This window comes from Arachis hypogaea, chromosome 1 (assembly GCF_003086295.3).
Source record: "Arachis hypogaea cultivar Tifrunner chromosome 1, arahy.Tifrunner.gnm2.J5K5, whole genome shotgun sequence".
Classification (NCBI taxonomy): domain Eukaryota; kingdom Viridiplantae; phylum Streptophyta; class Magnoliopsida; order Fabales; family Fabaceae; genus Arachis; species Arachis hypogaea.
In genome coordinates this window covers 105342363-105486219 of record NC_092036.1, presented here as the reverse complement: position 1 = coordinate 105486219, position 143857 = coordinate 105342363, and the positions used below count along the sequence as shown (strand labels likewise).

Genomic DNA, 143857 nt, shown 5'->3' with positions numbered 1-143857 from the left:
ATGTAGTGGTATGTATCCGAGTGGTCGAACCGGGGTATTTCCTAGCCCAAACAGGTTGTTTGGATATGCTTTAAGTTCTTTTTCTTCCAAGCCGAGCTTATCAAAGGCTGTTTTGAATAAAATGTCGGCAGAGCTCCCTTGGTCTATTAAGGTGCGGTGTAGGTTGGCGTTTGCCAATATGATGGTGATAACCATGGGATCATCGTGTCCTGTGATGATGCCGGATGCGTCTTCTTTAGTGAATGTAATTGCCGGAATGTTGAGTGTTTTCTCCTCTCCTTCGACATGATATACTTCTTTGAGATATCTTTTGCGAGAGGAGTTGGAGATCCCACCTGTTGTGAATCTGCCGTGTATCATGTGGACATGTCTTTCTGGTGTTCGAGGTGATCGTTCTGTTCGTTCGGTATCTTCATCCCTTCGTCTCTTTCTTTGATCATCATCTCGGGTGGCCAGGAATCGATCTAATTTTCCTTCTCTCACCAATTTTTCTATGATGTTTTTTAGGTCGAAGCATTCGTTTGTGGAGTGTCCTCGGACTCGATGGTATTCACAATATTCCTTTCGGATTCCTCCTCCCCTTTTGCCTTTGAGTGGCCGTGCTGGCGGGGATTTTTCCGTATGGCAGACTTCTTTGTATATCTCGACCAGGGATGCCCTGAGAGGGGTGTAGTTATGGTATTTTTTGATTTTATCCCCTTGTCAATCTTTTTTTTCTTTTGGATTCCTTGTCTTTGTCTCGGTAGGAGGCCCCCAATTTTGAGGTTTCTCCTAACCAAGCATTCTCCTCCATGTTGATATACTTTTCTGCCCGTTCCTGCACTTCGTCTAAGGAGGTCGGGTATTTTTTTGATATAGATAGGCTGAAAGGTCCCTCTCGTAGGCCATTGATGAGTCCCATGATGGCGGCCTCCGTTGGTAAACTTTGTATGTCAATGCATGTTTTGTTGAATCTCTCCATGTAGCTGCGGAGGCTCTCCCGATCTCCTTGTTTGATCCCTAGTAAACTGGGGGCGTGCTTGGCTTTATCTTTCTGAATGGAGAATCTGGCTAGGAATTTTTTAGCTAAGTCATCAAAGCTTGAGATGGGCTTCGGGGGTAGGTTGTCGAACCATCGGATTGCTGTCTTTGTGAGAGTTGTTGGAAAAGCCTTGCAGCGAACAGCATCTGGGGCGTCGGTGAGGTACATTCTACTTCTGAAGTTGCTGAGGTGATGGTTGGGATCCGTGGTGCCATCATACAGGGTCATATCCGGTAGTTTGAAGTCTTTTGGAATTTTGGTTTTCATGATTTCCCGGGTGAAAGGGTCTTGCTCTTTGTGTGAATTTTCCTCGAGATTAGCCCGCGGGGCTTTTGATTTGAGATCGGCTTCTAATTGCTGTAGTTTTTCTTCCAACTCCTGACGTCGCCGCACCTCTCTTTGGAGATCTTTTCCAATTTCCCGTTGTTGTTGGGTTTCTTTTTCCAGTTGTTTTAGACGATCCAGGAGCGCTTCTATTGCCCCTGAATTTGGTGAGTCTTTGTCTTTGTTGGTTTCCGGAGTGTTTTGCAGCGTGACATCCGCGTTTTTGTGCGGTGTCCGATCCTCCAGACCTGAATCGTGGTCGTTGTCATGGTCGTCCGCCATGGTGATGGGATGACTTCTAGGTCCCCGGCAACAGCGCCAATGTTTCGAGGGTTACCTGAAACTGTAGGTCGATCTCGGATGAGATCTTCTGTGCTGGTCGGAACTGTTGTGTCGGACTTGATGATGGTGGCTGGAGCCGCCGTGTCCGACTTGTTGGACTTGGTGATGGTGCTGATCCTTTGTCCCCGGAGGGTGGGGGTACCTGCAAGGGACTCCGATAGTTAAGTTAGCAAGGGTATTAAGCAGGTATTGAGTAGAATCAGAGTATGCGTTATACCTGGGTGCTCCAGTGTATTTATAATGGTGTGGAGTGACCTTTTGGATAAGATAAGTTAGTTATCTTATCTTATCTTTATCTTTTGAGTGAGGTCATCTTATCTTCAAGGGAACCGCCCTTCTCTTATAGGCTTGGGCTGCCTTAGGATCTGGGGCGTGTTCCTCTATTTGGGCCCTTTGTTTGGGCTTTCTCGTGACTTGGCCGAGCTCTTTGAGAAGAGGTCGAATTGATCTGACCTGAAGAGGTCAGTCGCTTTGTCTGTAGAACATCCCGGGTCGGGTAGCTCGACCCTGGGTATGAACACTACTCATTTTATTATTATTTGTCTTTGAAGAGAATGTCAAGGATATATAATGAAGATGTATGCCTTACGGATAGGGCAAGTTCGCACACTATTCTCAAAAGTGATATATATTTTACCCATTTGGTGTCAAAAGAAAAATGTGTTAATACTATTATTGGCTCAGGCAATGTGATAGAAGGCTCCGGAAGAGCTATAATTTTGTTTCCCGGAGGAACAAAATTCATAATAAATAATGCACTATTGTCTACCAAGTGTCGAAGAAACTTGTTGAGTTTTAAAGATATTCGCCGAAATAGATATCATATTGAGACTATGAATAAGGAAAATCATGAGTACTTATGTATCACAACTCATGATTCAAATAAGAAAGTTATATTAGAAAAATTACCCTCACTTTCATCTGGGTTGTATTATAACAAGATTAGTGCAATTGAATCACATGCCACTGTAAACCAGAAGTTTACTAACCTAAATGAATTCATAACTTGGCACGACCGATTGGGTTCATCCGAGAACAACCATGATGAGGAGAATTATTGAAAACTCCCATGAACATTCACTAAAGAACCATAAGATTTTTAAAACTAGTGAATTTGTTGTGCTACATGTTCTCAGGGAAAGTTAATTTTAAGGCCATCACCAGTAAAGATTGGATTTGAGTCCCCTGAATTTCTAGAAAGGATTCAAGGTGATATATGTGGACCTATTTATCCACCATGTGGATCTTTTAGATATTTTATGGTCCTAATAGACGCATCTTTGAGATGGTCACATGTGTGCTTATTATCTTCTCGCAACCTAGCGTTTGCGAGATTATTGGCTCAAATTATTCAATTAAAAGCACAATTTTCAGAAAATCCAATTAAAGCAATTCGTCTTGATAATGCTGGTGAATTTACTTCCCAAGCTTTTGATGCTTATTGTATGGCTAATGGAATAAGTGTTGAACATCTAGTAGCTCATGTTCACACACAAAATGGGTTAGCAGAATCGCTTATTAAACGCCTCCAATTAATTGCTAGACCCTTGCTTATGAGAACAAATCTCCCAACCTCAGTTTGGGGCATGCTATTTTACATGCCGCAGCACTTATTCGTTTGAGGCCAACGTGTTACCATCAGTTCTCTCCTATTTAATTAGCATTTGGCCAGCAGCCAAATGTTTCCCATTTAAGAATATTCGGGTGTGCGATATATGTTCCCATTGCACCACCTAATCGCACCAAAATGGGACTCCAAAAAAAATTGGGGATATATGTTGGATATGATTCTCCCTCTATAGTGAGGTATCTTGAGATACAAACTGAAGATGTATTTAAAGTCTGGTTTGCGGATTGTCATTTTGATGAATCAAAGTTCCTAACATTAGGGGGAGAGAATAAGCTTCCTGAAAAGGAACTTAATTGGAATGCATCATCGTTGATGCATTTAGATCCTCGATCAGGGCAATGTGAACTAGAAGTTCAAAAGATTATACATTTGCAAAGAATAGCAAATGAATTGCCTGATGCATTTTCTGATACAAAGAGGATAACCAAGTCGTATATACCAACAGAAAATGTTCCAATTCGAATTGATGTCCCAGTTGGACAAATTTCCACCGAAGCAAATACACGCCAGAAACGTGGCAGGCTTGTCAGTTCCGAAGACAAAAATCCTTGAAAGAGAAAAGAGGTAAATACGATTCCTGTTGAAAAAGACATAGTAAAGACACCTGCAGTTGTCCAAAATTCTGATATAGTTTTAACGCTAAAAGACGTTCAGGTACCTGAAAATTGTGAAAATGACAAGATCTCGATAAATTATGTCTTTACAAGAAAGAAATGGAACCGAAATAAGACAATTGTCAATGAAATATTTGCATATAATGTGGCACTAAATATCATGCATGAAAGTAAGGATCTTGAGCCAAGATCAGTCAAAGAATGTCGACAAAGGAATGATTGGTCAAAATGGAAAGAAGCCATGAAGGCTGAATTAGACTCACTTGGAAAACGTGAAGTCTTTGGACCTGTAGTCCGTACACCAGAAGATGTAAAACCTGTTGGATACCGATGGGTATTTGTGAGAAAACAAAATGAGAAAAATGAAGTTGTACGCTACAAAGCTCGACTTGTAGCACAAGATTTTTCTCAGAGGCCAGGTATAGATTATGAAGAAACGTATTCCCCTGTAGTGGATGCGATAACATTGCGTTATTTGGTCAGTTTATCTGCATATCATAAACTGCATATGCATTTAATGGATGTGGTAACAGCCTATTTATACGGCTCATTAGATCGGGATATCTATATAAAAGTCCCTGAAGGACTAAAGATATCTAAACCATCCAATGAATATTCACAAGGGTTATACTCAGTTAAATTGCAAAGATCTTTATACAGTCTAAAGCAATCTGGACGAATGTGGTATAATCGTCTTATTGAGTATCTGGCCAAAAATGGATTCAAGAATGGTGATATTTGTCCATGTGTCTTCATAAAGAAATCTGCATCTAGGTTCATTATAATTGCTGTGTACGTTGATGATTTAAATATCATTGGGACTCCTGAAGAGATTCCAACAATTATAAAAACTCTAAAAGAAGAGTTTGAGATGAAGGATCTTGGAAGGACTAAATTTTGTCTCGGCCTGCAGATCGAGCATATAAAAAATGGGATCTTTATTCATCAAACAACATACACAGAAAAGATCTTGAAAAGATTTTATATGGATAAGTCACATTCCTTGAGTACCCCAATGATCGTAAGATCTTTGGATGTGGAGAAGGATCAATTCCGTCCTAAAAAAGAAAATGAAGATATTCTTGGTCCAGAAGTACCATATCTTAGTGCTATTGAAGCGCTAATGTATCTTGCTAATAATACACGACTCGATATATCATTTGCTGTGAACTTACTAGCAAGGTATAGTTCCTCTCCAACCAGAAGACATTAGAGCGGAATCAAGCAAATCTTTTGATATCTTCATGGAATGGTTGATATGGGATTGTTTTATCCCTATGGATCCAAGTCACAACTAGTTGGCTATGCAGATGCTGGCTACTTGTCTGATCCACATAAAGGAAGATCTCAAACAGGATACCTATTCACATATAATGGTACAACTATATCATGGAGGTCCACGAAACATACGATAGCAGCAACCTCCTCTAATCATGCTGAAATACTCGCGATACATGAAGCTAGTCGTGAGTGTTTTTGGCTCAGGAGTTTGATCCAATATATTCTGTCATCATGTGGACTGATTGACCATAAGATAGCTCCAACTGTCTTGTTTGAAGATAATACAGCATGCATTGCACAACTTAAAAGTGGATACATCAAAGGTGATAGAACAAAGCATATTTCTCCCAAATTCTTCTTCACTCATGATCTTCAAAATCAAGGGACAATCGATATCCAACATATCCGCTCAAGTGATAATCTGACAGATTTATTTACAAAGTCACTCCCAAAATCCTCCTTTAAAAGATTGGTACATGAAATTGGGATACGCCGATTTTGAGACATTAAATGATGTCGGCAAGAGGGGGGTGGCTGTACTCTTTTTCCTTTGGTCAAGTTTTTTTCCCAATGAGTTTTTCTTGACAAGGTTTTTAATGAGGCAGTCCCCATCACTAAAGGATATTGTACTCTTTTTTCTTCACTAAGGTTTTTTTCCACTAGGTTTTTCTTTAGTAAGGTTTTAACGAGACAATAATCCTAAATGGTCATCCAAAGATGAGTGTTGTGATAAAGATGGATGACCACGTATGGCTTAGGTGGATATCATTCTCAAGACTGAATGAATCTCTTTACAAGATAAAAAACAATAAATGAAGGTTGAAAGTGGAATCACTTTACATGTATAAATAGCAAGCATCGTCAGATACATTTTACACACAATACAAATACAAAATCTTTTCTCTCTTTCTACGTACAAAATTCTTTTATCTTTTCTATTCATATAGTATAACATATAATATTAGTAGATATATTAATCATTCTTATTATATTGAGATAATTATCATTGTGAATATTATTATTAAAACTATGTAATTATATTACATTATTTTATAATTTTATCTTCCTTATTTATTTAGTTGTTTCACAACAGCATGATTAGTTAATTATAAAAATCAATTATTAATGTATGACTTCTCAGTCTTCTCTATTCCGCCGTGACGCCGAATACAAATGGAGTGTGCGGTGTAATTTTGCGTGTAAAATAAAAACACAATAGAATAACGCAACCCGTAGAGGCGTAGACGGGGAGACCGCAGTTATTGAGGATCAATTTGGGAACATAGAATAGAGTCGAAAAGAAAACTATAGTCCTGATTAACGAAGGCAGCAGGAGAAGAATTAAGAAAGAGACAGAGAGAGATGCCGCAGCCGAGCAAGGAGCCCTGCAAGAAAGAGGCCTGCGACATTCAAGCTTGCCTATCCAAGAATAACTTTCTCCCTCAAAGGTATGCTTCCAGTAACGTTGCTTGAACATGGAAATGGTTTAGGGTTCTTGTCAAACCTTTTTGAGAGACAAATGCATATGAAATAAATCTGAGAACCAAAACGAGCTACATATTTATAAACTTTAAAAGTTTTTCAACACAGGGCATGAGTGTCAAGTAGCAATCATCCAGTAATATTTTAGTTAGCACTGAGTTGTTGGAAGTTTGTCATATCTGCTTTCATAATGTGTAGGTGCATGAAACCTATTGAACTGCTGAACTCCTGTTGTGAGAAATGCGATTTTAAGTCAACTCACTGTGCTTCCCTTTCTGGACTCTTGAAGCAAAAGCCAAAATGAGAGTTGGGTTGGGTTATATTCTTAGAAATCAATGCTGGCAGCTACAACCCTTCAACCAAAAAATAGGAAACTCACGCACACGAAACTGCATGAGGTTACTCATTTAGGGAAAGAAGCTTATGAAATAAAAAGGCACCATGCCATTAGTATTGATTAGTGGTAAAAAGAAATTTTGATATTTTGGGGTGATATTCCATTATCATCTTTATACCTATGTATGTTTTATATTGCTAATCAATAAAAAATTGATACATTATTCAGATTGGTATTTATTTTAATTGTATTTCCTTGAATTGTTATCTGATACCTTGATTGAGGCACATGCTAGTTATGTTCTTATTGTCTTTAATGCTATTAGCTCCAACAAGGCAACAATATTGAAAGAATGCAGATGTTTAGGCATTTGGTCTTTGGTAAAAGGAGCTGAGATTTTATTCCCTGTAGCTAAAATTTCTAATAGATACACACAATAATTAAACAATACAATATCTCAATTGAGAAGGAAGACACAAAGACTCTCATGTTGTGCGGTTTTCATATACCAATTGCATCAAGCAACTGGGAATGTTGAGACACTGAAACTAATGAATTTGCTGCAATTGCACCACTGGCAGCAACGGCAGGGATCCCAATTCCAGGAAAGGTGGAGTCTCCACAACAGAAGAGCTGTGGGATGGGAGTTGAAGAGCCAGGAAAGCTTTCTTTGCCAGCTTCCAGTGCTGGCCCAAATGTTCCTCTGTGCCTTCTAAGATACCTTCTATGTGTCAGTGGACTTCCAACTAACTTCACTTCACATTTCTCCCTCCTGAAGCCTTCGCCAAGCACTCGCTCCACAGCTTTCCAGATTACCTCTGATCTCTCAGCTTTGAGCTTTCTGTATTCGGGACTCGTACGTTCAAGTCCTTCCCATAACTCGAATGGTTCAGTTCCTGGTATATAAGCATGTAACACATGTTTCCCAGGTGGTGCCATATCAGGACTAAGTACACTGGGTACTGATACCAGCACTACATTCTGTTCAGCATCAACACCTCTTTCCCAGTCATTTACAACTACGTGATGAATCCCCAGATCGTCGCGGATACCCTGCTCAACCAAACATATTGTTGTGAGTTGTGACTTGTCACACTAACAATGCTATCCATAGATTCAAGTGAAAAATAAATCAGAAACAGAAAGGCAGGCCAACCTCAGCATCAATTCCCAAATGGAGATGCATGAACGATTCACATTGAGGGGTGGTTTTAATCTTATCCGAGTAAGACTTCGGAATAACGTCTTTAGGCAGCAAACGCAAAGTGTCCCACATTGATGCATTGCTCACAACAGCCTTTTTAGCTCGTATGAACTGCACAATGAATAATATATATCAATATATCATATCCAACAACCCCAGTTTACCTTACTTAGGTTGATCTTTATGCCTTTTCTTTTAGTCATATACTTACTTGACCACTTCTCAGCTTGACTCCAATGGCTCTGCCGTTTTCAACAACAATTTTTTCCACATGACTCCGAAGAGAAATCCGTCCACCAAATTTCTCGAGTCCTCTTACAAGAGCATCAACAATAGCAGCACTTCCATGATTGGGGAATTCTAGACAGCTTCCTGGTTTGTACCATTCTGCAAGCATATACACCTGAAAATTTGGGGGAAAATAACCATTCAGGCATCAATACAAGAAACTGTTATTGGTAAATTAATGTTTCAAGTTTCAACCAGCAGTGTTACTATTGCTTAGAAGATGAAGATTTACGATAAATGACGGATCAATCTTCTATTAGTCATTAGTTAATACTCAATTTAACTCCTAAAATTTGAGTTCGAATTCAGATTAATTTCTAAAATTACGATTGACTCAATTTTGCCCTCAAAATTTATAATAGTAATTCATGCTTACCCTTGAGCTGATTTCTGTGAATGACATGTTGATTTTGCACGTTAACTTGTTAAGATTTGGACTCTTTGCCTGGATTTCATGTGATTGAGACCTACTAAACCGCTTAGAAGCTTGATGGCTCCCCAACATTCTCATGAAAATGACAATAACAAGTTCAATTTGAAAATTTTGCGGCTCTGGGAGCAACAATCAAGCTTCTAGAGCTCTAATAAGTCCTGATCATATGGAACCTGAACGAAGAATCTAAATCGCAACAAATTAATATATCAAATCAACACGTCGTTAATGGAGATTAGCCAAAGGGTTAATGTGAGTTACAATTGTAAATTTTGGGGAATTTTAAAGATTAAATTAAATTCGACTTCAAATTTCATGGGCCAAATTGAGTATTAACCCATTTAGTCATACTAAACGTTTGGTAAGGAAACTTCTAGGGGTGAACGTGGATCGGATCGGATATGGCCAAAATTTTGATCTGATCCGTACTAAAATTATCATATCGGATTGGATCCAATATCCGAAGTTTTTAAGCTTGGATCCGATCCGATCTGCACATTTTCGGATCGGATTGGATATCGATATATCCGCAAACACAAAAATATTTTTAAAAACTTATTTTTATTAAAAAATATCAATAAAATTCATTTTTTTATTATTTTAAATATGTTTACTCTTAAAATAATATTAAGCATATTTTTGTTAAATAATAAACTAAAATAATACTACATATATGATAATTATTAGTTGAAATAAAACATAAAAAGAATATTTACTTATTAATTTCTTTATTTTTGCGGATATGCAGATACCTATACAAAATCCGCGATCCGATCCTATTAGTGTGCAAATCTGATCCGATTCGATCCGATAGCCTTGCGGATCGGATCCATACCCACAATTTTCGAATCAGATTCGAATAAACACTGCGGATCGGATTTGATTCATGAACATCCTAGAAACTTCTTGTGGTAGCAAGAAGCTGATGTGCAAATGGAATGATATATAAATATAAAATTTCATGTGTAGTAGTTGGTAGTTACCATCTCTTGTGAGATTACACCATTAGTTTTCAACCCTGAAAATATGAATGACCATAGGTCAATCCAATTCCGTATGAAAGGGTCTTTTATGTCCAATCCATCAAGTATTTCCGAGAATGGTCTGGAAAGTTTTTTGGCCCCAAAAGGTCCCCCCATTTGAACAAATGATTTTATGAGAGAAGGAGCATATCTAACTGCTGCTGTCGAAAGAACGCCAAAATCTCCTCGAATAGATAGAGGAGGAAGCGCCATTGCTGCTGTTGAAAGTGGAAGTATGGCATCCTGTCAAGGAAATCACAAATTTTCTATGTTGTCAAGCATGTCTACCTACTCTTGGACATTATTTGCATGGAAAAGCGGAATGTTAGAACTCACCATAAGTTTCTTCCATTCTTGAACAGCATTTGGTCCTGCATACTTCTCAAGGTCCTGCAAATAACTGAGCTGATAAGCAGAAATCAAAACACAAAAAAACAGCAAGGAATGAGATGAGTATGCAAGTTCCTTCCACCTTCAAAAATTCCGTAGGCCCTACTCGAAACCTGAAGTCACCTTCAGGGATGTAAACATCCCATGAATCATAAGTGGCACATGGGATAGACTCGCCCAATGCATCTAGAACCTGAAGCCATAAAAGCAAACTGAGAACTGAGAAGTCCCAAGCAAGGTAGTAAAAGAATGTTATAAAACCACTTATTCTAAAAGTTTAGGCAATTAGATAGAGACACGTGAATAGTTATATCTTGAACAAAGGAGATGAAGCAAGGGAAATAGTACCTGGGCAAGAGGATTAGGCTGAGAACCCTTTGATTGCAAGCCAGAGAATACAGATGGACCGGAATCAAACTTGTAGCCTTTGATATCAAAAGAATGGGCAGCCCCGCCGGGGCGGTCATGGCTTTCGACAACAAGCACATCCTGCTCGTATCTTGCCAGAAGTCCTGCACAACACAGTCCGCCTATCCCACTGCCAACCACCACAACATCAGCTTCTGCCGTGGCCGTGGATGAAGGAGGAGAGGAAGATGCCACCTGCACCTTCCACTTGGCTGTGGATAATCTCCCACTTGGAGCAAGAGGAGGAGCAAGAGCAGGATATCGAAACGTTGCAGCTCCCATCATCATATTGATGGTATGCATTGGATATTACAATGAATGAATGAATGAATGAATGAATGAAGGAAGGAAGGAATGGCCGCTTTGATGATAGTTTTTGTAAAAGTTCGAACTCTCAATTAATTGGACCAAGATCGCTCATTCACATAAATGACACTGATATTTTTCTCTCAAACTCACCAACACTCTTAAGAAGACAGAGGATGTAGTTTCAGTACTAACTCAAAGCATTTTTCATTCATGCCACATATAGCTATGGTACATTTGCTTGCCTTTATATAGGCAAAAGTTAATAACTAAAAACCAGTTAAGAGAAAAATTTAAGGGTATGTAGAATTTATCTTTTTGGTCAATATTTTTAGCCATCAGCTAAATTCTTTTAGTTTAATAATCTATATATTTTTAAGTTATACTTTTAAATAATAAATTTTGCAGATCACATCAGATCAGATTTCTTAAATTAAACTATTAGAAAATGCAACTTCCTTTACGTGTCAAAGCATGTACTTAATTTTCTTAATCCCGATTCACATGGTATCAGAATCAAGAACGATCTCCAGTAGGGTATCTTTGACTGTCTTTAGCATTATTAATTGATTATCATTTATCATCTACCAACTTGGTCAAATCTACACTGCGACTTAATTGAACACACAGACCGGCAAGTCTATGATATGATGCTTTCTTGAAGAAAAAGCGTAGCTCATTTTTCTTCCATCCTTCCTCCATTTCATGTGATAATTCCATTCGTCCATCAGCAAGTCAATGCATGATGTGGCATGTGCCGGGCTGCCAACAATTACTATAAATTCAAATTCAATTCTTTTTGAGTAGTGACTGGTGTGCGGTTCCATTTCACCAGACTTTGAACGAAGACTTTTTCTTTAAATAGTGGTATAATTTTGTGTGCAACGCACGAGGCCAATTCAATGTAATTGTTATTGTTGGATTCAGAATATAAAAGAAAAATGTGCACCACCAGCTCGGAACATGAAGTAATTAATAAACAAAAAATACAAAATGCATGATGCCTTCAATTGGAAATGGAGGGCTGAAGTTGCTCTTTTTCAAATAAACCGCCAAGCACGCTGCATATTTTATGGCCAGACTTGCAGTATGCAGATTTGCATTATTAAACAATAGTAAGTACTCTGATGGCTTGACCCTTCCAGAAGCTCGGACAGATTCTTAACCGTGCCATGAACAGTGAATCTGGTCATTTACCCCTGCTTTTTCTGTTGTGATTTTTCTCCTTTTTGTTAATTTTTTCTGTTTTCAGACAAAAATAGTTAAGTTATATTAGTTTAATATTAAATATTATGTTAAATATTATTTTGTGTTATTTAAACAAAAAATATATATATATATATATAAGAATAATATCCCAAATCAATTTTCAAAGAATTTTTAGTTGGATAATGTAGTCCTTAACAAATCGATATTCACATTCAATTTTGGTAAAAAATTGGACAAATCATTTCGTATTATTATTTAATAAAGATGACAATCTGTAATATCAGGATTAATTCGTTTGATGCAATAAAAATTTCGAGACTAATTTAGTAATTAAAATTTGACAAGTATTAAGATGTGCGACTAAAACTTTTTTAAGAATTGGTTTAAAATATTATTCAAAATATAGTTAATTTTTATATCTCAATATCTCATTACTACTTTCTAATCAAACCTACTTTTAAAAGATAAAACTATTCTAATAGAATAAAAATATGAATTAAGATAGTATGTTTAGAATTTTAAGACAAAATAATCCAACAATAAAATTATCTTCTAAATATAATTGAATAATTTTTAATTTCTCAAAATATTATGAACTAAATGATCGTTTTATTTTATTATAGTTTAATATATATATATAAAATTAAAGACTAATTTATTAATTTTAAAGTTGGATTTTTATATACAATACAAAAGTATATTGCTCTATATTGAGAGTTGGTTACCTTGTCATTTTACAAAATTTCATGATTTTCATCCCAATATAACAAAAATTTAAACAAAATTATTACACTAACACATTCTAAGTATATATTTAACAAATAATGACAGTAAGATTTTACTCTTCATTATAATAAACTTTATATCCTTACAATAATAAAAGATTAATTATTTTTTAGCTATATCTTAAATTTACATACCGTAAACATTAGCCTATGAAATATTAGTCAAAAAATTCAAATATTGGTTGCTCCATATAATTTGGTATCTACAACTTAAATCTATATTAGCAAAAATTATTAACCTCCAGCAAAGTATCAAATTCCAATAATAGTCACAATGTGTAAATTCGTATTATTTCAATCAAATTTGCAATAGTAAATATTAAATATATATTATTGTATAAGATAAATAAAGTAAAATAATTTACTTTTTATGTTACTCTATCGAATTAGGCACCATAAGATTTATAGAAAGCAAATCCTTTTAACTTGTATTTTGATTGTTCAGTGTTTACATTTTTTAACACTAATTTGTAAAATACTAATCATAAATAGACTATTAATTTCACAAAAAACTTATAATATATGAGTATCACTAAATATTCAATACTATTATTTTGCTTTGACTTTTAAGATCCAAAAATCATCATGCTTTGCAGTAAAATTTTAAACAAATGTATAATTAAATTCATATTATATAATGAAACATAATTTTGTCACAATTTATTATTTGTTTCAGTAAACTGTACATTATTCTAGTGGAATTCCTAGTAAAATAAATGAAATAAAAACAAAAAATTATACGTACTTTTTAAAATTTTGCTTCTATCAGATATACTTAAAAAAAAAACAAAAGAAACTATTATTATTCTTGAAAAATAAAACATAAATACAACTATCAAATTATAAATTAACAAATATAAATAATTTATTGATATTAAAAAATTATATTCAAACGAAATAAAAATTTATGATTTTAAAATGAATGATTAATGAAATAATATATGCTAAAATATTAATAAAAGAATAATTATTTATTTACAGCATATAAATCATAATACTCGAACAAATATTTATATCATCATATCATACACTGTCAAAAAATAAAAAATAAAAAACCCAATGTTATATATTATTACCACTTATCTCAAGAAATGATGGTTCTATGTCAACTTATAGGTACTACTACGATAATTACAATTGCCATTCAACATTTTATTATTCAATTGATTTAAAGATTTTATATATTACACAACTCTACTGTAAAATCATTAGTTGAGTAAGTTTTAAATTTAGTTTATCTATAATCTTTAATTACTTCAAATAATTAAGCCTTTTTATTTAAATTCCTAATTACACAATAATACTAATCTTGATATCATTGATTGCAATACAAATGCTAGGTCAACATTTTTCAAATTCAACATGTTAGCATTACTAATACATTTTACTTTTTTTTTTAAATATTATAACAACCTTACAAATCATTTATTTTTAAATTCTTCCTCCATTATACATAAGCGGATAATGTCATTGACCGTGCATACTTCCCCTTAAATCCTTCAATTCATAAAACCTAGATCATAAAAATAAAAATAAGAAATTAGAACTTGTTTTAAAAACAAAATTAAATAATTCAAATTTGAAAAAACACTAGGAAATTATATGTATATATAGGGGTGGCAACACTAACCATATAATCTGTTTTTCGAATTATTGGATGTTACTTCTGACTACAATTAGAGATTTGATTATAGGACTTGAATTGGATTTTGTCAATTTCTAGTTTTTTTTTGAATTGGCCAAAAATGTGTAAATACGGAGTCTTCAGTGCGTTGGTTTTTTAGGTTCAATTGTGGTGATTATAAGTCGATGCAATTGTTAGTCACTTGATGTTGCTCCACTTGCTGAGAGGCATGTGCATAGAGATTGGATATTACTGTTTTGATAAATTGGACTGTTAAATTTGTCTAATAATTCTTTTTCTTTTCTACTAAAAAAAAGTGTATGCTATTTGTTTTCCATGTTCTTTGTTCTCCATTGAATATTTAAAAAGTTGATGGTATTTGGTTTCTATATTAGTGCTTTTTCGTTGAATTGGTGGAATCTGCATGCTCCCGCTGCGCAATGTTTTTAAATGCTGAATGTGTTCAATCTCATTTTGAATATATCCTCTGCGCAATGTTTTTAAATGCTGAATGTACTCAATCTCATTTTGAATATATCCTATTGAGTTGATTCTACATGTAGATGCTTAACTAGGTTGTGCAAGGTTTGAAATTTAACAACACATTCACAATGGATTAAATTAACTAGGATTAAATTAACTAAACACTGTGAGATGAGACACCTTTTTCCCCAAATTATTTGTGTATATATTTTTTATCATGTTAGGCGTTGGTTGGATGTCCAAGTAGGTATGTTGTAAAGGTGATTAAATTTATGTGAATTGCTCTATGTTGTTCGACAGATTCAATTTACTTACGTCATAATTTTTCCTTATGTGAATAACTTCCAAAAAGCGGATATTTACAGATTATAAAACCACCCCAATTGTGTTGCCGAAAAGAGAAGCGAGACGAGAAAAAAGGTAAAATGATATTTACCGTTATCGACGTGTCCTCCCACATGATCCTATTTACCGTTACCGAAAAGAGAAGCAATACATCATGGTTCATCAGGTTCATCGCCCTATATTCACCACAATTGAATCTAATTTTATTCTGAGAAAAAAAAAACTATCACATTGAGACTCTGTTTTCACTCATTTTTTGCCAATTTAAAAATAAACTAGTAATTGAGAAAATTCAATTCAAATTCTACAATCAAACTCTTTATTGTACTAGTATGTAACATCCAATAATTCAAAAAATACATTATATAAATGTGTCATGATATATTCTGATACAAAATCATGTAACATCCACTATATTCGTGCCAAGATCAAGCAACACCCATGAATTCAGAAATTCTTACGGAGGAGTGCTTTCAAAGATGCTTCATGGCGCCACCAGGAGGAGTCTGACGCAGAGTCCGTTGGGGCAGAACACGTGAGGGACCTTCGAGCTTCAGTGGGGCGACGACGACATGCAGCAGCGGCGGGCTTCGCCGAGCGTCTGACCCTGGCGATGTCTCGCAGTTGGAACGGAACGGAGCGGCCTGGATCGACTGCGCGGGCAGGGAAGGCGCACGACGAAGGTGGAAAGGAGGCGCTGCAGATTAGGATTTTGCTTCGACGACGCCGCGACCATGACATGCCGCTGAGCGTCTGACCCCGGCGGTGTCTCTCAGTTGGAACGGAGTGGAGGCACACGACGAAGGTGGGAGGGAGGCGCTGCACTTTGGGGATTTTGGATGATTCTTCAGTCACACGGTGAAAGGTGGGGTTTATTAGGGTTAATTTGATTCACTGTAGTTAAATTGGGATGTTGCATTTTGTTTGTACGGTGAAATGGGCTGTGGGATCCAGTCCAGTAAAAAGTTAAAAAGAGTTAGCTGGACCTTTTTGATTTCCTAGCCAATTTCCCAAGTAACTTGAGGGTTATTAGCATTGCTCTTAACCATAAGGTCCTTGGATCGAAACTGGCACACAGAAGAAGCAAACCTTTTTTATTTCCTAGCAAAATTGTATATAAAAAAATCTTTTAAAATGAAAAGTTAGTAAAGTGATAAAGTAAAAAAATTACTGAGTTGGAAATTGAAAACAATCATATATTCATATGCAAGGCTTGATTTACGTTTTGACCATTTTTAGATCTTGGACATACAACATTTCAAATACGTAACAAATTGTAATATGTGCACTGCGTAAAAGGATTTGATGCATCTTTGTATGTTATTTCCTTTGAAATTGCTTGCTTTCTTTTCATCAGCTATTGCATCAAATTTGGACCTTAATCAGACTTGAAAATTGTCAATATTTGAAGAAAATTGTCTAAGTCTCATTGTATTTTTCTCCATGTTTGCACATTACAATCAGCATAAACATAATACATAAAGGAATTTGGATGGATCAGTTTGTTTCTTGATTTGCCATTGTTTATGTGATATGGTGTTTTGATGAATTCAACTATTGAACCTTGATTTGCAAGTTTTGCATCTTATTCAATACCAAATTTTACACTTGATTTTCTAGCTGATAACAGTAAGATGTAGTTGGAGTTATATCAGTCTGCTAAGTGTAATTGGAAGTGCTTAGAGTTTGTTATAACTGTGCCAGCTAGGACAAGTTAGTTAGACTAATCCTTGTCTATAAATACAGTGTAATAAGTCTCTCTCTGCAGTTGGTTCAATAATCACAAATCAGAATCTTCTACACTCTTCTCAAACTCTCTTCTTCCTCCTTAAACTCAGGCCTGATACGTTTCACTAGCAATGATAAAAAAGAAAAAAAAGTTAAATTGCAATGACTAACACCACCTACTGCTATCATGAATTCAAACAAAAAATTAGAGTAATTACGGGAACATAAAAGCATGGATTTGGGAACATGGAATTGATGTGAGTTGAATTTTCTGAATCCTTATATGTACTCCAAGTTGGTTTTGGCAGATTATACTTGATTCATCTCTTTATCCCCTCAATTAGGTTTCCCTTTCAAATAAATGATTCAAATATTGGAATCATTTTTCATTGTATTTTTTGTTTTATCTATTTCTTCCAATATCTTTGAAGAAAAAATTTATTCAAGTGATTGGTTTTTCAACACAGGGCATGAGTATCAAGTAGCAATCATCCAGTAGTTTTGTATTGAAAGATGACAGAGCTGCATGTCTTCAAATTTTACTAGCCAAACAAAACTCCCGCACAAGAAGTCCGTCAAACTGCATCAAGTTACTCATTTACGGCACGAAGTCATTAATATTGATTAGTGGTAAAAAGAAATTTAGATATTTTAGGGCTATATTCCATAATCATCTTTATACTAAACAAAATATTATTATCCACCAACACATTCTAAGTATGTTTTGTATAATCAATACGAAATGATATATTATTTAGATTGGTATATTATTTTTTGTGTATATGAAAACCTTATACAAAATGATACACGTTAGTTACTTTCTTATTGTCTTCAATGCTATGAGCTCCAACAAGGCAATAATATTGAAAGAATGCTGATGTTAGGCATTTGGTATCAGTAAAAGGAGATGAGATTCTACTCCCTGCAGTTAAAATTTCTAATACAAGTAATGGCTATTACTACAAGTATACAACAATACAACATCTCAATGGAAGAAGGAAGAGACAAAGACTATCATGATGTGTGGTTTTCATATTCCTATTGCATCAAGCAACTGGGAATGTTGGGACACTGAAACTAGCGAATTTGCTACAATTGCGCCACTGGCAGCAACGGCTGGGACCCCAATGCCAGGAAAGGTGGAGTCTCCGCAACAGAAGAGATGTGGGATGGGTGTTGAATGGCCAGGAAAGGTTTCTTTGCCAGCTTGCAGTGCTGGTCCATATGTTCCTCTGTTCCTTCTAAGAAACCTTTCATGTGTCAGTGGACTTCCAACTAATTTCACTTCACATTTCTCCCTCTTGAAGCCTTCGCCAAGCACTCGCTCCACAGCTTTCCACATTACCTCTGATCTCTCAGCTTTGAGCTTTCTATATTCAGCACTTGTACGATCAAGTCCTTCCCACAACTCAAATGGTTCAGTTCCTGGCATATAAGCATGTAACACATGTTTCCCAGGGGGTGCCAGATTAGGACTAAGCACACTGGGTACTGATATCAGCACTACATTCTGGTCAGCATCAACACCTCTTCCCCAGTCATTTACAACTATGTGATGAATCCCCAGATCATCGCGGATACCCTGCTCAACCAAAATATTGTTGTGACTTGTGACACTGACAATGCTATCCACAGCTTCAAGCTTAAAATAAATAAGAAACAGAAAGGCTGGCAAACCTCGGCATCAAATCCCAAATGGAGATGCATGAACGATTCACATTGAGGGGTGGATTTAATCCTATCTGAGTAAGACTTTGGAATAACTTCTTTAGGAAGCAAATTCAAAGTGTCCCACATTGATGCATTGCTTACAACAGCCTTTTTAGCTCGTATAAACTGCACAATGCATAATAAATATTAAACCCATATACCTCAGTTTACCTTAGGTTGATCTTTTGCGCCTATTGTTTTAGTCATATACTTACTTGACCACTTCTCAGTTTGACTCCAACGGCTCTGCCACTTTCAACAACAATTTTTTCCACATGACTCCGAAGAGAAATCCGTCCACCAAATTTCTCGAGTCCTCGTATAAGAGCATCAACAATAGCAGCAGTTCCATCAAGGGGGTATTCTAGACAGCATCCCGGTTTGTACCATTCTGCAAACATATAAATCTGAAAAGTTTGGGGAAAATAGCCGTTTAGACATCAACACAAAAAACTGTTATTGGTAAAATTCTTGTGATAGCAGGAAACATTTAGTAGTTACCATCTCAGCAGAGAGTATACCATTAGTTTTGACCCCTGCAAGCAAGAATGCCAGTAGGTCAATCCAATTCCTTATGAAAGGATCTTTCAGTTCCAATCCATCAAGTACTTCCGAGAATGGTCTGAGAAGTTTTGTGGCCCCAAGAGCACCCTGAGGTCCCATTTGAACAAAGGATTTTATGAGAGAAGGAGCATATCTAGCTGCTACAGTCGAAAGAACACCCAAATCTCCTCGAATAGATAGAGGAGGAAGCGCCATTGCTGCTGTTGAAAGTGGAAGTACAGCATCCTGTCAAGAAAGTTATAAAAATTTTCTATTGTTAATCTTATCAACTCACGAACATTGTTTGCATAGAAAAGCAGAATGTTAGAACTTACCAGAAGTTTCTTCCATTCTTGAACAGCATTTGGACCTGCATACTTCTCAAGGTCCTGCAAATAACTGAGGTAATTAGTAGAAATCTAAACAAATTAAGCAGCTAGGAATGAGATGAATATGCAAGTTCCTTCCACCTTAAAAAATTCCGTAGGCCCTATCCTTGACAAGAATTCACCTTCGGGGATGTAGACCATCCATGAATCATAAGTGGCACATGGGAGAGACTCGCCCAATGCATCTAGAACCTGGGCAAGAGGATTAGCCTGAGGACCCCTTGATTGCAATCCAGAGAATAAAGATGGACCGGAGTCAAACTTGTAGCCTTTGATATCAAAAGAATGGGCAGCCCCGCCGGGCTGGTCATGGCTTTCGACGACAACCACATCCTGCTCGTATCTTGCCAGAAGTGCTGCACAGCACAGTCCGCCTATCCCGCTCCCAACCACCACAACATCTGTTGGGAATAAGACACAATTCCCCCTTGAGAAAACACCTTTGACAGAGAAATAAAATAGACACAATCACAACACAAGAATTTAACGTGGAAACTCCAATTACCGGAGAAAAAACCACGGCCGTTGTCAAATGACAACCAGAGAATATCACTATGTGAAAATTGTTACAACACATAGACTTCTTTCTCTCACCGGCACCCCAGTACACCCACACTCTTTCAAAGCAAATATCTAACTACACCTCACAACACTCTCTAATCAAAGAGTACAGAGGAAAAGAAAAATCAGATACAAGCTTAAAGTGTTTCTGACTGGTGCAAAAACAAATGAAGAACTTAGCCTCATATTTATAGCCTAGGCCACCCACTCCATTTGCTATCCTAAGCAATGTAGGACTAATTCAACCAAATCCTAACAATCTCCACCTTGATTGAAATAGTCACACATCTTCAGCTTCCATTGTCAACACCGACAATTCTTTGCTGCCATTGTCTATACCGACAATCATAGTTCAGAGAACTATCATACTCCACCATGAAAGTATACTCACTTGGAATTAGACCACTCCAAGAATTTCGCCTTGGTACAGATCGAAACCTTGCTGAAAATTCATGGTGCAACTTCCAAATTGGCTTTTCCTGGAAGTTCTTCAGCCATCGACCTAACTCCGCCACACACCTTGCATCTCAACGCCAACCAATGCCCGTGTGCAATTGTGGACCTGATTGCCACAACTCATCCTTATCCATGGCAGTGCGGTAATACCATGAGGATACTTCTTGTCTTCTAGAGAACATCATCTTCTCTCATAGAGAGAGCAACCAGAGATCTTCTCCTTCAACGCCTTGTGCAAACCTGATTGTATCAACACATCCTTGACTTGTACTTGCCACAAGCCAAAATTGATTCTTCCATCAAATTTCTCTATTTCAAGCTTCACAGCACTTGAATATCCTGACATTGTTGCAACCGTATACTGGAATATTATAACTCAACTGTAGACCGTGCACTAGGAAGGGTCCCCAGGAAAGAGAGGTGGGTCACAATGGACACACTTAAATACCAAGTCTTTCCTTAGCCAGAACCTTTTCCAAACTGCACTCTCACAGAGTCACACTGCCTTCCAGCAACAACAACAGCAACCAAAGATCAACCTCAAGCTACAGGACAAAATTCTTTTTTGATGTGGAAGATCAGACTAGGCTGCAACCACAGAGCATACTAAGAATAAATCCCACCGAACCGAAGCTCTGATACCACTTGTTGGGAATAAGACACAATTCCCCCTTGAGAAAACACCTTTGACAGAGAAATAAAATAGACACAATCACAACACAAGAATTTAACGTGGAAACTCCAATTACCGGAGAAAAAACCACGGCCGTTGTCAAATGACAACCAGAGAATATCACTATGTGAAAATTGTTACAACACATAGACTTCTTTCTCTCACCGGCACCCCAGTACACCCACACTCTTTCAAAGCAAATATCTAACTACACCTCACAACACTCTCTAATCAAAGAGTACAGAGGAAAAGAAAAATCAGATACAAGCTTAAAGTGTTTCTGACTGGTGCAAAAACAAATGAAGAACTTAGCCTCATATTTATAGCCTAGGCCACCCACTCCATTTGCTATCCTAAGCAATGTAGGACTAATTCAACCAAATCCTAACAACATCAGCCTCTGCTGTAACCGTGGCCGTGGTTGAAGGAGGAGAGGAAGATGCCACCTGCACCTTCCACTTGGATGAGGATACTCTCTCACTCAGAACAAGAGGAAGACCAGGAGGAGGATATCGTAACGATCCAACTCCCATCATCATATTCATGGTGGATTTGATGATATTCTTTGTAACTTCCTCATCCAAACTTCAACCTCGCTCTTCCTTCTCAAATCTCACTCCTCACTCACTCCCCTTGAGATTTCTAGTTGTTAAATTAGCCACGTCACCAGACTTTTTGTGTGTGTGACATTTTTGGACTCCTCCAAAATTATTAACTACTTCACAAATACCATGCTATCTATACCCCTCAATGCGGGAAGCACAAACGTCATATCAATATATCATGATTTCTTTTCTTTTTAGTAGTTTTAACTTTTAAAATAGAGTGAAGAGTTAAAAACTTAAAATGGAAAAATAAAAAAAGAAAAATGACTTTAGTTTTTTATTTTATTTCCAATTCTTTATATTTCTAGCTGATGGCTCACATTGGTATTTACTATTTATAACATAGGAAGTTATGATTATGACGTTAAATTTGTTAAATTCTTAAAATATCATATTTGATATATTAAAAATTAGTCTAAATGCCGTCTAATTTATTTTTAATATATATTTTATATAAGTGATTAATTTTTTACAAACGTAGCATAATTGTTTTATAAACTATAGTATTAATATATCTTAATATTTATGAGATATAACGTTCTATATTTTTAATTTATAAAATTTAAAATATTAACATAAATATGACAAGTGAAAAAGTATCTTCTGCTAATATCACTTGCATGAATGGTTGTTAATATAATTTACCTCTAATAAATTTGTTATTCTATTAAATTATTTTCAAGTTTAAAGTATTGACATCAAATTATTTTTATTCAGTAAAAATTAATATTGTCTAATTTTAAATTAATATATATTAAGAATAAAAAGAAAAAATCAATATTTATAATATAAAAATATTGTGTGTATATTAAAATTAACAATTATATTTGTAATATTATTTAATTTATTATATATTTTATATTAATAATTAATTTTAGTGGATACCACACATGACGTGTTTGCATAATTGCATATGATAAGAGGAATAATAAGTCTTGTTAATTAGCACGGAACACTAAAAAGAAAGAATGTTGTGATTTTTATTAGTACTCTAGCCTTGTAAATGACTTTAGTTAAGATGGCATGGCTTGCACTTAGGTATGCCGGCTAATTGGCTAGAGGTTAAAAGCGCGAAATAGAGGCATGTCCTAGCAAAAAGGAGGAAGGAAAATAAATAGGCAAAAAAGTTCAAATCGCAATCGCATGAGAGAGAGTGTATGAGAGTGTGCAGGTGCAGCGGCCAGCACAGGCACATCAGATGACGGTGATTTAATTTCGATTTGGTTGGGAGTCCTTTCATTCTTTGTTTCAATTTCATTTCATTGACGCAAAAACCATATAACTAAAAACCGAAATAAAAGGAAACGCACCGCAAATCTGGGCGGAAACCTAAGTGAGTCTGTGCAGATCAGATCATAGTGAGATCCGTTTGGGTGTTGGAATCGCATCCGAATCCAATGGAAGCAATCGAAGAATTGTATCAGCTCTCTGATTCCATGCGCCAGGCCTCCTCCGTCCTCGCCGACGACGATCCCGACGACCCCGCCACCTCTAAGCGCCCTTCCACCTTCCTCAACGTCGTTGCCCTCGGCAATGTCGTAAGTTTCTCCGATCCGCTTCTCGCCATTTCCAATTACGTATCTCTCTGTGCAATATGCAATGCTTCCATTTCATAATCTGTCTGAGAATTTGAGTGCCACGCTCTCACACTCTTTACGCTTCTCTGTATAACAATCCAGTATTCCTTTATTGTTTAATCATTTCGTTGATTGATGTCTATGTATCGGATCGGATCCATTTTGTTAAACTAATAACTAAGCAAATTGTGGTGGTGGATCAGGGTGCTGGCAAATCTGCTGTCTTGAATAGCTTGATTGGACATCCTGTTTTGGTAACTGCTTCATTCCTATTTGCTATTTCCGTTACTCTCTGTTTGCTGATTGGGATTTTGAGTACCAATAACTGAACCATTGGCGTTGCCAGCCTACTGGCGAAAATGGTGCAACCAGAGCTCCCATAAGCATCGAATTGAACAGGGACGGCTCTTTAAGCAGCAAGTCCATCATCCTGCAAATTGACAATAAATCTCAACAGGTTTCTGCGAGTAAGAACTTAAGCTCATTATCTATTCATTTTGAAATGTGGTTCATGTGTCTCTCTTAACTCTTAAACATCTACCCCCCCCCCCCCCCGGCCCCCCTTCTCCCTGTAAAAGAAATTCTACAAGCATTCTTTGTTCCTATCATCTTTCTGATTCATTGTCTTGTTTTCCTCTCATAGGTGCCCTTCGGCATTCTCTACAGGATAGACTAAGCAAAGGATCATCAGGTAGGAGCCGTGATGAAATATATCTGAAACTTCGAACCAGTACAGGTAGGCCAGGATCACTTGTAGTCCCACTTCCTTTATGCATGAATACATTCTACCTTTGAATACTTGCTTTCAATGTGTTAATATAAAAATTCTGTTTATGTTAGTTAGGGCACACTGGAGTTAGTCTTATGGTATTATGCTCAATACTATAATTTCCAATTTATTATGATCTCATGTTCTCTCAACACCCTCCTCCCGGCCCCAACCCTCTTTCCCTTTCTTTGGAAGCTCAAACACAGAAATGCTTACATTACATGCATTAGCAATGTGAGACTTACACCTTAGTTCTGTTCTGAAATTCTACAGCACCGCCACTGAAATTGATTGACTTACCTGGATTGGATCAGCGGATTATGGATGACAAAGCAGTGAGTAGTTTTAAACTATATTCTCCTTTAGTCCTAGTTTGAGATTCATCAAATATGTTCTGGCAATTACACCTGTATTCTCCATTGAGGGTGGTGTATGTTTAATGTTAGTTATATCTTGAGTCAGATGTTTTTTTCTTCTCGTATACTTTCTTTGAAGAACAGTGTAATGTCTTCATGTTTTTCATCTTCAGATCAGTGAATATGTGGAGCACAATGATGCTATATTGCTGGTAGTCATTCCTGCTTCTCAGGCACCAGAAATTTCTGCATCACGAGCCCTCAGAGTGGCAAAGGAGTATGATGCAGAATGTATGTTTAAGCTCTTCTTGCTTTGTATTATCCTGTCACCTCATCTCAAATTTATAGCTATTTGTTAGATACATAAAATCAATCTTGAGACTCCATTTAAGAACTTAAACTTTTTAAAGAGTTGGTCCTAGATGTAGCATCATTACCTTTTTGACAACGAGGTTAAGAGTTTGATCCTTGGTATACATATATCTTAAATGAATGAGTTCTAGCAGAAACCAGATTAAGCCTCTGCATTGTCAACTCTAAGCCCAAAGGGAATTTCTTGAGGTCATGTTAGTGATATTTTTCCATTCAAGAATCTCCATTAACAGTTTAAGTATTTAGGAAAGAGGGCACCTAACACCATTAAACCGCTTAATTTTAGAAACTTCATCGTTATGTTTACCTAATCATAAACTCATGGTAATGTTTCCTTTAACTAGTTTTTTCTTGGGGTTTTCAATTGTAGCCACTAGAACAGTTGGTGTTATCAGTAAAATTGATCAGGCTGCTGCAGAACCAAAAGCTCTTGCAGCAGTGCAGGCTCTCCTATTGAACCAGGGACCCCCCAAAACATCTGATATTCCATGGGTTGCTTTGATTGGCCAATCTGTATCTATAGCTTCTGCACAGTCTGGGAGTGCAGCATCTGAGAACTCTTTGGAAACCGCTTGGCGAGCAGAGACTGAAAGTTTGAAATCAATATTGACTGGAGCTCCTCAAAACAAGCTTGGGAGAGTTGCCTTGGTTGAGTCTCTTGCTGGACAGATTCGCAACCGCATGAAACTAAGGCTTCCAACTCTTCTCACTGGGTAATTAGTTTTTGCTAGCTTATGTTTCCTTGTTTGGTATAAATGTCATATTTCCCAGCAAGGAACAGGATTAAGGGAGACTGAGCATGCTGTGTAACATGAAAATGGATAATGACTGCAAAGGGAGTGAACATTCAATTTAAAAGTGATGAAAAATCACATTGTTAAACTTAGATTTATACTACTAATTATCTGTAAAATGCATTTATAACTAATAACAAATGGCTCACTTCGGAGTGTGTTGTTTAATTTTATTAAGTTGGCTTGGGGTTTTCAGTGGCTTCAAAAACTATGATGATCCTTTGCTAAAAATAAAAATGCTGCAGGCTGCAGGGCAAGTCTCAAATTGTTCAGGACGAGTTAGTGAAGCTTGGTGAGCAAATGGTTAGTACATCCGAAGGTACTCGGGCTTTAGCTTTGGAGTTGTGTCGTGAGTTTGAGGAGAAGTTTCTCCAACATCTTACTGGGGGCGAGGTTAGTAGTTTTCATTATCTATTTTTCACACCTTCAAGGATGCATAGTATTTTATTATGTAGTATTTTTTGGGAACCGGATATACCAAAGATTTTGGAGCTATTTATCATGTACCTTTTTAGAGGATTTGAGATTAGTAAAATTTGCAAGGTCCTTTGATATGGGCAATTTATGTAGTGAGTGGTGTTTTCAGTTCTAAATGAGTGCAAGATTCTACGATCAGGAATTGGATTCCACAATTTTTCAGTACCAGAATTCTATCTTTGTCTTCATCCAATTTTCTGCTGTTGATTTCCCTACAGGGTAATGGTTGGAAAGTTGTGGCCAGTTTTGAAGGGAATTTTCCTAACAGAATTAAGCAACTTCCTATTGACAGACACTTCGACATAAATAATGTCAAGAGGGTAAATCTTGAACTCAATTCCTCATATTCTCTTATGGTGCTTACTTCTTATTGATCCCATTTTGTTTATGTCAGATTGTTCTAGAAGCAGACGGCTATCAGCCTTATCTAATCTCTCCAGAGAAAGGTTTGAGGTCCTTAATAAAAGGTGTTCTTGAACTGGCAAAGGAGCCATCGCGCCTATGTGTAGATGAGGTATGCATCTAACGAATTGTTCCTTTTGTTTCAGGAGATATTAAGTCTTCAAAGGATAGTCCAATGAAAATAACTTGGGGACATACCTGTCTAGAGATTTAGCTTTAGGGGGTATTGTACTAGGGTCAACCTTCGAAGCTGGACTTCTATTTTCGTACAGATCTGTATGCCCTAATGAATATTTGTCATCGTTTTCCTGTGTCACATTAGTTGCTGTAGCCATTGTCAGAACATTTGGGTCAGAAAGCAAATTGTCTTGTGCATCAGAACAATATATGTGTAAAGATTATGAAGTCCCGGCAAATGGTCAATATGTTTTGGGAGCATAATGTATTTTTATAATAACTGGGCCATTTATTTGTTTTAACCTGTACTCATAGAGATATGTCAATTTCCTTGGCTGGTTTGCTAATTTGTTATCATCACATGGACACTGCAATTTTGGTAGACTTCTTATAAACTAATTTAAAATCCCATCTTGTGTTTCTACTGAGCTTTTTACTGAGATTATTTATAACTACCATATTAGGTACATCGTGTGCTTGTGGATCTAGTTTCTGCTGCTGCAAATGCCACTCCTGGGCTTGGAAGATATCCTCCATTTAAGAGAGAGGTAACACAAATGTTAAGGCATAGGATAGCTCTTGTCTAGCAGACCTCTTATCTCTGCCTTGTATTATTATTCTTCTCTCCAACTTAATAAAATTATTCTTTTTTTCAAAATAAATAAATAAATATAAGGCATAATATCATTTTAGTTGAACTCCCTACTAGATAAGTTTGGAAATTCGAACTACGATTCCTGCTAGTATTTTTTTTGTTTATATTATTGTATATAGAATCTTTCATTCTCTTATCTTCTTGTATCATTCTTTGTCTCTTTTTCTTTTATCCAAAATAAAGGAAATCTGCCATTATTCATTGTATTAAGAGCTAATTGGCTCATTGCAAATTTTTTTACCAGATTGTGGCAATAGCAAGTTCTGCCCTTGAGAAATTTAAAAATGAATCCAAAACGATGGTGGTTGCACTAGTTGATATGGAGCGTGCATTTGTTCCTCCCCAGCACTTCATTCGTTTAGTGCAGAGACGGTATGTTCAATATATGAAACTTTTTGTATCTCCATTTGTGGATTCATAATCTATGCTCTTTGATGGGATAATGCATGAATTAAACATTGAGGTAGAATATGCAACTCCTTACATTCACTACCATTGTCTTGGTATATATATATATGGCTTATGGAATTGCTGTGTGATTGAAATGGGATTCTGGGATTGAGAAGATATTTAGGATTCTAAAGATTTGAATCTGTTGACTTACCTGATTGTAGTCTTCCCAAGTATATGACATTTTTTATTTGCTATGTTCTAGCTGCCTACTGAAAAGGGTAGAAAATAACATTTTAAGTCTATTCCCGGTAATTGAGTTTGGCAGCCTCCCAACTGTCAATGCAAATTGGTGGAAAGTGATTCTGTGAATTGGGGAATCAATCCTCTTAGATGATTATTCCTCTATTAGTAATGAGATTTCCCCCTTCTCTCCCCCCCCCCCCCCCCCCCCAAACAACTCTTTCCTCCTCCTCCCAGTACATGATAAATACAATAGTGCATTTGATATCAAATGTCAGCTTTTATTCTATGCTGATAAAAATGTGCTGAAACCTGGTATTCATTGCATTCTCTGTTAATACTAAGCCAAACCATATTCGTTGGTTCTTCTAATTCAAGTCTTATGTTTCTAATGTTCATTATCGAGTGTCCATCTAAGTAATTATCATTGACTTGATGCCTAAGACTTATAGTTGCCCATAATTAGTGGCTTAGTTATTGAGAATTCTAAATATATGTGAATGGTTGTTTAGCCATTTTAATGAGTTTTTACTATTATGTCCAGGCATTAAGCTATTAGAGGGCATAGTTGCATCGATTGATAAATTTCAAAATCTACATTTCTGTGGGCCCAATCGAGGGTTATATGACTAGCTGAGTATACCTTATTGGATATCATGATAGCGTTATAATCAAATCTATGTTTAATTACTCTGGAGGTTCCTATATTTTAGCCCAATTTTCAATTAGATTTCTATAGTTTCAAAGTTTCTAATACAGTCCTTATAGTGTATAAAAATTTTGAATAATTAAAAAAATGTCACATCTCACGCTTGCATGCTGAAAGAGAGATATATTGATCTCCTCCCGCTCTTAATCATGGAAAAATTGAGTGGGGGGTGGGATTGTGTGCTTCTGATTCATTGTATGGTTATGAGAGTGGTTGGTTAAATAATATTAATGAAATCTCCATCTAACTTGACCTTCTTTTTATTTTTTTTGTAATATTAGTTGAAAGTAGGGAGTTGAATTTCTCTTACGCTACAGCGACTTGATTAAACTTTTAAACTATAGGAACTTAACTGAAAATTGAATAAAACTATTGGGAGTTACAAAGTTATTAAGCCTATAATCTACTATGCATATACACACACCAAAATTAACTGTCACACCATCTGATTGAAGCTGTATTTATTTAACTTTCATATTTTTTTAATGGCTCCAACTAATTTTATTAGAATGGAAAGACAACGCCGAGAAGAGGAGCTAAAGAACCGGTCGTCCAAAAAGGCAACTGATGCAGAACAGTCAATTCTGAGTAGGGTGCGGGATTATTTACATTGGAAAAATTTACAGACTTGAATTTGTTACTATCATATGATAGTTTAGAATTTTCTATTTTTCTAAATACATGCAAGATACATGTACTCTTTCCTTTTCCAGGCAACTAGTCCTCAACAAAGTGGAGGAAACTTAAAATCAATGAAAGAGAAGTCCAATCAGCCTGACAAAGATATACAAGAGCCATCGAGCTTAAAGACTGCTGGGCCCGATGGGGAGATAACGGCAGGTTTTTTTATTTTCATCCTAAAATTTGCATTTTGCACCTAACATTATTAAGGATTCTGTTGCATAATTATTAACCTGGTGGCTTCCTCCTTTTCTTTTATGATTTCCTCTTTTCCCATCCTAGATCTGGATCTTCAGTATTCATGTCAGTCAAAACAGTTACCTCCCTTAATTTTGTGGTGGTCATTTTTATCATATATAACTTGCAATAGTTGGATTTTTTCCCCCAAATATTGTTGGGCAAGTCTTGGATGAGGCTGGTTTTTAAATCACTAAATTAGTCATATGCAGATTGTACTTGAGATCATTTGAACAGACAGCATCACTGAAGAAGCAGAGAAAAATTTGAGAGGATTCTTTTCATTTTCAGTCTGTTTAATGAATACAAACGAGAAAAACAATATTATCGTGTTATATCTCCAGTTATAGATATACAATAAGCTTTTATTGCAAATATCATAAAAGTTATTCACTATTTTCTAATATCCATCTAATCTCTGGATCATGTGTTAATGAAAGTTTCTAAGCCTGCCTTATCTATTTCCATCTCCCTGTTTTAAAGTTAGGTGTTATGTCTTTCTAAGTTACGTGTTTAGTACTTTGAATTAACTTCTGTAATCACCCCTCAATGCAGGATATATGTTGAAAAAAAGCGGAAAGGGTAGTGGTTGGAGTAGAAGATGGTTTGTCTTAAACGAGAAGAGTGGCAAGGTTTGTAAATTATGTTATTCAAATCTCTAATTTTGAATCAGAACAAGCTAGCATCATCTAATAATGTGATTTAAAAGTTAAAAGCTGAAAGAGTTAGTTCAAGCACTTAACCGTCCAACATAATGACTTGTTGCTTCACAGAATTGGTTTCCTACTTTTATGTATGTAAGATATGTAATTGCTATTTGGCTTGAAATGGAGATACTAGATAATACACAGGGCCACTCTAGTTTGTTCAAAATTACATGTTTTAATTGAGAATAGGGTTACAAAATTCGAACTCCTTACCATTGGTCATGGGGTTTTAATACCATGTCAAGGGCTGACTCTTTTGAAAACTTAAACTATAGACGAAGGATATTTATTGTTTTTATGCCTCTAAGTGGGTCCTTGATTTGTTTTTAAGTTTCTTTTTCCCCCTCTTAAAATGAGCCTATATGGACAGGAACCTTGAATATGTTTTGCCTTCAAAAAGTTTGTATATTGTTTTTGGTTTATCCTTTTTTCCCTACCAGTGCTTCAACTATTGGATTGATATGATGACCTGAATAATTAAGCTCAAAGGTCATATGTCTCTTGCCTAGGACCTCCAATTGTTAATGCTATTATTCATTTTTTGCAAAAATATAGTATCATACAAATTGATTTAAATATGCTTTGTATTTCCAGCTTGGTTACACCAAGAAACAAGAGGAGAAACATTTCCGGGGAGTCATTACATTAGAGGTATGGACCTTCTTGAATTTATGTTACTAACTTCAATATTAACTGTTTTGGGAAAAATTGAGATAAATAACCGCATATAGAGATTGTGTGATGTGTGACTGACCAGTTTCAAAAAGTTCAAAGTAAATGTTGAACTGTGTGGTTATGTTGTCCTTCCTTATAGATATTGTTTCATGGTTGTCAAACTCCCTTTATGTCGTGTGAATGTTTTTTTACCTTCATGTCTATAGTGGCATATCGTCATGATTTGAGTGAGTGCTTCATTTAATTAGAGCTTGAATTTTATCCAAGAGGGAATATTCAATAGATCTTAAGTGTGGTGATTCATCTATTACTTTTGTCTTCTGAATGTAATGATCAGGAATGCAACATTGAGGAACTTTCTGAAGATGATGAAGCCCCTGCAAAGAGTTCTAAGGATAAGAAGTCCAACGGACCTGATTCTGGAAAAACATCAAACCTTACTTTCAAGATAACAAATAAGGTCCCCTATAAAACTGTCATGAAAGGTAATCACTCATTCTAGTTTATTAATTCTCTCCCAGTTCTCTTAAATCCATATGCTGGGATTGTCCTAATGTTTAAAATGCATTTTGCAGCTCAAAGCACAGTTTTGTTAAAGGCTGAGAGCATGGCAGATAAGGTTGAGTGGATCAACAAGCTAAGAAATGTTGCACAGTCTAAAGGTGGTCAAGTCATCGGTGAGCAGGGTTTTCCTATGCGACAGAGTCTTTCTGATGGTTCCCTTGTAAGGAATTTTTTCTCTCTTTTGCTAGAATCTTTTTCTCATGAACATATTTCATTGGATAGTCCAATTTTGCTTACATTTCTTCTCAAGTTTGGGATTTATGTGTTGGATACAAAAAGTTTCCTTTGACAGCTTCCTCCTTTGAAGTAGATATTTGTGTGCAAATAACTCATTGCTTTTGGAACTTAGGGTCTTTTTTTGGAGTGCTGTTAACTTTTCTGATAGTTACAAACAGAGACCAATTTATAGTTAATTGAGAACTTGCTCTTGTAGGATACTATGGCTAGAAAACCTGCAGACCCAGAAGAGGAACTTAGATGGATGTCTCAAGAAGTGCGTGGTTATGTTGAAGCTGTTCTTAACAGCCTTGCTGCTAATGTCCCAAAAGTGAGTTTACTTGGATTGTTCAGTTTTTTTTTCTTTTTTTTTTTTTTGTGAGATTAGTTAGTTTTGGTTGGGCAGGCAGTTGTGCTTTGTCAAGTAGAGAAAGCCAAAGAAGACATGCTTAACCAGTTGTACAGTTCCATCAGGTTAGTGCATTCTCCAAGCATGTTATGGTCTGATAATTGTCAAGTACATTGCTTCTTAGCTTGTTTTTTATTTATAATGTAATGGGCTGCCATTATTCATATACCTTGAAGATCAGGGCAGAGACACTGTGGGAATATACAAGGAGGATAAAATTTCATGGTGGTGGATAGCGAGTTCAGTATGTTTGGTTGGCAAAGAATGCTTATACCTTTTGAGGATATTTGTTAGAGCTACTTGTTGTGGGATAAGGTTGAAGCAGAATGTGTGTATCTTTAAGGATATTCTTTAGACCTTAGATTCGAGCTCTAGGACTATACTTTTGGTGTCCCTGAGGTGTTTTTCCTGTGATAATTACATCTGATATGTTAGACTGGGCACTTTGCTGCACTTTTTGTTTTGGTTTTCCATGCTTGTTCTTTTATCTGTGCTAGAATTGTGATATCTAACATCCTCTAGTTGTATTCATTATCATTTCTCTCTAATGAAATATCATTTAATTAAAAAATATATATAATACGAATCTTTTACATATTTTTTTACCTAACCACTATACTCATTCACAATTACTATTCACAAATTGAACATTTGATGGTGAAAAAACATGTTTTCCTCCCTCCATTTATTTTATTCAATTTGGTTGACAGTGCTCAAAGCTCAGCGAAAATTGAGGAGCTGCTCCAGGAGGACCAAAATGTCAAGCGCAAAAGGGAGCGTGTTCAGAAACAGTCTTCGCTTCTTTCAAAACTAACTAGGCAACTTGGCATCCATGACAACAGAGCGGCTGCAGCCTCTACTTGGTCTGATGGAGGGAGTGCAATAGGTAATGTCTGCAAACTTGCTTGAGGTGCATTTTTGAAGTTGTTCAACAAGTTATATTGTATTCACTTTTCATTTTCAGGAAAGATTAAGTTGTAGTATCAAGTATTTGGAAAAAATTCCAAGTTTTTTCTTTTTCGAAGAAAACATGGATGACTAGGTTTATAAAATGTCAGAATTCATAGCCATTCCTGTATCGTGATGATTACAAACTTCCAATGTTCACTATCAGATAGTATCTGAATATTCATCAGTTAAATCTATATTTTTGTATATCATTTCATTTACATTTATGTAGTTCTAACAAACATATTTATGCAGAAAGTAGCCCAAGAACCTCTGGAGCCTCCTCAGGTGATGATTGGAGGTCTGCATTTGATGCTGCTGCTAATGGTCCCAGCGACTTGTCATCTAGGTATGGTTCTGGTGGTCATAGTAGACGTTACAGTGACCCGTCCCAAAATGGCGATTTGAGCTCAGGGTCAAATTCTGGAAGTCGCCGGACACCTACTCGGTTGCCACCAGCCCCTCCGCCATCTGGTTCAAGATATTAGATAAACCATGGTTTTCATCAAGATTATGCATTCTTGTTGTCTGGACGCATTCAGTTTTTCTTGCTTTTATTTCGAGACTGTTCCACACCCCTCTCTAAGTAACATAGTGGAATGTTATAGGCTTGTAGATAAGTATTGATTTGCAGTCATCTTAGCATGCGTCCAATTTTATTCCCTTACTGGGTATGTGGGGGCAATGTTGGGTAAGATGATATTGTCTTCCCAACATTTTTTTTTCCTAAAAAAAAGAATACAGATGTAATTGTTTTGTATCTATGTGATTATCAGCAGTTATATCATTTGTCCATCAATCGTGATTGCTTTTATTCTGATTTTTCATTTAAGCACAAATCTCTTTTCTTGTTTAGAGTCAAGTAGTATATTACTGGAAGTAATAAATTTTTATTTGTCAAGAATGGGTCCTGTTCACTTGGTAGTGGAAATTTTTAGAATTTAATTTTGATGCACATTAACCGTGTAAATGATCATTTAAAAGAATAAATGTGATTGTCTAATTGTATAAAATATTTTATACTATTAATGTATTAAAATTAAATTCAAATTTTAATTCTATTTTTTCTTCAATTATTGTAAACATTCTGTTTGATTTAAAATTAACTCAATTCAAATACGTCTAAAAGGAAAAGGATTTATCATTTCAAACACACCCTATGTGAAATTGTTGTCCTTATCCTTGGTGTCAAAGCGTGAGTGGAAATCCATTGGAAAAAAATTGAATAGTGTCCAGTTTAATCTCTCTCTCCTATTTATTTTTTATTCTACTTATAAAATTAAAAATGAAAAACACCATTTATTCTCTCTACCTGTTAAAAAAATGGAGAGGATTTATTTTGGTGTCAAAGCCACTAGAACTCTAGAAGTGATATAAATATATAATAGTGAAGTGGCTTCAGTAAGTCAAATAAAAATAAAAAAAATACAAATTTTGGGGCACTTTCACTTTGGTCGTGGGTGTTAATGACTTAATTCAGTTGTAGCAATCAAATCAAGTATGAGGAGTTGTGGTTATAATATGAGGTTCTCATTGTTGGCGACGTGGCAAAGTAACGTTCGGGAGAAGAGAAGTTGCAATGGCAGTGTGCGGCAGCGTCATCGTGAGATGCTGCATTCCTCCTTCCCCATTTCTCCGCCGCAGATTCGACTTGTCGGAGAAGGAGAAGAAGCCATCCTCATCCTCATGCACCGTTGCCACTAGTAGAATCACTGCACTCTTTTGGGGATTTGGCAGAAAAACCAACTCCACGCAAATCCAACAACAACAACAACAACAACTATTCACTCTCACAGCGCCAGAGCCAGAAGGCACTAACAATAACAAAGTGATAAGTGTATCGGTTCTGTCTTCAATCTCAGAGGTTGCAGCCGCTGAATGGGACGCGTGCGCGGTGGATGCCACTGCCCCCGGCAAGTTCAATCCCTTTGTGACCCACGCCTTCCTCTCCACCTTGGAGACCTCCGGCTCCGCCGTCGCCCAAACCGGTTGGACCCCGCACCACGTGGTGGCCCGGGACGAGTCGTCCTCCTCCCGCCCTGTGGTGGCCGCCGTTCCCCTCTACCTGAAAAGCCACTCGTACGGCGAGTTCGTGTTCGATCACTCCTGGGCCAATGCATACTATTCGTACGGATCCAGGTATTACCCGAAGCTGCAATGCTGTGTCCCCTTCAGTCCCGTGACGGGGCCAAGAATCTTGCTCCGCGATACTCCCTTCAAGAGTGAAACCTTTGACATCCTCCTCTCTGCCATGAAGGATATCACTGCCAAGTCTCAGATTTCGTCCTTGCATGTTACTTTCCCCACTGAGAGTGAGTGCCTTCAACTCAGCCAAAAAGGGTTCTTGCCCAGGATTGGAATGCAGTACCACTGGAAAAACCGCAACTACAAAAAGTGAGTCATCCAAGCATTTCTTTTAGGGTTTAGGGTTTAGGATATCTGGGCCTGTGAAGATGCATGCAAATATGCAATATAAGTTCGTAGCATTGGTCAATATTCCATACAATTATTTTTTGTTGGCAGGTTTGATGACTTTTTGATGGACATGAAGCAAAGTAAAAGGAAAAATATACGCCAAGAGCGCAAAAAGGTTTGCATTGGTTGCAAAAGCATTTAATGACATGAGAAGAATTTTGTCATATGTTCCTGGATTTGTCATATTTTTTGTGTATCTGCAGATCTCAGCCCAGAACTTGATTATGAAAAGGCTCCGGGGTTATGAAATAAAGGTACTTTGCAAGACTTTGATATTTGAAGGATTGCATTTTCTTAACAAGTTAGTCGATTTGGTTACTATTGAAGATTTTAAGCATATATTAGTTAGAGAAAATGATTTATGGAAACATTATATTTAACCATATATCATCATGTGTTTTTCTGTCTCATATATTGATGAGCTTCTGTTGAACTGGTCTAGGCCAAATGATCTCTGCTGGCAATCTTACAATTGAAAGCAAAACATATTTGAAATCATACTTTTCTCTTTAATAAATAAGAGGTACAGAGAAACATGCTCTTAGCAAACTATTCAAAAGTAAAATTGAATTACATATGAATGACATGAGGAAATGATGTCTTGATCATGCAATTCTTAACTTAAAAAGTTAGACGGTTTCATCATATAGCTTTTAGTACCTTAGGAAGATATGTCCATAAGAGCATCCGCCCTAATGCTTGTACTCTTTTAATCATTTCATAGCACTGATAACAGTTTAGTTTTGGTGTGTTTTTATATATTCTGTTAAAACTTAGTGTCTGTTTCTTGTTATTTGCTAACTCATTATCTCATGTTTATGTAATGGAAGGCAACACATTGGGATTCTTTCTATAATTTCTATCGGAACACAACTGATAACAAGTATGTTTCCTTTGATTGAACCCATCAAATGTGATAAGAACTAATTTTTGCAAGATGGAATTGTTGAAGTATCCACACTTAATAATGCAGCATCCTTTGTCTATTGACAGATGGGGTACTCCATACCTGACACGTGATTTTTTTCATGAGCTGGGGTCAAAAATGGGAGATCAGGTACTACTTGTTGTTGCTGAAGAAGGGGATGAACTAGTTGCTGGTGCCCTAAATCTTATAGGAGGTGATACTTTGTTTGGACGCCTATGGGGATGTCACCCACGAGCTTACTATCCAAGTTTGCATTTTGAAGCATGTTATTACCAGGTTTACATTCTGTGATTTTTTCCCCAAAGTTGTTTTTTTTATCTGTTTCCCATATTTTTTGCTTGGTTCTGATTTTATGGTTGGAATATAATGCTAAAGTTTTACATCAGATACTTCTTCCATCGTATCTTTTATGGAATAGACCTTCCCTTTGGCTTCCTGTGGAGTCAGCTTGTGTATTTTGTATTTGTATTTTGTAACATTGCAGGCAATTGAAGCAGCTATTGAACTTGATCTTAAAACGGTGGAAGCTGGAGCTCAGGGTGAGCATAAGATTCAGCGAGGGTATCTTCCTGTGACAACTTATAGCTGCCATTACCTTCTTGATGAAGAATTTAGGAGAGCTATAGAAGACTTCTTAATACGTGAAACTTCTCAGGTATGATTTTGTTCATGAAGGTAGATTCTTTTAAGCTATTATGCATGTATGCTGCTTAGTGTCTCACCTTTCTTTGTTTCCTCTTGTTCTACTACTTCTTATAAATCATTTTATCAAATGGATCTTGTTCTACTACTTATAAATCCATTTCTTGCTAATGATATGAAATGTTTGATTGTACAATAAATTTAGTTGATAGATTTTCCATGCAGAGTAACTGCTAGGATGACATCATATTTGAGTAGTAGGATGTGTTTTTCTCACTTTTTCCTCTTTTAAACATTTGGAGTCAGAGGCCCAAATGTTGAGTGCTGGGATGCAATTTCCATTTTTGTTTGAGACATATGATAGTGGATTCACCAAAATAACCCTTAATTTAGCAACAAAACAGTAACATACAATATCCTTATTTAATCTTCACAGAAGGTTTCGAGCCTGGAGGAGTCTTATCTGCCTCCTTTTGTTCTTGTTTTTGATATATCTGAATGATGTTATTTTACATTCATGTTCTTATGGTTCTGAACTCGCGGGCTATAACTTTGACTCTTTTGCCTCTGCAGGTGAAGCTTGTTATGAAGCTGTTGCATGATTCTGGTCCTTTTAAGGAAGGTATCTAATAGAAAGTAAACACTACGGCATGGTGGTAATTTTCATTTGTAAATATGTAAATGGTCATTGTTTGTAAATATTATATCTTGCCAGGAATATCTTATATATGTACAGCTGAATTGATGATCATTAATTAACAAAATACACACATTAGAAAACCTTCGAAATTTTTCTGCGAATGTTTGTCCTAGAGTGCACCCAACCCCTTTATTGCCTTAAAACTGTCAAACTCATTCCTCCAAGATCAACTTCATACATCTTGGTTTAAAACAATGGACCTATATTACATCTTTAGAACAATGTATTTCAATCTGGTTAGTCTTGATAATCTACAGCTCAATTATTTAAAACGAGTAAACGCTTGCTTATTCTCAAGTTTGTCAAGATGATTCATTTTAATTATCAATATTATAAAATTACTATATTTTTTTCTTTGAAATTAGAGTCTATCAATCATTTTAAGTGTTATTATTATAGATTCATTGATGTGTTATATTAAATGACCTTTACATGTCATATGACCATATGGTATGAAATTTTTAGAAATGAGCTAAAGACACTATAGGCCACTTAGGTAGTGTTTGGGGGTCAAAAATAGAGACATAGAACTAAAATTTTTGGTAACAGAGATTGAAATTATCATAATATTTATTTTTAAAAATACCATCATCTAACTTTTTAAATTTTCATTTTACTCCTTTCACCATCTTTACTTTTGCTACCTCACCTCCATTTTATCCCTAATCTCTCATCTCATCAGTACACTTACTCCCATTAAATAGGATATTAAAACATAAATCAATCATGTACATTTTACATTAAATATAATATATACTTAATTAGTTTTCATCTCTCAATCTTTGTTTTTAAATTTTTCTCTCTGTCTCAGTTTTTTTTTTTTTTGTCAAACGCTGCTGACACATTACCATCATAGCGTGAGACTAGTGAATGAAATTTGCATGCTATTTATTTATCTATCCATTTATCTATGTTAAATACCAACTCCATCATTTAACTCTACAACTGAAGAAAAAATATATATTCTCGCAAAATACATTTTCTCTTTTGTGTATGTCTCTCTCTTTTATGTATTACACACGTTTATATCACGTTATTATATATAACAACTAAATTACTTAAAAAAAACAAGAATTTATCAAAGTGTTTATCTATCTATCTACCTACCGGTAATCAACTAGACCAACTCTAAAACTTAACAAAACAACTTTATAAAGAATAGTTATTCTCAATAAAATACATTTTCTCTCTCTAATATAGGTTAATGATAAAGTTGAACTTGTTGACATATAATAATATTTAGGGTAAAAAACCAGAATCCACCAATGGCAGGCTGGATTTACGAAAATAAGCCAAAACCAAACTCGTTTCAGTAATGAGCCAAACCATATATTAATATAAATCGAACCAGCCTGGTTCGAACTGCATCCATGAATAATTTGAACCTGTGCAGTTCGAATTACAAGGAAAGTGAACCAAATAAATCGAACCTGGTAGGTTCAAACTAGCAACGCACGTAATTCGAACCAAGCTGGTTTGAATTAGAGAGAGAGAAGCTGCATCAAGTAATTCGAACCAGGCTGGTTCGAATTACAAAATCCCTAATTCGATGAAGGCTGGTTCGAATTAGTGGGAGACATAGCAGTATATATATGGTTGTAAACGTGAGTTGCTCTCATTAGAGGGTGTAAGATGGCTAGTGAGGAGAGTTTTGTTGTTTTGGTTCACCACAGAGGATCCATTAAGAGGAAAACTCGTTCCGGTGTGAAGTTCACAGATAAGGATCCTCTCTGTATTGTCGTGAGTCCTACGACGAGCTATGATGACCTTGTTAGATCTGTGCTGATGAAACTTGGTCAGGAAGCTGCGAAGCGGGTTAAGAAGTTTTACTATCGCATTCCAGTCACGGTCCTCCAGGATACCGTGAAGTATGATTGTTTCATGATCAGTAGTGACGAGGACTTACAAGTCATGTTTCTTTGTCGGCGGCAGTTTCCCGAGGTAAGGACACCAGAATTGTTGGCAAAGCTGCTTGATGTGGTATCCAGCTCCGGGGGTTCGAACCGGAATACCACAACTTTAGCCACGGCAGCTGGTTCTAGTTCCAGGCCTGCCGTTGCTTCTACCTCTGTTCCTGAGTACGAGCCACCGGTCCAACCTCTCGCCTCCCCCTCTTTTGTTGTTGATCTCAATGGCAGCGGAGGGGACGAGGTAGGAGCATTTGATATTCTGCCAAACGCTCTACAGGGCGTTGCACCGCTTGGCGTTGGAGACGGATTGTTGGGTGATGCAGAGGAGGATGACGTCGAGCCGGATATGATTGACGATGACAGCGGGGATGATATTGGAGCGAGTGACCCTGCATTGGCGGTAGGTGGGTCTAGCTCTGGCACACAGCAATATCCACCACATTTTTCCGCCTTGGACTTGGATGCCATGAGGCAGGAGGGAGTTGTTGGGCACTCTGTTGGATTTGGAGCTAGAGATGCGGAAAGGACTGCTGGTCTGACAGAGTTCCAGGTTGGTCAGCAATTTCAGGATAAAGATGAGGCCCTGTTAAGTGTGAAGACTTACAGCATCCGGCGAGGGGTACAATACAAGGTAGTGGAGTCTGATTATCGCCGGTATGTGGGCAAGTGTTCAGAGTTTGGGAATGGGTGCACATGGTTGATTCGACTGAGTCTCCGGCAGCGCAAGGGCATTTGGGAGGTCAAACGGTACAATGGACCTCACACTTGTCTTGCCACCTCCATCTCGAGTGACCACAAGAGTTTGGATTATCATGTGATATCGGCGTTCATTATGCCAATGGTAAGGGCTGATGCATCCGTCAACATCAAGGTGCTCCTGAATGCCACGACAGCACACTTTGGGTTTAGGCCGACATACAGGAGGGTTTGGATGGCAAAGCAGAAGGCTGTTGGCCTCATCTATGGTGACTGGGATGAGTCATACAACGAGCTTCCTCGGTGGGTGTTGGGAGTCCAGCTGACGATGCCTGGAACTGTTGCAATCCTAAGGACAAGCCCCGTTCGAGTTGGAGGACAGGTGGACGAGTCTCAAGCATATTTTCACAGACTTTTCTAGACTTTTCCTCCGTGCATCGAGGCATTCCGTCATTGCAAGCCGCTAATCAGCATCGACGGCACCCATCTGTATGGCAAGTACGGGGGAACGTTGCTCATCGCAATTGTACAGGACGGGAACTCCAACATTCTACCTGTTGCATTCGCACTAGTAGAGGGTGAGAATGCTAAATCTTGTACATTCTTTCTCTCCCACCTTTGTCAGCACGTGACACCGCAGTCGGGTCTGCTGGTTATATTGAACAGGCATAACGGCATCAAGGCTGCGCTAGAGGCTCCTGACGGAGGTTGGTTACCTCCATCTGCATACCGCGCATGCTGCATTCGACACGTAGCTGCTAATTTTGCCCTTACCTTCAAGGGCAAAGATGCACGGAGGCTTCTTGTGAATGCGGCGTATGCCAAGACTGAGGTTGAGTTTGATTACTGGTTTGATATCCTGCGGTCTGAAGACCCGGCGATGTGTGAGTGGGCGAACCGGATTGATTATTCCTTGTGGACTCAGCATCGTGATGAGGGGCGGAGATTCGGTCACATGACGACAAATATCTCGGAGTGTGTGAACTCAATCCTCAAGGGTGTCAGAAACCTACCTGTATCATCGCTGGTTAAGGCAACATATGGAAGGCTTGCCAAACTATTTGTTCGCAAGGGGAGAGAGGCTGAGGCCCAGATGGGAACCGGACAACAATTCAGTCAACACTTGGTGAAGTGTATTGAGGCAAACTTGAAGACGGCGAGGTGCTTTACGGTGACTTTGTATGACAGGGATAATTCCGAGTTCACCGTAGCAAAAATCACTCCGACTGGTTCCTTCTCATTGGGTATGAAGTGTGATCGTGCACTCTCCAAACGGCATGTGAAACGTGTGCGTCTCCGGACGCCATCGCTCAACGAATGCACTGACAAGGGCCTCGTCTAACCGGAACCATCTATCGTTCAGCCTTGCAAGATGGTATAGTCCGGCCATCTGCAAGTACGGGACGTATCTGTCATCGAGTCGCATGCCCTGCTGCCGCCGCATGCTCCTGATGCATCGCTGGGGCTGCACGTGACATGCACCGCATTGTTATAACCAGATTCATAACCAACAACAAAGATAACCAAACAATAAAGCACCAACTAAACATCATACTAAATAAAACCGCACAAAATTCCATGAAGGAGAAGCACATGCAAAACAACTAACATGGACCACACAGCTAAACCACTAACATAAAACAAATAACACAAACCACTAACAGAAAACAACTAACACAAACCACTAACATAAAACAACTAACAGAAACCACTAACATAAAACAACTAACACAAACCACTAACACAAACCACTAATACAAAACCACTAACATAACACAGCTAACATAAAACAACTATACCATACCACTAACATAAACCAACTAACATAAACCGCTAACTAAACCACTAACATAAAACAACCAACACAAAACAAAACCACTAAGTCATATATACCGCTAGCATCAAAAATATTTCCGTACTAACCTCGTCGTTGATGACCCCGGCTATATGAGCAACTCCGTCCAGGCGATATAACCATGCCGGATCGTCCCCCATCAGCAGAGTATTCCGTTCAAGTCTTCGTCGGAGATAATCTGGGTCGTTTTCTCTAAGATTTGATGGGGTAGGGGAAAGGAAGAATGGTTCGAATGAGGCTGCTTCGAACTCCTTATATAGCCGAATCACTAGTAATTCGAACCAGGTAGGTTCGAATTATGAAGGAGCCACGCAAAGGGTAATTCGAACCAGGTTAGTTCGAATTACATACGTTGCAAACTTGGCTATAGTTCGAACGAAGCTTGTTCGAATTACGTTGGATTGAAGTTCGAACCAGGTAGGTTCGAATTACATGCAAAGTTTTCTCAGCCTAATTCGAACTAAGCTGGTTTGATTTATTAAGAAGTCTATTTCGAACCATGCTGGTTCGAATTATATAAAGATAGGGCTTGGCTCATTGCGGAAACGAATTTTACTTTGGCTTATTTAGGTAATTTGCAACTTACCTTGGCTTATTGGGATTTTTTGCCCTAATATTTAAGTATATTTAAAATGTGTGAAAAAATATTTTTTATTTTTTATTAAAATAAAATTGAATACAAATGTGTGTAAAATAAGTATCAGATGAATGTTGTGTTTGAGTGACAGACACAACAACTCAACAAACCGCTAAACTGCTTATAGAATAAACAACTATCTTTTCTTTTCTTTTCTTTTTTTTTGGTTTCGATGTTAGTTAGTGCCTCTACATGTTTCATTATCCGTTATTATTCTTATCAAATTATGTATTCATGCCCTAATATTCCCTAATCAGTTAAATGAGGCTGATTTTTTTGGTTATGAAAAAGGTGTTGCGTTGTGCAATGAAATAAACGTATGGACAAAATTCGCCATGCTATGGTGTCAATCCAAAACGTAGGTTATGTTTTATTCATTTTTTATTTTTTTTTGTTCAGAAAAATAAACAAACGCAGTCTGCGTTTTGCTTTTTTTAAGGTTTTCAAAAAAATTTTTAAGCCCAAACGCAGCCTGCGTTTAGTTATGGACAGTAAATTTGTTTTTTTAAAATAACAAAACGCATGGTGCATTTTGCTTTTTTGTGGCAGCTTCTTTTTGGAAGATACAAAATACAGGTTGTGTTTTATGAGCTGTCAGCTTTTTTTTTTTTTAAACTAAAAATATAGGTTGTGTTTTTTGAAAAAAAAATATTTAATCAAGTGTCCCGCCTATAAATATGAAGCAAGACATTCAACTTGTCTCACTCCACTTCTACTCATCCCATTCTTCTTTCTTGCATATTTGTCGTAGTTCTTAATTTTTTTGGCAATTAGGTGTGTAGAAGAAGTCGGATTAGGTGATATTGAAGTTTTGGAAAATATTGCGAATTTGCAAGTGTATTATGACGGTGAGTTTATACCAAACACACATGAAAGAGTGACTTTTGTTTGTGAATGTCCGTTGTCATTTGCTATTCCATGTACCATGAATTTTGTAGAGTTGCAAAATGGGCTTTGTAATAACATTCAAAGCCACATTTCGAAAAGGGTGAGCAACATTTTATACAGGAATTCTGTACAAGTATTTGGTGAGATGATACAGTTTCAAATGATGCTCATCACTGACGATGGCAGTATGCAGCAGATGTTATGTATTTATCAACAAACCCGATTTCACGTGCCGATGATAGAGTTGTATGTTGAGTTCGAACAATAGTCGGGAGTTGGGCATGGTTGGCGAAGAGGTCAATGTTGATGAGCTCGAGGATATAGATTAGGAAGAAGATAATAATGACAGTGAAAAGGAGTTCAAAGCCAACTATGAAGTCGATGACGAAAACGATGACGGAGACTTGGCACGCAATCCGACAGTGCAGAATGAAGCAGATGCAATTGTAAGCCAGCACCCGTTTGGTGTTCCGTCTTTTATGCGGACTTTAGATCTCGAAGCCATGCATGCCCCATAATTTCCTGAGTATGCGAACATGGGTATGTTATGATTATTAATTCAAGTTACCTACGGTGTTTATTTTATTTGCCTTGTCTGACTGATGGTGGTGTGCATGTCGTAGGTGAAGGCAACGCTGCGGCGGAAGATGGTGAGTTTAGTGTCAGAATGGAATTTAGTTCGAGAGAGTCGATGATATCTACAATAAAAAACTACACTATCTCTAGAGGAGTTGATTACACTGTGTATGAGTCTAAACCGCAGACAGTCTATGCGAAATGCAAGGGTTATGGTGCAGGTTGTGATTGGCTTATCCGAACTAGTTTGATTCGAAAGAAAGCTTGTTGGGAAATCAGAAGATACAATGGCAAACACACGTGCACCATGGGCACGATTTCACAAGATAATGTCAAGTTTAACTCAGACATAATCGCAGAAGCTATTAGGCCGTTGGTCGAAACATACCCGTTGATAAGGATGAAATCTATTATTAAATGGTATTTATTTATTATTATTCAAAAAATATTAACAGCAATATTTATATATTTATTATTATTAAAATAATTTATTTATTTATTAAATAATTTTCAAAAAATAATAAAAAGTTATTAAACAATATTATTTATTATTAGAAAATAATAACAATTTATTATTATTATCCTAAACAATATTCTATTATTAAACTGTATTATTTATTATTAGAAATGTTACGGTGGGTAACCGGAGATTAATGGATTGGATGGTGTTGATTGGCCCAATCGCTTGAAAGAGGAAGCCTTCGAGTTGGTCTGCACCTCGGGGGCCTCCGTCCGACTTGCTCGTATGAGGAGAAGGGGGTGGTACCTGCAAAGACACTCCGATGCCTAAGTTAGCAAGAGTGTAAGCAGGTCTAGAGAGTATTGGGCTTAGAGATACCTGAGGGGTGTCAGTGTATTTATAGTGGTGAGCCAATAACCACCGTTGGAGTAGTGCCATATCTTTAGGGTGTTAACCGTCCCATTATCTTGGGGAGGTTAAGATATGCTTTATGAAGCGGTTAGAGAGATTTTAGGGGCGGTTACTCATTTGAATGAGTGTTTATCTGCCAGCTAATCTCATGCCCGACTTCTTTAAGGCAAGTCGTGGTTGATACCGACTTCTTATGTGAAGATCGGTACTTAGCTAGGCTTAATCCTTTGGATTAGGCCTTTTATTTGGGTCTGGACCTTTGACATTGGGCCAGGGTATGAACAGTGCCCCTACTTGAGCCCAAAATCTCTTTAGAGCTTGGGTTCAAGTATATAACTCGGGTTCGTAGCCGACTTGTCTGGAGAAACATGGGTCTTATAAACCGACGTGATTTTCGCGACCTTTTGTTTCTGACAGTTACGTCAATTCAAGCGTCGTGTCCGTTGGGGAAGTATTGAGGGCTTTGGTAACGGTGCAATCTCATTAATGACTGCCCCGCTTTTACTATTATGCCCCTTAGCATGTTTATAAGTACTTTCCCTCTCTTTCCTATTTCCGTTTCTGCAATTTTTCAAACTTCTTCTTTCTTTGTTCGTGCTGTGTTTACACGTACTATACTTTCGCGCCCCTGGAGACTTCTGCTTCTTCCTATCTTCATTTTTGGAAAGAGGTTAGTTTCTTTCTTCTTCTTTGCATTTTTTGCGTGACTTTGCTTTGTAGAGGAATAGTTTTGTAGATTTTTGCTCGGCTCCTCCTCTCTAGAGACCTTTTTTATTTTTCTTTTTCTTTTTTCCTTTTGTAGGTTTCCTTCGTTTTCCTTAGAGAAAGAAAAATGGCCTCCGTAGATTGGGTTGACGTTACTGTTCTGGGGGAGGAGCCGTTGGTTGATGCGGAGTTTATTACTCACCTTCGCACCCACCATCGGCTCTGTACCTCGAATGAAGATGAGCCTAAATACGAGTTGCTTGTTCCCGGTTTAGAGGACCGGGTTTGCCATGGGAGAGCCAACGAAACGGCTCCCCATTTCTTTTTTATGTACGAGTGTATGATCACCCGTCTGGGCGTCTTTCTGCCCTTTTCAGATTTTGAGATGTCTGTTTTGCAGCATTGTCGTGTTGCCCCTACTCAACTTCACCCCAACTCCTGGGGTTTCTTGAAAATTTACCAATTTATTGCCATGCTCTGGATTTCCCGACTACTTTGAAAATCTTTTTCCATCTTTTTCATATGACCAAACCTTTTAGTGGGCTGAATAATAAACAACAGTGGGTTTCCTTCCGAGCCATACAAGGTCGGAGGATTTTTACCCTTTTTGATGAATCTTTTCATGACTTTAAAAACTTCTTTTTCAAAGTGCAAGCTGTAGAGGGTCATCATCCCTTTTTTCTGGATGATAATTCTCTTCCTCGCTTTCCTTTATACTGGCTGGAGGCCTCCCCTTGTGAGAAATATGGTTTGGATGACCTGGACGAGGTAGAGGCTGCCGTCGTGGGGTTCCTCCGAGAAGTGTGGGGGAGGGCCCCCTATTTGGATACTAAAAAATTTCTCCAAGGGTCTCCGACCTTTGTCCAATCACAGCTAGGTAGTTTTTTCTAGTATGCTGAATTTCTGACTTGTTAACTCAATATTCCGACTTGTTTGATTCTTTAGCTTATTGTTTTCTTTTTCAGAAATGGCAAAGACAAACGCTCAAGAATCTTTTCAGAGGGTCCAGGAGGCTAAAGCTAAGTCTCGCGCTCGGTCTGGTGGTGCCAGGGTTATTTCTCCTCCTCCTCCTCCTCGTAATGTTGGAACTCTTTCGAATCCTATGGTGATTTCTTCTTCAGCTCCCTCCAAGCCGTCCTCCGTCGTCCGACCTTCTCCTGATCCCAAGAAGCGCAAGCTCTTAGAGTCTGGCTCTTCTGGGGAGGTTAAGGCGGACGCTCTTGCTTTCGTCCGAAAGAATATCTATCCTTATGCCCGTATAGGCATGGATGATATGTCTGTTCGGGGCCACCTTACCACTATGGTGGAGGAGAGCCTTAAGGCGGCGGGGGTCTGCGGCAAGCTCTTAGATATTTTTGATTGGGCTCCTCTCAGCTCTTTAGGGGCGACCTCGAGGGTCGAGGAGCTGGAAGGGAGGCTCCGTGTATATCAAGAGCATGAGGGAGAGTTGAGGAAGGAAATTGCCAAGCTGAAGGAGGAGAGAGATATCCTCCGGGAGAAAGGGAAGGCTTTGCAGGCCCAATGCAACATGGAGACGGAATTGAGGAAGACGGCACAGGCCAGCTATCAAAGCCTATTCAAGGATCTTGTGTCCGTGAAAACTGACCTGCTTAATTCTCGGAAAGCATATGAGGAGTTAGAGGACTCCATTGCCGATGGCGCCGAGGAATCTTGGAAGGTTTTTCTGGAGCAGGTCAGAGTTATTGCTCCTGACTTGGATCTGTCTCCTTTACATCCTGACAAAGTTGTCATCGACGGTGCCATTGTAGATCCTCCTGTCCCCGAAATTGTTTCTGAGTCGGAATTGAAGACTCGGGGGCAGAGGATTATTGAGTCTCCTCCTCATTCCAAAGATGCTCCGAGTTCTTCCGTCGTCCCTCCGACGTCCTCTTCAGCTTCTCTTCCTGGTCATGGTGGCGCTCCTCCTGGCTCTGGTGGTGGTGATCCGTCTACTCCTCTGAAAAAATGACTTTATTTTTCATGGTTATAAGGGGGCTCGGCCTGTGAGTCCCCCCTTTTTTAGACTTATTTATATGTTGTTTGGTGGTCGTGTGAACAATTTCTCTTGGCCCTTTTAGGCCGTAAACAAAATATTTCGGCGAGTACCCTTTTTGAATAAGGGTTTAGATTAACAAAATAAATACCCTTTTTTGGACAAGGGTTTTAAGTTATCTTATGCGTGCATGCTTTTCAATATTTTAACGCCCTTATGATCTTTTCTCTGAAAACCTTTCCTATTGGCTTGTCTTTGTTTTTCCAAGCCTTTTCGTTTAAGGGCTTTTATGCAGCCTTTAAACTTTTTCTCGGGTTTTTCAATCTCTTTTTGCTATCCTTTATACTCAACTTTGCTTTAGCGAGTTTTTATGACTTAGGTTATTTTTGTGATGCATTTTTCGTCAAGCTCGGAATGTTTCCCAGCTTGTTTTACTCGGGTTCTCATTTCGACTTAGGAATCGGATTGTTCCCGAGCTTTTCACGATCAACTTATACAACCTCTTTACGCCGACTTGTACCTCGTCGTTTTATCCTGACGACCATTTAGGTCGGTTCATGGGATTTTCACGTTTTGTCGAGCTTAAGTCGGCGCGTTTCGTAGAAAAACTTAGAAAAATAAAGAAGGACATTAAGAGATATTGTAAATGAAAAAGATCTTTATTAATTGGGGAGGTACCTTCTTGCTACTAAGGGTTTTGATAGCCTATTTTCCCTTAGCCTCTACTATGATGCCTCGTTAAAAACCCTTCTCCAGAAAAAACCCTTTTGGGAAAAAATCATGAAGTTGGGAAAAGAGTACATCAGGGAGTAGAGTTCGCTTTTAACTGTAGTACCTTTTCATATTACAAGCATGCCACGACCTTGGTAGCTCAGCGCCGTTCAGGTCGGTTATTTTATAATAACCTTCCCCTAATACTTCCTTGATCTTGTATGGTCCCTTCCAATTTGCGGCGAGCTTTCCTTCTCCCGATTTGTTGATTCCAATGTCGTTTCTGATTAGGACCAAGTCATCCGAGGCAAATGTTCTTCGAATGACTTTCTTGTTGTACCTGGTAGTCATCCTTTGTTTCAATGCTGCTTCTCTTATCTGGGCATCTTCTCGGACTTCGGGGAGCAAGTTGAGCTCCTCTTTGTGTCCCCGTACATTTCCGACTTCGTCGTGGAGAATTACCCTTGGGCTTTGCTCATTGATTTCTATTGGAATCATGGCTTCTATACCATAGACTAGTCGGAAAGGTGTTTCTCCTGTGGCGGATTGGGGGGTTGTCCTATAAGCCCATAGCACTTTAGGGAGCTCTTCAGCCCAAGCTCCCTTTGCTTCCTGTAGTCTCTTCTTTAGTCCTGCCAGTATGACTTTGTTGGCTGCCTCGGCTTGCCCATTGGCTTGTGGGTGTTCTACCGAGGTGAACTGATGTTTAATTTTCATACTGGCTACTAAGCTTCGGAAGGTAGCGTCGGTGAATTGGGTTCCATTATCCGTAGTAATGGAATAAGGTATCCCATATCTTGTGATGATATTTTTGTAAAGGAACCTGCGACTTCTTTGAGCGGTGATAGTAGCTAATGGTTCTGCTTCTATCCACTTTGTGAAGTAGTCTATTCCCACGATCAAGTATTTGACTTGTCTTGGCGCTTGGGGAAAAGGACCTAACAAATCCATTCCCCATTTTGCAAAAGGCCATGGAGAAGTGATACTAATGAGCTCTTCTGGGGGAGCCACGTGGAAATTTGCATGCATCTGGCATGGTTGACACTTTTTCACAAATTCTGTGGCATCTTTTTGCAAGGTCGGCCAGTAGAATCCAGCTCGGATTACTTTTCTGGCTAGTGATCTTGCTCCGAGATGATTTCCGCAGATCCCGCTATGTACTTCCTCCAATACCTCGGTGGTTCTTGAGGTCGGTACGCATTTTAACAATGGTGTTGATATCCCTCTTCTGTAGAGGACATTTCTCACCAAGGTGTAATGCTGTGCTTCCCTTCAGATCTTTTTAGCTTCTTTCTCCTCCTTAGGGAGGATGTCGAATTTCAAGTATTCGACTAAGGGATTCATCCACCCGAGGTTTAAACGGACTACCTCAAGTACTTCTTGCTTATCTTCTGTTTTTGCTACCGAGGGCTCTTGGAGGGTTTCTTGAATCAGGCTTCTGTTGTTTCCTCCTGGTTTGGTACTTGCTAACTTGGATAGGGCATCCGCTCTGCTGTTTAGATCCCGATTTATGTGTTTGACCTCGGTTTCTGCAAAGCGCCCAAGGTGTTCCAAAGTTTTTTCCAAATACCTCTTCATATTAGGGTCCTTTGCCTGATATTCTCCACTTATTTGGGAGGTCACCACCTGTGAGTCGCTGTATATCATCACTTTTGTAGCACCGACTTCTTCTGCCAATTTTAGTCCGGCTATCAAGGCTTCGTATTCTGCCTGATTATTTGAAGCCGGAAATTCAAATTTTAAGGAAACCTCTATTTGGGTTCCTCTTTCATCTACTAATATTATGCCTGCACCGCTTCCTGTTTTGTTGGAGGATCCGTCTACATAGAGTTCCCATGTAGTCGGTTTGTCCTCTTGATCCCCTGCATATTCTGCAACGAAGTCGGCGAGACATTGGGCTTTAATTGCTGTCCGAGTTTCGTATCTCAAGTCGAACTCGGAAAGCTCTATTGCCCATTGAACCATTCTCCCTGCAACATCCGTCTTTTGGAGGATTTGCTTCATGGGTTGGTTCGTACGGACTCTGATTGTGTGCGCTTGAAAGTAAGGTCGTAGCCTTCGTGAGGCTATCACTAAGGAGTAGGCAAACTTTTCTAGTTTGTGGTACCTTAGTTCAGGGCCTTGCAGGACCTTACTGGTGAAGTAGACTGGGTGTTGTCCGACCTCGTTTTCCTTTATCAAGGCCGATGAGACAGCCTTGTTTGCTACGGATAGGTACAGAACGAGGTCTTGTCCTGGTACTGGTCGGGTTAGGATAAGAGGTTGGCTTAAAAACCTTTTGAACTCTTGGAACGCCTCCTCGCATTCCGGAGTCCATTCGAATGGGCATCCCTTTCTTAATAAGGAAAATAGTGGAAGGGATTTTAGTGCCGATCCTGCCAAAAATCTGGAGAGGGCTGCAAGTCGGCCATTGAGCTGCTGGACCTCTCTCAAACAAGTCGGGCTTTTCATTTCTAGGATGGCTCTACATTTATCGGGATTGGCCTCAATCCCTCTTTGTGTTAGCATAAATCCTAGAAATTTTCCTGCTTCCACCGCGAAGGCGCATTTTGCAGGATTTAGTCTCATCCCATGCGACCTTATGGTGTCAAAGACTTGTGAGAGGTCGGTTAAGAGGTCAACTTCTTCCTTGGTTTTTACTAGCATGTCGTCGACGTATACTTCCATTAGGCTCCCCAGGTGGGGGGAAAACACTTTATTCATCAATCTTTGATATGTGGCGCCTGCATTCTTTAATCCGAATGGCATGACCACGTAGCAACAGTTGGCTTTGCGTGTGATGAATGATGTCTTCTCCTGGTCTGGCTCATACATCGGGATTTGGTTATATCCCGAGTAGGCGTCCATGAACGACAAGTATTGGTACCCCGAACTGGAGTCCACTAGGGTATCAATACTTGGTAGGGGATAAGGGTCCTTAGGACATGCCTTATTTAGGTCGGTATAGTCGACGCACATTCTCCATTTACCATTCTGTTTTTTGACTAGCACTACATTGGCTAGCCATGTTGGGTACTTGACCTCTCTAATGAAGCCAGCCTCCCGGAGCGCCTGTACTTGCTCTTCTACTATTAGGGCTCGCTCTGTGCCGAGCTTGCGTCTTCTTTGTTGTACAGGTCGGGACCCTGGGTAAACCGAGAGTTTGTGGGACATGAGCTTGGGATCAATCCCGGGCATGTCGGAAGCCTTCCAAGCGAAGAGGTCGGAATTAGCTCTTAGGAGTTCAGCCAACCCTTGTTTTAGGGTCTCCCCTAAGTTGGCTCCTATGTAAGTGTTTTTTCCTTCCTCTCCACCGACTTGTATCTCCTCGGTTTTTCCTCCCGGTTGAGGTTGCAGCTCTTCTCTGGCCCTTGTGCCACCGAGCTCTATAGTGTGGACTTCTTTGCCTTTTCCTCTCAGATTCAGGCTTTCATTGTAGCATTTCCTCGCCAATTTTTGGTCTCCTCTCACCGTTGCTATTCCCGCTGAGGTCGGAAATTTCATGCAGAGGTGGGGAGTGGATACCACTGCTCCGAGCCGATTAAGGGTAGTCCTGCCAATTAAGGCATTATAGGCTGACCCTTCATCAATGACTATGAAGTCTATACTCAGAGTCTTTGATTTTTCCCCTTTTCCGAAAGTGGTGTGAAGGGGTAAAAATCCTAGTGGTTTTATTGGCGTGTTCCCTAATCCATATAGGGTGTCGGGGTAGGCTCTCAATTCTTTCTCATCTAACCCAAGCTTGTCGAAAGCAGGTTTGAAGAGAATGTCCGCCGAGCTTCCTTGGTCCACTAGAGTTCGGTGGAGATGGGCATTGGCTAGGATCATAGTTATCACCACGGGATCGTCGTGCCCGGGGATTATCCCTTGCCCATCTTCTTTTGTGAACGAAATAGTGGGGAGGTCGGGTGACTCTTCCCCGACTTGATAGACTCTTTTGAGATGTCTTTTGCGAGAGGATTTAGTGAGCCCCCCTCCCGAAAATCCTCCTGAGATCATATGGATATGTCTCTCTGGAGTCTGCGGCGGTGGGTCTCTTCTATCCATGTCTTCTCGCTTTCTCTTTCCGTGACTGTCCGACCTTTCCAGGAGATATCTATCAAGCCGACCTTCTCTAGCCAGCTTTTCTATCACGTTCTTAAGGTCGTAACAGTCGTTAGTGGAGTGACCATATATTTTATGGTACTCGCAATAGTCGCTGCGGCTCCCCCCTTTTTTATTTTTAATAGGTCTAGGGGGTGGCAGCCTTTCAGTGTGGCAAATCTCTCTGTATACATCCACTATAGAAGTTTTTAAAGGAGTATAAGAGTGATATTTTCTTGGCCTTTCGAGACTGAGTTCTTCCTTTTTCTTGGCTTCCCTCTCCCTCTCTTTAGTTGAGGGAGGGGGTCCAGATCGCCAACTCAGGTCTCTTAACTTGGCGTTTTCTTCCATATTGATGTACTTTTCAGCTCTTTCTTGTACATCACTTAGAGAAACGGGGTGTCTTTTAGATATGGACTGTGAGAAGGGACCTTCTCTGAGCCCATTGACTAACCCCATTATGACTGCCTCTGTGGGCAGGTCTTGGATCTCCAAACATGCTTTGTTGAACCTTTCCATGTAGGCTCGCAAAGACTCTCCGACCTCCTGTTTTATTCCCAGGAGGCTCGGTGCATGTTTCACCTTGTCTTTCTGGATTGAGAACCTCATCAAAAACTTCCTTGAGAGGTCTTCAAAGCTAGTAACCGACCTCGGGGGGAGGCTATCGAACCACTTCATCGCTGCTTTCGATAAAGTGGTCGGGAAGGCCTTGCATCGCGTAGCGTCGGAAGCATCAGCCAGGTACATCCGACTTTTGAAATTGCTCAGATGATGCTTTGGATCCGTAGTTCCATCGTAGAGGTCCATATCAGGGCTTTTGAAGTTCCTCGGAACTTTAGCCCTCATTATGTCCTCGCTAAAGGGATCCTCTCCCCCTAATGGTGGCTCTTCCTGTTCGTCGCGGGAATTGCGATTTTTGAGGGAAGATTCCAGCTTTAAGAGTTTTCTTTCTAACTCTTTTCGCCGTTCCATCTCCTCTTTTAGATACTTCTCTGTTTCCTTTTGTCGCTCCCGCTCTTGTTCTAACTGTTCCAGGCGGCTGTGGACTAACCCCATTAGTTCAGTTACGTGGGATGGTCCGCCTTTTTCTGATTCGCGTTCGTCTGAGGAGTTTGCCTTCGGGTTTTTTACCCCGGAGGTGCCCTCTCTCTGCTGATGGTTAACCTCCTGATGGAGGGTTAAGTCCACATTGTTATTACCTGTGTCCAGATTCTCTTGTTCGGAATCTGTTTCCACATGGCCTTCTTCATGGGATCTGTCCGCCATCAATGAATGATCTCTCGGGTCCCCGGCAACGGCGCCAATGTTACGGTGGGTAACCGGAGATTAATGGATTGGATGGTGTTGATTGGCCCAATCGCTTGAAAGAGGAAGCCTTCGAGTTGGTCTGCACCTCGGGGGCCTCCGTCCAACTTGCTCGTATGAGGAGAAGGGGGTGGTACCTGCAAAGACACTCCGATGCCTAAGTTAGCAAGAGTGTAAGCAGGTCTAGAGAGTATTGGGCTTAGAGATACCTGAGGGGTGTCAGTGTATTTATAGTGGTGAGCCAATAACCACCGTTGGAGTAGTGCCGTATCTTTAGGGTGTTAACCGTCCCATTATCTTGGGGAGGTTAAAATATGCTTTATGAAGCGGTTAGAGAGATTTTAGGGGCGGTTACTCATTTGAATGAGTGTTTATCTGCCAGCTAATCTCATGCCCGACTTCTTTAAGGCAAGTCGTGGTTGATACCGACTTCTTATGTGAAGATCGGTACTTAGCTAGGCTTAATCCTTTAGACTAGACCTTTTATTTGGGCCTGGACCTTTGACATTGGGCCAGGATATGAACAAGAAAATATTAATGAATTATTAAAAAATAATAAACATTTATTTATTAAATAGTACTATTTATTTTTTATTACAAAATAATAATCATTTATTATTATCATCTTAAACAGTGTTCTATTATATTAATCATGATAATAAATTTTTTTTTCGGGACTTAACAACAATAATAATAATAATAAAAGTAACAATAAATTTATTAGTTTTATAAATAAGGAACATAAAATAAACATATTTATTCATCATAAAATTAAAAAAATACTTATCCATTAAAAATAATTCAGATATTCAATAATATATTTTTCAGATAAAATAAAATTACGAATCATTTTTTCTTCTTCATTAACGAAGCCCAAACCTGACTGATTCTTCCGCAGTTCCACCACTCTCCTTTACAAAAACAAAAGTTAAAATTATTAAATAATAACCTATTATAAAATGGGCGAGACTGATTCTTACGCTCCATCACTCTCCTTTACAAAAACAAAAGTTAAAATTATTAAATAATAACCTATTATAAAATGGCGTCGCCCAGACTCGAACCGGAGACCTTCAGTGTGTTAGACTGACGTGATAACCAACTACACCACGACACCTGGATACAAATTTTTCGAGATTTTTGAAGTTTATAGAATAAACTTGTTTCTGCGATGGTTGTAACTTGTAATCCCTGGGGTTTGAAGTGGCGCCTGTGCTGGGGGGCTGGTTTCAATTTCAAATAAGAGAGAGAAAGAGAGAAGGGTGACAGGGTGTGGTGCATATTGTGGAGGATTGATTTGATTGTTCCAAGTGCAGCGAAGAGAAAAGAAGAATGATATTGAGGACTCCTCCCCCATCCAAGAGGCCACGCGCCGATGCCGACTCCGACTCCGACGCCAATCGTCAGCTCGTTATCTACGAGGATCCTCCTCCGCCGGCGCCTTTGCCTGAGTCGGCGGCGCAGGATCCCGATAACACCCACTTGCTCTGCACCTATCAGTGTCGCCAAATGGTGTGTTTCCCATTATCTCTTCCCAGTCCATTTTCATTTTCATTCTGCAACGTTCTTCTCAACCTCTTCATCTAAACATTATTCATATGAATTGTTTCAGGTTAAAGCCGAGTTCATAGAGGCCTTAAGCACAGCTGAAAACCAAGTTCGTGATTATCAATCTAAATTGGAGGCATTGGATACTAATTTCCGTAAAGTTGGTTCGTATCTGCCTTCTACCCGAACCATGTTTCCTTTCCTTATACCTTTTTTAGCTTCTAATTAATTAATTTGCTACAGAGTCTGAGAGGAAGAAATTTCTTGACCAGTTATCATACACCCAACAGGAACTTGCTGCTTCTAAAGGCCGCGAGCACGCACTCCAAGAACAGCTTCTGAAGGAGGTTACTGAATCTCAAGAACGATTGAGAAAACAAATACAGTTAAACAGTGATCTTGAGGTAGATTTTAATTCTCTGCATACTTCTCTGTTAGAAGACGAATAAATACTTTTGTTCCAATATGCATTTTATAGCAGGAAGCTGAGTTTGGTGGTCTGGTTGATGATAATGTCTATTGAACTGTTGAATTTGAACCTTGTTACTCCCCAATGTTACTAGTGTTTTTTCTTATCTAATCCTGTGGAGTCTAGGTTAAGCTCCAAAATGAGACGAACATTCGTGCGAAGGCCGAGTCACATGCTGCTTCAACAGAAGAAAAAGCAAAATCTTTAGAAGGAAAGCTCAGCCATCTTTCGGAGAGTACAGAGAGAGAAAAACAGCGACTTAACGATGAACTTACACAGCTGAAAAGGGACTCGAAGTTTTCTGTTTCTAAAATTACTGCAAATGTAAGTGGCAATATTTGGTGTGCAAACTAAGCTGCATGTTTATAGCTACGAGTTCTTGCTTAAGTTGTGCAGTTCTTTCATTGTAGCTGGAAAAAGTGGAATGTAGAGCTAATAATGCGGAGAAAGAAGCAGAGCTTCTGAAAGAGCAATTGGAACATCTGAAGGACCGACTCAATGAGGTTTAGATATCTAATTAGTTGCTCATTTGGCTTTATATGTTCCTTTGAGAATCTTCTGTGAACATTGCATAGCCTGCAATGTTAAAATTTTATTCTGGTATTAAAGATTTGAATTCTTCTGGTCAGCTTTCTGTTGGATTTATATCTTTACTTCATTTCATTACGATATACCTTTTTTTCCTGTTATGTTATGAACTTATTTTGGTTTTACATCTTGATTTGTGTTGGTAGTGTTTGCATGAGAAGATTGAAGTTGAGAAAAAACTAGCAACTTTGGCCTCCCGCGAAATTTCTTCCACGGAGAGTAGTGTTTTAGTTAAAGAGTTGCAACAAGAGCTTCAGAATTATGTAAGATTGCTTCCATTTGTTTTTCTTGAACTTCAATTCATTTTTTATGGTGATTGTAGAAGTCTTAGGTTTCATGTGTCAATGATGTGTGGACTGCTACCAGTAATTAATCAAGTGGTATTCTCATAAATTTAAAGGTGCCACTATTTGTTGAACTATTTGGATATAAAAAGGAAAGGTTTTTCCTATAGAATGTGTTTGTATCAAGCAGTAATGGCTTCTGTTCATGTTTAATAAAGGACAAATCGATCCCTGACTTTTAAATCTGCGGACATTTAAGTCCTTGACTTCTTCAAAATCTGGACACATCGATCCCTAAGACTAATTTGTTCCATTTTAAAAATTCTCTCACGTGTGCATCAGGATCAACTAGGTCAGTACAACGAGAGTCACATTTGATTTTTCCGTTGGGTCTGGTAGACCCAAGTGAACATGAGGGATCGATATATCCAGGTTTTGAAAAGGTCAGGGACTTAAATTTTCAAATCCTCGAGGACTTAATTGTCCGCGGATCAAAAGATCAAGAACCTATTTGTCTTTTTCTCATGCATAAATGAATTAAAAGAATAGTTACTGGTTTAGGTGTAACTCATGATTTTCTGAACAGACACAGGAGTCCATATTCAGTGCAATGTTTGTTAAGTTGTATGCTTCGTAAGGAGGCAGTATTTTTTATTTTTGATTCCTTTAACTATAGTTTTTTTCTCCTTAATGTTATTTAGGATATCCCCACATCATGCGATAAGGTTTTGTTGTTGTTTGTTGTTTGTCTGTTATTTAGGATAGCATCTTATCCTATGCCTTGCAGGCTTCTTCTTATGTGTGTTTTGTTTAATTCATGAACACTTGTTTAAAAATGGAGAATACTAGATTATTGCCTTTGTTGGCTTTCATTCTGTCATAATCTGAAAAATATATCCTGATTACTTTGATATTTTAGGAAACTGAAGTAAGGGAAGCGAGAAAGCTAAGATTGAGTTATGAGAACGTTGAACTTTTGAAGGAAAAATTGTTGGAGGAGAAGAGCCGCCGGGAAAGAGTAGAATCTGAGCTGTCCAAATTACAGGAAGTCCAGCTAAATATTGAAAAGTTAGAGGATCAGATATCCTCTTGGAGATTAATGATTAAAGATATTCCTGGTGTCTCATGCTTTGAGGACATACCTATTAAGTTTTCAGCTTTACAGAAGTACGTGAGTAGCTAAAAATGTGTTTCCTCAGCTCTATTCATAGAGTTGAGGCGGTAGAAACGTTGTCCAGAATAATTGTTCTGGAGTATTGTTTAATTTTTATATTTTATTTTTGGTTAAAGCTGAACTTGACCCTTAGTAATATTTCTTTCTTTGTGGGCAACTTGAGGTTGTGGAGATTATGAGATCTACTGGGCTCATTCCAAGCAATTTTATCTCTAATGTCCCATATGGCACTTCTTTTATTGGTGCACAAATTGCACTACTTTAGGAAAACATTTTGATGGAGAGATTAACCAATGCTGGTGCATCGAGAGTTTTCTATCTGTCCATTTTAACTGTGTCACTTCAAAAATGATGATGAATTGGATTTGTATAAGACCTGCAATCCCTTCATAATGAGATTTCTTTTTGCTTTTTTGGCACCCCACTTTTTTTTTTTTTTTGGTTTTTTTTTTTTTTTTGGGGGGGGGGGGAGTATTAGTGTGGATGGCTGTGCATCCTCGTGTAGTGTACTGTCATTTGATCTTGACATTGTTATTTTCTATCAATGCAGAGAGATCATTGATGGCAAACAGAAGGAGGGTGAACAAACTTCCCGTGTGAAGCAATTGCAAGTGGCTCTGGATGCTGCTGAAATTGGTAAACAAAGTGCTGAGTCTGAGGCTGCATTGGCCAAAGAGAAGGCAGAAGCATTAAAATCGGAGATTAAACAGATTGAGTTAATGGTTAGTGTTTAATGAGACAGCTTCAATTAATAGATGCTTTACTTGTTCATTAGTGTTCCGGTATCGTCTTTGGATTTCTTTATTTATATGTTTATTCTAGATAATGAGTTTAATGTAGAACATACAATATGGACAATTGAAACAGCAGTGGTAAAAACAGCTTAGAATGTTTTAACAGATAAATATTTGGCTACCAAGTTGTGGCTTTCAACAATATCTAGAAGTGATTTAGATGCTTGGAATAGGAGATAGTTTGAATGCTGGGTATACTATCTAGAATGGACTTTTCATCACTAATTCCAAGGAAATACTCCATAGCTGCTTGATACCTTCTATTTTTTTTCTCTGTTCTATTGATATTTTTCAGCTCAGTATGAATAACATCTATGCCTTTGTTATAAACTATATTCACAGATCTTACTTTTCATTACAAGTTTAATTCTCCCATCAATCTATAAATCACTCAAGCAACATATTCATATTTGTCCAACACTGATATTTGAAACTTCTGCAGCCTTGATCTTTTACCTTCCTACTTCATGTGGAGTGCGTAGGTTGATTACTTGCAAAGTTATCGTGTATTTTATAAGTGAAATTAATGCGAACACAACTTTCAGAGACTTGAACACAACATGCCTACGGAATGAAGCATTTAAGTGTCAATTTATGACTTTAAGGCTTTTTATCTTGAATGGATAAAATTGTGATAAGTATCAAAATATTCTATTCAGTTTCCATATTTTTCATGCTGATTGTACAGGGAAGAAAAGACTGTATATTTATTTTGTATCTTGTGTATTTTTGTCTTAAGACAACCATACTGTTGCAAAGTACTGTTTGGTGCAATCACCCCTTCTGCTCTAGCTCTACTGAAGTTTGTGAACTTTCACTATTAGCCCCACGCTTGATTGTTGTTTCCATGTTGTTTACTGTACACAACTATGCTTGACAGTCAGTGTTAAAATATCACTTCCATTTAATTGAAAGTTTTGATATTTCTTTTGAATCTTTCATGTTTCTCAATATTTCATGTAATTTCCTACCATAACTTTCTGCCGTATTATACTTTGGATCTGTTTTGAAACAGCCATTATTTGGGCAACAACTAGCTAAACTTCTAGGCAAATCTATTCATGATAATAGTGGATAATCACTGCATGACAGTTATATTACTTTGTCGGCCAATAATTTTAGTTCTGTTATATCAATTACATGTGTCTTGCCTTTTCAGTTTGCTGTTGTTACTGAGGAAAGAAACAAATTAAGAAATATGTCCAATTTGAAGAATGATGAAGCAGCAGATGGATCTAAGAGTATTAGCACTCTTCAGGCCCTTCAGGTTGCACTTTTCCCTTTCCTGTTATCATTTCAGTCATTGTGTCATTGTGTGATCTCTTTTTTTTGTTTACCTTTTTTGTTTAACTTTTTTGTTTGGTTGATACAAACAGGACCTTGAATCATCTCTTGCAAAGAAAGATGACTGTATTAAAGAATTAGAAAGTGCCTTACATGAGCAGAGAGCAGTTAATAATCGTCAACATGAGGAAATCAAGTTACTTAATGAAAAGTTGCATAATGAGTTAAAAAGAATTAAGTCATTGGAGAGGGAGAGTGACCGCCTCCGTTCAGAGATTTCTTTATTAGAGGCAAAGGTTGGTGCTGATTTAGCCGTTTATTTATGTTTAGTTTTTCAATTTTCAGGTGCAAAGAATTTAATATTGAAGTTCCTCCTATTTGTTTAATAGCCATCTTTAACTATGAACATTGGTACGGTTCTCCTTGTCATGTATAGATTCATTGATAAAAAAGATGTAATTACTGCTTTTATCAAGTAAACTAGGGCTTAATTGGAGTTTTCAAATTTCAATTAAAATATATTTTGAGCAACCAACATCTTTCACAAGATACAGTATTCACTAATCTCTCTCTCTCTTTTTTTTTTTTATTTAACTTCAAAACTGTTTCACCCACACTTAGCATTTTTGTTCTTGTTTGATGGTTATCTGACCTTCTAATCTTTGCTTTTCCTTCTATAGTTGGGTCATGGTGATTTTTCTGCTGCTAATACAAAAGTTCTGCGGATGGTGAATACCCTTACTGTTGATAATGAGGCCAAACAAACCATAGAAGCACTGCAAACCGAGCTACAAAAAACTAAAGAGAAATTGAAAGCTGTTGAGGAATTGAAGGGTCAATCAGGTACACAATGACAGATCTGTGTTTAGAAGAGTAGGTAATTAGAGTTGAGGATTTGACAAAGAACAGTTTCAAACTGATTTGATGGTCCTGCTTTTGCAAGTGATTATGCATTTTATACTGACTGAATTGAGCCTAAAAACTGATTTATTTTTGTCCCTCTGTTCAGTATCTGCGGATTTAGATTAGATTGTTTGCTTTATATCAAATCTTTGAAAACAGAATGTCTAGAGATCTCATCTGAAAGTTATTTAAATGAAACAGAAAACAGAGTGAGATGGAGGAGTTAAGCCCCACTTTGGTTCCTGAGATTGGCAAGTTGCACTGATTTAGTCCTTGACTTTCTAATTGTTACAATTTGGTCTCCCAGATTCAAAAAAGTGCACCAATGCAGTTTCTCGTATATTTTCCGTTGTCAGAGCTCAATGCTGTTAGTAACGTGGCTCAAGCCTTTCCACGCTGGACATATTAAAACAACGCCGTACGTGCTTTGGCGCTAAAAAATGCACTAAACGGAGTCGTTTGAGGGTTTGAACCATTAGTATTGTTCAAAAGGGAGGGGTGTAACATTTTAGTATTGTTCAAATCCTAAAACGACGTCGTTTAGTGCCTTCTTTAGCGCCAAAACGCATACGGTGTCGTTTTAATATGTTCAGCAGAGCAAGGCTTGAGCCATGTCACTAACGGCGTTGAGTTCCCAGCGACGGAAAATACACAAAAGACTACATTGGTGCACTCTTTTTAATCTGGGGGACCAAATTGTAGCAATTGGAAAGTCAGGGACTAAATCAGTGTAACTCGCCAATCTCACGGACCAAAGTAGGGCCTAATTCGGAGAGATAAACCTATGAACACAAGAGGAATCAATTTTCGTGTTTATGATAATAGCTTGACATCATTACTTTAGGCTGACATTAATTGTAACAAGAATCTTCCCTTTCCACACCCCCGAGGGGCAAAAAGAAATTAAGAAAAAAAAAAAGCAGCAGCATGTTCTAAAGTTATCCAAGGCTTCCATCCTGATCACTGTTAACTGTTCAGGTGACACTGGGAAGCTGGTAGATAGCTACATATCAGATAAGATAGTGCAATTAAAGGAGCAAATTGCCACACTTGAGAAACGAGAAGAAAGGTGTGTTGTTTGATGTTTATAGCCAGCTACCTTTTTGGTCATTATATGTTTTTTTTATCAATATGATTCTGGAATAACAGAATGCTTACAACATGAACAGATACAAGACTGTGTTTGCAGACAGAATTTCAGTCTTCCGGAGGGCATGCTGCGAGCTTTTTGGTTACAAGGTTGGTATATAGGGAATTTGGTTTTACTTAAATCCATCATGAAAAAATAGCATATAAAATAAAACTATTGCACTAAAAGATATTTTTTAAACACAATATGAATTAACTGAATATAATGCATATTCATTTTTTTTTTTAATCATTATATCTGCAAGTAACATTTTAGTATGCTTCTTTGTGAGGTGGTTTCTATAACAGATTGCTTGTAGTGAAGTTGGTATGCTGGAAAACTATCTCGCATAAAAAGTGATGTCATACATTGATAGAAAAATTATGAAATGGCAATTTCACTAAAATATTTATGTGGCAATATTAGAAGTCATCTCATATGTCACGAGTTTATTGTGTCATTACTTGATATTCTTTTTTATACATTATAAATAAATTGATAGATAGATAGATAGATGAATAAATAAATAGATTTTTATATATTAAAATTGATTATTCAAATAGGATATATAATATTAGAATTTAGAATATTGATATGATTTAATATTTTTCATATTATTTTTTTTAGAATTAGATAATTTAGTGTGTGAAATAAAATTAATGCTAGATTGATTATATAGATGTTATTTCCTGTGGTAGTATAAATATAGTTCTAAAATAGATTTTTTTTTATGTTGTTAAAATGAAAAATGGATGACATGACAATTTTATATGAAACTTAAAACCTTATGTGTCATTTATTCATTATTTTGGACTCTCTTTTAATATATATATATTATAAAAGTGATGTGATAAAAAAAACTATAAAATGACAATTTCACTAAAATATTTATATGGCAACATTAGAAGTTATCTAATATTGTCACGAGTTTATTGTGTCATTACTTGTATTCTTTTATTATACATTATAAATAAATTGATAGATGAATAAATAAATAGATTTTCGTAAAATAAAATTTATTCTTTAAATAGGATATAAAATTGTAGAATTTTAACCATTGATATGAATTGATATTTTTCATGTTATTTATTTTTAGAATTAGATAATTTAGTGTGTGAAATTATGAGATTAATGCTAGATTGATTATATAGATGCTATTCATTATGGTAGTATAAATGTAGTTTTAAGATAGATACTTTTTTTCTATGTTGTTGCAATAGATGACATTACAATTTCATATGAAACTTAAAACTTTAGGAAAACTTTATGTGTCATTCATTCACCATAACACTACTTTGTGTTCTGTTTTAATATATTATAATAGATAGATGGTTTGCACTTTTCTGTGCAATAGAACATGCCATCCAGTAGTTCTGCCCGTATTGTGTTGTTCTCTCTCAAAGGAATTGTCTCTTGAGCTTTTGCTCATTATTTTAGAACTGGATGAAGATGACAACTTATTCTAGAACGCTTCTGAATTTGTTGGTATTTAAATTGGCAGATTGTAATGGATGAACACCAGCGGCCAAATGGAATCCCAGTGACACGATTTACCTTGCAATCAATTTATGCACAAAGTGATGATGAGAAACTTGAATTTGACTATGAATCAGGGAATACTAATATTTTGGTAAGATTCTTCATTCTACTGGATTTAATAAAAGATTAAGAGGCTACATTCTGTATTCAGTTATACACAATCAGTTTGGATAGGCTTTTGTTAATCCAACAACAAAATTTAGGAAAGTATGTTCTGAGGTTGATTTCACAATGATGGCTTGTAAACATTCTGATATGCTGCTTTTCATTTCATCTCAATAACAATAGGTAAACCAATACACAGCTCAGCCTGAGATATCTCGTCAGGTAAGGAAATTAAAATTTTGTTGAAATATTTTTCAATAATAAATACATCTGTTGAATATTTAATTTTTTCCCCTACATATCGTTACAAAGGAATATTTAGTCGAATAACTTTGTTATTAATAATTATCTAATACATCGATTCTAATTTCTAATCATTAAGCAAGTAGTTTGTAACGAGAAAAACTGTTTTTGCAGAAAAACATTCATTTGTTTTATATAAATAATTGAGAATGATTTTCACAAGCAAAATAGACATTCTAGGAGTTGCTTTTCTATAAAAAAACAGCCTAAGTATACCTTTTTTGAGTTTATTGTACGTAATTTGTCATATGTTCTTGTTTCTTCTACTGAAAGGTGCGTTTGTTGACTTAAACACTCCCAGGTTGAGATATTCATTCGGAAGATGAATTCAATTCCTGCTTTCACTGCCAACCTAACGGTGGAGTCCTTCAATAGAAGAACCTTATCTTAAATTCAACCAACTTGTCTACAGTCTACATTATACAGTCTCGTCACAACACTCGTTCATGTCAATATGTTGTACATGGTGCCTCCCCAACTTCTGAATGTTGGTCAACTCAAGTTTTGAATTCTGAAATTGTTGCCACATGGATAGCTTGGATTTGAGAAAAAGGCCAATTCTCTCGTGCCGTTTAAAATTATGCCAAAATTGCTGAATTTGATCTTGATATATGATTTTAGGAAAAAACTGTCAATGTGTGCTCTAGTGCTCTACCAGTGTATGTGTGTGTTAGGAATTAAATTTTCACCCGACACTGTAGACAACACCTTGAAAAAACATACATCATATATTGCTGGGTTACCTATCTAGGGTTTATCTTGTTGAATCACTTTACTAGTGTGCCCTAGATGTTGGCATGAATTTGGGGTCGAAAGTAATGTAACATTGTGATGTTCTGATCTGACTGAGCGTAACTGGTGAGACTTGTAGAGGGTCTAGTAGCCATGGTACTGCAATGCACTGTTTTGGTAGTAGATTGCAAAGCTATAGAAACGGGCAAGAGGATTTAGGGTAGCTACTAGCTAGTGTTGCACCAAGTGCAAGTGGGTTCAGTCATATTACAGTTAATTATTCATGTTGCTTTGTCTTAGTTTCAAGCCAAATGGTTACCATTACAGTTTTCTCTCAACCATTCATCGCCATGTTAAATTGTATGTGTATGTCTATGTATTTGCATGTGCGTATTACTATTAGTTGATGTTACTTTAGCTTCTTTACACCGAGCATCTAAAGGCAAAAGGGTATACTATTTTTTAGGATAAAGACTCCTTTGTTTTTAATTTTTTTTTACACTTTCATTTATTTAACGTTTTTTTATTTAATTATTTCTTTCTTTATCCATTTTACTTTATTCGACATAAATTTGCTAGTAGTATCTTGACGCAATTTGTTTCAACATTGTTACTAATAATTTTTAGGTCGAATTCACTCTTTTTTAAAGGAGTTGTATCTGCTCTCCAAACTAAGATCTTATACAATATCAATTCAATATCTTGTCAGAAATACCAAAAATTGAGTAAAACAAAAATAAAAAGTATATTTCATCCATTTTTTTAATAAAAATAACATTATCAAAATAAGAACGACAACACCATCTTCCTAAATTGTATTGTGATATTAATTATGTGTGGGTTACACTATTTTTTTAATGGCAGCACAATTATCTTCCAATAAATTGGATGTTCATACATAGCCATGGAGCTTGCGGAGAGCCGGAGAGTCTCAATCTTAGGTTGTACTTATTAGTGCTTTTGTATAGCTCCATTCACCGCCACAAAGATTCATATAGTTTCTGACAATCAATTCTAAATTTAATTGCACGGCACTAAAGTAATAGGAAAACTTTATTTTATTAGTATTTATTTGTGTTTTTGGAAGTCTATTTTCCAACTTTTAACGCAACAACGATTGTATTAAAAAAATTGGAAATGTTTGGTAAAAAAAATTTAGCCAAAATTAGTGAGAACTTACAGTAATTAATAAATATTAAATAAGATAAATTTTGATTATTTTTTTTTGTTTCTCTAATATTATCGATATGTAAGAATAGAAAAAAACCAGGTAGCCTGCTAGAAGTTTGCAGTCTAGCCTATGTTTAGCCTAACCTATTATAAAATAGACACATGTTCAGATTTTTTTAAAAGTTTTAATATATTAATAGGCTAGACACAGACTTATTAATTAGTTTTGTTGGCCTGTCGGACTTGTCTGCGCTTGTTAAAACATAATTAAATATATAAAAAAATTATTATTAACAAAATTATGATATATTTTAAATTTATTATATTTTATTATAAATATTTTTATATATTTTAAATACTAAGATTAAAAATTATTATAAATATTAAATATGACATATTATATATAAATATTTTTATTAAAAATAATTTTTTAAATAATATTTTTATTTTTGTAAAAAAAATTATCAGATTTTTTAATTAGTTTCAGATCAGACCAGTCTTAATAACAAACTAGACTTAGTATTTTATAAAGAACCTATAACACAGATTAAATTCAGACAAATTAATTACATATGACAGATCAAGCCTATTAAGAGTAACCTGACATAACCTAACCTATTTCTACCCCTACCGATATGTTAATTTGGTGAATTAATTGTATAGACTACAGACAAAAATTCTCTCTTATAGTCTTATAACATTCATATTTAGTTCAATACTTGAGGCATCTTAGAAAGTCAATATATATATATATATATATATATATATATATATATATATATATATATATATATATATATATATATATATATATATATATATATATAAGCAGAAGTTTGCCTATGATATAACTTATATTTAAATTAAGCTTTTGAAATTTCAAAAGCTAAATTATGGCTGCTTAATGATTATTAATTATTAATTATTAGAAGAATAAGTAAGCTCTATTTACTTTACTTCATTCGATAATCATCATGAGGTTTTGAAATGTTTTAGTTATATTTTATTCTGGTTGTCTAGCGTCTCATACATATAATAGAAATATAATATATAATATATAATTGTTTGTTGTGTTTTAGTGTTTAATTATTCTTCATGTTTCTATAAATAATCAAATTATGAAGAAGGAATTGTGAAGCTCCCTTTATGAGAATTAGAAAGAGCTTTCATCATCATCACAGGAGATTAAACTAGATAAATTCATATTTCATTTTAAAGCTGCGCTGACATAGCTACTACCTACTAGTATCATGTAATTTTCTCAAAGCCCACATTCAAGTTTGACATAATCTGGATTATTATAAGAAGCATGCTTATTAAGGTACGCTTACTTAACAGTTAACACTTATGCATGCTGTGCAGGTAGAATTAGAAGAAAGTCAAAGCGTACAAATTTGAATAGGACGGAGAACAAAACAAATGTCAATGCTTGCATGGACTCCATTAATGAATTGAATGTAAGGAAGGAAGAATGAAAAGGGGTCTTCCATGACAAATTATTCAATGTATGTATATAGGAGATAACAGCAATATGATAAGGATAATCAATATGTCACTTATTGCAATTTCACCCAAAAAGTAAGGTGGTGATGTGAGTGGATATGTATATGTTATTATTAAGCCTACTTTTCTTTTAGGCAAATTAAAGGAGAAGGAAGGAGCCAAGGGGCTTTAGGGTTATGGGATGGATGCATGGACATGAACATGAATTGCATTTTCTATGTGGGGTGGCCCAACCACCAACTCATACATATATATACTCTATATGTATGGCCCCTTTTGACTTTAACCCCATCAATTGTATTTGCTTGCTAGCTTTGACAATATCAAATTTAAAAGGTTTGTCTATCCTATTGTTTTAGATGATTTTCCATGTATACATACTTTTTTCTTTTACATCACTATGCATAACTTTTTGGATATTTGACCATCGAGAGCCAACAATTAATTTTTTAAAAATAGTATGCACAATATATATATATATATATATATATATATATATATATTATTTAATTTATTTTTTAATATATATTTTATATGACTAATTAATTTTTAGTATGCATATAGTATAATTATTAGTTTTAATTCTCATTTTAGTTCACCTTTGATGAGTAGACAATTAGGTATAAAATCTATTGCATATATTCATAATATTTAGAGTAAAGTAATAAATAAATTTTTGAGAATTTATATTTTGGATAAATTAGTTTCTAAAGAAAAAAATTATCAATATATAAAGTCATCTAAGATAATAAATATGGATAAGAAATTTAAATTAAGACCTTCTACTTTAATCATAAAAACTAATTTGAAAATAGGGTATCTATATCTATTATTTTGGAGAATTCTGTTGATATTTTTTTAGAGACTACTTCATTTAAAGTGTAAATCCTCAAAAATTTAGAATATCCTTTCAATTTTTAAATTTTTTTCTCACTTAAAAGAGTAAAATATGATTTCTCACTATTAATTTTATAAGTACAAAAAAATATAAAAAAAATTAAAAATTATAATTAACTCCCTCAATTAAAAAAAATAAAAAAGATTCATTCTCCAAAAATTTATGTCATTTTTACTCTAATATATACCCACGTACCTGATAAATGAAACCCTAAAAATGTGTATATATATATACATAATACACTTTTAATTGCAACAATGCAAGGAAGTAGCAGTAAAAGTAACACATCAAATCAAATCAAACAAATTTCAAAGAATCTTGAGTTCTGTAGCCAGTTTATGAGTGTGCTGTTGCTTTAATTTTCTTTCCTTGCCCGCCTAACGCATCATATCAAATGTGAAATGGAATACATACAAGAATAGAAGAGTGAAAGCAGCACAGCCACAGCTGATGAGTGATGACAAATACCAAATAATAATGTCCTTAAAAGTAACAGTCATGAATCATGACTGATCTTTTCTAATTTCTTTCTTCCCTTCTCTCTATTATACACGCCTCTTTCAGTGGATTAGAATTGGATTTGGTGGCAGCAAAGTAAACGTTGGAAATAATCATAATATTTTATAGGATACATGATAAATTTACGGTTAGTAAAAATTTTTAAATATTTTTATTTAATAAATATAAAATAAATATATTAAAAAATTAAATTTTTTTATATTTTTAATAAAAAAATTTAATTTACAAATTTAATGTATATCCTTAGGAAAAGTATATGGAACCAACTAATAATCAGCCAAGAATGAACAACATAATTAATTATAATTAGTTTTATTAATTTATAATTTAATTTGTTTGTTAAATTATTGTTGACCACGTTAGTGTTAGGAGAGAATCACGGAACAGATGCTTTGATCATTCATTAGTTGATTCTATATAATTAATTATGTTTTATTAATACGTAACACATGAAACATAGAAATCATATCCAAAACCATCCAATTTACAAAAAAAAAAAACATCCGTGTGCCTATTAGTAGCAACATCTGGTTACCAGTTGGCTGATTCTTGGCTTATATAGAGTTGGTTCCCTAGCATTGTTGATATCCTTAAGAGTTAAGACACAAAATAATAATAATAATAATAATAATAATAATAATAATAATAATAATAATAATAATAATAATAATAATAATAATAATAATAATAAAGGATAAGTACTGTTTTGTTTCCTAACATTTAGGGTTAAAATCAAAATCGTCTTTAACCTAGTTTTCGATTCAAAATCGTCCTCAATGTTTTATTTAGTATTAAAATCGTTCTTTCTAATTTTTTCGGACATAAAAACCCTTTCATTTGTTACCGGTAGTTATGACAATAAAAAAGTATTATAAATAAATAAGATGAAAAAAAAAGGTAAAGGCATGTGAAATCCACTGCTGCAAACTCCACCATTGTGAATCTCTTGGAGAGAGAATTCCATGGCTTCCCAAAGTTCAACCTCTTCTCGAAGCCGATCTTTCTCTCATAGCAAACTACTACTTTTCTCCCATGTGAGAGGTCGGTGTTGCGAACTTTAGGGACAAAGGAGAACCCTGGTCGTAGGTTCTAGGGCTGTGTCAATTTTGAAGTTTGTTGTTTTCTTTTCAATTAAGTTGTTTATGTGATGGAATGAAGAGTGAACACGGTGGATATGTGTAGGTTCAACAAAGGTGCAACTTTTTTCGTTGGGCAGATCCAGAGATAGAAGTGAAACACTCAAAAATTACAAGAATAAAGAGAAAAGTTTTCTTGTTGAAATGAAGAATGAAAGTGGCAGAATGGAAGCTGAAGGTCGTTGTTGTGTTAGGGTTTATTGGATGGGTTGAGTTTGTATATTTGCTATTGCAGAATTTTTCTAAAGTAAGGCAACCATGTGTAATTCTATTGAATCTTGTCTGAACAGTGTGTTGGAGTATGCTTTTTTTTTAAGAAGTTATTGTGGGTAAATTGGGTTAGGATTTATTATTTAGGTGGGTACCATAATTCAATTCCATTGAATCTGTTTTAAGTATGTATGAATGACAATTATGTAACAATGGTTAGTTTCTGAAATGAGAGTAAAATTTCAGTTTGGCAATTAGATGGGTTCCATTATTGTGTTTTATATAATTTTTCTGTTATAAGACTATTTCTGATAAATGAACAATTCCATAACAAAATCATAAACAAGAAACTAAGTAACATCAATATATTAAACATCAGAATAACATAGATAATAAACATAGTTTTTTGCAACCAACTAAATCTCAAAAGGGTAAATAGTCCAAGCCAATAATTTAGAACAACATTGAGTAACTCATAAGAAAATATAACCAACATGCAAATAGTCCAGAATAAAATTAAGCTAACAGAACCAGCATGCCATTACTAAAATTTAATTCTAACTTAACTCAAAATATGTCATAATTGTCTAAATTTTTTAAGACAATCTCCATTTTTTTTAGGCAACTTTGTTATTAACCTTAGTTTCTTGGGAGAAACATGAGGTACTCTAGAATTTTTGATAGAGAATTGTCCAACATGTTGTCTTGAAGTCTATCTCATTGTATGTTTATGTTGGACTGATGGCTGTGTTGAAGATGTGAAAAGGGTTGGTTGAGACACTGAAAAGGATGTGGTGTTTAGATGTGTTGAGGATGAAGAAAGTGCTGAACTTATTGGGCTGGTATGCTTCTTGGAATGTAGTACTTCTTTGGCTGAACAGTTAGACTTAGTGGTTTTCTTGAGCCTGCCTCTAGGCTTTTTGGGTTGTGTTATAGAGTTAGACTGGATTGAAGATGGTGGCTGTGTTGCTGAAGCAGTTTTCCTCTTGACACCTATTTTAGCAGTGGGATGTGAAGATGCAGTCTTCCTTCATCCCTTGACAGCTGAAGGATGTGAGTTGGCGCTTGACTTCTTATTCTTTCTTTTCTAAGCTTTTTTAATTGTTGGGCCTAATAGACATATGCAAATTAAGTAGATGACTATTAGGCTTAGGACAAACATTAGACAAGCTTTAAGGAAAATAAAAAAATCATCATACCTCCTCTTCAATAGGTTTAAGGCATCTATTTTTATTGTGTCCAACTGAACCACATATTGAGCATTTTCGGATCTGCTTCCTCCTTGACAAGTGAGTGCAGCTGTTCTGTTCTTCCTCCCCAGCAACTGGTCTTCTCTTTTTCACTAGTCGGTGACTAGGCCTTCTATACGGTGGTGGCATAACATCACCATAAGTTGTCCTCTCCCAGAGATCAGGTCCATTCAATGGGTGTATGATGAATGACTCATAGCACTTCAAGTATGCTTCTTTCTTATAATAGTCGACTACAAAAGCTTCCAAGTCAAGCCCCATGAATTTGATGCAGCTAACAGCATGCACACAAGGTATGCCACTCATCTGTCACTTTCTACATGACCACTTATGAGTACCTATGTCCACAACAAACTTTTCTAAACCATTAACAACTTCATATTTCTAAGCTGCATGTAGACTAATATGGCTGCCACTCCCTAGTTGATCTAGACCTTTTATCTAACCTCATTCTAATCCTAGGTAAGATTGTGCCTGAATAGCTCTGAGCTAGTTTTTTGTTTTGTGTCCACCTAGTCATTAATTTAACCCTGATCTCCTCCAACATTGTAACTATAGGCTTCTCTCTAGCATCTACTATGGCAGAATTAAAGTTCTCAGACATCTTATTAACCAGTGTATCTACTTTAGAATGAAATGAGAACCTAGATCTAGACCAATATCTAGGTGGAATAGCAATTAAGTACCGAAAAACTTCCTGATTCACAACTTTCAGTTCTGCCATGTACTTCTCCCAATCTTTTTAGTGAGTCGCCTTAGCACACTTCCATATCATTTGCTTTAAATGTAAACTGGGAAACCTTTTTCTAAATTTGCTGTATAAGTGTCTCATAGAAAATCAGTTGTCCACACCTAGTATGACATCCTAAAATGCTGGCAACAAACCCTACACAGGTGATATTAATGAGAATATAGTTAGACATACTTTATGTTTTACATTGTATGATTTTGTAATGAACAATGTAAATGTGCAGATGCTATTAGTGAAGTAGACTTATTTTCTGTTGATCAGACATGAATGTGGATCTTCTCATCTTCTCAATCCCAATGTCAGATGCAAGATGATTCAAGAACCAAGTCCTTGAGTCTTTGGTCTTGGCCTCTACAATCGCATATGCAATAGACAGTATTTGGTCATTCAGATCCCAACCTATTACAGTAAGCATTGTCCACCCTGATGTGTTTTCAAAAAGCATCCATTTGGACCAATGAAGAACCTGCAATGCTGAAAGCTCTGCTTGCATGCTTCCAAGCACACAGATCCTTTGGAAGATACAATAATTTGTCATGGATGATGTTTGCACTTCATTTGTAAAATCAGGAGACCTTTTACACCTTGGGATTTGATTCAACCTTTTTCTTAAATGCCTTACCAAGTCATTTGTAAAATCCCCACTCTGTATGCTTGTGTATATGTGTGATTCAAATTCATGCTTCAAAGCTACCAACTATCCTCTTCCCCCATTTTGGTAGCATACTGCCAAAAGGACACTTATCAGAACAAACTGTCATTGCCCTCTTAAGATCACACTTTCTAAATATAATTGCTCTTGCGGTATGCACAACATATGCAGTCAGTGTCCTTAAATTCCTCCCAAGATGCATATAGTGTTCCAACTTTTCACTTGTATTGCTTCATGTCTTTTTGTGCCTTGTGAACTAGATACCTCACTCCCTCATGGTTTGAATCTGACCCCTTATTTTCATCATCCTCATCGGCCCCAAGTCCAACCTCGTGGTCCAATTCTAATTCTTTAATGTCTGCTTCTTCATCATTTTCAAAATTCTCAGTTGTCACACCTTTCTTCTTTACAGCCCTACGTCTATCAATTATAACATTCACATCCTCAAACCCACTGATATCAGGATCAAGCTCATTTTTACTGTTGGTGAAGTGCAAATAATCTACACTGTCATCTTCCTCTTCAGATGGTTTATACTCTGAATCGAGATTATCACTATCACTAAAATTACCAAACTCAGCTTCGTGATTATCATCCTCATCACTATCCGTAGTCTCTGCCGCAGTATCGTTAGCACCTGATTTAGGTTGGTTTTTTCCTGCCTCATTAGGTCTATCGACTATATTAGCCGCATTGTCACCTTCCTGACCATACTCAGCTTGTGCTCCACCATACACAACCAGCTCTTGTTTCTCACCTTTATCAACAATCCCTTAATCCTTCCCAACATCAATGTAGCCACCATCAAGAAACACATTGTCCTCCTCAATCTTGTGCACAACAAATAACTCTATAAATTCTCTTAATTCAACTATTTTATACATGACAATCGAATCTGTATCACCTTTAAACAACTTCAATTTTTTCTCCATGTCTTCATATATAGGATCCTTGAACCACAATGCTGAGATATTCTTATCAACGTAACCAAAATACTTTAACTCTGCATAAACTTGAAATACGGACCATCGATCCCAATCAATATCTTTTATAACTATTGTTTATCCTCCCACATACTGTAAAGGCCCTTTTTGCTAAGTAAACCATCTTTCGTGGTAGACTTTCAGTTTAAAATATTCCATCCTCTTCTCCAATACCCTATCAGTAAATAACTATCAGAACACATTACCATATTACAAGAATTTAAAACAAAAAACATACACAGATATCTCTATTTCACGGAGATATTGGTCTCCATTCAATCATCAACAAAAAACTAAAACCTAAATCTTCAAATCCAAAACTAACTACTAGGAGGAGAGATACCATAGTCAATGGAAGGGAAGAAATCATACTTATGCCAACCCTGCGGATAGTGCTTCACTGACTGTTCAAGTCCCTTCCTTCAAGCAAATCGAACTCGCCTGCTCTCTTCTATCCAAGAACAGCTTCCGTCGTTTCCGATTCAGGGTTAGGGCATGAAGTAATGATATTGGTTTCTGAAATATTGTGGTTAATGTTGAGGGTTTACATACAAATGAAGACATGAAGTGTTTCGCGTAAAATTGAAAAGCTGAAAAGGGTAGCTTCGTCATTTAGGAAAATTTTTTTATTAAAAATGACGATTTTAATATCAAATAAAATATTTTGAGAATAATTTTAAATAAAAAATTAGATTAAAGACGATTTTAATTTTGACCCTAAACGTTAGAGATTAAAACAGTATTTATCCTTAAGAGTAAAGTATCGTTTTTGTCCTCAACGTTTGGGGTAAGTCCCAAAGTTGTCCCTAACGTTTCAATTGTTCTATTTAAGTCCCTAACGTTTCAAAACTGACTCAATGTTGTCCTGCCGTTAAGGATCCATTAACAGAATTGACGGCGGGACAAAATTGAGACGATTTTGAAACGTTAGGGACTTAAATAGGACGAAAATATTTGGGACAAAAATGATACATAAAATAAATTTTAATTTAATTTTATCTTTCAATAATATCAATTTTTTACTATACATAGTATTCAATTATTTTTTAATCACATCTAAGTAAATTATACTTAAACATATTACTTTCATTTTAAATAAATTAATTTTTTTTTATAATTTTGCTCTTAAAGATTTTTAGTTATCATGAAATGTTTGTAGAATGACTAGTATATAAACTTGCAGAAAAGAAAAAATAATATATATACAATAAAATATAAATTATACATTTTGTCTCTAATGTATCAAAATTTTTTAAAATTATAAAAAAATAAATTTATTTAAAATGAAAGTAATGTGATTAAGTGTAATTTATTTAAATGTAACTAAAAAATAATTGAATGCTATGTACAGTAAAAATTAATATTATTAAAAGATAAAATTAAATTAAAATTTGTTTTTATGTATCGTTTTTGTCCCTAACGTTTTCGTTTTATTTAAGTTCCTAAAGTTTCAAAATCGTCTCAATTTTGTCCCGCCGTCAATTCTGCTAACGAATCCCTAATGGCAAGACAACATTGAGTCAATTTTGAAACGTTAGGGACTTAAATAGGACGATTGAAACGTTAGGGACAACTTTAGAATTTACTCTAAACGTCAGGAACAAAAACGATACTTTACTCTTATCCCTAATAATAATTAAATTAAGTAATGCACATCCAATGGCTTCTTTTTCGCCGACATTAGGCATTAATATATGGTGGATACTACAATGAAAATGGCATAATTATTTTCATATGAGTATATTTCTTTTTGACCTTTGGATGATGGATTGTATGGTTAGATTTTGATATTTATAAAAGTGTTGTTTTTGTTTAAAGTGTGGCTAAATAAATAAACCACACTTTTAACCAAAGCATCTTCATAAGAAGATATTTTTGCCATCTTCATAGTAGTATCCACCTTAATATATAATGGTAATGCCATAAGAAAAGGAGGACCTCCAATTATCCTTAAAGCTAATTAAGTGATGAACCCTCAATTTATATTATGCTATGTTGTGGGGTGGAAAAAACTTGCAAATCATCATCATTATTGAACAATCAAGAACCTATATATCAGCATTCACCACCATTTATTTAACCTTTTTTTCTTTTTTCTTTTTTCCTATTTTGTTTTTTGGGTTTGTCCTTTAGCTGAAATAATAAAAAATCATGATTGTCTCCCATCTGAAAGGTCTAGGCTTGCACAAAGATTTCTCTTCTAATAAGGATTGCTGATTTCATCGCATTTATGTTGGTTACAGTGTTATAAAAAAAAAAATTATAGGTACACAATGAAAATATTAAATAATGTGAATAATAAATATATTGGATGTTTATTTTATTAGATGTACGGATGATTATCCTAATATTAAAATTTAGGTAAATAGTTTGAGGTGTAATATATTTTTATTTTATTGGGCTAATTTTAGAATTTATTATTCACATTGTTCACAAAAATCATTATTTACCTAAAAAAGTACAAATAAAAAATATTTTATGGCATATATAAAAATCAAATTTGTACAATTATTTTCCTTCGATTAAAATCGTTTCGTCAGTTATGATCTTATCAAATCATGTTGCAAATAAATAAATATAATAGTTTAAATTTTTTCCTATTTCCACAGTAATTTAAACAATAAATTCTTTTAAGAAATCAAATTATATATGATAAATCCAACTGAAAATATTGTGAAAAATAATATATATCTAATATAAAATGAGAATTGAATTTTTGATAATTTGTTAAATGATAACGAATAAGTGTAATAACTCTACTCAATTACTACATACGAGTTACATATCCAAAGATAAACAATTTTATATTTTCAATACATTGAATAATGTATTAAAAACTGAAAAAAAATACTATTATCCTCTTAAAATCTATTTTTAAGGCACGAAATAGTTAAATTCTATTTTCATTACTAAAAAAAGATAAGGGTGAGAATTGAATATTCGTTCTTCGTTAATAATTCTTTCGAATACACCTTGAAACTGGCAATTTATATATATATGGAAGACATGGAAAGAAGATATAATCAGTTCATGAATAACTCTTCCGTCGTTGACTTCTTGGGGGACATAGTATTTTATATAGTATAAGCATGCCATGAATTCGAATCCAACTTATGCATCTGTGGAATCAAATTTGTACAAGAATTTGTTTTCTTCAATGATGAAATTCGCATTATGGGATGGATATATTAAATAACTATTTTAATCCGCACAATGGAAGAAAAAGGCTGCCTAATAATAGCTTTTGTTGACTTATATATATAATAACGAGAAATATTTAAAGACGAGCATAATTTATTATTTTTTATTGTTATTTTTAGTTATTAATTTAATTTTTTAATTTAATAATATATTTTTAATTTATATTTTTAAATATTAATAATTAATTAATAATAAAAAATAATAAATTATATTAACTTTCTAATATTCATCTATAATAATATATCGAATTTTTTATGAAGAGAAATAAACGTATTCTTCTAAATTCTAATTCAATTAAGTCACCAAAAAAAGATGAAAAGTCACCAAAAAAAATTCTAATTCAATTATAACTTTCTTAAGTCTTTCAAGAGTTTATAAAGGGACTGAGCTTTTCTTTTTCTGTTAGGAGAAAAGAAGAAAAAAAGAAAAAGAAATCTAATTAAGTTGATATATTATGAAGATGTTTGTTATGGACTTATGATGTCTAAAAATATTGTTTAATTGTTAAAACAGGTTACATAATTAATTTTAAATTTAAAAATATAAAATGAAATTTTTTTTAAATATTTTAAAATTATTATTTAAACAAAAATTAGATATCAAACAAAAAATACCATAAAATTGACCTATTATAAAATTATACATAGTCTAATTAATTCATACATATATTATCCAGAGGCTTTTTGTTTCATTATTGTGATATATAGGCTATTTTTTTATGATCAGGACCCATGATAATTATGTAAAAAAAATTCATGGTCTACAATCGTAGGCGAATTAAAAAAAGCACAATTTTGGTTAAAATCATTTATATTTTTATTAAGCGTCAAACATCCTCCATCAGTCTTAAACATTATCATCATAATGAAAAAGAAGAAAAAAAAAAACTCTTTTGTATCCATTTTATAATAGGATAAGCTCTCCTAGTGGTGCACTAATAATATTTTTTGTTAGAGTTTAGGTAGGGGGATTGAGGGAATGAAGAAGCCGAAGGGTTCAAAGTATAGGGTAGGGGTTCACATCTCCTTTTCAATATTTTACTAATAATTTTATTGTATATGGTTTTTTGACCGCGTTATTCATTAAATAAGAATTAATACTTTTAGATAGATGTATGTATATTCATAAGAGAGCATATATATTCAAATACAATCATATTAAATATACATTAAAATTATTTATAATTATTAATATAAAAATATATATTAAAATAAGTTAATTATATATATATATATATATATATATTTCTATAATAATTAATTTTAATATACGAATAATATTTTTTACATATCATTATTGTTTACAGAAGTAAAAGATCAGAATATAGATTTTGGGTTTATGGGATCCGCTTAGGATTCATGTGGTGTGTCTCCACTTTGTCTCCCGCTTTGGTCTCAATGCATCTTTTCTATGTACTTGAAAATCTAAGCACAACAAAGATCATGTACCCAATTTCTCAAGCTATCAAATCCATTTTCCCATTGACTATCTACTATGCCGACAAACCATTCAACTAATGCCATCTGTATAACCTATGCGATTCTAGACTCTAGACTGAAAATATTGGATATGTAAGACACTTTTTATTAGTAATAATTTCTTATTAGGACTAAAGAATTTCAATATGAAAAAATGTGTGTTTTTGTTGAAAATGGATTTTTTTTTTATGTATGTATAGGTGGATGGACATTGCAGAAATAGTAGTACAACACATAAGTAATGTGTTGATTTAATGTAGTTGCGTGATTGATATGTGGACGTAATCAGAAGCAACACGCACCCTGTATGTTAGACACATGTCAGACATGTAAAAAATGTGACACTTAATGTATCGCTAAACAGATTTTTAAGTGTCAAGAGGTTGTGTGTCTCTGATATGGTGAACTCAAGCTAGCTTTATGTAACTTTTAGATGAACTATTCACGACGGATTTATTGCTGAAAATTGCCATACTTTAATTAACCAAAAAGTTCTGATTATTATCAGTCCAACTGCTCACAACCTCTCCATCAATTATTAGGTCAAATATGTGTAACACATTCTCTATTGTCACTGTAACCTCATCGACTGGCAATACGAAAGAATGAGTCTCCGACCTCTACCTTTTCACAAGAGCAGATAGTAAGGCGGAATGTCCTGTGATCTATCCCACTCTCGATACATGGTAGAATTATGTTGTTCGTAAAGTCTGGTCAACCGCTGAATGCCAGGTCTCCGACAGATAAAACTTATGGAGCAAAATATTCCTGTTAACCTAAGACAGGACAACCGAAAACAAAAAACAACAAAATTATAATATAATATATCAAATATTAAATTAAAAATTAACTCCACTTTCATAAAAGAAAATAAAAACTACTTATGCAACTTAGAATACAATAATAATTTTATAACAGCAAATAAAAATATAATTAGAAAAAATTCAAAAAAATATTTATATTATTTATTAGTTTTACATATTACTTGATAAATTAAAATGATATTATTTTCAATTAATAGTAACATCATAATAAAATATCCAATACAAAAATTGAAAAGATTATCTTAGTAAATAATTTCAATCAAAAGAATTTTTAAGTTTGTTAATTCACTACAACTACTAATAATAATATTAATTCAAATAATTACACTAATAATAATACAATTTAAATACAAAATTCTAAATTAGTAAAAATACTAAACCTACATAGTTAGACTATCTCAAATAAGTAATAACGTAATCTTCTGCAAATGTATAATTACGTACTATTTTTTTAAGTAACACACTAATTACTCTCACTCTCACTCTCATTCTCACAAAAAATATCACCTTTTTCTCTCTCAATGACAATCAAAACCCTCTCACCAAATCCTACTTAAATAAAATGATGACTAAACAGTAGCAAACCTTCTCCCATACCCTTTTTAAAACCTTCAACCAAACCTTTGGTTGGCCTCTCTGAAGCATGATATTGGGTGCATGGAGACCACCCTGCCCAAGGGAGTGACACGTGGTTGGGATGCTGGTTGAAAATCTCTGCTACTACAACACGTAGGGCACGTGTTGCATGCATGCTCGAAACTTGAGGGTGAATCTCTACGAAAAAGATATTGGAAATAAACAAAGCATCCCTACACCTTCACACACAGGGTGCGTGATGATCCTTGACTCGACAAGTGGCGAATTTTTGCATATTTTTGCCTAAAATTTTTGCAAAAATTGCATCAATTTTTTTGAAAAGATAACACGTATTTAATGTGTTGAAACTGTATTTCTGAAACATTCACATTTTTATAAAATACCCCGAACATTAATATTAAACAAAATTATCCATCTCTTTTTCATATATAAAATAATTTCTGTCATATTAGGAACACTTATTTACGTCTTGATAAACCCCTATTTTATGATTCATCTTGTGCTTAAATTGAGTGTTTTTATCAACTCTTCACCCACTTATTCATATGAATTTGTATGGTTTTACAATTCCTTCCTTATGATATGACATATGAAAAAACATGTTTCCTATGCTTGAAAAATATTAAATTTAATTATCCTTTATTACCATTCGATACCGTGATTTGTGTGTTGAGTACTTTCAGGTTTTATAGGGCAGGAATGACTTAAATGATGGAAAACAAACATACAAAAATGGAAGGAAAGCACAAAATGGAGTTATTGAAGAAACTGGCAGCAACGCGTCCGCGTGGACGACGCGAACGCGTGCTTTGCGATAAGTGGCATCTGCGCGAACGCGTGCATGGCGCGAACGCGTGGCTCATGCGAAACACAGATGACGCAGATGCCTGACTGACGCGACCGCGTAGAAGAGCAACACTCCAGATGATGCGGCCGTGTGACCCACACGGACGCGTGACGTGCGCGATCTGCAGAAATTACAGAAGTCGGCCCCAGCGACTACTGGACCCTTTTGGTCCAGATCCAAGCCCAGAGAACACAGATTAAAGACTATAAATTGGGGAATCCATCCATTCATCAATATACATGATACAACATACATTCATACATAGTTTTAGGATTCCTGTTAAAGGAATAAGGATTTATCCTTCTCAATTTTCAGGTTTAATGTTCCTTTTATTTATTTTCCTAATTTGACTTATGAACTTTTCCATGTTGGATTTGATTTCTTTTATTAATATTTGAGGTATTTCAGACATATGACTTTTATTTAATTTCTTATATTCTTGGTTCTAGTTGATTAATTGGTAACTCTTGAGTTGTCAAACTCATCGTGATTGATAATTGTTATCTTTGCTGATTGATTTAGATTCCTATAACTCTAGTCTTTCCTTAGGAGTTGACTAGAACTTTAGGTGTTAAATTGATTTGTCCACTTGACTTACCTTCATAGTTAGAGGTTGACTTAGTGGGAGCAAAAATATAATTTTCATCACCATTGATAAGGATAACTAGGATAGGACTTCCAGTTTTCATACCTTGCCAAGAGTTTTATTAGCTATTGATTTATTAATTCCTGCAATTTATTTCTCTTGTTCAAACCTTTTTTAATAACCCAAAAATATTGTTTTCCATAACCAATAATAAATCACACTTCCCTGTAATTCCTTGAGAAGACGACCCGAAGTTTGAATACTTCGATTTATATATTTTATTGGGTTTGTTACTTGTAACAACCAAAACTTTTGTAAGAAAAAAATTCTTGTCGATCTAAAAGCTATACTTACAACAGAAATTTATTTGTGAAAATTTTAGATCGCGAGAGTTTCTTTCTTCACGTCTCCTTCAAGTAATCACGCTCATATATACATAGAGGATTCTCAATTTGATGTCCAATTTCAAATTTCTATTCTTTTATGTTTCTATAAGCAATTTATTAACTAACACTACTATTTGTATATGGTTTTTTCTTCAATTTTAGTTCACTTTTATAAGATGCTCCATCCGAGTTCTATAGGAAAACACAAATATCCTAAAGCCCACTAATGAGAATAAGGTTAACAAATTTGTCATAAAGAGTTGATGAATCTTTTTATGTTTCCTTTTAATAAAAGTAATTAATATATAAAACTGTATATATGAAATAGCAAATTTAGCTTTTTGGGTACAGAATCTATATCGGATAATGATGAGCTAAATTAGTCTTGCTTCCATTCTTACTATCCATTTTAGAATAATTTATCTACGAAAGAGACTAGTAATTTTTAATATTTTTATTATTATTTAATTAGTATAAATTTAAATTATTTTTAATAAATAAATTTTATTAATTTATATATATAAATTTTAAAAAATATAATATAAATTATATTAATTTATATATATTTTAATAAATATAAATTATTATTAACTAAATATTAATAAAAAATATAATATTTATTGATCATATAATTAATATTACTCTCAAGCAAAAACTACTCTGTATTTAAATTTTTATTTGCGAATGTAGCACCAAATATACGCACCAACCAATAGTGATATAGTCATCATTAACACGTGTTGTATACCTCGGTTTCCTAACCGTTATCGACAAGTACCATAACTCGTCATCATCCGTTATTGCTCGGAATTGATGAGCTATAACTCGGTAACGTTAACATTTTTCATAACCGACGTCTCAAAACGGCACAATAAGAAACCGATGATTTATTGCCGAACATAAAAACTCTCCTTAAAAAGGAGGAAAAGGCATCTCGTGAAGGTAAGTGATTATTGAATCCCGAATATTGATTTCCAAATACTGACTTAAGCATCGGAGTGCCTTTGCAGGTACACTCCCCCCTTTTTTCATCATCCACGCTCTCGCACAACCATAACCGCAAGAAGCTCGGATTCAGAAGGAAGGACATTTGGTATTCCAGTCTATAATTCGGCTGATCCCGAGGAGTGGAAGCCGACCCCTTTTTTCAGGCAAGATCAATTGGCGCCCACCGTGGGGCTCGAGAAATCATACTTTTCTTTTGGTCCCTTCGCTTCCACCTACACCTATGGCAGACGTACCGCCTCCTTCATTGTCCGAACTCATGCGGATGGTAGCCGAATTGCAACAAGCTAATCAACGAATGGCTGACGAGAACCAAATAATGGCTGCTCAAATTGCCGAACTAAATCATGCTCGGATTGAACATGACGACGCTCATCAGGCGGAAGACGAGGAGCATCAGTCCCAACCGACTCATGTTTCGGAAACCGCTCGGAATGAAGGGCAGCAGCCAGAAGACGAGAAAGAAGAGTCCGAGGACGCTGTAGGCCCCTTTACAGAAGAAGTAATGAACTTCGAACTGCCGAAGAGGTTCACTCTGCCGTTGACCCTCACGCCTTACGACGGACTCGGAGACCCGAGGAAGTTCATAAAGAAATTCCGATCAATAATGATCGTCAATGGTGCATCAGATACAGTTTTATGTCGATGTTTTCCGAATTATTTAGACGGTCTTGCACTTGATTGGTTGTGTGCTTTGCCTGCAGGTTCCATTTCACGCTTTCACCAGTTGGCAAAGTTATTTGAAGAACATTTTGCCGGATCTGCAATTTACCTGCACGACTCCGATTACCTGAACACTATCAAGCAAGGACCAAATGAAAGCTTAAAAGACTATATGACTCGCTTCACCAAGGTCGCAATCAGTATACCAGATCTCCACCCCGAGGTCCATCTGCACGCAATTAAAAGCGGCCTCCGACCCGGGAAGTTCCAGGAGACGATCGCGGTAGCAAAACCGAAGACTCTAGCAGAATTTAGAGAGAAAGCCAAGGGACAAATTGACATTGAGGAACTCAGACAAGCTCGGAAGTCCGACAAGTCACACTTCCGCAAAGAAGAGAAGAGCTCATCCATTAAGAAAAGTTTTAAGCTAACACCTCGATTTGATTCTTATACGCAGTTTAATACCAAGAGGGAAGACATAATCAAGGAAATCTTGAACTCCAAATTAATCAAGCCACCAAGAAAGGCAGGCACATACCAAGATACAAAAAACGTCGACAAATCAAAGTACTGCACTTTCCACCAGAAACATGGCCACAATACCGATGATTGTGTGGTCGCCAAAGATCTTTTGGAGAGACTAGCAAGACAAGGACACCTCGACAAATACATTGGTGGCCACATCCAAAAATGCGGTCCGAGTTCCACAACAAACGATGTCTCTGAATAACACCGAGGAAAAGAAAAGGCATCTTCAAGCCAATACGAAAGACCGCGAGGTATAATCAATTGTATTTCAGGGGGATACGCAAGTGGAGGATACTCAAACTCGGCAAGGAAAAGATCATTCAGAGCAATATGCTCGGTAGATAGACCGAAACAGGATGTAACCATCACTAAAGCACAACCAGAAGTCACTTTCACACATGCCGACTTTAACTCCAATATACAAAATTTGGACGACCCTGTGGTAGTCACCCTACAGTTAGGAGATCTATTGGTAAAGAAAGTTCTCCTAGATCCTGGAAGCAGTGCCGATGTTTTGTTTTACTCCACATTCCAAAAGATGAAGCTCAGCGACAACATGCTACAATCCACAGGAGGAGATTTGGTCGGCTTCTCAGGAGAACGGGTTCCAATACTCGGGTCAGTGTGGTTACAAACCACACTGGGTGAGCAACCTCTTTCCAAAACTAATGATATTCAATATTTAGTAGTTGATTGTTTCAGTCCATATAACATTATCCTCGGCCGACCTTTTTTGAATAAGTTCGGCGCTATTGTATCTACAGTTCATCTCTGTGTGAAGTTTCCATTGCAGGATAACCAGGTTGTCACAATCCACGGTGACCATAAAGAAGCACGACAATATTACAACATCAGCATGAAATTCCAAAATCGTTCAACACAACAAGTCAACAACGTCGGCCTAAACCAAAAGGAGCACACGCTAGCCGAACTGGATCCAAGAGCAGATTTCCTCGATCGCCCAAAACCCTCCGATGACTTACAAAAAGTGTATTTCAACAATGACGCTAATAAATTCACATATGTTGGTAACTCACTCAATGCATCTGAGTTGAAGGCTATAATAACTTTCCTGCAAGAACACGCCGACCTTTTTGCATGGACGCCATTAGACATGCCCGGAATAGATCCATATATCATCAGTCACAGGCTGGCAACAAACTCGTCGATCCGACCAGTGCAACAGAAGAAACGTAAACTCGGCGAAGAAAAAAAGAGAGCATCACTGGAAGAAACACAAAAGCTCATCAACGCCGAATTTATCAAAGAGATCCGATTCACCACTTGGTTAGCCAATGTGGTAATGGTAAGAAAACAAAATGGTAAGTGGCGCATGTGCGTCGACTTCACTGATTTAAACAAAGCATGTCCAAAGGATTCTTATCCTCTGCCATCCATAGATTCTTTAGTGGACAATGCGTCAGGCTACGCCACTTTAAGTTTTATGGATGCATATTCCGGATATAATCAGATAATGATGCACTCTTCTGATCAAAATAAAACAGCCTTTATCACTGATTTGGGTAACTATTGTTATAAAGTTATGCCATTTGGATTAAAGAACGCAGGTGCAACTTATCAACGACTCATGGATAGGATGTTCGCCAAACAAATCGGCAGGAATATCGAAGTCTATGTCGATGATATGGTAGCCAAAACAAAAGTCGGAGAGAACCACATCAGCGACCTCACAGAAATCTTCGGCCAGATCCGCCAGTACAACATGCGCCTCAACCCCGAGAAATGTGCATTCGCAGTTCAAGGGGGTAAGTTTTTGGGTTTTTTGTTAACCCACAGGGGAATAGAGGCAAATCCAGACAAATGCCGAGCAGTGCTGGACATGGCCAGCCCCAAAACAGTAAAATAAGTTCAGCGCCTTACAGGGCGACTCGCTGCACTTTCCAGATTTGTTCCTTGCCTTGCCTCAACTTCCATTCCCTTTTTCCAAACAATTAAAAAGAAAAATAAATTCGAATGGAACGACGATTGTGAGAGAGCATTTTCAAAATTAAAAACAACACTCTCACAACCGCCGATTCTACAAAAACCCCTACAGGGGGAAGATTTATTTTTATATCTATCAGTTACTGATTGGGCGATAAGCTCGGCCCTTGTTACAGAGAGAAACAACGTTCAGCATCCGGTATACTTTGTCAGTAAGACCCTCCAACATGCAGAGCTTAACTATCCAAGGATTGAGAAGCTCGCACTAGCACTAATATTCTCGGCGCGGCGCCTCCGACCTTACTTCCAGAGTCACGTTATCCACGTCAGAACCAATCAGCCATTAAGACAGGTGTTACACAAGCCAGAACTTGCAGGCCGACTCATAAAATGGGCAGTCGAACTATCCGAATTCGACATCAGATACCAATCCCGAGGACCGATCAAGTCACAATTCCTGGCGGATTTCATCGCCGAGCTTACAATCCCATCCGAAGATGATCATGCAAAACAGTGGATCCTATATGTCGACGGATCTTCAAATAACGGAGGCTGTGGTGCAGGAATTCGTCTGGAGGCCGACGATGGACTCATATTGGAACACTCAATACACTTCGGTTTCAAAGCAAACAACAACCAATCCGAGTATGAAGCACTACTCGCCGGAATCCGACTCTGTTTAGACCTTCAAATCTCGACAATCAAGGTATACTGTGATTCATTGTTAGTCGTGCAGCAGGTAAACGACCTTTTTCAAGTAAAAGATCCCCTACTCTCTAAATACTTGTCATTAGTGAAAAAGTTAACAAAAAAATTTTCCAAGTTTGAAATAGAACATATACCACGTGAACAAAACCAAAGAGCAGATATCTTATCTAAGCTCGGAAGTACACAGTCTGAGCTATCCACACTACAACAGTTCACAATAACATCACCCACTGTGACTCTGACAAATGTGTTGAGTGTCTCACAAATAACAGATTGGAGGAACGACTTTATACACTATTTACAAACAGGTAATATACCAGAAGGGGTCCAGAACGATAAAAGGTTCCGACGGCAAGCATCTTTCTTCACATTACTCAACGGAACACTATATCGACGAGGTTATACTCGGCCTCTACTCAAATGTCTCAACAAGTCAGAAGCCGACATAGCTTTGGCAGAAGCACATGAAGGAATCTGTGGCACCCATACGGGAGCTCAGAGTTTAACATCCAAGACCCTCAGAGCCGGATTCTTCTGGCCGACTATGAAACAGGATAGCCAACAAAAGATCAGGTCATGCAACAATTGCCAACGACATGCACCCCTGATACACATACCGGCCGAGGAATTACATCAGTCAGACATCAGCTGGCCATTTAACCGATGGGGTTTAGATATACTCGGGCCATTCCCTACGGCACCGGGCCAGGTAAAATTTCTTATTGTCGGCATTGATTATTTCTCCAAATGGGTGGAAGCCCAACCTTTAGCAAAAATAACATCAAAACAAATGATTTCATTCGTCTGGAAAAATATTATTTGTCGTTTCGGCATACCTCAACATATCACAACTAACAACGGTCGCCAATTCGCCGATCAGAAATTTCAAGCTTTTTTGCAGGATCTCAAAATAAAGCAGCATTTCGCATCTGTTGAGCATCCTCAAACAAATGGACTAGCTGAGGCTGCAAACAAAGTCATCCTTCATGCACTAAAGAAAAAGCTAGATGACGCAAAGGGACTTTGGGCCGAGCTAATACCTGAAGTCCTTTGGGGATACAACACCACCCCTCAAACATCAACAAAGGAAACCCCATTCAGACTGGTATATGGATCAGAGGCGATGATTCCCCTGGAGGTCTCCCAAGAATCCATTAGAACTCACATAAACAACCAAGACGAAGCTCGGAGAGCCGAGCTTGACATCATTGAAGAAGTAAGAGACATTACCGCCTTAAGACAACGCGCAACACAGCAAGCAATCGCCCGACAGTACAACAAGTCGGTTAAAAGCAGAGCATTTGTTAAAGGGGACTTAGTCCTCCGCAAAACTGAAGCTGCTCGGAAACCACCCTCACATGGGAAGCTCGCCGCCAACTGGGACGGTCCATACCGAATATCAGAAGTACTCGGCAACGGGGCATACATACTCGAATTAATTGATGGACAAGTATTACCCAATAGTTGGAATGTTTCATCCCTAAAGAAGTTCTACAGTTAAATCAGGGACAGGCTAGTACTCTTTTTCCTACTACCAAGTTTTTATCCCAAAGGGTTTTGCTTGGAGAGGTTTTAACGAGGCCAGCCTACCTGAAAGTTTATATTCAAACGATTAGAATCTTACTACCAGCATCATCTATTTACAATCAAATTATGCGATTTCTATCTCCAATCATTGTCAATTCTCAAAATAAACTCAATAAATAGCAATGCTCAGCTATATATGCAACCTGCCATTACTCGGCAGTACATTCAAACCAGAATAATGGACTAGTCAAAATCAGTCCGGTCAATAAAATGCTTTGCCACAAAAGAAAAGCACTAATTCCCAATAAAGATTCAGATAATCCAAAAGCAAAATATCAATGTTCTTTCAACAATTGTCACCAATAGACCAATGTCCAAAATATCCACCAACACAAAAAACAAAACCAAACAAAAAACAAACTAAACATTTTCTGCTTGATCTTCAGCATCACCATCGTCTTCAACCATCTTGCCATCACGCACAACTTTCCCCGGATCCATGCCAGACAGGTCAGCTTCCGGTGCCAAGAATTTTGCTTGTAACAGCGCCCTTTCAAATCCCTCAACAAAAGAATCCAAAATTTCATCAGACTTTTTCTTCTGCACATCCTTTAATTCAGCAGTTACCTCAATAAGACGAGATTGCACGCTCGCCAAATCACTTTCCTTCTTCTTCAGATCTTCCACGTCCCGAGCATAATTGTCTTTCGTTTCCTTCAATAACTTCTCAGCCTCAGTAAGCCGTACCTGAAGCTCAGCAGCAACACTTTTACTCTTCACTAACTCCTCATTCAGAACAGAAACCTCCGCTCTATCCTAAGAAACTTTCTTACATTTCAACTCTTGGCTGCGACCAAGACTGGCAAGACGAAGACCAACAACCTACAAAAACGAATACAAAAACTTGTAAAAGTTTCGAAAAACAACAACTAAGTCAGAAAAGTTAAACCATTACCTGCATATACTGACCAATCGCCATGTCTCCAACCTCTTTTGCAAGAGAAACATCGGCTGACGACTGACAATACTCGTCCACTACAACCATATAAGGATATTCTCTACCCCAGACAGAAAAGCCCTCACTTTGTTCAGAAATTTCGTGAAGCCTCTTTTGATTACCCATGAAAGCTTGTATCTCCTCCACAGGAACCCCAAACGACTTCTCCTCAGAGTCATCAGATAAGTCCACAACATCAGACTTCCTCTTTCTTTTAATAACCTTCCTCCGACCTTGCCGAGGCTGGGTAACCTCACCAGTCCCGGCAATTTTCTCAACATTAGAAGATGATACTTCCTTCTCCAAATTCTTATTCTTGAAACGCGTCCTCAAAGACGCAGCTGAAACCCCAGGATATTTACCACCTACAAAAAGTAAGTGTCATCAGATATTTGAAATAACATAACAACTACATCACAAACAGCCCTATCACTCACCTAAGTAATTTACAACAGCATCCTTATCTTCTTCCCACTTCAGAAGCTCATACATTGAAATTAGATCTCCCCGACCAATGTTCTCAATAAGAAACTCAATCAAACAAGCATTTCTCGGAGAAATAACCTCGGGTCCGAGTATATTCTGAGGTTCCGAACACCAATATAATGGGAACTTCTCGGCCAAATTTTCATCTACGAAAAATGGAAAATCTCTTTCTAACCCCCTAACCTTAAAGTACATTTCCTTGAAATCTTTGAAGGAAGACTTATACAACCTGAAAATGCCAAACCCAGGGGTGCTGTTGAAATTTATCCAACCCCCCTTCCACACCCCTTTGGCTTGAAACAGTGAGAAGAAAAGGTCAACAGAGGGTACCTGCTCTAGAAATTCCATTAGAATTTCAAAAGAACGCAAAAACGCCCACCCATTTGGATGAAGCTGCGACGGAGCACAGTTCAGCTGCTTAAGGATCTGACACTCAAAATCTGTGAAGGGCAACTTCACCCTCAGTTCCTCCAGAACACAGCTATGCATGTAGAAAAATTCAAAACCACTCCCACGATGATAAACCCTATCATTCGCACTACATGGCAGCAACTCAACCCCAACTCCAGCACCAGGTCTCACCAACCTAGTCACATCCACCTCCCTCACGGCAACTTCATCACAAAACAACGATACCCGAGACCTCACATCATCCCCAACCCAATCATAAGACCAATCCACCTTATCTTTCTTCTCCTTCTCAAACCCCATCAAGAAAAACACAGTAAAACAAACATGCAACAGCAAACAGAAACAAGAAGAAGGAAGAAAATCAGAAAAATGCAGACATAACCATACCTCTCTTGCTCATTCTTCACAGAGAAGGAGAAAATCAAAATGCCCAAGTTCCAATCAGTAAATGTCATTAATCCAAAAACGTTTCAAAATATCACCATTACATCAATCACACGAAAGGGCAAGTGAAACATTGGAAACTACAAAAACATTAATGAAGCACCCACTCAATCTCTCTCCTCAATAGAAAACAAACACGTTGTCCAATGTGGCAGAACCAAAAAGTCCTTTTAATGAAGTACGTTGAACTGGGGGCCCATTCAGGAATCCACTCAACCGAGTTATAACTCATCACAAAAGCTCAACCTGCTTCATTAAAAAACTTTCCTCAGCTTAAGCTTGGGGGCTGTGATATGGTCATCATTAACACGTGTTGTATACCTCGGTTTCCTAACCGTTATCGGCAAGTACCATAACTCGTCATCATCCGTTATTGCTCGGAATTGATGAGCTATAACTCGGTAACGTTAACATTTTTCATAACCGACGTCTCAAAACGGCACAATAAGAAACCGATGATTTATTGCCGAACATAAAAACTCTCCTTAAAAAGGAGGAAAAGGCATCTCGTGAAGGTAAGTGATTATTGAATCCCGAATATTGATTTCCGAATACTGACTTAAGCATCGGAGTGCCTTTGCAGGTACACTCCCCCCCTTTTTTCATCATCCACGCTCTCGCACAACCATAACCGCAAGAAGCTCGGATTCAGAAGGAAAGACATTTGGTATTCCAGTCTATAATTCGGCTGATCCCGAGGAGTGGAAGCCGACCCCTTTTTTCAGGCAAGATCAAATAGAAAATATATTTACATTATACACCCAACTCATCAAACAATTAACAACTCTTGTAAGAAAGTCCAAAATGCTAATTTATATAACTAAGAATCATTATTGGGTGAGGACATTTTTTACTTTTTTTATAAAAATTGTTAATTATTTAATGAGTTCTAATAGTATAATAAAAAAATTATGTTAAATAATTAATATTTTTTTCTTGTATTTATTTTATATTTGAATTAAAACTGAATTTCCAAGTAAACTAAATTGAAAAGAAAATCTGTCTATAATTATAGACAAAAAATTCGTCGAAAAATTTGTCTGTAATTATAGACAGAAAATTTGTCAGAAAATTCGTCTGTAATTACAAACAGAAAATCCGTCTAAAAATTCGTTTGTAATTACAGACGAAAAATCCGTCGAAAAATTCGTCTATAATTACAGACGAAAAATCCATCAGTAACTGGTAAAAATCCGTCTTTAATTTTTCGACGAAAAAAATCCGTCGGTAAATAATTTTTGACGGGACTTTTATAAAGGGACAAAATTCGTCGGTAATTTCGTCGGTAACCAAAAATTTGTCTGTAATAAAGACTAAATCTGTCTATAAATCTGTCTGTATTAATCCATTTTCTAATAGTGAAATTGAAAAGGAAAGATTAAATTAAAGAACAAGTAATAAATACTTTTTTAAATTATACAATGAAATTAATAAACAAAAAATTATTTTTGTTTTTATCTCGTACCGCAATAGAAGAATAAAACGAAAATAGAAATTGTAGGTTTTAAAAAAGAAGAAAAGTAACACCATGATATATCATGATTCGATCACGAAGTGTAATATGATCTATGTCCAATTTTCACTATAACAAGTAGAAATTTCCACTATAATCAAGATCGATTACAAACAGTTAAACATCAATTCCAAGAGACTCACACTATTGTAACTTATCTAACCTATCCCAAGCTTAGTAATACATAGATGTTAATCCAACCTAGTTAAGGAAAACTAAGTGCACTCTAATTCCACCACACTTTCAAAATCAAACATTCAAACAATGGTTAAATGAGTTTTGTGTGAACAACTCTTTTTACCTTTTGTATCTCTCAAAATAAACTTAAATCTAGACAATAGAGAAGAATGAACACACTCGTAACAAAGAAAATAAGGTTGTTTGTATGGTCTAAAAATATGCACAAAAATAATTGCCTTCTTCCTTGATGATTCATTAATATATAGAGTTTCATATCTCTTTTTTAATATAGGAATAATTTTCTTTTTGATCAAACTAGTTGTTGCACTTTTTAATACTTTAACCGTTGGCGTTGAGGAGAGAATCTTTCCTTCTTTGTTTATCAATATCAAGTGCAGCAACTTCTCAATTTATGTGACACAATTCTTGTTTATGATAAATTTCTTTTTCTTGAATTCATCTTTGAAGAATTGCCAACTATATGATGAAGGTCAATCTTTAAGATTAAATTTTTCAATTATGAATTCATAGAATCTTTTTTTTTTTTTGATAACCTTCTTGTTTTGATAAGAATATATCACAATAATTGCTTATTTTCTTTATGTTTGTTTGCTGAAAATCAGAACCTATTGATGAGTGTATTAAGCTGTGATCAAATCAGTTGAGAAAGCATGTGCACTGCCGTGAAGACAATTCAGTTAGAATTAGTTACAAGCCTCAACTGCAAATTTAAGTCAGTCAATTAGTTACTGGCTTCCAGAAGCTTCAGTTAGTTACCAATTCAGTTGTGTTATCCTCTAGCTATAAATAGCTAAAGCTTGCTTGTAATCAACACTTTTCTCATTCATTTTCTACTTTACTCAATAACAGAACTCTCTCTTCATTCTTCTCTCTAATTTCAGTTTCATCTCTTCTCTGCATTTCATCATGCTTCTCTACTAAGCTCAGTTCTACTCTTCATATTCTGTGTGCCTAAGGCACTGATACCTTCATGGTATCAGAGCTCTTGGTACCATAGCTTCCGCAAATAATCAGATCTGGATCTATGGCTGAAGATCAATCAAGAACCATGGCTCAGAATTTCGTTGCAACTCCTATTTCCATGAAACTAGACGAAAATAATACCTGCAGTGGAAGGATCAAGCTGAGTCAACAATTGAAGGAAATGATATGCTGAATCGTCTCACCAGAGAGGAAATTCCTCAGATTCTTCTTCCAAATGGAGCAGTAAATCCAGAGTTTCAAAAGTGGAAAAGGCAAGACGCTCTTCTGAAATCTTGGTTGCTAGCTTCAATGTCCAATCCCTTCACTACAAGAATGGTTGGTTGTACGCTCACTCATCAAATCTGGAAAAGGTTGGAGGATCACTTCTCATCTCAAATCAAGGCCAAGGTAATGCAGCTGAAGAACAAACTAAGCACAATTCAGATAGGCAATTCGGTCACTGAATATGTCTTGTCAATAAAGAGCACTATGGATGCACTTGCCTCAGTAGGTGAATCAATGAAAGAAAGCGATCATGTAAATGCAATATTGCACGGTCTAACTGAAGAATATGGAAACGTAATGACCTCAGTCTTGGCAAGATCAACCAGCATAACAGTGGGAGAACTAGAAGCTCTACTACTTGCTCATGAAAGCATGTTAGCAAGATTTAGAAAATCTGAATCTTTCGTACAAGCAAATGTAGCTCAGCATTCACAACATTCACAGATTCAACAAAATCAATTTTACTCTCAAAGTTCAGCAGCAAGAGGAAACTATAGAGGCAACTTTCGTGGCAGATCTGGAAGAACATTTAGGGGAAACAGCAGAAATGCACATGATGCAGAGCGAATGACTCAAGATAGAGGAAGAATGATGCAAGGTGGAAGGCCATAATGCCAAGTCTGTGATAGGATTGGACATACAACAAAATTCTGCTGGTATAGATATGATAAGGAGCAGTATGAAGACGTGAATGGAAGCAGTAATCAAGTCACACAGCCAAGGGCAAATTACACCAATGTCTTAGCAACTCCCTCAACTGTTCAAGATCCGAACTGGTATCCTGATTCTGGAGCCACACACCATATGACTCATGATGCACAAAATCTCATGGAGAAAGAGGCATACACTAGAGATGAACAAGTTGTCATAGGAGATGGTTCAGGTTTGCATATTCAGAATGTTGGTAAAATGTGTTTTAAAACTGATATGAGCTCAAGATTACTTACCCTAACTAAGTTGCTTCATGTGCCTGAAATCACAAAGAATCTGATGAGTGTGCATCAATTCTGTTGTGATAATAGAGTTTTCTTTGAATTCTATTCTAACAAATGCTGCATTAAATCACAGGGCACTAGAGAACTATTACTTCAAGGAAGTGTTGACAAAGGCCTGTATAGATTTGGGGACATCACTGCTGCACACACACCTTTTGCTTACACATCCTCATTAGCACAGTCTAATTCCTTTCTGATTTGGCATGCAAGATTAGGGCGTAGTGTCAAAAGTACTCAAAACTTGTAATCTTTCTGTTTTACCTAATAAAGAAACTTGTGAAGCTTGTTGTATTGGAAAATCACATCAGTTACCCTTTTCTCTTTCTCAAACTGTATACAATTCACCTTTAGATCTTGTTTACTCAGACATTTGGGGACCTGCACCCCAGGCTGATAGCAATGGAAACTGGTATTATGTGCATTTTATTGATGCCTTTTCAAGATTCACTTGGCTTTACCTTATTAAATCTAGAGCTCAACTAAAATCAGTCTTTAATCACTTCGAACAAATGATTGAATTGCAATTAAACACAAAATTAAAAATATTACAATCTGACAATGCTGCTGAATATGTTAGCTTATCAAAGATTCTGAATGAAAGAGGAGTGCAGCACAGGTTCTCTTGTCCTCACATCCATCAACAAAATGGATCTGCAGAAAGGAAGCACAGGCACATAGTGGAAATGGGCCTGACACTCTTGGCTGGTGCCTCTATGCCAACCAAGTTTTGGGGAGAAGTATTCACCACTGCAGTTAAGTTGATCAATGTCTTGCCAACTCCAGTGCTAGATGGAGTGTCCCCTACAGAGAAACTGTTTGGCAAAGAGCCTTCTTACTCAAGCCTTAGGGTTTTTGGATGTCTTTGCTTCCCTCATCAAAGGCCCTATAACAGACACAAGCTGGATTTTAGATCTTCACCCTGCACTTTTGTTGGCTATAGCACAGCTCACAAAGGTTACAAATGTCTCACTCAAGATGGAAAGATAATAATAACCAGAGATGTGGTATTTGTTGAAACCAAATTTCCTTTCAAGGAACTCAACAAGCAACACCAGTCCTCAACAGCAGCAGCTGATTAAATAACATCACAAATGCCAACCATTCCCAAACTCCCAGCTTCAACAGCTCAAAGTCACTCAAGCTTAATCTCAACACCAACCCCAGAACCTTCACTTCCAACACCTATTTCAAGCCCAGCCAGCAACAATCCTCTTCAAACATCACCACAGCAACTTTTGAGTACTCAACAAGTAACAATGCCAGTTCCATTTCAACATCAGCTTCAGCTTCAGTTTGTCAGCAACTATCAAAGGCCAGTAGCAGTGTCCTCAATGCCAACACCAGTTCCAATAAATGACATGGAGATTGTTCTTCCAATTTCTGAACCACCTCGCACAACAGTCACAAATGTGCATCCTATGACAACCAGAAGTAAGGCAGGGATAGTAAAACCTAAGGCATTTCAGGCAAGCCTAGAACCAAGGAGTGTGAAACAGGCCCTCAACATGCCTGAATGGAAAGCAGCTATGGACTTGGAGTATGATGCCTTGATGAAAAATAACACATGGGAACTAGTGAAGCTACCTCCAAATAGAAGTGCTATAGGAAGTAAATGGGTGTTCGGAGCTAAGTACAACTCAGATGGGTCTCTTCAAAAATACAAGACAAGGCTGGTTGCTCAGGGCTATGCACAAAGACCAGGATTTGACTTCACAGAAACGTACAGCCCTGTAGTAAAACCCACTTCTATAAGGATAATATTGTCTATTGCCTTAGCAAACTCATGGCCAATAAGGCAACTTGATGTCAACAATGCCTTCCTTCATGGTGACCTAATGGAGGAAGTGTATATGAAGCAGCCTCAAGGGTTCGAACAGGGAGATTCATCACTAGTTTGCAAATTAACAAAGGCTCTCTATGGCCTAAAACAAGCGCCAAGGGAATGGTATTGCAAGCTGGCAAATGGCCTAAGTGACATTGGTTTCAAGCCCACAAAATCTGATGTGTCAGTGTTCAAAAGTGATCTTAATGAAACAAAAACTTTTGTGTTGGTCTATGTAGATGACATAATAGTCACTGGTGAGTGTGAAGATACAATAAAGCAAGTCATTCAGTAGCTGAATGCAAAATTTGCTCTAAAGGACATGGGAAGCCTACACTATTTTCTTGGAATTCAAGTGACAAATACAAGCAATGGTGGTTTGATCCTCACTCAGCAAAAATACATAAAGGAACTAATGAAGAAGGTCAACATGGTGGGCTACACCTCGTGCCACACTCCCTTGCCATCCACAGTCAAACTATCAGCTTGTGGTGGTGCCAAATTTCATGATTCTGCACTTTACAGGTCCATAATTGGCAGTCTCCAGTACCTGACTGTGACAAGACCTGAAATATCATATAGTGTACACAAGCTAGCACAATTTGTCCAATCCCCACTGGAGTCTCATTGGAAAATGGTAAAAAGGGTGCTTAGGTACTTGAATGGAACTTCTAATATGGATTGCATCTAAAGAAGAAAGGCTCAATGACAATCACTGCCTATAGTGATTCAGATTGGGCTGGGGATACTGATGATAGAAAATCAACTAGTGGCTACTACGTCTTCTTGGGATCAAATCTGGTATCCTGGGCTTCGAGGAAGCAAACTGCAGTGGCAAGGTCTAGTACTGAGGCAGAATATAGAAGCATGGCAGACCTTGTTGCTGAGCTAATTTGGGTGAAGAACCTACTTTGTGAGCTACAATTTCCACCAAAGGAGCCTCCCCTGCTTTACTGCGACAACCAAAGTGCAGTGTTGCTGGCTGCAAATCCCATCTTACATTCCAAATCCAAGCACTTTGAGATTGACCTTCATTTTGTGAGAGATCATGTTAACAGCAGGGATATAGCAGTAAGTCACATTCCAAGATCAGTGCAAGTGGCTGACATCCTAACTAAGGCAATTCCTTCAGAGGCTTTTCTGCACTTTAGGGATCAGTTAAGTATTGTTGAAGCCACAGCCGTGTCCCAGAAACAAGAAACAGTTGCTGAAAAAGACAAGGAAGAAGAAAACTATAGATGATGATGAGTGTATTAAGCTGTGATCAAATCAGTTGAGAAAGCATGTGCACTGCCGTGAAGACAATTCAGTTAGAATTAGTTACAAGCCTCAACTGCAAATTTAAGTCAGTCAGTTAGTTACTGGCTTCCAGAAGCTTCAGTTAGTTACCAATTCAGTTGTGTTATCCTCTAGCTATAAATAGCTAAAGCTTGCTTGTAATCAACACTTTTCTCATTCATTTTCTACTCTACTCAATAACAGAACTCTCTCTTCATTCTTCTCTCTAATTTCAGTTTCATCTCTTCTCTGCATTTCATCATGCTTCTCCACTAAGCTCAGTTCTGCTCTTCATATTCTGTGTGCCTAAGGCACTGATACCTTCACCTATCAAATCTTTCCTTCAATACTTGGAATATATAATTAATGCACTCAATCAATTATACCTCAATCAAATATTTGTCATCATCAAGGTTGTCATATATTCTCTTAACTTAACAATCTCTCCCTTACGATAAACATTCTGATTGAACAAAGGGAATAAGATAAAGATGACTTCTTTGATAAAGTAGCAAACTCCCCTGTTTATGTGCTCAAAATAACTATAGCAGCAAGAAAACATAGGTTCAATCTTCTCCCTTCTTTTGTCATCAAGGGATGAAAACAAAAAACATCTGCAATACTGCATTAGTCCCAAACATCTAAAAACATACAAGAAAAACAGTCATGCAACGACAAAACAAAAATAAAGAATTAAAACAGAAAAACTGCAGCTGCAACGGTGAGAATATATAAACATATACCAAGACATAATGTGTCAAAACTTCTCAATCAATATATAAAATCATAGCAAATATCATAAAGCTAAAGCATATATGTATCAAATCAAGCATAGATGAAAGCAAAGCATTAAAGCATGTTGAGAAAAAAAAAACAGAGCATAAGATAAGAGAACATAAAGCAATAAAGGATAGCAAAAAGTTCAAAAAGAATGTGCCCTATTCATCACACCTAGAAAAAATCTCGTCTCGACCTAAGAGGTAAAACTAAAAAACAACATTAGTTATATAAAACAGTATTAAATTCATATGGATCAATATAGGTCTTAGCTACAGAATATTGTAGTGCTAGGAGATGCTTCAAAATTTTGTCTCCTGCATAGTTCTTCTACAGAATTTTCTGGTTCATGTTGCCATGGTGCTATCTTTTCTTGAAAATTGGATGAATTTGATGTAACTCTTTCAGATATTCTCTAATCTCACCCATTTCAATAATTTTGCTTTTCATCATCAACTCCAAAAGTCATAAATCCTCCACCATACTTGTTTAGCTTGTGAAAAAAGTTGGCCATCTCATTATATGCCTTGAACATCCATTTATCAAAAATATCGTATCTCTCTTTTGCTTTTTTGATGTAAGGCAAACCTGTAATATCTTATATAAAATTTTTGGTATCCAAATCCTTTTGAATTCTTTTATGTTAAGTTTTTTTTGTTGTCCAAGAGCATTATAATCATGAATAATCTTATAAACTTTATCACTAATTTTCTTTTCAAAACTGACGTATTGAGGTGAAGAATGTCCAGCTTTGTTACAGTTGGAACAAATATTGCTTCTTGCTGAAATTTTCAATTAATAGGGAGGATTCTTGTGTTTGAAAGAGGTGACCCTTTGATTTTGATTAAAAATAGGTTTGGCCCTTTTGGTTTTAGAAGAGGAGGCTTTATAATCATTTTTCAAAATTGATTTTCTTTCCTCCACAAAACCAAGACTAAATTTTATAAAAAGATGCATTTGATTAGCAAAAAATTTGTCCAAATTTTTAGAATTTTGAGTAAACTTTGTTAAATTAATGTTTAAGTTCTTGATCTTCTCATCGAGTTTTTTATTTTTAGCAAGAACATCCCTTGATGCAGCAGCCGAATGCCTCAATTTTAAATCCTCAGTTTCAGTTTTCAAATATACATTTTCTTATTTTAAAACACAAAAGGATTTGGCTATGATCAATTGCTCTTTGAGGTGATTGTCTTCCCATTTGAAAGCTTATTTTCTTTCTTACATTTAGCATATTTATAAAAATATTTTTGGAAATTACAATTAGATTATCAATGATAATATGCAATTCATTGGGTGATAATTCAAAAAAATTTACCTCATTAAAATCATGTTAATCTGCCATGAGACGATGATAAGAAATAGATAGGGAGTTAGAGGTTTTATCACAATAGATAAGAATTATGTATGAGCTCAGGTTAGGAAGGGGTGGTAACTTGAAGGTGAAGTAAGCTTGAAATATGATGAATTATGTATGAGAAGTGCAGAGATATGATGTATATGTGATATTTATGGCTATAATGAATGATTATGAATGATAATGAGGTTTATGCACTTCTTTTATCTGAGATACGAGTTTTTCTGGGTAAAGAGCAATGGCTTGCCACCACCTGCTCTAGGTTGAGACTCGATACTCTATTGATCCTACGTCGCAAGGGTGACCGAGCACGTATAAATTCTCGGAAAGGTTCCCCAATGAGCAGAATTTATATATATGAGAAAAAACTATACATAGACTCTTGGGGATGCACGTCGAGGGACTGTCCAGGGTTTAGCAGCCGGACATATCGGGTTGGCTTGATAACCGACATATGAGACTCATCATCCATAGGACATGCATACATCATATGCATATGTTTGAATTGCTTGCTTGTGCATTAATTGGGAATGCCTATGTGAATTTAATATGCCTAATTGTTATGCTTGCTACCTGCATTACTTGTATTCTAGTTGTGTTTGTCATTGTGTGCTTGTTTGTCTGTGTGGTTCTACTGCAGTTGGAGGATTTGGAGGAAAGTGGATGACGGAGGGTTGGAATAGAGTTTGGTTAAGTTTAGGAACCTTAAAGAACCACCCTTGTTTTTGGTTTTTCGTTTTAAATCTTTAAGTTTTATAATCTGAGTGTCGGAGTTCTAGGATTGCCTCTGACTTTTCCAGGACCTTATATCTTATGTATGCAGCAACTTTACCATACTGAGAACCTCCTTCTCATTCCATACAAATATTTGTGTTTTTCAGATGCAGGTTGAGAGGCACCTCACTAGGCGTCTGGAGTTCTTGCAACGAAGTGGGTCTTTTGGGACATTATATTTTGTGTTGTTTAGATTTATGCTTATGTATAGAACTCTCTTATAGACTTGATTTACTTTTGCACCTCATGGAGGTTTATGGAGCACTAGGGTTTCTTTTGTGTATTTTGGGTTATGGATTTTATATGTATGTATGTATGTATGTATATATATCCTCCGGCTAGCCTTAGCTTCGCAGGTTTAGCTCGGCGGGCTTGAATATTTTGTACCTTGACCCTCTACTCTCCTTGTATATATATGTTTATGTACCTAAGCTTTCTTCGTACGTAAGTAAACGTCATTCCAGAGCGTTGCGCTTTTAATTTTACGATTTTGTTTTACCTATTCTTCAAAGCTCCTCGAATATTATATTCTTTCAATTATTATTATATATATATATATATATATATATATATATAATAAAGGTCGTAATACAACACCACCTCTATTTTACGACTTAAGCGTAAAGCTCTGTGTGATAGGGTGTTATAGAATGTGTTTGCACTCTTTAATGCTCTAATAGTTGGCATTGAAGAGAGAATCTTTTATTCTTTGTTCATCAATATCAAGTGCAATAACTATCCAATTTATGTGACATGATTCATGCTTATGATAGATTCCTTTTCCTTGAGTTCATCGTTGAAAAATTGACAACTATATAATGAAGGTCAATCTTTAAGATTGAATTTCCAATTATGAATTCATAGATTTTTTTTTGTATGTAGCCTTCTTGTTTTGGTAAGAATATATTATAATGATTGCTTATGCTTGCAGAAAATCAAAATCTGTCAAATCTTTCTTACAATACTCGGAATATATAATTAATGCATTCAATCAATTATACCTCAATTAAATATTTGTCATTATTAAAGTTGTCGGATATTCTCTGAATTCAACAAAAACTTTAATCAATTTTCTATTTTTCACTAAAAATATTAATCGCAATTTATTTCTTTTCAATCACTATAAGAAAAATGTTGAATACAATCGGATTTAGCGTCACAGAGTAGAGGCAGATTTACCATCGGATTTACCAGCGGTAACGACGTCGAATTCGTAAGGTTAAGTAATTACTAGCAAATTTTCGTTCCCGATGGTAAATTCGCAGGTAATATTTGGAGGGAAAATAAAATAAATTGGTGCATCCTTTACTGTTAGATTTACCATCGGAAAAATCCAACGGTAGACCAATTAGTGAATCGCTGCATTTTGGTGACTCGCAATGGTTTACCGTTGAAAAAATTCGACGGTAAATCCGACAGTAAAAGAGCATAAATTCAAATTGCGAACACTCTTCCCTCTCATTTGAGATTCACTCCTCTCACTCAACCACCATGTCCTCCCCTCCACCCAACATCACTATCTGCCGCCATCGACACCACCACTATCACAGCCCCCTCTCCATCACCGTTAACCCACCCACCTCTTACACCCCTCCCTTCTTCTTTTTCTCCTTCTTCTCTCTTTGCCACTTCATCGTTCACCTTCTCCCTTCTCAGAACCGTCGTGTCGCACCACAAACCTACCACGCCGCTGCCCAGCTTCACCTCTCTCCCTCATCACGTCTCTGCTCGACTTTGCTTCTTACTCACCTGTCACCGCGCCTCTCTCCGCCTCTCCTCCATCTTTGTGGGTGGTTATTACTACTCATCCCTCGTCGTCTGTGCCTCCATAGTTGTGCTACCTGCACGCTGCCATGCGTCATCCACCTTTTGGAATCGATTCTGCCTCTGCAACAACAGGTAACTATTTTAATTTTTTTCAGCTATTCTAATATTTTATATGCTATGGTAATTTTAAGTAGTTGATTCATTGATGTTATTGTTGTTAATTTTATTGTTGATTGGTTTATGATATTGATTAGAATATAACGGTGGTTAAAATATTGAATTGGTTTATGAATTTGTTTATGAATATGAATATGTAATGGTTTTGCTGATTATGAATATGCCGAAGTTTTGTTGATTGTTGAATTGGTTTTATATGAATTCATACTGTAAAGAAAATAATTGACATTATTCTAATCATCCAATGAATTTTTTTATTTTAAAAATGTGACATTTTAGGAAGAAGAAATATTATTTTGAGTATATGTGTTGTGTACATTATTGAGCTTCTTGTTGATTATTTTCTTATTTTTAACTCGCAAATGTGTTGAAATCATCTTAGGCATACTAGTTGAGTTAAATTTGAACTTTGAAAAGTGTTTCGATTATTGAATTGAATTGCTGAATATTGTTGCTAAAGTTGTTTGAAATTATCTGAATTATGTTGATTCACTATGTTACGGCTGGTTTTGCTCTTTGCAGATATGACCATGGGTAGAGGTGTTGCGAATTAGCCTGCTGGTCGTGGTTGTGGTAGAGGGAGGGTAAACCTTTGGGAATTCTGGATCATCTCCCTCTACTCCGACTACCCCGACAGGTTGTGGGTTTAGCGGACCAGCTGTTCATCATGGTCACTAACCCTAACTACGTCCTTTGACCACAGCGACGACGTCGTGTCCAACCGCTCAGTAGCCCACTGCCATAGCAACATCGCCTCTAGCGACAGAAGCTGCGACCCCAGAGTCCTCTCACGGAAGTGAGACAGCTGATGCCCCTCCACCACATCCCATTGTAAGGGTGACGATTTGGCCTGATGGCGACACGGGGTAAGTATCATTTTAAGTCATCTTATTTCCTAAAAGTGTGTCATATTTTCTGATTATTGAATTGCTGAAAGTATCTGATTATTGATTCTAGTTTAATGGATTTAGTGATGTAGGTTTGAATGGCTGAAAGTATGTCATGTTTTCTGATTATTGAATTACTGAAAATTTCTAATATTGATTCTAGTTTAGTGGATCTAGGGCTGTAGGTTTGAATGGCTAAAAGTGTTTTATGTTTTCTGATTATGAATTGCTGAAAGTGTCTAGTTATTGATTCTAATTTAGTGGATTTAAGGCTGTAGGTTTGAATGGCTAAAAGTGTTTCATGTTTCCTGATTATTGAATTATTGAAATTGTCTGATTATTGATTCTAATTTAGTGGATTTAGGGCTGTAGGTTTGAGTGGTTGAAAGTATTTTATGTTTCCTGATTATTGAATTGCTAAAGTGTCTGATTGTTGATTCTAGTTTAGTGACTCTGACCTAGAAATAAAGAAGGTTATGTTAGTTCACTGGGAGACCGATGAGGGGTTCAGATATCGGCATCTCACCAACAGAGCTAACAGGGCATCGGTCAGGTCATTCAAGTATACCGGCGGTTCAGTAGCCTTCATAAAGATTAAGGCCAGGCTGATATGTAGTCTCTTTAATTTTATTATTGACTTAATTAGTTATATTCTTTTATATATCATTACTAAGCATCCTAATCATATGTTTCAATGCAACATGTGTAGTCGAAGTCGTTGGATCATGAGGTGATATTGGTAGAGACGTTCAAGTACACTCACATGTTGAAGTAGAACAAATTGAGATTTGCTTATCAGCGGTCTCAGGATCATTATGTGAGTAAACATACATCTGATCTTCTGATATAAAATTAGAGATTAATTGTATAGTTGTCGTACTAATCACAATAACAAGTGTTACACAGGAGTACTACATGCAGAGACTAGAAGCCACGACTCAGCAATCTCAGCAAAGTGGAGAGGACGCTGCTGATGACTTTGCTGCTTCAGTTGCTGATCCCGATGTGGTTTGGCACAAGACCTCCTCAGTGCCGTACAAGAACTACATATACGGGTTGTGGTTGTTCTTCGCCAACAGCCTCCGCATCTCCACATTGAGACCATCATTCGCCTTTGCCACCAGTCAAGTCGTCGAGCTCGAGGAAGGCGTGGATTTGAAGCTGCAGGTGCACGAGCTCACCCGTAGCCTTCACCAGCAGGCTCAGGAGCTAAATGATTATCGCGAAAGATATCAAGAGATCCTCACACATACACGTGACGACCACGGATGACCTCAGGCTAGAGTGGATGGAGCAGCTAGAGCGACTTCAGCGGATAGAGGCTCAGATGGAGGTGTACCAGGCTCAGATGAGCGCTCTTGGCATCATACCTGCGACTAGCACTCAGACATTACTGCCTTCTGCGCCGCTTCATTAGGGCCACGGAAATGACGACAACGACAATGATGATGAGGACTACCTGTATCTTTAGTGATTAGTGTTTCGTTTTATTGTCTCATTGTACTTATTTGATTTACTTGACTTTTAATTTATTTGAACATTTGATCATTTATTTTAAATAATAGGTTTCTATTATTTATAAATTGACCATTAATTGTGTAAAAATAAATTTAAATAAAAAATAAAAATTGACCATTTATTTCACAATTTTTTTAAAAAATTGATATTACTGTCAGATTTACCAAGGAAATAATCTGAGAGTAATAATGCAAGAACAAAAAATTGTGGCACCAATATTATCGTCGGAAAAATTCGTCAGTAAACAAATAGTATTTCAAGCAAGTAATCCGTCGCAAAATTCAACGATAATTATTGTTGGACGAAAAAATTTCAACAGTAAATTAAATATTTACCCGCAAGATTTATATCGTCTAATTTCTTCCGATAAAAAAATTCAACGATAACTTAATTACCGTCGAATTATATTTATTTTTCCTATGATAAATTTAATAGTATTCACTATTTTTGTTTTAGTGAATAATAAAACTATCATGTGTGTTTGAGACAGTTATATGGAGTTAAGTACAATAAATTCATATATATATATATATATAAAGAAAGAGAAAAAATTATTTTAATATAATTATATTACGGTAATTATATGATAATTATAATATTTTAAAAAATATTATTAAAATTAAAGTAATATTTTTTAAAAAGTATTATTTAAAAGAAGTATTATTTAAATATAAAAATATATAATTTTAATTTTAATAATATTTACATAATCATAGCTACATGATTTTATATATATATATATATATATATATATATATATATATATATATATATATATATATATGATAATTATAATATTTTAAAAAATATTATTAAAATTAAAGTAATATTTTTTAAAAAGTATTATTTAAAAGAAGTATTATTTAAATATAAAAATATATAATTTTAATTTTAATAATATTTACATAATCATCGTAGCTACATGATTATATATATATATATATATATATATATATATATATATATATATATATATATATATATATATATATATATGAAAAGTATGTCGTGTGCTGCTTTTTCCCATGAAACAAAAAGGACAAAGAGACATGGGATTTTAAAAGGGAATAGATTGGCCAATGAATTCGAAAAACATGAGCATATCATTCTGTTGTTAAAATAATTTACACCGACAACCTTTTGTTTTGGTCTCTCTGTCTTTGTTGTATCACATCAAACTATTAATTACTACTTCGCAATTAGTACATGAAAGTTCAAAGGAAAATGTCTCTATATATGTATATACTTATAATAAAGCAGAAATTAAGGATGGTAGACATGCAAAATCAGAAACAAAACTGAAAGTAAAATAACAAAATAAGTATGTTTTGTGTTAGACATGGAACTACTAATTATTTCCTCTACGGCTCTACCATGCACCAAAGTGCAATTCATCCAACATCTTATTATGCCTCCTCTCTTGTGATTATAGCATGCAGGCTTGACTCTTTGCGTAATCTTTGGCTCTTCTTTTGCAAGAATAAAAACCAAACCAAACCAAACATTGAGCATAAAAAATATATGGATTATTGAATAAATCTTTTCACAACAGATTATATATAGCTAATAATGTCGTCGCTGTTATAGAAGAATACTAGTAATGTATATTATCAACCATTGTATTGACAGCAGAATTAAATTTTAAATTTCAGATTTCTCTATCGCATATATTTTAAGTACTTCGTTATGTATTATTATATATACTTATAATATAATATAATAAGAAGAGTTTAATTCACTCATTTTTTATATTTTTGGTGTATATTAAGAATATCAAACTAAAAATGATCTTTTATGCATCAAGTACTACTGAGTGAGTAATTATTAAAAATTATAACTCATTCTCCTAATATTTAGAGTACAAATTTAAAAATTATTTTTGGAAACATCAAAATAATAAAATTAAACTTTTTATTTAGAAATTAAGAAGATAATTAAAAAATAGATTAAGACTCCTAATATTTTTTATTAAAATTTTAGTTTTTTGTTTTAATATAAAATTTGAACTCATAAAGAGAGAGAGAGAGCGAGAGAGAGAGAATGTTTGATTTTTCTACAAAAGTAATTAATTATTTGATGAATTTTAATTATATTAATAACAGTTTTCATCAATTTTGTAGTTTGATATTCTTAACTAAAAACAGCAAAATCCATAAATGAAAAATGAAATTAAACTCTATTTTGACCATATCATAATATAATAAGGGAAATAAATGAGTAATTTATTTATAGATGGTTGGTGGTGTTGTAGAGAAAGATATAGATCAAAGATGCAAAAGTATGTAGGTGAATCGAATTTGTCCCAGAGAATAAATATATCAAAAAATTATTATTAGAAATTTAAAAATATTATTTATATATTACAATTAATTAGCATATATTTATATATAAATACATACAATTTAATTTATATTTTAATATATATTTTAATTTAATAATTAATTTTATTGTACACCTAATATATCTTTATAAATTATTAGAAAAAAATAAATGTGTATATTAATTAAGGTAATTATTTAAAATATTTTTATATATTTAATTAAATAATATATTATTTAATAGGATAATAGATAATTGTGAATATGTAACTTATTATTTTACACAAAATATTAAACAATTTAATATATTTAAATATTATTATTTTAAATTATTATTTGACTAATAATAATTTATATTATTTTTATAAGTCTTTATATAAAAAATATATATAATTTATATTTGTATTTATATTTATATTTGTTAAAATGTATATACATCAGTCAGTATAATTTGCACATCTCTATATAATATTTATGCTGATTAAATAAAAAAAAAGGAGAAGAGAGAAGTAGAGTGGAGACAAGAGAGTGGAGCCCACCCACCCGTGAACCGTGTGGATGGATGGATGATGTATGTGAGTGGAGGGTGTGGGACACGTGCGAATACAAGCAAAGCAAGGGGAGTCCCCCCTCCCTCCTTTTCGCTCAGATTCTTTCTTTCTTTCTTTCTTTCTTTCAGTTACAGCGTCATCGTCAACGTTTGTGAGTAAGTGGACTAATAGTAAGTCTCTAACAACAATTATTCCCTTCCATCTATAAATTCAAGAAGCAACGCAATACACGCTGTGCTTCACCTCTCTAATCAAATCCTAATCCCAATCCCAATCCCAATGGAGCAGCGAAGCAAAAACAGCCGCCTAGAAGAAGAAGGACAACACACCACCACGTCCCTTGACTGGAGAGGAAGGCCCTCCAATCCTTCTAAGCATGGCGGATTCAGACCTGCTGCTTTCGTTCTTGGTATTCTCCCTTCCTTGCTTCCAGATCTAGTTTTCAGTTAGCAGTTATATATATCATGTCACACCTACCTACTAGCTATAATAATAATAATTAATTTGCCTAATTAATTATATTAGTTCATTCTTTGTGCTGGTTTTGTATATATTTAAGGGATGCAAGCATTTGAAATCATGGCAATAGCAGCAGTGGGAAACAACCTGATAACATATGTAATGAATGAGATGCACTTCTCACTGTCCAAGTCTGCCAACGTGGTAACAAACTTCGTTGGGACTATCTTTATCCTCGCCCTCTTCGGTGGCTACCTTTCAGACTCTTATCTCGGCTGCTTCTGGACCATCCTCATCTTTGCCTTTGTCGAACTTTCTGTAAGCTACTCAATTATCTCTCTATTTTTTGTCTTTACAAAACCAACAGCAATACATACATACAGCTGGCATGAGAAATATAATTTTGTTAGTTTTCTTTTTTCTGTCGTACTGGCTGGCCTAGAAAGGTTAAGGTTACAAATTAAAATTGAGTATTGGGCATTATGCAGGGTTTCATATTACTGTCAGTGCAAGCTCATGTTCCGCAGTTGAAGCCACCGGCATGCAATATAATGAGCGGGGAAGAGTGCGTAGAAGCAAAGGGGTTTCAGGCGATGATATTCTTTGTGGCAATATACCTTGTGGCGTTAGGGAGCGGGTGTGTGAAGCCAAACATGATTGCTCATGGAGCAGACCAATTCGATCAGGACAACCCAAAGCAGTTGAAGAAGCTCTCTTCCTATTTCAACGCTGCTTATTTTGCCTTCTCCGTCGGACAACTTGTTGCCTTGACCCTTCTTGTTTGGCTCCAAACTCACTCCGGAATGGACGTCGGCTTCGGCGTCTCCGCTGCTGTCATGGCTATGGCTTTGATAAGCTTCCTTTCTGGCACTCTCTATTACAGGAACAAACCCCCTCAAGGCAGCATCCTCACTCCTATCGCTCAAGTATATTTTATTTCTCCTTTCTCCACCTCAAATCTTCATACTTTTACAAGAACAGAAATATTAAGCCACATGAATACTTTCTCTTAATTTTTTGTCCTATATTTAAATTAAGATAAATGTTATAAAGTTATTAAAATTTATTATTTTTTATTATCAATATCTGAAACTATATATTAAAGTATGTTGTTAAATTTTTAAATTAAAAAAAAGTTATGATGATTTTTTAATATTTTTTAAATTAATATTAACTAATTTTTTATACTAAAATGTTAAGATAACATCTTTGAGAAGAAATGTTAAAAAGTTATCAGAAATTTATTATTTTTGACTATCAATTAATTATTAATGTTTAACTGTCAATCTTTAAAAGTATGAGATAAAATATATGATTAGATTATTAGACTAAAAAAATTAGATTAAAGGAATTGAGTTAATAGTCTCGAACTAGACTAAAAGTGCGTATAGTTTGTATTTTTATTTTTTATTTTTATTTTTAATATTTTTTATTTTTGAATTTTGTGAAATAAAAAATAAAAAAAATAAAAACAAAAAACAAAATTTTGTTGTTTTACTATTTTTACTTTTTTTTTTATAAAATCTAAAAAACAGAAAATATTTAAATAAAAATAAAAAATAAAAACGTAAATCAAAATAATCTAATTTCCATTATTATATATCTTTTGTATCAGGTTTTTGTAGCAGCATTTTTTAAAAGAAAGCAGTTATCTCCATCTAATCCACAAATGGTTGATGGAAGCCGAAATGAGAGTCTTCACCTTACCCATAAGTTCAGGTTCTTGGACAAGGCATGCATTAGAGTGGAATCGTGGGAGGAGGAAAGCGCATGGAGATTGTGCAGTGTTGAGCAAGTAGCGCAAGTGAAGACGCTGCTATCAGTTATTCCCATATTTGCATGCACCATTGTTTTCAACACAATCTTAGCACAGCTTCAGACATTCTCAGTCCAGCAAGGAAGCGCCATGGACACTCATCTCACCAGAAACTTCCGCATCCCACCCGCCTCGCTTCAGTCCATCCCTTACATCATCCTCATCCTCGCCGTCCCTCTCTACGACACCTTTTTCGTCCCCTTCGCCCGACGAATCACCGGCCACGAGTCCGGAATCTCCCCTCTCCGCCGGATAGGCCTCGGTCTCTTCCTCGCTACCTTCTCCATGGTTTCTGCTGCTCTCATGGAGAAAAAGAGAAGAGACGCTGCCGTCATCCACAGCAAAACCCTGTCCATCTTCTGGATCACTCCCCAGTTCTTGATCTTCGGCCTCTCGGAGATGTTCACCGCCGTTGGCCTCATTGAGTTCTTCTACAAGCAGCCACTGAAGGGGATGCAAGCATTCTTGACCGCCATAACGTATTGCTCCTACTCCTTCGGCTTCTACTTGAGCTCTGTCTTGGTCTCTTTGATCAACAAGATCACTACAGGGTCCTCCGGCGGCGGGTGGTTACACCATAACAACCTCAACCAAGACAGGCTGGACCTCTTCTACTGGTTGCTGGCTTCACTCAGTTTGCTCAACTTCCTCAACTATCTGTTTTGGTCAAGATGGTACTCTTCTCCATCCCCTTCATCCTCATCTCATCATGATGCCAAGGACAACACCTCCTCTAATAAGTATTCTGCAAATCACAATAATATTCCTTAGTATATATGCCATATATTAGCTATACAGAACTGTAGGGAAAAAAAATATCATATATCTAATTAAGGAGGCTGGAACCTTAGTTACTCCATAAGTAGTTCAATATATGTAATATTATTCTCATCTAGTTACTCTCTAATTTGAAGTCCATTGGAGAGGTGTACGTACATCTTATTAGTTCTCTGTATTTGAAAATTTTTCATGTACTTGATCTTCTTGATCGAATGTAAAAGTTAATTTAATTATATATTTTTCGGAATGCTAGGCTTGTAAGACTTACGTTACACTCCTGGACAAAGTATTGTCCATGTGATATTGACTTGGATCTAAAATTAAAAAATCGATAATTTGTTTTTTGAAAATCGTACTCTATATTATGTAACGTTTTTATGTATTTTTTTTCCGTAAGCATTCATTATGAATTAAAATTTATTACATCATTTATAATATAAAATTTTTTTGCAATATCATCATTCATCATATCTTAAGTCAACAAATGAATTTAAAAAAGGTTATATACAAATAATTAACTAATAAATTAGTTACTGTATATTTATATGTAAAATATATATAAACTTTTATGTATTTTATAACATAGGATAGTTGTTAAGATTATTTACACCAAATTTTTAAACAAAAATTGGTTTATAATTAAATTCGAAGAGAACATTTTTTTTAGAAAATTTTTACTTTGAATCCTATAGTGTTTAAAGTTAGTCTCAAAATTTTACTAATAGGATCAACCAGTTAAACAAAGAAAAGTTTTTCAATTTCTTTTAAAATGTATCCTATATCAATTAAAAGACAAGCGGGTAAATGATAATGACATAATCATTTAAGTGAGGAAGAGGAGGCTAGTGCATATGAAACCTAACATATAATTTCTAAGTAATATCACTATGCATGCGTAGTTAATTTGTTACATCACCAAAGAAATTGCAAACTAATCCATTATATTAATGTTTTGAAGAATACAAGTTTAGAACTCAGAAGAAATTAAATTTTGATAGGAAGGATTACACATGAGAATCCGTGGGAGTTTGTTCCTACTTACTAGCCTGGTGTTGTTTGGAACAATGATGTACGTTTATGTAAAGAGACATGTCTCCAACATGTTTTTACCGCTGAAGAGAGCCCCCCCTCTCCTTCTCTTTAAAGAGTTTATGAAATTGGCATCCTCCTATGTCCTAGGACAATAGGTATATCATAATGTTGCCCAAAAGATTAACACACAGAGGCCACGGCCCCCACTTCCTCACAACAAAAGTTGCTTGTCATACCACTCACACCATTTTCTTCTTCAAACTTATCATTATTTGCTCCACTCACTTCTCCTCTTCCTGTGCTTCTCTCTTTCCTTTCTTTATCATTTATTTTAGAGTATATACGAAATCAATAGTATTAGAAAAGGGGATGCTCACATAAAGACGGATAATTTTTTTTAAGATATTTTTTAATTATTAAAGTTTAACATATATAATCACTTAAATTATGTTATTTTTGTTAAAATTAAGTCAGATAAATTAATTTGACCAAAAAATAGTGAATCAAATGTTGAATCCATCAAAATTAATATTTTTTTATAAAAAAGTACTTTTTTTTATAAAAAAATACTATAATATCCCTATTATATAAAACGACTAAAATATTCTTATTATATATATTAATTTTGAAAATCCTATATTCTAGCCCTTTTCTTCTCTATCGTTATAGGGTTATAATTTAAAGTTTTCAAAATATATATATATATATATATATATATATATATATATTTGTTGTGTTTTATAATAGGGATATTGTAGTAATTTTTTATAAAAAAATATTAATTTATACCGGTTCAAAAGTTAATTTATTATTTTTTTGCTAAACTGATTTGTCCAGTCTAATTTTAATAAAAATAATACAATTTAATTGATTATATATGTTAAATTTTAATTTTAAAAAATATATTTAAAAAAAGACGTTTTTGACATCTTTATCTAAGTGGCTCCCATTAGAAAATTAGCACATTTTGAAATTTGTAGACTGTAGTCATTAAATAGTCATTATTAGTATATATTTTTAATAGTCTGAGATTATATTTAATGATGTGAAATTATACTCTTTTTTTATTAATTAAATACTAGCTAGATTTTAATGAAAGTGTTGACCCTTAGACTTTTTTTACTCAAATAGGTCCCTACAAAATTTTACATCTTTGTCTCCAAAAAAATATTTTTTCATTGAAGTTCCTAAACTTTACAAAAACATAATACATAAGTTCCTACCTTAGTAAGATTAGTTGTTTTTACTTGGACAAATAAGTCATTAAAAGTGTGACAAAAGGACCTATATGTCTTACTTTTATAAAGTTCAAGGACTTTTATGTAATAAATTTTTTTTGGAAACGAAAATATCCGAAATAAAATTTGTTAAGGACCTATTTGAATATATATTTTTTATTTTATTTTATTTGCTATTTTTAATCATGATATTAACAATTATAAAAAATAGACGAAAACATTCGAGGTAAAATTTCTTAAGGATCTATTTGGATATATATTTTTTATTTTATTTTATTTGCTATTTATAATTATGGTAATAACAATTATAAAAAATATACCTCCAACACTATAAAAAAGTCGTTGTATATCATTGAATTTACCAACGAATTTATTAAAAAGATTCACTAGTAATCTGTTTATCATCAGATTTAATAATGGAGAAATAAATCCAATAGTATAAACTTTACCGATAATTATTTACTGGCGAATTTTTTCGTCCACCACTAATTAACGGCAGATTTAATTGCATATATAAACTTTTAATTAGTTAAATTTTAGACATTGTTACGGTCAGATTTTTTTCTTTATAAATCCAATGGTAAACTAATTTATTTTTTAACAAAAAAAATTATTTAAAAATTTAATATATATTTTTATAAATTTAAATTTAATATTTTCTAAACTAACAAATTCAAACTTCTACAAGTTTTTATAATAATGCCTATGATTTTTAATTAAAATAAAGTTTATAAACAAGTTCAAATATCAAAAGTTACTAAAAAAAATAACAGAATTCAATTAAGCAAAACAAAATCAAATTTAAAATATACCAAATCCTCAATTTCTTTTTTGAAAATTTTTCAATTTAATTTTATTCTATACACATACTCACTTATATTTGTATAAGTCTAACATACATCAAATACAATCAACAAAAATCATAACTATCTACAATTCTATCTACAATTATAAGAGCTATACAAAGGCAGGGACGGATGCACGTATATAAGTGTGGGGGCAAGTGCGCCCACTACAATTTGAAGTTTTTTTGAGTAGTATATATATGATAATAAAATTTATTTGCTCCCACTAAATTATTAAATTTGATCCCACAATAATTTTTTACTTAATTTTTGATACTTCATAGTCAATTTAAGAATTTTATATTAGATATTGTTAGAATGATCAATTCTCAATTTAAATAAATTTATTATTTTTCTTAGAAATCGACTAGAAAGAGTATTATTTATTTTTTTATATTAGTTTTAATTTTTTTCTGTAACAAATGCATTAATTAAAAGAACTTTTTCAACTATGAATTTTAATAAAAATTGGCTTCTAATTGCATTAATTAAAAGAACTTTTTCAACTATGAATTTTAATAAAAATTGGCTTCTAATTGTATGAGAAGTAAATTTTTAAATATATATATATATATATATATATATATATATATATATATATATATATATATATATATGTAAGAGTAATACTACACATTCAAGTCTTTTTATGAACTAAGTCTAATCAAGTTAAACAATAAGACTTTGAATAATGTTAGTCATAACTGATTTTTGTTATCTTAGACTAATTTGGTTGAACTTAGTTAACAAAAAACTTGAATATGTAGTATTATTCTACATAAAAAGAGAGATATTTTGATTGTATTATTAAGAAAAAGATTATTCAGTTTTTTTAAAATATAAAACCTAAATAATAAAAATTTAAAGGGTAAAGTATATTTTTTGTCCCTGAAGTTTGACAAAAGTTTCAAAAATACCCTTAAGTTTTATTTTGTTTCAATTTTGTTCCAAAAGTTTTCGATTTGCATCAAATATATATCCCATGACGGCTAATTTTTCAAAAAATTTAAGACTAATTCAACAACAATTTTATAAGAACAACTCTCAACACAAGCAAATCAAGCATAATTTTCATGCATTATTATTAGATTAGTCTTAAATTTTTTGAAAATTTAGCCGTCAATAGTATATTTGATGCAAATAAAAAACTTTTGGGACAAAACTGAAACAAAATAAAACTTAGGAATATTTTTAAAACTTTTGCCAAATTTCAGGAATAAAAAGTATACTTTACCCAATTTTAAATTATATGTTATCATTCAAATTACTATTTTAATATTTTAATTTGTAAATTATATGTTTAAAAGACTAATCATATTATATGTACATAACAAAGTAAATAATCACATGTATACATATTGAAATAAAAAATATAAATTAAAAATAAATTAAAAATACCTATATTTATATATAAATATTTAACGATTAATGAAATAATTTTATAATTGATTTTTATGTACACATAATATTTTTATTATAAATTTTTTTATTATATTATATATATTTTGCCTTCATTATCAAAATTTTTTGGATCCGTCATTGTACACAGGGACGGATTTATATATTGTGTAGTAGGGCAAGTGCTCTCACTATAATTTGAAAAAAATTTTAGTAGTATATGATAATAATATTTATTTACTTCCATTAAATTATTGAATTTGACTCCACAATAATTTTTTACTCAATTTTTGATACTTAATAGTCAGTTTAAAAATTTTATATTAGATATTTATTAGAATGATCAATTCTCAATTTAAATAAGATTGGTATTCTTTCTTAGAAATAAACTCAAAAGATATTATTTATCTTTTTTAAAATTAATTTTAGTTTTCTCTGTAGCAACTACATTAATTGAAAAAAAAAATTTCAACTATAAATATCACTAAGAGTTGACTTTTAATTGTATGAGAAGTGAATTTTTAATAATTATTTGGTTTTATATATATATATATATATATATATATATATATATATATATATATATAAAAGAGGCATTTCGATTGTATTAAAAAAAATTAGTCAATTTTTTTAAAATTATAAAACCTAAAAACTATAATTATAAATTATATATTATTATTATTTAAATTATTATTTTAATATTTTAATTTGTAAATTATATATTTTGAAAATTAATAATATTTTATAATAATAAAATATAATTATAACAATAATGATACTATATGTACATAAAAAGTAACCATCTGTATAAGATATATATTGAAATACAATATATTTTTTGTCTGCACTGTCAAAATTTATTAGATCCATTATTAACTATATATATATGAAATATGAATTAAACATATTTATAATAATAAATACAATTTCACACAACTGACATGTATTTTATTAATAGAATAGAAAAAATAAAACCACAACAAAAGACCGAATACGAATATTTAACAAACAATCTTCAAATATTTTTCACTTGACTCGACTCCAAGAGTACTAATCACACAATTCAATACTGCTGCCAAAGATGTAACTGCGTGCCACTGACACCGTCGGCAATCACAACGCTTGTACTTGCTACACATGAAAAACTAAAGTGCCCTTGAATATGAATTATGAGTTAGTGCGATGGCTATTTATCTATGTGCAAATATGTAAGTTATCAATTCAATAATATAATGTAAAGTTTATCGTCTAAATTATCACAATGCTATCGGGAGAAAAAATCAAATAAGGCTAATTAAGCACATAGTTTATGGGATCACTCTTAAAATCTGATGACAAATTTTAATAGTGTTAAAGTCTCAAATTTTAATGGTATTAAACTTTCATTTAAAACAAAAACAGAATATTATTATTATTATTGCAAGCTAAAGTAAAAATTACCCAATCCTTTATATGCTTTCAATAGCAGAACATCTTTGCTTGACCATTTGAGAAACTAATGCCATACAAAAGATACTCTAATATTTTTTCAAAAACCCAGATTTGTTATCAGCTCTTAGCAAATGAATATCATTAACAATTATTTACTTTTATTAATTTAAAAGCCACTCATTTGAATTGCACGTATGATAAGAACAATGGACCCAATTCCTTTCATGAAGCCATTGCAAGAGCAAAAATTTAAAATATCATAAGCAAGCATAAAAAGAGTGCAAACACGGTCAACTATGATAATAGCATTAAAACAAGGGGAAACATATTAGAAGACAGTCATCTTTCTAGAATGAGCAAAACAAGCAGAGTAACATAAAATTAACTACCTTGTTCGATGCATCATCACCTTCGACAATATTATCAATTTCATCATCAAACGCACCAACCTCCTCTGCAACATTAGAAATCAAACATATTGTTTTAATTTATAACGTACAATACATCAAACTAATATAATTATTGAGTACCTATGCTTCAAAAGTAGGGGTGTTTATGAGACGGATGTAACCGGATTTGTACTGATTTAGATTCGATCTTAAATATATACCGACTTTATTTTTTAGATCATAACTCGGCTATAAACCCGATGAAATCTAAATATTTTTAGGCTACAACTATATCGGGTCTAAACCGGGTGAAAACCGAATATTTAAAGCTTTAACAATAATTTATAAAAAAACTTATTTATGATGCACTTATTTATAAAGAAAAAACTTGTTATCAAAAAGTTGATATCCATATTTGAACTTAAATTTGTCCATAAATCCTAATTTAATACTTTTTTGATCTATTTTTTAATTCAACAAGTGTGATTAAAAATAAAACAATAAACTTATAATTAATAAAACATAATATTGAAATTATTTTAAAACATATATATCTTTTTTAGTTTCCTTAAGGAGCACATGGATCGGGTGAAGTCGAATTCGCCTTGACCCGGACCCGACCTGAAACAATGACCGAGTTTATTTTTGAGACCCAGTAAAATCACACCAAATTAGCTCCTAAAATATTTGGGATTGGGCCGGGTCTTCGGGTCAGGTCGGATCATGCACACTCCAATTCAAAATGTTACGTAATTCAAATATTAGATTGACAAAATTCACAGATAACACACAGTTATCAACAGTGCATGGAATATTCAAGTCCATTTCCCTATATTTCTATATAGCATGAACATTTTACTTTCAAGCATTTCAAAATTGTCATACGTGAAAGGTTACTCCGCTAAATCTACCTAAACTAAAATTAACTAAAACTAAAGTCAACATCCTAAAGCAGTGCACACTCAAGTCCACACAGTAAGAATGAGAATTTCACAAATTAATCAACTTTAACAGCACAAAACGCAAAAAAAAAAAGGACAGAAGCTCTAGTATTCAAAGCACTTCACTCTTAACAGATCTACTACAAACCTAAATTGGAACCAGCAATAGAAGAGCATGGAGAAGATTATACCAGCATTGCACCTGACGAAGGCAAGTGGCGGTGGCGACGAACAACGAAAGCAGCAACTGGCAGGGAAGAAACAAGATCCTTCATGGTAGAAACAAGCTCCAGGTGGACGCTTCTCGACGGCGACGATGGTTGGAGACGTGGGAAGCGGTCAATGGCGGCGAAACGACAACAAATGGTGGTAATGAGGGCTGACAGCAAGAGAGAAAGAGAAAAATGAGAGAAATGAGGTTGATGATGTTGCAGAAATAGAGGGGTGGGATTCAAATTCAAATTTAGAGTCAATTTTACCGGCAGATTTATCGTTAGATAAATCCACTAATAACGCACGGCCTGTGATCAAAACGACGCATTTCATTTAATTACCTTACCGTCGGATTATTTTTCTCCTAAATCTGAAGGTAATGATCGCACCAATTTTTTTTCTAATTATTATCAACGAATTTACTGTTGGAAAACCAAATCCGACGGTAACTTTTTTATCCAACGAATTTATTGCTAAATTTGCCGGTTCATCCGCTGCTAACCTCCAACGCTAAATCTGACAATAAATTCGACAGCATTCAACGTTTTTCTTATAGTGCAAATTGATTTCAGCAAAATTTAGATAAGGCAATTTGGTTTTAACAAAATTTTTAATACAAGAACTAATCTATGTAATGAGATTAATTTTCAGATATTTTTAGAGAATAAAAATTTATGTAAAATTTTTAGAGACCAATTTTAGTGGAAAAATACTATGTATAAAAAATAAAATACCCTTAACTCTAATTTGCAAATTCTAACTTCTAAAATAATCTATTGATACAAAATATAATCAATAAGAAATTAAGATTTATTTAATTAAGAATAAGTACAACATTCTTTATTTTGTACAGAGGGGATAAATTATTTTTTTGTTTCTTTTTTTTTGTTTTCTATTTTTTAACTTGACAGATTAAAGATAAATTCGTTGTCATGCACAATGCAGAATTCAAATTCCCAATATTTATTTAAGCGGACCAGTGAGCTAATTATTATTCGATAGCACTTTTTTTTTTTGTCATGAGCGGACACCCTGTATGTGCCCGTATAGATAGTGGGAGAAGGCTAGTCATGATTCGAGTTGGGCTGATAAAAGCCCAATATAAGTGGGTTTGGATTTCAAGACCAGAACAAAAAAAATAGAGGGTTTAGTCGTTAGATTGGTATTTGTGAATTGATTAATTGTTCCGTTCCTGGGTGCGGTGATTGTTGGAGTCGGAAGAAACTCAAGAAAGTGGTAGTGGCAGAGAAACAGAGCGCGATGCAAGGCGGTGAGGAAGTAAGCATAGAGGAGTTAGCCTCCAATCTTTCCACCTACAAGGATCAACTCCACCAGGTAACTGCTCCACCCTCCAACCCCAAACCAACTTAGGGTTTTTCTCTTACCAATTTGTTCTTTCCATCATTTTTACTTTCTCGCTTCAATTCCGATTAATACCTAAACACTACGATGACCTAGCCTTTTGTCGTTACTGTAACAATCAATTTTGCATATTCGCGTGTGAATTAATTTTTCACTATCCAATAAGAGGGGTTTCTTTTGGATTTCGTATGCAATAATATGCCCAATTCTTCTGCATGTGCCGGTAAACCCAATTCTTCTGCTCTTTTCAGCTCAGCTGCTATAACAGCACCAAGTACAGTTTCTGACTCAACTTCCAAAATTCCATTATTATTATTTGTTTTCTTAAAAAAAAAAATAATGAATGGTATTTCATTGCTGCTTGTTTCCACTTGGATACGCAACTTCAAATATGAGGCTACATAAATTTATCTATATGTTTGGTTATATGCAAACGAGACTTGTAAAAGTCTCGGACTCAATAAAGAATAGTATATTCAATGGAGGGCATCGCAAATTCTCAATAGTTGGAACCTTGAAGTAGAGGTAGACCAAGGAAAATTATAGTTAAAATCTTGGGTTCTAGAAAATGGCTCGTCTACAATAGGATATGATGACATCATTTTATCTATGCAGTTGACCCTGCCTATTGAGAAAATATTTTTTCTTATTTTTGAATATGCCCTATGTGGTTTTTGTATCTATGTAAAATTATCACTTGTATTCCTGTCAAGAAAAAGACATTATTACTTTCATTGCCTTTCAAAGGAAAGTAGTTTATGACTGCCATTATTGCCCCTTACAGTATCAATGTCATGAACATAGTTTGTTCCCTCATTAAATCTCAGCATTCCCTGATATGAGAATCAACTTGTTTATAAGCTTTTCTCCTTCATTTGTGGATCAGGTTAGACAACTTTTAAAAGATGAGCCTGGAAATTCTGAGTATGTGGACATGGAAAGGGAGCTTAATGAGGTATGGCTTTATCATATGTTTTACTTCTGTCTTTTCATATCTGTGAGCTGTGCATTCCCTCCTCTACCCCCCCCCCCCTCTTCCTTTTTTTTTTCCCTTGTTATTCATTGAATCATTGATTCATCTGAAGATATTGTGTCGACCTGATATTCTTATTGCTCATCCTCCTTTAGGGGGAAAAAATCTGAATTAATAAATGATTGTTTCTTAAGAAAGCAGATCTCTACCTTCTTACCTAGCTGCCATAAAGGCACGAGAGACGGATGTATGGACAGCTAAGCTTTCTTTGCATCTCATTTTTTTTTTAAGTTTTCAACCAATGAAACTCTAGTGGCCTTTGTTCAGATTTGTCCTCCTTTGTTAGTTTAAAAAGGTGAGATAGTGTTCTGTTTCAAAGTGAAGTAATGTTATAGTTTAGTTAAAATTGCAGATCTTGAGGAGCATGGGAAATTTAAAAACAAAAAACAAAAGGAAATTAGATCTATCTACCAAAAGCAAATGTGAACCTCATCAAAAGACACATCACTTCTATCTTGGTTCTTTGCAGGTGTGCTCTGTGTCGTGATGTCCAGCATGATTTCCCCCTCTCACCTGATATGAGATGTTCACACTGAGATTCTAAGTTAGAATTTTGACATTAATTTGGCTTATGATGCACCAAATTTCTGAAAAGTATTTGGTTTACTGAATTGGACAGTGGCCTAAAATTGTGTGACACAGGTGATTGCTTTGACGGAAGAACTCCTTGCAACTGCTAAGCAAAATGAAATATGTGGTTCAAATGCTGGTCCAAATGCTAGTGCACCTTCTACTTTGTCAAAACCTAAGGATAATGAAGTGGTATGTCTTATTTGCTATCCTGACTGTCAGTGAAACTGTGAATCTGAATGGTGTAGCATATTGTATATTGTCTTTAAAGCTTAAGCTACTTTGCTTTCACAGCTGTACTTAACAGCCCCTTGGTGAATTTAGATTATATGAGCAAGTGCTCATTTCAAATGATTGAAATTATTTAAATGCAATATTTTTCTCATGATTATAATTAACTGCTTTTGTTATTTCACTCTTAGGAGCGGGAGATCAGTTATGATCATCAAGATAAATATCCTATTGGCAGTAAAGTTCAGGCTGTTTGGAGTGAAGACGGGGAATGGTATATTCAGCAATTAATTTCTTTCTGTTTGTCCATTTATTTATATGCATTTTACTTTCCATTTCATTTATCTATTTTTTTTATTTTTATTAATATTTTGTAAAATAATTGGCCAGGTATGATGCAACAATAGAGGCATATACACCAAATGGTTATTTTGTTTCCTATGACAACTGGGGAAACAAAGAAGAGGTGTGTTTCTAAAGTACTTTGTTACATAAATGATCCCAATATTAGATTTCACTAACTGTATTCTTGTTTATAGAGATTCCTTTTCTATTTGCCCTTTATAATTACATTCTAAAATATTGTTTTCAGCTTATTCATTCTCAAGCTAGGTATCTTGTGTTGATGGCAGTTGCTTCTGTGCAGGTGGATCCTGCGAATATAAGGCCAATTCAAGAGGGTACTGTCGATGCTTTGTTAGAAGCTGAGCGAGTTGCTGAAGCTACAAAGCAGGCTATCAAACGGAAAATTGCACAGGCGGCAACTATCGATGTCCAGTCACGAAGTTTACCGGCAAAGCTTCGTATAGAACCGGATGACCCTGAGGATGTGGTGAGTTATTAAATAAGGTTATCATTTCCTAATGTTTCCCCCTTATCTATAAAATTTATTAGTTTCTATACATAGAATGCTTGTTGCCAGTATTAATGGGAGTGTTTGACTAAACCGCTTTTGCTGTCTAGATAGTCTTGAGTTTGTCTCTTGCTCTCTCTGCCACTTCTGATAATTATTTTCTGGATGACAAAGACACTTTGGAGTGTCTCTGAAGTCATGTTATTTTATCTAAGTTTGTCTGCTCAATTAGCTAGAGTGCTTTTGATTATGCCTTTGCTGAATGCTGACTTAAATATAACAGAAAGCTTCCAAACGCAAGAAAATACATGCCTTTAAGTCAAAGATGCGGATGGAGCAACTTGAAGTCACACAAAATAAGCGCCAAAATGCTTGGCAGCAGTTTCAGTCAACCAAAGGAAAGGCAAAGAAGGTACTACTCAATTTTGTTAATTTGTATCTTAGTTGTTGTTATTATTATTATTATTATTATTATTATTATTTCATGGCTTTAGATGGTGTTGTATTCTTGTGCCTATATTGATAGCTTTCATATAAGGAATATAATCAATATTTTTATTGTTGTTGATAAAAAATGAACCGCGGAGCTGACATTACTAATATGGTTAATTGGATAAGATTAGCCTGCTTGATATGACAAACTCTTGTCCTATGCATTGTTTTACTCTAGCAAACTAAACCTAATAGCAATATCATAAATGTTCGCTAGAAACTAGAAAGTTGTCCCTTCAATTGCAAACCCAATAACCTAAATGTTTGCTACCAAAAAAGAAAAAAAATCATCAATGCTTTTGAGGATGTTAGTTTTTGTTCATATTACTAGGTTAGCTCTTTTATATAAAGAAGGAAAAAAAAAAAGAGCGTGGGGGAGGGGAGAGACTAGAGAGAGAGAGCAGCTTGAATTGGCTGAGGTTAGAAGTTCCATTGCAAGTTAAAATTCTCCACTGACATGTTCTCATTTTAATTGTATGGTCAAATCATCTTTATATTGAATTTACTTTTGTTGTTCTTAATGCTTGCATGAATTGTTTTCTTGGCGTTGCTTACAGATTGGTTTCTTCTCTGGAAGAAAACGGGAGAGTATTTTCAAGTCTCCTGATGATCCTCACGGAAAGGTTGGTGTGACTGGTAGCGGGAAAGGTTTGACCGAGTTCCAGAAGAGAGAGAAACATTTTCATCTCAAGGATGGGACAGTTGAGAGCGATGAATAGGTTATGCAGCCATTGGCTTGCAACTGTATGTAGAATGTTCAAACCATTCCCAGAGGAAGTCATCGATGCCACAACCCCAATTAGACTCATTTTATCAAGTAAATCCACTCTGCTTTGAAACTGTTCTAAGATCATTTCCTTATCGTCAACGTTAATCTATCTTGATGCTAATTTCATTGTCTAGCTTGACGTTGGTTAGCTGATCTTAGATAGATGTGTATTGATGTGTGAACCACTTGCTCGATTGGTCTATTTGGGGAAATGGAGGTGAATTGCCTTTTGGTTTAGTTGACTCGGTTATCTGGTTAACCTAAGTTGTCTCAAGTACAATGTTATACTTAATTAGTTGGATCTTAATGTGTGGAGTGACCTGACTCGTGGCACAAAATGGTTTTGTTTGGCCATTGGAAACTTGCCTGGTCGCTCTGTCCATCATTCTAGGCTAGGTTGAGATGATTTCGGCAACTTGAATATTCGTATTTGCTTTTCCAATATAAATTAATCGAGTATATACTTTAACTATGTAAGTTATTAGAATTCAACTTTAACTTAATTTCGTAGTCATGGTAACTATTTGGGAACAACTTAAAATTCAGAGAATGCGTAAAATTTAAAAGATCATACAACATCAAGCAAATTGATAATAATATGTATTAGAAACAAGATCGCGAGCTATGATCCACCACTAGTCCTTCGATGGTTTGTCATATCTCTAATGCATATTATTTTTCATTGGTAAGCTTTCAATCTTTTGCTCCTAATAGTAGGGGTGGCAACATGTACCCTACCTGCGGGTATCCAACCTGACTCCACCCGGTTGGGTAGGGTTGACAACCCGATCCGTAGCAGGTAGGGTAGGGTGCGGGTAGGGTTCTCGTGCGGGTCGGGTAGGGTGCGGGTTGAACTTCAACCCTATCCGACCAATCCGCATCTTATATAAATATACTTATATAAAAATATGTTTCAAGTGGATATTGAACAAAAAACTTCTTACTAAATACAAAAGATCCTTAGTCATTAAAAGATAATTAATTGATAATTTAATATCTTTTTTTAACATAAAAGTTAGTTCTATTTTAAATTATCAAGTTATATAATAATGTTGCATCTTTTTTGTAATCCGCGGGTAGAGTCGGGTTAAGAGCAGGTAGGGTTAGGGTTGGAATATTCTCAACCTGCGGGTAGGGTTAGGATTGGTTCCAAACCCTACCATTGCCACTCTTACATAATAGTTTCGGGAGATACTAATTTGAGAACTAAGAGTCAACAGACACCAACCACAGCATACAGTTGGAATGCCTTCTCTATCTTTGTATTTACATGTGCTGTCACAAATTCTCTCATTTGGTTCAGCACTTAAGGTGATCAACACAATCATATGGTGACGAGCGAATATTGTGCGTCACAAATTCTCATTTGGTTCAGCACTTAAGGTGATCAACACAATCATATGGTGACGAGCGAATATTAATACCCTGCGAATTCTTGAAACTTACCTTGAACTGAGTTGCTGCAGGGTTGATAGGAGTTTGTCATATAGGTTATAGGATATTCAAGGATTACGCTTCGGCGAAAAATCAATGACAGTACTGGTTCGGTCATAGGAGAAAAATCGTTGGTGAAAAAATTGTTTTAAAATTGTTAAATCAGTTGATTGAACGGGATTTGAATCCGGCCAGTTTATTTTAAATGGTACCGTTTTGCAGTTACATTAAAAAAAAGAGGTTTCTGAATTTAGAAACACAGAAACTACTACCAGTCTCTCTCTCTCCCTTTTCACTCATGCAGACTCAAAGCTCTTCCATCTCAACTCTTCCTTGAAAACCTAGCCTCTATCGCGCCGCCGTTCGTCTCACAGTTGTGGCCTCGTTCATTGTGGTCATTTGCTAATCCTCCTAGTTCGTTGTACTCGAGTCAAAGGCCCTCCCCTCGTTTGCCCACGCCAACGTCTCCAGGTCCTGTCGCCCATCGTCCGTCCGTCATGTTCGTTGTCAGCTTCCCGTCGTCTGCGGCTCTTCGTCAGCTCATCAGTGTTCGATAAAGAAAAGCACAACAATCCAGTTTTAAAAACTTATGCTTCGTAATGTTAGAATTCAATTTGTCAATTGAGAATTGATTCATCTTAAATATAAATTACGGTAATTTAAATTATTTCTTAAATTTTTTATTGAGAGGAATAAAGGATTCAAAATTCCTTTAAATAAGACATAAAATTTTTTATCGAGATATAAACCGAAGGAGGGTAGGATTCCTTAACTTTTAGGGGATCTGTAGAATAAATCGCACATTTACTATTAAATTATACCCACTGCTACTACAATGCTATTATTACACACATGATTAGATCTTTTAGGGTCTATATATATATATAAACATACGGTTTCTACAAATTAGAACGTTCGCGTGTTGTAAGGGGACCAACCTAACTAATCAATTAAAAGAGGGACAAATCTCTTTTTTTTTAATTCAAATAAATTAGAATTAACTGGGATTCTCGGAAGCAGTCTCCAAGCCTGACTATGGCTAGGTTTTAGCTGTAACACACACAAAAAACTTCTACAAAAAATAAATAAAAAAAATTATTTTAATATGAACATTAATAAAAATCTAAAGATAGAATGAAATTATTATGTTAATTCATTGAATTGAGTTTATAAATTCACAAGATTTTGGTTGATGTAGTGTTTTAAATTTAGATGGCATTTTAAGGTTTGTATTAAATTATAATTATATTTTAGTGTGCTTATTTATATTTTATTTATTATTATTATTATAAAACAGTTATTTAAGTTGAACCATAATAAAATCATTAGACCAATAAACTAATGAATTAATAACTGGAAGGGTTTGATATCTGGTCCGATTTTGAGAACCTTTGCCATTTTTACTTCACTCTCCTCAGAGTCAAACACGCCGTATTCGTTGGTTCTCCATGGTTTTTCCATTCTCTTATGTGCTAGCTGGAGCTCATCGCTGACTTGCCTTTCCTTCCTCCGCGCCGCCAGTCTTTGCTTTCCTTCCTCCGTCTTTGCTCCTCCGTGCTGTGTGCTCCGCCCACTCTGCATCCTCCAAATGCATCGTTTGTTTCCGCTCCGCTGCAGGCTGTGCTCGTGCTTCCCCTCCACTTCAGGCTGAAGCTCCGAAGCTGCTTCGTCGCTTACTCTGCTGCTTCTGTAGGTGAGTTTTTTTTTCCCAGTTATTATTTATTGATTTTTATGCTTAGTTTATTAGTTTTAATTTAGATATAGATAAGTTGTTTATGTTAAGTTGATGCTAATTAGATAAATTGATGATTAGATTTACATATTAGATAGTAGGTTATGTGACTGTGAATCTGTTTAGATTATTGGGTTAGATGATTATTTATACCGCTTCTTTTAAGAAATATTTCATGCTAATATGATCATATTGTTTGATTTTTATTCCTTTTCCTTGGTTCTTATTTCTAACTCATGGGCCTCAGTTGTTTGTTGAAAAGTTTTGGAATTTACTGCAAGTTTTGTTAATGATGCTAAGCCTGTTATGAATTCATGTTATTGTTAAATCACACACATGCTGATTGTATTGATGTTTTAAACAAATCACACACACTTAGCATCTTGTTTAATTTGTTCAAATGTTGCGAGATTGAAAATGGTTGGAAATAAGCTGGGATTTTCTCAACAAGAAGCCTTTATCACAGAATTTAAGTTTGTTGTGTTGCTTAAAACAGAAAAGAAGCTGAGATTTTCCTTTATCAAGTTGTGCTTACTGCTTATTACTACTTTTGTTTTCACTTTTAATTTGAAGTAATGTTGTTTCATCTCTGTTTTAAGTTCCTCAATCTGTATTGTATCGAGTGATTAGGAAATTTGTTAATTGTTATAATTAGGAGTAACAACATTTTTTAATTATTTTGCTTTCTAATAACGTCTAGGTTCATTTATGAATTATTGACACTTTTTTCTATATATATGATTGCTGCCTAATTTCTATATATTTATTTTGCTTAACACCAGCAAAGTATATCCCTGTTTGTGAATTGTGACAAGCAGGGTTAAGACGTTGTATGCAATGCAATTGTTACTAAATAACCTTAAGACTTAAAAGCTTATCCTTTGTATTGGTGCCTTAATAATTGATTACATTGATGCCTTAATTTTGAGATGCTTCTGTTTTGTACTTAATTTTGAGATGCTTCTGTTTTGTATTTTCTTGTTATCTCCTTAATTTACTCTATGCCTTGACTGATATGTTTGTTCTGCATTTAATTACTATTTCTATTTACTGTTTGAATCTTTGTTATTTTGCATAATTCGGTTTAAAAAAAAAAATCTAGTTTTTTAAAAAGAAGAATCAATTTTTAGGCTAAAAAATTCAATTTGAAAAAAAAAAAGTTTCTCTATAGAAAATTATTTTTTTTTGTTTAAAAACCAGATTTTTTGTGAAAAAACAAGTTTTCTGCAAAAACCAGTTTTTTTTTTTTTTGTGAAAAAACCAATTTTTCTTTGCAAAAACCGATTATTTTTTATAATTAGTTTTATCTTTATAATCGATTAAAAATTGATTTTTAATTTTATAACCGGTTAATAACTAATTTGATCAAGTAAACCAATTTAGTTAATATACCTAAACTAAATTTTTGGTTAACCAAAAACAGATTTGGCGTTTTGGTTAACTTAACCATGTAAAACCTTAGAGGAGGGGGTAGCCGGGTAGGGGTGGCAACATGCACCCTACCTGCGAGTACCTAACCCGACTTCACTCGGTCGGGTAGGGTTGCCAACCTGATCCACAACGGGTAAGGTATGGTGCAATTTGGGCAAGCTTTCAAGAAAGCGTGTTTTCCATAAGAATTTTATTAAACTAAGTGTTGGTTTATGAACATTTCAATAGGTGTAGATGGGCGTTGAAGTTGGTAATCAACCCAAGCAAGAGCGTTCAAGGACAAGATGGACTGCATCCCTTGACAAGATATTTGTAGATTTGGTTGTCAAGCAGATTCAACTAGGGAACAGACCAAACAACGTTTTTGACAAGAAAACATGGAATCACATTCGTGATGAATTTAATAAGCAAACAGATATCAACTTCAACAATAATCAGTTGAGGAAGCATCTAGATGTTCTTCGAACACGCTTCTACCATTTGAAATCTGCATATGATCAAAATAATGACTATGGGATAGATGATTCCTGTTGCATAGGCCTTGAACTGTGGTAAAATAATCTATTAAAAATAGCATTCCTGTTATTTGTCTCTATTTTCATTATGAAATTTTGATAGGTTTTGTCTATAGGTACAACCTAGTCCTGAAACAGTTAAAGTGAAAGATTATCCAATATACGAGAAACTCTGCACAATATTCACAGATTCAGCTGTAGATGGGAAATATGCCCAATCTAGTCACTACGAAGAGTTTAACAAGTATGTTGGGATTGATGCTGCCGGCTCAATTTCATGTCCAGAAGCTAGGGTTTCACATTATCAGAACCCATTGTCAATGAAGTCATTACAAGGTAACACCTCAACTGTAGAGAAAATAACTAAGAATTCGTTAGCTAGGAAGGAGAAACGTCCATCTGAGGCGCTAATTCCTAATCTGGATCAAGACAGCTGTGATGCTATGGCGGAAGCCTTGCTAGAGATGGTTGCTGCTTCAAGGTTAAGTACAATTGTTCCAACTGAAAATGATGATAGATTCTCCATAACTAACTGTATTGGGGCTTTGGATGAGATACAAGGCATTGATCAACTTCTCTACTTTTCTGCATTGGACCTTTTTGAAGACCCTAATTTAAGGGAGACCTTCATTTCTTTGAAATGCGATAAGATACGTCTGACATGGTTACAAGGGAAGTGTGGTAAGACTAAGAGTGCCTTCCTTTAGATTTAGGCCAGCTTTATTTGTATTTAAGCATAGTAACATTGTCCATATCTTGTGGATATGATTCCATTATTATTATTCTTACCAACATTGTGTTACATACTTAACATTTGCCTATAAACTAATGCTCGAGGCCTTGAGCTTTGAAGTGTGATCAGTACTCAGTTAATTTTAGCTTGAATTTATATGGGTTTAAACATTTCAATAAACAAACGAGATTTGCAATCATTTTTGTTTCAAATGAATTTTAATTCTAATGCGTTCTAAAGATAGAAAAATTGAAATAACTATTTGAACTTTTCTTCAACAGGAAATTAATCAGTGACAAAGTTTCAATCTCTCAGTATTGATATGAGATCTATGCTATATAAAAAGGTGAATTCTAATATTTGACAATGACTATAATTGCTATGCAAATGCTATTGAAATTGAAGTCAATTTTTTTTTACATCATAGCACTTTTTTAAGCAACATTTTTAAAAGCGCTTAATAAAAAGATGTTACTTCAACTTTAACAATACTTTTTTAAACATTATAGCTATCGTAGCCATTGACCCACCGTAGTATAGTCATATCGAATGACCCATATAAAAATGTATTAAAACCTCAAGTCAATTTAGCTTTTAAACCCTGTACTTAAAAACAATTGAACCAACCATCTCCGATTGTATCCATGAGTTCATTTAGAAGCCTAAACTGAGAAAAAAACAAAAATCCAAGTGTCTAATTCTTTAGCCTGTAATGAATTCAAATTCCACATAAACTTCGACTGTAGAAACTCTACACTAACAAAAATTCAGATTTGCAAAATTCAAATGTTCCTGCAACCTTGTAAGTTGTAACTAGGTCCTACATCTGTAAAACTCGAGCATTTCTTCCTCTAATGGATGGGTATTGCCTGTTATGACAAGGCAGTGTAAAGGTGCTCCAAAATCAACCATCTGCAGTTGCCTCATTGTTCCAGCTACAATCGTCTGATCGTCACTTCCAAGCCGAGCAAACCCAACACACTGGGTATCTTCAGTGTAGGCTGCATGCCAAAGAGAGGGAAAAGTTGTATTTAGCTTGTTAATAATATTTCTTATGACGATATCAAAGGGAATTCTACAACTCTGATAGTAAAGAAGATCGGTTCTTAACCATCAGCGCGTAACAACATATCAAAAATCAATAAAAACATTTTACCATGCCAAAGAATTAATTATAGTCCAATGAAGAAGCATAGCATTTATGATTGAGGGAGAATATTGAACTGACCAGGTTGTTGGTGCTCTTGCACAACCTCCAAGAGCTGCTCAATAGCTGTGTTTATGGTCATATATCTGGGGGGTTCATAGGTTTTTCTCCCTCTGAAAAAAAAAAATGCATCAACAATGAATAAAACCAAGAGGAAGAAGTTGAGCAAACCAAACCAAACCAAACCAAACCAAACCAAACCAAACCTTGCCAAAGATTCGAGGGTGGGCTCCTTCACACGAATATCTGCAGTGAACCCATCAAATTTGAAAAAATCGAAGTAGAATTTGTCAACACAAAGAAATAGCAGAGAAAGTAAGAGAGTAGGTGAGTGAGACCTAACAAGCAAAGTGTGTGGAGTCCCATGGTTCGATTACTGTGAATCTTTTCGTAGAAGCTATCGGGCCTCCAAGAGTCGGTGAAGAATGGAATGGAAACAGTTTGGCCATAGCGATAGAGTTGGAGACCGCAGATGCCAATAGCATTCAAGACGGAGGCATTGTGCACAATCTGGACATGAATCCCCATCTTCTTAGCTCTAACAACAAGGTCAGTGTGGGTCGTAGCCCCAAAAGGGTCCCCAACAACGAGGAAGGCAACATGGGAGTGGCGAGCTTCTTCAAGAATGTGATGGGCTTTCTCTTCCACCATCTCTCTGTCTGCTAGAGTTATCGATTTCCCATACAGCTTTTCCAGGTTGGAGAGGCCATGAGAGTCGAGCCCAAATGAGAGGAGGGAAGTGTAGGCTTCCATGTAAACCTTTTCGCAGCTCTTCACTGCTTCCAAACCCCTCATCGTTATGTCTCTCTCATCTCCCAATCCTAATCCGATTATATACAGCATTTCTCTCTTCTTCTTCTCCTCTGTCTCAGTTTTTTCCCAACTGTCAACCCTCACTTCCTAGTTTAGTCTCAACTTGTCTTTAAGCCATAAAACCCCTAAACGCCATTATCCAAACCTACATTAAAACTGAACAAATCAAGTATATAAAATTACTCAAGAACAAATGCCACGCCTAAGTAAGTGATATTCTTGAATCAAGTAAGACAAAACTTCAGGTCCTAAAGGAGGATTCAATATGATATTAAAAAATTATATACTTAAAAAAACATGATTTAAAACATTTCTTAAACTATTAGAGAACTGAAAATGATTTCGTTTAGTGAAAAGAATTGAAAGCTCACCTACACTCACTGCAGAAGCAGACAGGGGCGGGCTGGGGACTTAGGGTTACAGCACCGTTGCAGAGGCAGGCCACCGGCGAGGAGAGTTGGCCGTAGAGGAGAGGAGGCCGCACGCAGAGCTTCGGATGACACAGACAGACGCAGGGGAGCCACGACGGACGACAGAGACGCAGTCGAAGCACACGACACGGCGGAGTGAGGTAGAGAGGAGACTTGAGAGTGAGTGTAGCTGTACTCAGTTGGGACTTGGGAGGGACTGACATCAGGTTCGGGATGGGGTGCCGTTAGGAAATTAGGGTTTTTTTTTTTTTATGGTACACCAATATAAACAAAAAACAATCCAATATTAAGAATTTTTTATTTTTATAAATTAAATAAATGTAATAATTATTGAAATAAATAATTTAAAAAATATTTATTAAAATAAATATTTCTCTTATTTAATTTATACTATAAATGAGATAATTCTGCATGTATTTTATTTACATTCAAATGAGATAAAACAGGTAAACGCTATCTGGTTTACACTGTAAACGAGATATATATTTTTTTTTAAAAATTGAAAATAATAAAAAATATTAATAATATTAATAATCCAAATTTTTAACATACAATTAGTACATGAAAAGGTTATCTTACGTTATCTTCCACTATTCACGTGGCAGATAACCGTTTCAATTCTCCTCTCATTATCCCCGTTAATTTCTACTAACAATTGTCAAACGGTTATCTCATTTTGTTGTGTTTTATTTATCGTGCATCAATCTCACTTCCATCTTTCAATGTTTAGCAGTAGACACAATTATAGTATTTATTCTCATCATGGAACTTTCCTTAAACACGTACAAATTTTTTATTTTTTAAATTTAAATCAATCCAATTAGATCATAATTTAATCTAAAAATTTTTATGTACTCTTTTTGAGTACTAATTGATCAAACATATCCATTTTAATCTCTTTTACCAATCTTTTTATGTACTAATTACATGCTAAAAGTTTGGATTATTAATATTATTAATATTTTTTATTATTTTCAATTTTTTTTAAAATAAATGTATCTCATTTACCGTGTAAACGACAGTGTATCGCACCCATCTGTCTTATCTAGTTTACACTTGTAAAATTATCTTACAGTGTAAACGAGATAAGAGAGGAATATTTATTTTGGTAAATATTTTTTAAATTATTTATTTTGATAAATATTTTTTAAATTTTTTATTTCGGTAATTATTACATCTATTTAATTTATAAAAATAAAAAATCCTAATATTAATGACTCGCCCAAAACAAAAAATCGTTATTTGAATGTCTTGACGTATATTTCTGTGTAAATCAAAATTCAATTTACGCGTTTTAGCAGTAAGCCGAATTATTTTGTATCGAATTACATAGAGCACTATATTTAAATATAAATCGAATTCAATTTAAATATAAATCGAATTCATATAATTCAAATTAGTTATTATGACACTGTTGATTCGATTTACTATTGCACAACACATATATAGTAAATCGAATCAACTTGATTCGATTTAGTATCTGTACAGATTATTGACATTTACTACTTTTAAGTCTTTAGGGCATGCCTTGTTGAGGTTGGAGTAGTGGTCTACGCACATCCTCCACTTTCCGTTGGTCTTCTTAACCAGGACTATGTTCAACAACCAGGTCGAGTAGTCTAGTTCACGGATGAACCCTGCTTCTAACAAGCTGGCTGTTTGCTTGGCCACATCATCGGCTCTCTCTTGAGACATCTTCCTTCGTCTTCGGGCTACGGGCTTGGCCTCTGCCTTCATGGCCAGGTGGTGGGACATGAACTGAGGATCGATACCCGGCATGTCAGCTGGTGTCCAGGCGAACAAATCGCCATTTGCTCGAATCATCTCCATCAAAGGCTCTTTCAAGTTATGGGTGAGGTTTCTGTTCACAAAGGTGAACTTGTCCTCCGAGTCGCCGCCCTAAACTTTTCCAAGTCTCCCTCAGGCTCTGGTCTTGGTTTGTCATCAATCCTAGCATCCAGATCGGCTAGGAAAACCCCAGATGCCTCATTCGACTTCTTCCTTATGGAAAGGCTAGCATTATCGCACGCAACTGCCGTTTCCAGATCTCCCCTGACAGATTCCACTAACCCATTGTCGGCTACAAACTTCATTATCAGTAGCTTAGTACATATTACCGCTCCGAACTCGTTAATTGTTTTTCTCCCCAAGATAAAGTTATAAGCCGTGGAGTCCATCAGAGCGACAAACTCCACCATTAACGACCTCTTTGTTTGACCTCCTCCTATGGAGACCGGGAGGGAGATTATTCCATTAGTCTTGATAAAATGATCCCCTAAGATGACCACTCCGTGCTGGTGAGTTTTTAATTCGGCTTCTCGTAGATCCAAGGCGTCAAACACATTTCAGAACATAATGTTTGAGTTGGCTCCGGTGTCAACAAGGATTCGCTTGACCAAAACAGTTCCCACTCTTGCTGTGATTACCATGGGAGGGAGATTATTCCATTAGGCTTGATAAAATGATCCCCCTAAGCCGACCACTCTGTGCTGGTGAATTTTTAAGTCGGCTTTTCGCAGGCCCATGGCGTCAAACACGTTTCGGAACATAATGTTTGATAAAATGATTCCCACTCTTGACCTCCTCCTATGGAGACCGGGAGGGAGATTATTCCATTAGACTTGATAAAATGATCCCCTAAGCCGACCACTCCGTACTGGTGAGTTTTTAAGCCGGCTTCTCATAGGCCCAAGGCGTCAAACACGTTTCGGAATATAATATTTGAGTCGGCTCCGGTGTCAACGAGGATTCGCTTGACCAAACCAGTTCCCACTCTTGCTGTGATTACCATGGGAGGGTTCTCCGGTACATCGTGGAACCTTTGGTCCTCCGGTCCGAACGATATCGTTGGGACTCTCCTGGGAGAGGGCTCCTGACTAGCTGATGACACGGCCAGGACCTTAGCGTCTTTCCTTGTTGTTGACTTAGATCTCGGCTCAGCGTCTCTTCCAACTACGACATTCATGATGGTGAGACCGCGGTCATTGTCCTCTTTGGACTCTTGCCTTGGCTTCACGACACGACTTCTGTCGTGGTTGCATCGGTCGCGCTCTCGCCTCCTGGGTTCTCTTATGAACTGCAAGAACTCCGCTAGCTTGCCTTCGCGGATCGCCTGTTCCAAAGCGTCCTTCAAGTCGAAGCAATCTTGGGTTTTATGGCCAAAACCCTTATGGTATTCACAGTAAAGGTTCTTGTTTCCTCGGATTTTGTCCTTGAGCTGGCAAGACTTCGACAAGATGCCTTTGTCGGCTATCTGTTGGTATACCTCAGCGATCGGGGCCGTCAGAGGGGTGTAGTTAGTGAACTTTCCTACCTGGGCAAACGACTTGAAGGGTTTAGTTGGCCCTCCGTCCTTAGAGTGCTCCCTAGGCCTTTCCCCGCTCCCGGGCTGACGAGTAGGATGATAGATAGGCTGCCACTTGTTGGCTGCCACCACCTAGCTGACCTCCTCGTCATTGATGTACTCTCACACACATTCTGGATTTCCTGCATTGTCCACACCAGTTTGGTGGTGAGGTATTTTCTGAAGTCTTCATTCAACAGCCCGTTTATCAGGCAAAGGCTGCCCATCGAGTCGGTCAAACCGTCAATCTCTACGCATTTGTCGATGAACCTGTCCATATACTTCCTGGTCGGTTCGCCGCTTCTCTGCGTCACCCCTAAAAGGTTGATCGGGTGCTTGGCCTTGGCAATACGTGTGGTAAACTGTGTTAGAAAGTCCCGGGTTATATTCGCGAAAGTCCTCACGAACCCCTGGGGGAGCACGTTGAACCACTAAATTGCCGGTCCTGCCAGGGTCATGGGGAAAGCGCGACATCTCACCTCATCACGCTCACCCTCCAAGTTCATCCTAGCCTCAAAGGCCATTAGGTGTTCATGGGAGTCATGGGTTCTGCCATATCTCATGTCTGTTGGCTTGTTAGAGTATTTTGGTAGCCGGACCTCGAGAATGGAGTGGTGGAAAGGTGTTGCTCCCATGATGATGGGGTTTCGTCGCCTTCTCGGTCTCTCCCTGCTATCTTCTTGGTCTTCCTCCTCAGTGCGTCTTGCCAAGGGTCGAGGGTAGATTATGGGGTCTTGTCATCTCCTCGGTATCTCCCTGCTCTCCCCTTCGTCTTCCGACTATGCACGGGGCGGCGGGGATTGGGAGTCCGGGGTATGCCTGGCGTGGTTATTGCACGGGCTTCTTTCCCGTGCTTCCCCTCTCCTTTGAGGAGACCGGGGACATGGTTGACTTGGGCCGGGCTGGTAGCGGTTCCTGGCCGCCAACTCTCTCTCGAGGTTTTGCACCCTGTGGCGCAACTCCTGCATTATCCTTGCGCTGTCGCTTCCTGTTCCTCCGAAAGGGCGTCTTTCCTGGGAACGAGAGTGAAGTTCATCCCCACGGGAGGGGGATCTCGTGCGTCCGCGGGAAGATGCCAAAGAGGCCTCCCTCCTTGTTCGGTGGGGTTTCTCCTCTACGCGCGGCTTGCCACCCTCATGTCCTTCCACTGGTCCCAATAGAAAATTCATTCAAGCCAGAGCCAGTCCTCACAGACGGTGCCAATGTTCGAAAAGTCGCTTTCCAGACGGGTTGGAGATACTATGAGTATATGATGGTAGAAAAGGACTTGGATCTGGATCGCTGACGCGTGAATGGATCTTCTGAGCTGGTGTTGGTGCATGAGGACTGGGACTTCACGACCTTCCGGGTTGTTGGAGTGATGAGGGGAAGCCAGCTGCAAAAGGGACTATGATGCTCAAGTCAGAATCCGTACCAAGTGGCAGTAAAAGTGAGGAAATAGTGACGTACCGTAGGGGAGGGATAGGGCCCTCTCCTTATATATTTTGTGCCTAGGACGGGTCTCACAGGAGTAGACCTGCCTTCCAAAAAATTTTCCATCCCAGCTGTCGTGTGCCTTGCTGGAGGAGAGGTGGTGTCCGAGTAATCCTCGCGGTTCGAGCGTTACGCGCTCGTCGGGCCGGAACAAATGTATTTTTTGGTTTGTTTTATTTGATTTATTTAAAGACGTTAATTAATTATTTATTTATTTGATTTTATAATTAAAATAAATATTAAATTATTTAATATTTTATTTGACTATATTAATTATTTAGTTTGACTATAATAAATTACTTAATTTTATTTTAGTTTACGTTAATTTTTTGTCTTATATATTTTGATTAATGGTTTTTAAGAATGTTATAATTAATTATTTATTTTATTCTATTTTATTTTATTGAGATAAATATCAAATTATTTAATATTTTATTTAATCACATCAATTATAACTAATTGACTATGTTAATTATTTGATTTGACTGAAATAAATAAATTAATTTTATTTTAATTTGAATTAATTTTTTTTGTCTTATGTATTTTGATTAATTATTTTTAAAATATTATAATTCTTATATGGCATATTTATAAAATATTTTTTATTTATTTAACTTATTTTATTGAGCCAAACAATTATAGTTAATTTATTATATCAATTATTTAATTTAATTAATTAAAATATATGTTATTTGATTCAATTATTGTGATGTTAATGTTTGAGTTGTTGTTTATCAAAAATTCTTTTTCATTTTCTTCTTTAATCTTAAATATTTTATTTTAAATTTTAAAATTTTATTTATTGTTTATATTTTTTATTTTAATATCAAATCTAATACTTTTATTTATTAAATCACTCTTCCACCTTAGTCTATAACAACAATAAAAAAGTTTTGCGCTTCACAAATTCATCTCAACAGAATACATAAATTCAGTTACAATTTTAGCATTTATCATTTTATCTTATCTTTATTTGTTCTTATCTTATCTTTAATTACTTTTATCTTTCATAAGTCAATACTCTATATATATTTAGTTTTACCTTCATAATTTATAATTCAATCAATTAACAACCAATCAAAAAATACAAAATACATCTTTCATCTTTTCTTTTCTTATTCTTTCATAGTTTTATCACTATTAATTTTTTTTACAATTTATTGTTTAATAATTATATGCGCACCATCAATTACATGATTGTAAATATTTATTCAATTTATTGAAAAAAATAATTTTATTCCTGTTTTTGTTATACTTTTCTGTATTCCATGATTTATTCACTAGAAAAATCATATATGCTAGAAGAGAATCTCGTTGTTTTACCGATTGTTCTTTTATTCCCTAATATATTTTTTCTCCTATGATGCATCATTTTTATTTTTTGATTTTTTAATAAACTATAAAATATTATTATTTGTTATTATACTATTGTTATTGTATTATATCTCTTCAATTTTTTTTATTTTGTTTCTATTTATTTAAGTTTTTATAATTTTTTATTAAAAATTTTATTATTTTTATCTCGTACAAATTAATTTATAATAACTATTCACATATTGAGTCTTTCTAATGTTTATGCATCTTTCTGTAAGGACAAGGAGTAATTATATATAATGATGTTTATGTATAAAAGGTAAATATAAATTGTATCATTTCTCTTAATAAAATTTTTATGATTTATCTTGAAATAAATAAATATTATAAATTAGTTTAAATTAATAAACTAGTCATCGTTGTGATAAGATAATGTGCATTTAATTGTGCATTTATCTTATCTTTTTAGTAGTTTTGACTAGTGTTTGAACTAACAAAAAAAACATGAAATTATTTTTAAGTATAAACACAACTATTTCAACTCAAAAATAGACAAAATATATTAATAAGTTTTAACATAATAAAATATTTTGTCATATTACTCTTATTCAAAAAATAAATATGATACTTGAATATAAATTAGTTCTAGATAAATTTTAATAAAAATATCTCTATAATAGTTTTATTCTTTTTCCTATGATAATAAATAAGGTAATTCAATGACAAATTTTATCTCATATTCAACCGTACTTGTTTAAATTGATTTTAACATAAGAATAAGAGAGTTTAAAAGTTTTACACTTTTACTCATAATAACTAAGATGTACGGACACCCGACACAAACACAGGACACGATACGATATGGGACACGCCGACATACGAATTTTAAAATTTTATAAGACACGAGGATACGCATATAGATAAAATATAAAGTATTTTTTAGATAAATTGTAATGATATTTTGATATTTTATTGATATTAAAAAATAAATTAATTTTTAATTATTTTTAATATCTTATTTTAAAAATACATGTTAAGAATAGGGCTGGACACGTTGACACGCTATGGTATTTAGATGTGTTCAAGCGTGTCCAGATAAATTTTTTTTATTTTTTATTATGACACGATTGGACACAACAGACACGCGTGTCGAACGAGTGTCAATGAATATCGTGTCCAAAATGTGTCCGACACGCAACGAAATATCCATGCTTTATAGTCATGAATTATAAAAAAAATGTCTACAATTTTAACTGTTAATATTGTTTAAAAAATAAAAAAATATAATTTTAATATAAATATTTTTAATTTAATCACAAACTATATAAATATTATTAATAAATAATTGTTATATTTTAAAAACAAATAAAAATTATTATTTTAATATTAAAAATAGTTAAACTTTAAATTTAATTAATTTTATAAAACTTTTTATAACAAAACACTAGATATACTAGTTCCCTCAAATAAAATACTAATTTGCCAAACTTTTAAAAAATTATTACTATATCATCACCATTTTTAACGGTAGTTATCCAAATTCTGCTTTGCTGCTGCACCACTGCACACTGGTGTTCTATTAGAAAAGGTAATGGCGAAATTGGATGCGGTTGAGTAAAAAAAAAAAAAATGGAGCAGGTTTAATTGTCGGGGGAAGCATGCGTTTGCCTTACGACGGATGAAGAGTTGTCCATCTTGTCTTTGTTCCTTTTAGAACCTCTCAAGTTGTTGGGAAAACACAGAGACTGTTTGTGCACCGACTGCGTTTCAATTTTTACCCAAAAACATAATATTTATCTCATTATTATAACATATATTCTTAATACAAATTTAATTTATTATGTTAAACTAGGATATATAGCCCCAAATTTAATTTTGATGTAATTACAATCTAAACTATTTTTGTTGTGCAGAAAATTTAACATAAATAATCGACATCAGAAAAATTTCAATAATTAAAGTGAAGATCATATATGCATGAAGTATCCTATTGTTGAAGAAAATAAGAATGAGTTAGATTTGATGGTCAAGTTATTTTATATTTGGTGTCCAAATTTATTTGAGGTCTAAAACTACTTGAAATTTAAGATTACTTAAAGTCTAAGTTTACTTGAAATTCAACAAGTCCAAAATTATATCAGTTAGTTTAGAATTTTTTCTGTATAATTAGTATTAGTTTCAATAAGTTAAGAGAGCTTTTATTTATTTACATACTTTTACTCACTCTAAAAATTTATAGTCATGCACGAAAATAAGAATCACAAATCCATAGAAGTATTAAGAGATTCCATTTTTCTTTCGGTCATTTTTAATTTTTTTTCTTTCTATTATTTAAATTTTGTCATTTTTATTCAAATATTTGTCAATTTTTACATATTTTAGTACAAATCTTATAATTTTTAATTTATTATTTTTTACATTTATTATTTCTTACTTCTTACTTTCTATAATTACTTTTTTTTTATATTTTTATTGGGCACAATTTCTAAATCTTAAGAACAATCTAAAAAAAAAGTTGTGTTTGCTCCTTAAATTGAAATTTTGATACAAGTTGAATTGATGTCTCTTATCAAAATTAAAAAAGTAAAATCCAGACAAAATAATTTTATACAGTCGTATAATTATATTTATTATTTTAGATAACTATTCACGTAGTCAATAAAAATAATTGTTATTTTAACGATATAATATTACATAATTAAATATACGTGTAAAATTATTTTACACTGATAGTATATTAAAATTAAATTCATATCACCCTTGCATTTATACCGAATATATTAATATTTTAACAATATATAAAAAATGTTAACAAAAAGAGTCATGACTCAATAAAGATCCAAATGAACAAAAAGAATTTTCTTGGCATGCAATTATATTTTAAGTCATTTATTATGGTAATATAATTACTATAGTATTTAAAAAAATATTGTTAAAATTAAAGTAATATTTTTTATGATTAATAAATATTGTTTAAAAAAAGAGCAATGCTAAGGGGCCAGTAATTTTTGTGATTGTTAGCCATCAACTAGCCATCAATGATGATTTGATGGTGTGAGATTGGTGTGAAATTTCATCCAATGGCTCACCTTCCTCTGCTGGTTACATGCTGGCCAAAATTTAATAAAACTGCTGCCCCTAGACTTTTCCTTAAAAAAATACTACTAAAATACAAAAAATAAATTTTAATTTTAAAACACTTACACAGTGGTGATCTCGTTGTTCGATCAGAGAGTGTAATGGCGGAATTGGATGCTGCTGACTGCTGAGCCAAAAAAACAAAAAACGGAGCAGGTTGAAATGGCAGAGGAAGCGTGCCCTTGCCTTGTTACTGAGAAAGAGTTGTTCGTGATCAAACTAAGCAATTTAAAGAAAGAAGAAGATGATATCAAAGATTGGACTTGTTTGCCTCCACCAATGTTCGAGTTCTCTTTGCCACTTCCAAAGCGTGATTTGTGTCCTTTCGAGTTCAACTCCAAGATCTATATGGCGGTGTCCAGGTCAAAATCCGGCTCCAGGCCAATCTACGAATTTAAATTTGAGGAGCGCAGTATTCTGCCTCCGGAATCACTGGATGGTGTACCCCGCCCCTCTTTACAAGTCATTCATCGCAAACACGCCAGGCTCGGGCGATGTTTACGTCTATAAAAATTCTGGATTTTACGTTCTTTGTTTTGATTCTAGAGTTTGGAAAGAGTTAAACCCTCCTCCGAACTACAGCCAGCTAGGTGAAGACTTTGTCAATGTTCGTCCTCCACAACACCCTGTTTGGCCCACTTCGACCCCATAAGGGAGTCTTGGACGGTTGAGCCCGACGCTGATAAGTGATAACAATCTTTCGAACTTCATAGATGGTAGGTTCAGTCCTGAAATTGACCCCTATCGTACTACTTTCCCCCCACAAATTTCTGTGCCCCTTCTGAGTCTCGGCAGCAGCAACAACTACACTAACTACACGGTTTGCCTTACGCATGAGTGTGAGGTACCTCCTCTCAAGACACCTTTGGAGAGGGTGTTTGCCATTCTGGTTAACCACCAGAATGGCCGTGTCGCATTATATCAATACCTTGATGTGTGTTTAGAGGGTATTCAACCCAGGATTAATTACGGGGCCAGATTCAATCTTGTTGACCTTGGCAACGGGAAGCTGTGTGCAATGCTCTATTATTGGGAATTGGATTCCGAACCCGAATCAGGGGCGCTCTGCTTCTCAGTTTCACGCTGTCCGTGTCGAAGGACTTTACTGCACTGCAACTTGACAGTGGTGCTCCTCCCATGGAGCGAGATTTCTTAGAAGTGACTGTCCATCGGAAGTGTGCCCATGCCATGAAGAACTGGAAAGCATCTTATTATATCCACGCCTTTGTTTGGCCACTTACTAAGGGTGGAAGGTTTAATCATAGAACAAATATTGCATTACTTTTCTTAATAACATTTCTTGTTATTTTCTATCGCTTTTTATCGTCATTTGTCATTTTTAATAGGATCATGAATGAACAATAAATTAAATATTAGTGTTTGAGGATTATGATCTTGCTTAAATTATGTTTATATTCTCTTTAGCTTAAAATTACTTGTGCTTTTTGAGATATTTGCACTATCGCTGCCAGATTCACTCGTCTTAGTGAATTAAGAATAGAGAAAATTTAAGGGCCAGCAACTTTTGTGTTTTGTAATCAGCATTTAACCATAAAAAAAGTGAATGATCTTTTACCATTGGATGTAATTTCACACCACTAAAAATATTATTAATGGTTACAAAACACGAAAGTTGTTAACTACTAGCACTCCTCTTAGCCCCTTAACACTCCTCTTCAGAATAAGTGATGACAAAAATAAGTGATGACATCTTGCTTATGCTTTTTGAGATATCATGGGTTTCATTTTATGTTGTTAATATAAATAAGTGATCATCCTACTTGAATTAACAAGTCATTGTTTTTTTTTTGAAATAAAAAATTCAATACAACAAGGTGGAGCATCAACATCTCAACAAAAGGTACTAAACTGGTCAAATAAACTAATTCCTAATCATCTTTGACAAAAGCCATCAACAACTCAAAAGATCAAATATCACTCCACTCTTTGTAACTCTTAATCGACCTGTTAACTACTTCTGTAACACCTGATTTTTTATTTCTGAAAATTCTGTCATTCCTTTTCAACCAAGTGCTCCAAATGATAACAATAAAACCAAACTCAACAATATTCTATTAATTTGACTCCACGATGGACTCCCTAAACCAAACTCACCAATATTCTAGATTTTACTTCTGCACCATGCTCTTGATTGGTTGTCATGATTTAATTTTGAGATAAGGTAGCAGCACAACTTATC

The 143857-nt window shown here is 35.4% G+C and overlaps 11 protein-coding genes, 3 long non-coding RNA genes, 1 other non-coding gene and 1 pseudogene across 16 annotated transcripts; 11 read left to right on the top strand and 5 right to left on the bottom strand.

Moving 5' to 3' along the window:
• Positions 1-6431: 6431 nt before the first annotated feature.
• On the top strand, positions 6432-7258 carry LOC112706994 (uncharacterized). The gene is made up of 2 exons (XM_025758536.3): positions 6432-6660; positions 6893-7258. Exons 1-2 carry the CDS (start codon positions 6575-6577, stop codon positions 6996-6998), a joined length of 192 nt encoding a protein of 63 aa, XP_025614321.1. The 5' UTR covers positions 6432-6574; the 3' UTR covers positions 6999-7258.
• Positions 7259-7407: 149 nt separating this feature from the next.
• Positions 7408-11402, bottom strand: LOC112706982 (prolycopene isomerase, chloroplastic). The gene is made up of 7 exons (XM_025758529.3): positions 10717-11402; positions 10451-10561; positions 10315-10368; positions 9940-10221; positions 8447-8638; positions 8188-8346; positions 7408-8084 (listed from the first exon to the last, which is right to left on the bottom strand). Exons 1-7 carry the CDS (start codon positions 11077-11079, stop codon positions 7533-7535), a joined length of 1713 nt encoding a protein of 570 aa, XP_025614314.1. The 5' UTR covers positions 11080-11402; the 3' UTR covers positions 7408-7532.
• A 2886-nt stretch (positions 11403-14288) lies between these two features.
• LOC112706976 (uncharacterized) lies at positions 14289-16128 on the bottom strand. The gene is made up of 3 exons (XR_003155935.3): positions 15990-16128; positions 15620-15704; positions 14289-14589 (listed from the first exon to the last, which is right to left on the bottom strand). It is a non-coding gene; the product is annotated as an uncharacterized lncRNA (long non-coding RNA).
• Positions 16114-18078, top strand: LOC140175028 (uncharacterized). Its single transcript, XR_011865192.1, has 2 exons — positions 16114-16393; positions 17724-18078. It is a non-coding gene; the product is annotated as an uncharacterized lncRNA (long non-coding RNA).
• A 41-nt stretch (positions 18079-18119) lies between these two features.
• On the bottom strand, positions 18120-22298 carry LOC112766254 (prolycopene isomerase, chloroplastic). The gene is made up of 7 exons (XM_072201916.1): positions 21981-22298; positions 19980-20299; positions 19845-19898; positions 19468-19755; positions 19182-19373; positions 18934-19092; positions 18120-18838 (listed from the first exon to the last, which is right to left on the bottom strand). Exons 2-7 carry the CDS (start codon positions 20037-20039, stop codon positions 18287-18289), a joined length of 1305 nt encoding a protein of 434 aa, XP_072058017.1. The 5' UTR covers positions 20040-20299; positions 21981-22298; the 3' UTR covers positions 18120-18286.
• A 796-nt stretch (positions 22299-23094) lies between these two features.
• LOC112706965 (dynamin-2A) lies at positions 23095-34350 on the top strand. The gene is made up of 22 exons (XM_025758513.3): positions 23095-23731; positions 23974-24024; positions 24117-24237; positions 24414-24506; positions 24813-24874; positions 25069-25186; positions 25638-25980; positions 26307-26454; positions 26757-26858; positions 26933-27052; positions 27582-27665; positions 28017-28144; positions 29623-29707; positions 29828-29954; positions 30588-30664; positions 31334-31390; positions 31752-31899; positions 31990-32138; positions 32412-32525; positions 32601-32668; positions 33314-33489; positions 33807-34350. The coding sequence occupies exons 1-22, from the start codon at positions 23591-23593 to the stop codon at positions 34037-34039; spliced, it is 2745 nt and encodes a 914-aa protein (XP_025614298.1). The 5' UTR covers positions 23095-23590; the 3' UTR covers positions 34040-34350.
• Positions 34351-34767: 417 nt separating this feature from the next.
• Positions 34768-38385, top strand: LOC112706959 (uncharacterized). The gene is made up of 7 exons (XM_025758501.3): positions 34768-35945; positions 36075-36141; positions 36230-36280; positions 36857-36909; positions 37020-37230; positions 37439-37609; positions 38170-38385. Exons 1-7 carry the CDS (start codon positions 35131-35133, stop codon positions 38224-38226), a joined length of 1425 nt encoding a protein of 474 aa, XP_025614286.1. The 5' UTR covers positions 34768-35130; the 3' UTR covers positions 38227-38385.
• Positions 38386-55548: 17163 nt separating this feature from the next.
• Positions 55549-55622, bottom strand: TRNAV-AAC (transfer RNA valine (anticodon AAC)). The gene has a single exon. It is a non-coding gene; the product is annotated as a tRNA-Val (tRNA).
• Positions 55584-65695, top strand: LOC112706949 (mitotic spindle checkpoint protein MAD1). Its single transcript, XM_025758489.3, has 16 exons — positions 55584-56017; positions 56118-56217; positions 56297-56457; positions 56649-56846; positions 56933-57025; positions 57257-57373; positions 58314-58561; positions 59119-59290; positions 60522-60629; positions 60739-60942; positions 61327-61489; positions 62528-62618; positions 62719-62788; positions 64180-64308; positions 64506-64544; positions 64927-65695. Exons 1-16 carry the CDS (start codon positions 55838-55840, stop codon positions 65014-65016), a joined length of 2163 nt encoding a protein of 720 aa, XP_025614274.1. The 5' UTR covers positions 55584-55837; the 3' UTR covers positions 65017-65695.
• A 1892-nt stretch (positions 65696-67587) lies between these two features.
• Positions 67588-68388, top strand: LOC140184006 (uncharacterized). The gene is made up of 2 exons (XR_011880657.1): positions 67588-67779; positions 67890-68388. It is a non-coding gene; the product is annotated as an uncharacterized lncRNA (long non-coding RNA).
• A 15188-nt stretch (positions 68389-83576) lies between these two features.
• LOC140183815 (uncharacterized) lies at positions 83577-88697 on the top strand. Its single transcript, XM_072233182.1, has 4 exons — positions 83577-84711; positions 84817-85850; positions 86016-86310; positions 86629-88697. Exons 1-4 carry the CDS (start codon positions 83577-83579, stop codon positions 88695-88697), a joined length of 4533 nt encoding a protein of 1510 aa, XP_072089283.1.
• An 8465-nt stretch (positions 88698-97162) lies between these two features.
• LOC140183814 (uncharacterized mitochondrial protein AtMg00810-like) lies at positions 97163-97531 on the top strand. The gene has a single exon (XM_072233162.1). The coding sequence runs from the start codon at positions 97163-97165 to the stop codon at positions 97529-97531; it is 369 nt and encodes a 122-aa protein (XP_072089263.1).
• Positions 97532-108289: 10758 nt separating this feature from the next.
• On the top strand, positions 108290-111543 carry LOC112706942 (protein NRT1/ PTR FAMILY 4.3). Its single transcript, XM_025758477.3, has 4 exons — positions 108290-108650; positions 108801-109018; positions 109189-109626; positions 110316-111543. The coding sequence occupies exons 1-4, from the start codon at positions 108521-108523 to the stop codon at positions 111285-111287; spliced, it is 1758 nt and encodes a 585-aa protein (XP_025614262.1). The 5' UTR covers positions 108290-108520; the 3' UTR covers positions 111288-111543.
• An 8317-nt stretch (positions 111544-119860) lies between these two features.
• On the top strand, positions 119861-124570 carry LOC112706925 (uncharacterized). The gene is made up of 8 exons (XM_025758454.3): positions 119861-120118; positions 121032-121100; positions 121821-121940; positions 122171-122253; positions 122370-122445; positions 122626-122811; positions 123116-123244; positions 123882-124570. The coding sequence occupies exons 1-8, from the start codon at positions 120044-120046 to the stop codon at positions 124041-124043; spliced, it is 900 nt and encodes a 299-aa protein (XP_025614239.1). The 5' UTR covers positions 119861-120043; the 3' UTR covers positions 124044-124570.
• A 2289-nt stretch (positions 124571-126859) lies between these two features.
• LOC112706932 (L10-interacting MYB domain-containing protein-like) lies at positions 126860-130122 on the top strand (annotated as a pseudogene).
• Positions 130123-130524: 402 nt separating this feature from the next.
• Positions 130525-132651, bottom strand: LOC112706912 (probable diphthine methyl ester synthase). Of its 2 annotated transcripts, none has more exons than XM_025758435.3 (5): positions 132330-132651; positions 131484-132114; positions 131352-131391; positions 131167-131258; positions 130525-130939 (listed from the first exon to the last, which is right to left on the bottom strand). In XM_025758435.3, exons 2-5 carry the CDS (start codon positions 131986-131988, stop codon positions 130752-130754), a joined length of 825 nt encoding a protein of 274 aa, XP_025614220.1. In that variant the 5' UTR covers positions 131989-132114; positions 132330-132651; the 3' UTR covers positions 130525-130751. The 2 variants fall into 2 exon arrangements, with proteins under 2 accessions (XP_025614220.1, XP_025614227.1); XM_025758442.3 differs by having other exon boundaries at positions 131484-132103; positions 132330-132650.
• Between the last annotated feature and the right edge of the window lie 11206 nt (positions 132652-143857).

Bases quoted from the DNA above. Each gene is read 5' to 3' on its own strand.
- LOC140183815 (XM_072233182.1), top strand. From the start codon at position 83,577: ATGGCAGACGTACCGCCTCCTTCATTGTCCGAACTCATGCGGATGGTA. The intron at 84,712-84,816 runs GTCCGAGTTCCA...ATTGTATTTCAG, and splicing joins TGGCCACATCCAAAAATGCG to GGGGATACGCAAGTGGAGGA. The intron at 86,311-86,628 runs GTAAGTTTTTGG...TATATCTATCAG, and splicing joins TGCATTCGCAGTTCAAGGGG to TTACTGATTGGGCGATAAGC.
- LOC112706942 (XM_025758477.3), top strand. From the start codon at position 108,521: ATGGAGCAGCGAAGCAAAAACAGCCGCCTAGAAGAAGAAGGACAACAC. The intron at 108,651-108,800 runs GTATTCTCCCTT...TATATATTTAAG, and splicing joins ACCTGCTGCTTTCGTTCTTG to GGATGCAAGCATTTGAAATC. The intron at 109,627-110,315 runs GTATATTTTATT...CTTTTGTATCAG, and splicing joins TCCTCACTCCTATCGCTCAA to GTTTTTGTAGCAGCATTTTT.
- LOC112706965 (XM_025758513.3), top strand. From the start codon at position 23,591: ATGGAAGCAATCGAAGAATTGTATCAGCTCTCTGATTCCATGCGCCAG. The intron at 25,981-26,306 runs GTAATTAGTTTT...AAAATGCTGCAG, and splicing joins CTTCCAACTCTTCTCACTGG to GCTGCAGGGCAAGTCTCAAA. The intron at 28,145-29,622 runs GTATGTTCAATA...TAATTTTATTAG, and splicing joins ATTCGTTTAGTGCAGAGACG to AATGGAAAGACAACGCCGAG.
- LOC112706925 (XM_025758454.3), top strand. From the start codon at position 120,044: ATGCAAGGCGGTGAGGAAGTAAGCATAGAGGAGTTAGCCTCCAATCTT. The intron at 122,812-123,115 runs GTGAGTTATTAA...TAAATATAACAG, and splicing joins CGGATGACCCTGAGGATGTG to AAAGCTTCCAAACGCAAGAA. The intron at 123,245-123,881 runs GTACTACTCAAT...CGTTGCTTACAG, and splicing joins CCAAAGGAAAGGCAAAGAAG to ATTGGTTTCTTCTCTGGAAG.
- LOC112706912 (XM_025758435.3), bottom strand. From the start codon at position 131,988: ATGCTGTATATAATCGGATTAGGATTGGGAGATGAGAGAGACATAACG. The intron at 131,392-131,483 runs GTCTCACTCACC...GGTTCACTGCAG, and splicing joins CCACACACTTTGCTTGTTAG to ATATTCGTGTGAAGGAGCCC. The intron at 131,259-131,351 runs GTTTGGTTTGGT...TTTTTTTTTCAG, and splicing joins ACCCTCGAATCTTTGGCAAG to AGGGAGAAAAACCTATGAAC.
- LOC140183814 (XM_072233162.1), top strand. From the start codon at position 97,163: ATGGGAAGCCTACACTATTTTCTTGGAATTCAAGTGACAAATACAAGC.
- LOC112706959 (XM_025758501.3), top strand. From the start codon at position 35,131: ATGGCAGTGTGCGGCAGCGTCATCGTGAGATGCTGCATTCCTCCTTCC. The intron at 36,142-36,229 runs GTTTGCATTGGT...GTGTATCTGCAG, and splicing joins TACGCCAAGAGCGCAAAAAG to ATCTCAGCCCAGAACTTGAT. The intron at 37,610-38,169 runs GTATGATTTTGT...TTGCCTCTGCAG, and splicing joins TAATACGTGAAACTTCTCAG to GTGAAGCTTGTTATGAAGCT.
- LOC112706994 (XM_025758536.3), top strand. From the start codon at position 6,575: ATGCCGCAGCCGAGCAAGGAGCCCTGCAAGAAAGAGGCCTGCGACATT. The intron at 6,661-6,892 runs GTATGCTTCCAG...CATAATGTGTAG, and splicing joins AATAACTTTCTCCCTCAAAG to GTGCATGAAACCTATTGAAC.
- LOC112706982 (XM_025758529.3), bottom strand. From the start codon at position 11,079: ATGCATACCATCAATATGATGATGGGAGCTGCAACGTTTCGATATCCT. The intron at 10,562-10,716 runs GTACTATTTCCC...TTATGGCTTCAG, and splicing joins AGCCTAATCCTCTTGCCCAG to GTTCTAGATGCATTGGGCGA. The intron at 8,347-8,446 runs GTAAGTATATGA...TTCATTGTGCAG, and splicing joins TCAAGCTGAGAAGTGGTCAA to TTCATACGAGCTAAAAAGGC.
- LOC112706949 (XM_025758489.3), top strand. From the start codon at position 55,838: ATGATATTGAGGACTCCTCCCCCATCCAAGAGGCCACGCGCCGATGCC. The intron at 56,847-56,932 runs GTAAGTGGCAAT...CTTTCATTGTAG, and splicing joins TTTCTAAAATTACTGCAAAT to CTGGAAAAAGTGGAATGTAG. The intron at 64,545-64,926 runs GTAAGGAAATTA...AAACACTCCCAG, and splicing joins AGCCTGAGATATCTCGTCAG to GTTGAGATATTCATTCGGAA.
- LOC112766254 (XM_072201916.1), bottom strand. From the start codon at position 20,039: ATGGTCTACATCCCCGAAGGTGAATTCTTGTCAAGGATAGGGCCTACG. The intron at 19,899-19,979 runs GTGGAAGGAACT...AGTTATTTGCAG, and splicing joins GGCCTACGGAATTTTTTAAG to GACCTTGAGAAGTATGCAGG. The intron at 18,839-18,933 runs GTTTGCCAGCCT...TTGGTTGAGCAG, and splicing joins ATTTGGGATTTGATGCCGAG to GGTATCCGCGATGATCTGGG.